We start from the raw sequence: 144,179 nt of genomic DNA, 5'->3' as shown, positions 1-144,179 counted from the left end.
CAACCGGTTCCATTTAAGAGCAGCAAATTAGCTAAAAGCTGCTTCTGCATGTCTAGTCTTCACCTTCGGCAGGACTAACTGACTAGTTCCTAATGAGAATTCTGCTTGACTCATATCACTGCAATACATGAAATAAATATGCTGGTCCTACACCATTGAGCGATTTATAAATCACAATTCATAATACAATCCCATTTCCAAAAAAGTTGGGCCAAATGTAATCATTTAAACCCTATATTTAATTGGAAATAATACAAAGACAACATATCAAATGTTGAAACTGAGAAATGTTATTGTTTTTTGAAAAATATGTGCCCATTTTGAATTTGATGCCAACAACACATTCCAAAACAGCGCGGACAGGGGGCACGTTTGCCACTGGATTTCATCATCTCTTCTTTTGACAACACTCTGTAAGTGTTGCAATTGCTGTAGTTTTGAAAGTGAAATGTTTTCCTATTCTTGTTTGATACAGGATTTCAGCTGTTCAACAGTTCAGGGTCTCCTTTGTCGTATTTTTCACTTAATAATGCGCCAAATGTTTTCAGTGGTGACAGGTCTGGACTGCAGGTAGGCCAGTTTAGCACCCGGACTCTTTTAATACGGAGCAATGCTGTTGTAATATGTGCAGAATGTGGTTTGACATTGTCTTCCTGAAATAAACAAGGCCTTCCCTGAAAAAGACGTCATCTGGATGGCAGCATATGTTGCCAATGCGTGTATATATCATTCAGCATTAATGGTGCCTTCAAAGATGTGCACGTCACCCATTCCATGTGCACTAATGCACCCCATACCACCATGAATACTGGCTTTTGAACTGTGCACTGATAACAAGCTGAGTGGTCTTTAGTCCGAAGGACACAGTGTCCATGATTTCCAAAAAGAATTTCAAATGTTGATTCATTGGACCACAGGACACTTTTCTACTTCCCCTCAGTCCATTTTAAATGAGCTTGGGCCCACAGAAAGTGGCAGCATTTCTGGATCCTGTTTCTATAGGGTTTGTAGGGGGGCAGGGCAGTCTTTAATTTTGTGACATTATTACTTGACCAATACATTTTTAATATATTACAATATAAAATATTGCATTTTGCAATCCTAGTATGTAACAATATAATCACAGTACTAGTATTTTGTCCATATCTTGCAGCCCTATCCATGGTAAATGATGGTAAGTGAGCATAAGCTTCAACCTTGCATTTACATATGTGATTGCATTTACATTACATAATTGCTTTGGTGTGAGCAGCCAAAAATGAGAATAGGTCAGAATTTCACTGAGTATATCATCACTGTGAGGACTAACTTAATGATCTAGGATGGGCTTCGATCCCAGGTTTTTCCCAAAGCTCCAAATCAAATGCTTTGCCAAACTGTGTTGTAAAACTCTGCAATGAACAGGCGCTTAATTCGTTAATCAAGAAAGATTAAAGAGTCCATCTGTCCCCTCCCAGCTCCAGTGTGCACAGACTCTTTTAGCATCATTAGAACATTAACAACTATATTGAAGATGGGGATGGTATAGAGATTCAGTAGGTTATAACTCAGCAGTGTTTGGCAATGAGGCGTTTAATATTTTAAAGGAACAGTTTGGTGAAAAATTTTACACATTGGTGTCCAAAGTTTGAGTCTTTATTTTGCCCCGGAGCTATGAAGATAATGTAGCTAATAATCAATGAAAACATATCTTACTAATTAGCACTGACAAAAGTATTTTATGTAGCTAAAAACAGTGGTAGCAGCTTGAAGTCTGAATTTTGTCTGTACTTTTGTCCATTTTGTAGATAACAGCATTCCATACAGTGACAGAAACCAGTTCACATGATGTTAATTTGTGAGCTGTGACCTTCTATTACTAAAACACATAAGCCTTGTCGCTCTTGTGGAAAATGAAGGAAGCAAACTTGAGCCACCAAATATGTCTTGATTGATCGACTACAATCTGGACAAGATGAAAACTGGGTAAACAAGATTTTTCACCAAATCCTTCTTTTAAATAGCTTTTATCCTTAATTTTTTTGCCCTTAAATTTTTTATGAAGGTCTACATTAAGTACCAAAAACTGTCAAAATCAGGCTGCTTTTCTGACTTAAGATTGATATATGTAAATAAGCTCTGTTCTGATTGACTGACCTGTATTGTGCCTCATTCAAAAAGCAGTTGGTACTGAAACACTCCTTATAACTTTAATGTGAATGTGCAGAGTTTATCTGCTGTAAGCTGAAAAGGGGGATTCATGTAAATGTGTTGGGTTTTTGTGACATCACGAAACTATAATTTTTTAAAACTATAATTTTTGCGTGTTAGTTTATAGATATGGGCTGGGGAATGAATGATATGTTTTGAAACTTTACCAATGTTTGCATATTACATCACTTTTATTTCATCGCTATCCAAAGAAAAACAAGTATCTCCAAATTAATAACTTTACAGGAGTGGGCAATGTAAGTTAATGTATAGAGGTTTTATTCCAAGTGATTTTAAAGCATTTCTATTGGTTTATCATGAAATTTTCACACAACATAAAAGACAGCTAGTGTGTTGAAACAATGTAGAAAAATAAAAATCGGCAAAAATGAAAATATATGGTTTTCTTTGGACACCGACAATCTAAAAAAACTGAGGAAAATTAGATTTTGCATGGCATGGGCCCTTTGACAGAATTTTGTAGAGAACAGCTTTCTGAAGATGCTACTGAAGGGCTGAAGATGTTTAAGAAATACTGAAGAACTCAGATATTCAACTTCTATGAAAGTCCATTCAGAATCCATGATCCATCATTCTTGTTTGAAAAATCATTAAATTATATAAATGCAATCTCTTATTTCAGGTTTGGTAAAGAACATCCTTTAGTAAGCACATGACCCTGACAATCCTGACCCAGAATGATAAATGTGTTGGAGAAGCTTGTATGGTGCAGAATGTGCTTTGTACACAACAAACGTGCATAGAAAGATGTGAAATATTTGAAAATATGTACAATGCGTAGAAAATATGTACAATGAAAGAAAAGTACAGTCCTATAGATAAAGATCCATTGCTGCAGGATAAGCTAGTCATGTGGAGAGAATCTGTGCTGTAGAAGCATCTTTACCTTTGCTTTGCAGAAAGAAGCAGTGCTTTTCATACATTATTCAGCCACACCATTCAGTGTTTTCAACTGCTTTCAAATATTCAACAACAAAATTAATACAAATGTCTGCCTTTACAGTTCTCTTACAAAGCTGTGTTTAGTAGGAACCTACCAGCAGGATGCAGAGTCAACTAGAGGTCAGGCAAAGTGACCATTTCCCTCTTCAACTTGGCTTTTGTATGTCAGGCAAATTGTACAGGGGATCACATTGACCCAGCAGAGTGAAAAGGCAATTTTACAATTACATTTACCAACTAACAAGCTCCCTAGGCCTCATTGTCTATCCCTCTCTGACCTCTGAGCAGCATGCTGTCCCCATGTGCTGAGGACAAAAAAGCTTATATAACTGCTAGCTGCTTTCTGAGAAAGCAAGGCCGGGACTTCCCAGTAAATTTTGACTCTATCTTCCTTATTTTTTTTTTCATCCTCCAATCCCATGACTCCATCTTTATATCTTTACACAGTATATTAGTCCCTCATGTTCTCATGTCCTGTTTATCTCCTACATTTTTAAGCTCCCTTTTTAAGCTTGTTTTTGTTGTGCAGATATGACTTTCAAATAAATCCTCTCATGATCTGTCCTTTTTTCTCCCTCTCTTGATTCTTCAGTCAGATTTTTTGGTTAACATTTCACTGCTTCTAATTCACTGCCCTGCTACATTTAACCACCAGAATACCTGCAACTGCTCAAAGCCTTGCTGTAGCAACCAGGGTTGGAATGTAATAGAATACAAGCATTTAAAGTGCATATTAACAATACAGAAAAACATATCTGCATTTAGTCCAAGTTATATTTTGTAAAGGCAGTATTTAGACTACAGTTACTACTTTTAGACTACTCTCTTTTCAGGAGAATACTTTTAGAATACTTACCCAGCTTTAATACTTATAAAAGAAACACCATCAATTCTGGTTTATTAACTAATTAATTTAAAAACAGCGCAACTCAACAAATGTCTTCTTTACAAACACTGAAGTTCCTGCTAAAGCCTGAGTAGACTGATAAATCAATGCGGTGGTCAATTATTTACCTGTGTTACTGAGCTCTGCTAAAGCCTGAGTAGACTGATAAATCAATGTGATGGTCAATTATTTACCTGTGTTACTGAACTCTGCTAAAGCCTTAGTAGACTGATAAATCAAAGTGATGATCAGTTATTAATGAGCTCTGCTAAAGCCTGAGTAGACTGATAAATCAAAGTGATTCTCACTTATTAATCTTGGTATTACTAAACTCAGTAGTGGGCATGTTCATAAGTGATAAGCTTAGCATCAGCGCTCTACTGGACTCATGCATTTGTTTCTTGACAAGTTACATACATGCCATTAACTGAAAATTACACAGCTACCCACTTTATAGTCAAATCCATAAGATTTTACTGGGTTATGGTGAACTGTCTGCCTAGTTCATGAGACTATGGGAGCTGTAGTGGACTGAAGCAGGCAATGAGAAACAATCATTTTGAGAATTGTGTAATCTAAAATGTTTCCTGAATGCATTGCTTTTTTATGAATTGTAACAGAATATGTTACTGAATACATTCAGGGCAGTGCATTCAGTATTCAGCCATCACTACTTTTTTAAAGTATTCTACCCAACACTGGTAGTAACTAAAACTGCAGCTAAATGTAGTACTATACGCAACACTATGAAAAGAGTGAACAGTGTTGTTAGTCAAGTTTAAAGCGATGGTTCAGCCAAAACTCAAATTTACATTTCAAATGCAGTTCATCAGCCAAGATATGTTTGCTTCCTTGGTTTTGTTCCAGAGTTCTGAAGCTAATGTTGCTATCAAGTAATGGAAGCTTATAAGTCATAAATAAGCCCCATGCAAACCGCATACTTAAATCATCACAAACTTGCATTACACTGTGCCAAGTTCCTAAATAAATCTCAAACAGACTTGCCTATGTAATTTCTGACACACAGCTAAAATGGACCAAAGCATGAACAAAATTCAAGCTTCAGGATGGCTTCTACTGTTTTTAGCTATGCAACATGCCTTTGTTCACTTTATGCATAACAGTATGTCATACAGTGTCAGAAACCACAAAAATAAGTCTGTTTGAGATTACTTAACAGCTGGACATGTCTTGAGGCAAGTGTGTGAAGATTTAGGTATGCAGTTTGCAAGCTGCTAATTGGAGGATAAACTTCAGACACCAAACATGTCTCGACTGATCATCTACATGTGGGGTGTAAATTTGATTTTTCACCACATTATTACTTTAAATGCAGGGTCTGGAGAAGGACTGAACTACATGTTTTACTGTTTCCTCTGCTTTTTCAGCTCAAGTCTTGTTTATCAGGCTGATAAATTCAATCAGATGCAATTAAGCAAGGAATACATAAACCTTAATTTGTTAAAGATACATAGTTATCATTATTGAATGGAATTGAAAAAATTAACTTCGTATTTGTTGTATCATGCTTTTCTCGTTCTTAGGTCTCTAAATGAGCAGTCATTTCAAAATCTAACACTTTAAAGCCTATATGAAATCAAAATGTACTTTTTCTATTTTGTTAGTTCATGTCCCTAGTTATGTTAAGCATGATTCATTAAAAGACAAAAATCTTGTTTTCCTGCAGTCTTTGATCAAATTGTAGTGTTTTTTGCCCTCCTCTCAAAAGTCTTCTGATTTTTCATGTCACCATGCACCAGCATGGAAAAACTGTATTAACCAATAATGTTTCCCCTACCCCTACCCCTACCCCACCAATCATTGAGCGAAAACACTCAGCTAGCTCAGAGACTCTCCATAACAGTGTGTTACACTTGTAAATATATTGCAGAATGGAATAAAAAGGCATTATAATTTCCCATTCACGCTGACTTAGGCCAATCTGATCTCAGTACTGCGTCTCTCACTAGAACTGCTGCTGTAGACCAACTTTTAAGACTCAGTATGAAGGCCAGCTAATGGCTAAGAGAGCCACTTAGCTGGACATAACCTGCTCTGCACTGCACAATCTGATTTCATATGAACCCTTTTAGTGGTGCTTTCACTCTGCAGGCCTTTGCCTGATCTACAGTGCACCTCATGACCTCTGATCTGACTGCATATACAGTTGAGCTCTGATTACAGTTTGCCTGGAGAAGCCAAAGCACTTTAACTAATGTTTTATTTTTGTATGAAATGAATTGTTAGCGTTCTTATGAAACATGTCCAGTGTCAACTAATAGGCCTGCAAACCAAACCCAACACCGAACTGAATACAAATATTATATAACATCAACATATATGATGGTATCAAATCCTGCATTTTGCATTGAATATGATCTCTAGATACATAAATGATTCTAATTCACTTTCCCACCAATAAGGGCTGCAGGATCTGAATAGCAAGTGTACACCGCAACAAGAAAGCCTTGCTTCAGATCGAGCTGAAAGCAGCCTGTGGACTAAAATAAATGGAATTTCCTCAATGCAAAGAGAAAATAATATTACATAATACTTATTTGTATTTATGTAATGTTATATGGTGAGTAGCAAACCATCTGGGTATGTAGTGTTCCTGCACTGTGCAATAGCTTACATTATAAATATTACATTACATATACAGTTGATTTGTTCCATTAGTGAGCTCTCCTCTCTCTGTGTCTGACATTTGTGCTCTTAGCCTCTTACTCTCCTCCTCTTTCTCTTTCATTCCAGCGGCACCCTGGGATGGCCCCCTCCTCATTACCTGCACCTGTCCCTCATTTCTGCATCCAAAAGCACATACTACTGTATTATAGGTATTATACTAATGAATGCTCTACTAATGGTGAAGTACTGTTTTGACTTACTCTTTGGCACTCTTTGGTAGTATGTAGTTTTAGACGCAGCTATTATTAGTATAGTAATAATTAGCACTTGTTGGACATTTTATCAGATACACCTACCATATAAGTGCACTCTCTGAAGGGGGCTATTTAGTTTCAAACACAACCATAAGATGATCAGAAACACCAGTGCCATCAATTTTAAGACTGGAGACAGAGAAACCAGATCCAAGAGTGAACCAAGAAACCAAGATCTAGAGTGTGACCCTTCTGATGTGTTGGCTCCAGTACTGATGAGATTAAAAGAATCCACAAGGCATAAAACTTATTTACCAAAAGGTTTCATGAACAACAGAAAAGAACGTTAAAATTAACAATTTATCAGAGTGAGAAGCCATGAATGACAGAAGATTAGAGATTTGTAGAATAAAATTTCAGTTAGTTCTAGGTGGTCTGTACACCAATAGGACACATAGGACAGGGGTAGTAACAATCATTAAAAGTTGCACCTCAAAAGTAGACATTGACAGGCATAAATCTGCATTTAAAACAGTTTTTAAAAACAGTGACTAAGCAACCTCCATGACCAGTAGTTTTTGGGGAATTCAAGAAGCTGCAGTGGGGAGGACACAGATCACCAAGTGAGGTGAGATCACCAACTAGTGGACTGTTCTCAGCCTAGTGCTGACGCTGAGGCGTGTAAACCCCCAGCAATGCTGCTATACATGGCACACTCTTACCGAATAAACATGATATGGTGGCTTTTTCCCATTAATTTCTATTCCTGTGTTCCCCTAGCATTCTGTTTTTTGCCAGTTTTTGCCTATTGCAAGTCTCTGTGTTTGTGATTATGAATCTGACAGCTATTTTTTGTACTCTCAGAAAAAAAAGGTATGAAACTGTCACTGGGGCAGTACCTCTCTTGTCACTGGGGTGGTACCTTCAAGGGTACATCTCAGTACCTTTGGTCAGGGAACATAATTGTACCATAATCCATTGAAATTATATTTTCTAAATTGTACTGACTCCACACACCCCGCCTCGTCTCCAGGCTTTTTATTTTATTGTTCTGTTTTAAAACATGAGGTTATGAAAAGGTACAAATACGTACTTTTTACCTGGTAAAAACTTATGTAAGGTTCACAACTGGACTTTAAAACCACTGTTGTACCTTTGAGAGAACATTTATATTGTTTGTACCTTGACGAACAAAAACTGTACCCACACAGCACCTTTATTTCTAACAGTGTAGTGCTGCCTGATTCTTTGACTCTGCATTGATGATGTTTCTTGAATGAGTCCCATAAAGTTCCTTAAAACATGTATCCTGCCTCCTTTTCATTTCAATTTTAACTCAAACCTTTGTTTCTGAAGTGAGATCAAAGCCTCATTTACAAAAATGAGCTGTTGCAATATAATGGAAAATACAAGACAAAAGTACACATACACAGTTAAAAATGTCAGTGAGTACAAATTATTTATTTTTCAGGAGATATTTCTGAGGAGATATAATCCACTTGCATTAGTAAGCGAAACGTCTAATGAAAATGAGAGAAAAGCAAGAGTTTAAAAAACTGGGGTTTTGTAACAACTGTAATAAACAACCATGCAAGACCTGGTAGACTATCAGTAAAACAGCACTTACAACTTTCTTCCCTGAGAGAGGAGAAAAACAAGCTCCACTGTTGCTTCATATCTGAAAAAATCCACAGGTGTTTCTGTCCATCCTTCCACTGTGAGAAGACAACTCAACACTGACTCTGAAAGGATGTGTAGCTGTCAAGAAGCCGTTACTGAGAAAACAAATACACTAAAAATGAGCAAATCACACAAGAAGCTGCTGGTTCTCAGAACAATGTCCACCCCAGAGTCCAGACCTCCACATCACTGTATGTGTTTGAAATTACTTGGATTGTAGGAAGCAGAAAATGTAACCAACTTCTAAGACTGAACTTTGGAGGTGTAAAAATAGTCCTGCAGGTTTCTTTAAAAATATGGGGGGAAGACTGCTGAAAGGAATGGAACCTGTAATAAAGTTAAAGAGTGGACACATTTAATACTGAAAAGAATTGTCATATTTTGTTCATATTCATGTATAAATATATAATAAATGTTTTCTGTTTTAGTTCCTGATGCTGAAAAATAAACTTGTACTTAATACTTGTTTGACTGGAAGGTAAATAAATGAAAACTGGTCTCTGACTTTCACAGTATTGTTAATATACATAAGTAGTAAACTTCACAATAAAATAAATAATACAAAAAGAAACAAGTAAGGATGTACAATTTTGCCTCATAAATGTTCACAACTTTTAGTTATTTAGCTGGTGTGGGGAAAATTGCTTTCTAACTCATTTCTGTGGAAGAAAACAGACTTTAGAGAGCAAGCCAGCCTTGTGTAATCTGTGTCTAACTGTCAAGAGAGATGAAAGATAGGATGGTAATTTTTGCACTATGGTTGTGCAAATGAATATCAAACAGCACAGCCTGAGAGAGAGAGAGAGAGAGAGAGAGAGAGGAATGAAAAAAGTGAAGGGAAGAAGAGGAAAATAAAGATGTACGAAATTGCCTCCACAATCCTGAAGGTGTTGCAGTGTGTTATATACACTGATGAAAGCCCTCTGAGGACAGAGAAGAGGAAATGACAGAGACATTCACATTACTCCTGAAAGCAGTGGACATTTTTACATGATTTGTGTGTGTTTACATGCCCAGGTGTGTACAGATTTCTGCTGGGAGGAGAGTAGTTTAGGGCACACTGTTGATCAGAAAAGTTACCAGAAGCAATTTAGAATGGCTGTTGCATTTAACCATGTTTTATAGCTGGGGTCTCAGGGACCAGATTTGTCTGTAGAGGACTTCTGAAACACAAAGTCAAAATCATGTTTTTTAGCAGGCCTCAGGAAATGAGGAGACACTATTAAGGATCAAGCTGACAAAACAAGGTTAAGTATTGAGGTGCCCCCGCACTGGCTGTGCTGCCATAGGAGTGCGGGAGTCGTGGCCATGCAAAGCAGGCATGCGAAAAAGCTCTCAGGAGGCACTGCGCTCACAGTAGGAGAGACATTTACTGTAGATAAGCTGTTGTTGTTAGCTTAATGCATGCAGCAGTGTTGGTTGTGCTGTTCTGCCCTGTGTTGTGGGATAGCTAAGGGGGTTAGGTGTCTACCTGCCTGATTCCTGGCTGTTCCAGCTATCACTGGTTTTCCCTTGCTGCCAGTTCAATAAAAGAGCATTCACTTTCAAAGTGCAATGTTTCCCATGTCTTCGTCTTTGCTGATGCTACACTATGTTTTTTAATCTTTAAAAAAATGTCTAGAGAGGCTCCTGATTGGCGCAACCGTCTAAGCGTTGGCCCTATCATCAGGAGATCGTGAGTTCGATCCCTGGTGATGCTACAGCCATCCATATCCGGGAATCCAAGAGAGCACAATTGGCCTCGCTCTCTCAGGGTGGGTGGGATGGCCCCACCTTCTCCCCCCATCACTTAACGCGATGCTAATCAGCGCAGGCGTCTGTTAGCTGACGTAACAGATCTGGCGGTTGGCGCTTTCCTCCGAGCGTGTTCAACTGTCCAATGACGTTGCGTGAGCGGCAGTTCAAAAAGATGCGGTGGCTGGTTTCACAGGTCTCAGAGGAAGCCTGTGTGTTAGCCTTCACCCTCCTAGCGTTGATAGTATCGTGTGATTGGGGGAGTCCTAACTAGCGTGTGGAATTGGAGACTACTAAAATTGGGGAGAAAATTGGGTAAAAGGGTCTAGAGTTTACAGGACCCCAAACATGAAATGAGGGTTCACTTAATTTATATGCCCTTAAAAATAAGAGCAGTTTACTACGGGACAGCAGTATATTAAATGAAAATCTGGGCCTACTGCATGTCTGCATATCATCCAGAAAATGTAATACTTTTTAAAAATATTGTCACAAAAACTACAAAACCTTCTCAAGTCACAAACCTTCTTAACCTAAATATGCACTTGTACTAAGATTTCATTTTTGGAACACTTCTATTGGTCCACTCATCATGTTCACACAATGTAAAATGCAGCTGGTATACATAACAAAAAGAAAGTCAAAGGGTCCAAACTTTTGCATACAACTGTTTTCTTTAATTTCATTTAGAAGGGAGTGGAGAGCTTATGCCTATCTCAGCTTTTCTGTAGCACAAAGTTAACAACCTTTCCACATGCTAACTACCATCAGAATGTTTGGGACAATTTTGTTTGTACATGTATTATTTATTTCAGTACATAATGATGAAGATGATGATGATGATGCTGATGATGATGATGCAATGATACACCTGTTGTAAAAAGCGCTATATCAATAAACTTTGCTTGCTTGCTACTTGTGAATGAACCTCATCTTCTCTCAGATGGCTGATCATTTTTCTCACAATGTTGTTAAAGGGCGCCATCTGTGGGTGGCAGTAATACAACACAGTGAACAGTGAGGCTCATGTAAAACGAGCATAATTATACGGGCTACATTTCTCTTACTGGTTCTCTAAAAGATTATAAATTGAGTTGATTTTGTCATATTTGACAAGGCGTGACCTTTTCTTGAGTCGGTGCAGTACAGATATTCACTTTTAAACCTTTCAGGACCAACATCCCTCTGTTAAAACTACACAATTTATGCATTTTCTGCATGTCATTTATCAGCCTGGTGAACATTCTAGTGTTGACAGTCACATTTTGTATGTGTATGGGCTGTTACTATTACGAAATTCCCATTTAAAAAATTTGTTCATTACAGAAACAGTAAGTTAGATATGGTATAAGACCAAGGGTCTTATATGTAAAGACAACTTGTGTCTTGTACAGCGTCATAATCAAACACACAACTACAAGAGACCTGGAATAACCGATGGGTAAACTTTCCTGCAGGGGGCTTCCTGTGACATGATAAACCGTTGGTCTCGTGTTAGAGAGTGGGGGATCACTGTGTCAGTAAAATATCTTTGAGACGGGATGCGTGCGACATAGCGTGAAAGCCCTGTTTCGCAACGACTGAGAAGTGGTGTGCAGACTGCAGGTCACATAGCAACGCCGTCTCGTCTGGCTAGTAGCTACGAAAAGGCAAAGAGAGATTTAAGACGAATATTTGGAGATAAATGGACTTATTCACATTTATAAGCAGTGCAGTTGGTTTCCTGTACGTTAAATCTGTAACAAGAGACTGTAAAACGCTAAAATTTTGCGAAGATGAAGCTTCTCTTTCAAATTTTCCCGTTCCATCTTAAATGGTGCCGCATTTACATTCGGCACCTCAGTCAGAATTTAAGGTGGAACAGGAAAATTAGAACAAGAAGCTGGCGAATAAGAAGCGACTTCAGCCTCGTAAAACAGTCGAACGTTGAGAGACATTTTACAAGAAACTATTCAACTTTTGAGGAAAAGTGTCCTGGCAGAGATGGAGGAAAGCAGCTATAGCTAAAGCTTAAAGCAGAGCAAAGTAAGTCTGTGTTTTTGTTTGTATTTTTTAACCTATACTAGGACATTAGCACATACTGAGACATACTGGACATTAACTGTTGTGGCTCCCAAGGTGGTTTGATTTTTGTTGAAAGGACAAAATGGCTCTTCTTGGGTTGTCGACTCCTGATCTAACCTGGCTTTTAATGTAGAGGGTGCCGGTCGGATTTCTTGCTCATCCAGTTGTGTTTTTGTTAGGTGCAGCCACAGACTGTCTGGGCGCTGCACTTCCGCACTTCCAAGTTCCGCCTTTTGCGTTCCGTCAACATTACATAATAAATTAAATATTTAGAAAATCAATTTTTGACATTTGTGAATTGATTCAGAATTGTCCACGTCCACAACGCGATGCATCTAAGAATACATTTATTTCCTCACCTCTAAACATCAGCTACTCAACCTGCAACTTAACTACCACATTTGACCAAAGCTTGCTGGTTTTCGTAGAGCAATTTGGTGAGGTTGCCAATGTTATGATGTCATTTCAGCACACAGCATTGTTAGTTTGCATGTGGAAATATTCATGTTTCAGCTCCATAATGACCTCGGCATTCAGTGGATCCTGTGACGTTTGAGGAAAAATACCTGCACAGCAAAATGTGTCAGATTTAGAAGATTTTTGCTTGATTTAGAAAACTAAATTAATTTTTCTCATAGGGAATGAATAAGAATATCACCTATACATGTTTATACATTTCTATAGGTGTTGATAGGGGTGCGAGAGATCACCATTATTTATTATGTTGCCTCATGGGAAGATCGAGAAAATACACAAACCAACATTTCAATTAACCACTGATTTTACACCGATCAGGCATAACATTATGACCATTATGTCCTTGTTTCTATGCTCATTGTCCATTTTATCAGTTCCACTTACTATATAGGTGCACTTTGTAGGTCTACAATTACAGACTGTAGTCCATCTGTTTCTCTGCATACTTTGTTAGCCCCCTTTTTACTGTGAAGGCAGAGAGTGCAGTTGTGAAAGTGTCCATGCTATAGAAACTTAACCAACTTGGATTTCTTTACAAAAGTGATGATGGGAGGCCAGGGGTCATGATGTCTACGTATATATAAACATTTTATTTGCAATCCAAAATGACCACTGAACCTAGATGTTAGTTTTTAGGCAATGCTGATGGTAAAACAGTGATAAATCCTTTGATGTACTAACTTTCTGCAAGGGCATTAAATGCTTCAGACGCCTGGTTCCTATCACCACCACTGTACACAATTCTGATTTGAAGTTTCTTTACAGCAGAGCATTTCACACCAAACCACTCTGAATGACTTTCTTTACATCTTCACTGTTTAATATTGCAGAAAGTTTATTGAATTTTGTGGAATTCCCCTTAAAAACAAAAATAGGAAAACCTCTTGGACCAATATGTTTTCAGTTATATAAAGAATGGACATTTTCTATCTACACTTCAAGAAACTGAGAAATATAAACAGTATTTGAGTACTAAATCTGCAGGCAGAGCTTTCTCACCTCTCCTGTGAGCTGAGCATACAGCGGTGCCCTTTGACCATGAATGAGAACATTGAGGGAAGGAGACAAAGTAGTGACGGACACGCCCTCTGGAAGGGTCCATTTCACAGAGATGTCAACAACAGAGGGCTGCAGGGCGAGGCTGAGGGACTGCATCACCTGCAGAAAAGAGGAGACGGATCAGAATTATAGAGAAAGAAGGACAGATGATCTTCACTCTGCTCTTGTCTTTGTTTATGTTCTACTAACAGTGTAAGCACACAGAGCCATGCCTAGTCTTACTTTGAGCTGCAGTCGGTCATTGCTTGTGATGAACTGGGCAAAGCCACAACCTTCTCTGGCCATTCCTGTGTGCAGTGCCGGCAAACTGCCCGATGCCAAAGGTCAAGCACCTGGAAGTGAACAAGTCTAACGTATCAGTCCATCCTACCATCTCTACAAAACAACAGACTGTGATGTCATGTGTGCATGAGTGAATAAACTGACCTGTGGGATCTAGAGTGAGATCTGTCCAGTTCTAGGATCTCTTTGGTGTTCTGTACATCTCCATCAGTGAAAAGAAACACCTTGTAAAAAGAGAAAATTTCCATTGTTGAGCACAAAACAAGCCTCCAAATATAAACAAGCCACGATTTATTAAAGGGCCCGTATGAGATGTCCAAATTGTCTTCCTTTTTTTGATATAAACGACTTTAAGGTAGTATGTGAGCACTGTTAAAGTTTGTTTGTTGTTTTCATGATGTCAGAAACACCAGTGCAACTACATGTATCTGCCCATTCAGCCTACCATTGTTTAGCCCCACCCATTCACACTGAATGGAGTGTTTCCGTTCAGACTGCTTTTTTGAATAATACAGGGCAGCCAATCAGAACAAAGCTGGTGTAAATACACAGTTGAGTCACATTATTATGACCGCTTCCTACTTTCGATGGCACGCAAGCTGGTGGTGGCAACGTTATGGTCTGGGGACTATTTTCGTGGCATTCTCTGGGCCCACTCATCCATGTGGATAGCACTCTCAACCGGTTTGGGTACGAATCCATCCTTGCAGATCACGAACACCCATACATGCTGATTGTCTTCCCTGGGGCGGATGGAATCTTCCAGCAAGACAATGCATCACGTCACATGGCTAGAAATGTCCGACATTGGTTGGAAAAGCATGACCAAGACTTCCAAGTACTAGCCTGGCCCCCTAATTCCGCAGACTTGAACCCAATTGAGCGTCTGTGGGACCACCTTGATCGTGTTCACTCTATGGATCCTCCCCCGCGCCCCCTCCAGCAGCTGTGGGATGCACTGCAGTCAGCATGGCTCCAGATACCTGTGACAACCTACCAGGACCTTACTGAGTCACTCCCAGCCCATCTTACTGCTGTTCGTGCTGCACACGGCGGTTACTCTGAATATTAGCTGGTGGTCATAATAATGTGACTGGACTGTGTATATTAATGGGTGGGGCTAAACTGCTGTAGGCTGAATTGGTGGATAAATGTAAATGTGTTGGTTTTTGTGACTTTACAGAAACAATGAATTTAAAACAGGCTGTTTTTGCAGCCCATACATGGACTGTATATACTGGGGAATGAATGGTATGTTTTTTAATTTTAGCAATGTTTACACACTACATTAAACTCTTTTCTCATTTTTCATGATATAAGCCCTTTAACTCTGATCAAACATTTCTGTGTCTTGAATTGAGGAGTACTGTACCTGTTTGGGGGGAACTGGAAGATGATCTTGGCCATAGATATGCTCCAGTGGTCTCAGAATCTCTGTACCAACCATGCCCGCCTCCATAGCCTCCACCTTCTTCACAGCCATTTCCACTGTCTTCTGAGTATATTCCACACTCTTACTGGAAACATTAAATGGACACATGAATCAGCAAAGCTGAAACTACCATAAATTAAAAACAGACTGTTTTCTTGTTGTTTTCAGAGTTTTCATGCTAAATCTGCTCTACTCAGCTACAGCAGTGCTGTGAATAAATTAATCAGCTCGGAGATGATCTCATCCATGACCAGTTGAACTGAGGTCCATGATGGCCTACGTGAGCAAAGAGCACTCATGGGAAAAAGGACTGGAAGTCGGAGCCAAAGCCACAGATGTTGAAGTAGCAGCTCAGGGGAAGACTCTTCAGCAGCAGGAGAAGGGTTTCCTGCAGAATGGCACGAGAAATTAATTAATTAAATAACAAAATAACAAAGAAACAAACATATTATTAACATCAACTTCAGTATTTGAAGTGAAGAAAGTATACTCTTAAAAAAGAGGGTTCTTCAAGGGTTCTTTAGTAAAGGGAATGGTTCTATTTAGAAATGTGAGTTCTATATAGGACCGTTTCATGCTTAAATGGTCCTTTATGTAGTGAAATGGTGCTTCAGATTAATGGAGAATGTGTCTCTTATGGCTCTATATACACAACAGTTAGTTCAGGCCACACAAGCTGATTGGTTGAGAGGCGTTCTAACTGTGCTGTTACTTCGCCATAACATCACAGATTTTTCAGAAACACTGTATCAGTCCGCTGAGATGCTGTTGCTAAGCAACGAGTTTGACAGCTGTACGAGATGCTCAAGCCATTTGAGCGTTTTTACTTCTTACTTTGCCACAAACAGAAAATGGACACTTTTAAGATCACATTTGACCGACAGCCGATTTGGTCAGACTCTGAAGATGAGACTACACTAAATTCCCAAACTGTCATCACCACTGAGCAGCTTTTCAGTCGGCAGCTGTGACAGAAGAACAGCTAAACAACCTGGAATCTGCCAGAAATTAAACCAATACCATTCGCCAAACAAAATGGGCTGTAAGATGCTTTACAGACTGGCTGGAACAAAACAACATTAATATTGATCTAGCAAAAATTGACAAAACTGAGCTAAACTTGATATTGCGGCAGTTTTATGGCTCAGTCCAATTTAGACTCTGAAGATGAGACCACACGTTTGGTGAATGGTATTTAATTTCTGGCTAATTCCAGGTTTTTCAGCTGTTCTTTTGTCACAGCTGCTGACTGAAAAGCTGCTCAGTGGTGATAACAGTCTGGGAATTTAGTGTAAGGAGCTGGAGAACGAACTGCAGACTGTGCAATGAGTGAGTGGAGTTCGTTACTCTGACGTAGCAACAAGCTGCTAACATTAACATTAAACTGCTAACATTAAAACATATTAAATGCCATGTTTACATCCCAGTTTATTTATTTCTTACTTTATTTATTTGACTGTTATATAAAAGCAATAGAACACTCGAGGTCATGTGTTATCGCCAATAACATCATGGCTGTGATGATCTACAGTGACCAAATCACAGCCATGATGTTAATTTCGTGATAACACACTCCCTCTTGTGTTCTATTGCTTAAATATACATTTTTACATATCATTTTATATTATGTTTTATTATATTTATTATAACACAGAGAATCAATAGAAGTTCTGCACTAAAATGAACAGAAAAACACCATATTCACCTTATTTAAGGTCATTCCTTATAGAGAATGTGTTAACTTTTTTCAAACAAAAACAAAAAACTCTAAATTGTGTCTTACTATGCCAAAATATAGACTTATTCTCTCAAAATATTTATGTATATGTGTAAATAACAGTTGCTTTAAATTTATATTTTCACTATTTTGACACCTTCACTCAAATTCTTGAGAATTTAAGACAATAAGCCATTGTTTTGACCTGATACACCAAACTTTTAAGAAAATGAATCATTACTTTGAGATGAAAGTGAACTCACAGTGGTTGGGCACATGCTTCTTTTCACTTGCTCAGGCACTGTATGTCTGACTGAAGATCTATTCCTTACACAATATTCTGCCTACAGACTTGCTACTGTAACACTGACGTCAAGTGTGCTGTTTGTTTATGTTTGATACTAAACGTTTTCCTTAAGGGTGGAGTGTGTCTAGACTTCTAGACTTCTTTATGATCTAATCAAGCCACTTTCAGTAGGTACTAATTCACCAGAGGGCATGACTAGAGGTTCCTGGATGGGGGGGCTAAGCCTGCACTGGGGAGGGGTCTGGGCGCATCGTCTAAGAGAATTCTTTTAATGGCCCCAAAATGTCTGTTCCACATGTTTTTTTTAGAGGAACAACAGCCAGGAAATTGATCAAAAATGGCTGTTCGGTCAAATTGGCACGCAAGAGATCTGTCTATATATCTGTCTAATATGACTTTAATACTGTATCGATACATCCACTTACAGCAGGCACAGATCAAGCACAGGTACTATAGTCAAGCAATGCTCTCCTCTCTCTTAGATAAGCAGCAAGATACTAAATATATTATTCAAAATTATCTTTTTTATTTATTCTACTTTATGTTTATTTAACCAGGGTAATAGATTAAAAAACTCTTTTACAAGTGAGCCCTGGCCAAGAAGGCAGTACACAAAACAATCAGCAAAGAAACCCCACCACAACCAACAGAATCAAATCAAACTCTCCACAAACGAGGTAACTTCAAAGCACATGGTGTGATCATGAGTCTCTGTTGTTATGGATACCCAAGGGAGGGGCTGATCAGACTATCGAGAGAACTGTAGAGCTCTGAGGCTCGTTCATTCTCAAAACATTATGCACCATTTTGCTGCAGTTTCTGGGTTGAACGACATGTTTCATTGCAGCAGTGTTACCCAGTCAGCAGTGAAGTATATAAAAACACTGTCATATTAAAAAGGCAGTGCACACAATGGAATCTAATAAAATCCTCTACAAATATGGCCACTGCAGCTTCGTGTATGCAACTACTGAAGACGTTAGAAGGCATGTTTGTCGTGATTTGTTGTAATTTTTTTTGATAGATTACACTAGAAGGACGCCTAGAATGGCCTGCTCAGCTGCCATAGTTCCACTGCTTGTGTAACAACAGAGTGTTCAGCGCACCATCCCTGATCAGTGTCTATTCAATGAAACAGATTAGACCAGGGTTTCTCAACCTGTGGGATGCGGATCACCGGTGGGCCACAAAGCACGCTCTAGTGGTCCTTGGGCCTGTACTCAGGGGGAAGCAGTAGTTCGTAGTGGGCCAGTAACAACACTTTAAGTCATTAAAACATAAGTGGTAAAAAAGATTAACTTAGGCCTAATAATTAAAAATCAAAGATTCAAACATTTATAAATTATAACCTATATATACATATTATCAGTGGGACTCAAATGGCACATTACATTCATAGGAACACCTACTTACAGCTTTTCATAGAAACTTACATTCTAAAAAATACTTGAAGCAGGGCAGCTGGTTTAATTCAAGTCAAATAAAAAAGTTCAAAAACTTCAATTAAACACATCTAATGAATAGTCAGAGGTGTAAGTAACAAAGTACATTTATTCTCGTTACCATACTTGAGTACAGTTTTCCCTGTAACGCTACTTTTTTGAGTAGAATTTAATAGTACTTTTACTCTTACTTGAGTTCATTTTTAATGAAATACTTTTACTTCACTACTTTAATTTTCATAACGTTACAGAGTAAACATAAATCATGAGCGTATCAGCTCAGAAACCAATACGAACGAAAGCCCGGTTAAATTTAAAAGATTCACCAATCAAAAAACAGCAGCTCCGGCAGGAAAATCACTACAGAGATGACCAGTTTAGTGGAGAAGGACAGAGGAGAACTGAACGAGCACACACGAGGAACAGACCGCGTCCAAATGGTCATCTGTACTCACTTAACATGAACTTAAGAAAACGGAGTTATTATCAGCGACCAAACACGAAACCTGCTGAGATCCGCTTTCACAGCTCGACTCCAGCCTGAGGGAGCATTAGCCGAGCTAAACAGGTACCGTGTTTACGGGTTTATTCTTTCTTTTATGTTTCTGTTTATGAAACTTCAGCCTAATTTAGCTGCTGTTAAGGAGATAAACGGTCGTTTACGGCTAAAAAAATCTAGTCTGATAAAGGATCTTCACCAACTCTGAGCCATGATTCTGTCGCGCTGTCGACTGGCCTGATCTGATCCCTCTCCATCTCCCCGCCCCTCTCTCTCTCTGTCTTGTCCTCTTTTAATGTAAACCTTGTTCCTTACACAGCTCACAGAAAGGTGTGTAACTGTACTCTAGCAGAGCGAACTGTGATCAGTCTCAGCTCTCAGAACTTTTGCTTTAGTGTTTTTCTGTACAGATTATTTCCAGTGAGGTAGCCGAGTCAGCTCAGAAATATGTTCAGGTTGTGACAGTGGAAATACGAAAAGTAACTAAGTTACTCAGTACTGAAGTAGTTTTTCAATTAACTACTCATTTACTCTTACTTGAGTAATTTTAATTACTAATACTTTTACTTGAGTAAATTATCACTACAGTAACAGTACTTGTACTTGAGTAGGGATTTTCAGTACTCTTTACACCCCTGCAAATAGTTCAGATGAACAAAAGCAATATTTTACATCAGACCAAATCTCGCAAACACTTCGAATCAACATTCGTCTCGTTCCACTTTTTACACAACGTGTATCTTTCTGACACTAGTAAAGAAATTTAATGTGTGTCAACATTTTAACCCAAGGTATTCACTGAGATATTAAAAAGCTATTTATACACAAATCATCATTTATAGGGTGGCTGTCTAATAGTTAATGTTTTTTATGTCTAAATCTTTTGGTTGAAAGCTTTACATTTATTTTGAGTTTTAATTGCTGTCTCATGTTTTCATGGCACTACTGAACAGTCTTAGTTCATAGGTGGGGCTTATTTTAGAGCAGGAAGTGAGACTGCATCCCTGTCCCTCGTGGCCACATGGTGAGCAGTTGGGTCATTCTACACAATCGTCCACTTTTCTATCTCTCCATAGGTGTCACTGGTTTTACTGATCCTCATTGGTTTTACACATAAGAAAAGTAACACCAGAGACGTTTTTAATGAACAATGCATTTTACAAAATGGCTGCTATAGAGCATCAAACCACATGTTGTCAATCATGGAATATCCACTAAAATATGTAATTTAATCCATTTGTATTCTATTTTTCACAATTACCTAAGAATAAAGTAGGTCAACTAAAAGCTTCATATGAAATCATGAGCTAAATGAGAAAATCTCTGATAACTGAATTAAAGCCAGGTTAGGTCAGGAGTCACAACCCAAATGTTAAGACGAGACATTTTGTCCTTTCAACAAAAATCAAACCACCTTGGGAGCCACAACATTTTAATGTCCAGTATGTCTCAGTATGTGATAATGTCCTAGTATAGGCTAAACAATATAAACGAAAACGCAGATTTACTCTACCCTGCTTTTTATTCTCCATCTCCTTGTTCGAATTTACCCGTTCCACCTTAAATTCTAACTGAGGCGCCAAATGTAAATGCGGCACCATTTAAGGTGGAATGGCAGAATTCGAAAAAGACGCTGACTTCAACTTTGCCACTTTTTAGTGTTTGACAGTCTCTCGTTGCAGATTTACTGTACCAGAAAACCAACTGCACTGCTAATAAATGTGAATAACGCATCACTGCTATGTGACCTGCAGTCTGCATGCCGGTTCTCAGTCGTTGCGAAACAGGGCTTTCGCGCTATGTTGCACACGTCCCGTTTCAAAGATATTTTACTGACACAGCGATCCCCCCTGTCTCTACAACAAGACCAAAACTGAAGTTATAAAATCACTAAAGAAAATGGGCAGAATAGCTGTAACATGTGTTGCGTGGACATCCATCACCACTGGATCTTATTTCACTGTAACTGCGCATTTTATCACAGATGAGTAGCAGCAGCTTTCTCGTGCTCCAAACAAGAGCACTGAATGAGAGCCTTCCAGTTCACTTGCCACATCACTTCCATTTGTTTTATTAAAAAGATATTGGAAGTAAATTCATTATGGATTATTACAAACACTTTGCTTTAAAAGTACCAAGTCACTTTAAATAACAATAACACCAGTCACTTTAAAATGTATATTGTCTCTATATTCTGTGTATATTTTGTGTATGTTTCATATATATATTTATATATTTCAGTTGGTTTTTCTTGTATTTTTATTTTTACTTATTTATTTTCTGTAGAGTGATTAGCTGAGCCTCACCACAAGCATTTCAATGCATAAATATCCTGACATGTTGTGCAAATGACAAATAAACTTGAACTCGAAACTTGAGCTCACACAGTGAGAAAATATAAATGCTATATAGAAAAAAAGATGCATCGAGATGCATCGATAATCGTTTTATAATCGCATCGCAGCCCTCTGAATCGTAATCGAATTGAAACGTGAGGTGCCTAGAGATTCCCACCCCTAATGAACATTATTAAGAGTCACTCAAAGCCAAAGGAGTCATTTAAAAGTCAGAAACTCTGACTCTGAACTACTTTGGCCAAATGGTCTGTAAACAATACATTCCCTGTAAATACTGATGAAACTACTTCCAACAAGAATGAATCTGGGAGTGTGAGCCTAATGGTAGTAATGGCAGTGTCGTGGACAGATGTAGGTCAGATGATCTTCTTCCACCCGACTCCCCAGCACAGCATTTCCAGCCGGGACACACTCAGACAGGTTTCCCACTGAAACACATCATCATAAGACATAAACCACAACCGTTATATAATGTGATGCTGGTAGGTGAGTCTCTGTTGTAGATGAGACACAACAAAAATTCTGACTACAAGGGTCTGCATTGCTATTCTCATTTGCTTAGAACTGCCGACACTAAATATAACAGGGATAATAATTAAAATATTCTACACTGTGTTTGTTGGTGATGTTCTGTGTCACCTTTCTGAGAATGGATCCAGGATGTGGCCTTCATGGCGATGAACTTCCACTCTTCCTGTTCAGCTGACCTGAAGCTGTGAAGCCAGATCAGATTCAGAATGGTGGCGCACATAGCACTGTCCACCTGCACACCACCATCAAAAACATACACTGATCGGGCATAACATTATGACCACCTCCTTGTTTCTACACTCATTGTCCATTTTATCAATCTCCACTTACTATACAAGTGGACAATTACAGACTGTACTCCATCTGTTTCTCTGCGTACTTTGTTAGCCCCCTTTTACCCTGTTCTTCAGCGGCCATGGACCCTCACAGAACAGGTACTATTTGGGTGGTGGATCTTTCTCAGCACTGCAGTAACACTGACATGGTGCTCGTGTATTAGTGTGTTGTGCTGGTCTGAGTGGATCAGACACAGCAGTCCTGCTGAAGTTTTTGTTAACTAAATTATTACAAATCAAAGGCAGAAACAACTCATTGAGTTAAAAAAATAAGCAAGTCTCAGGTTAACACAAGTCTTAAGCCAAGTATTGAGTCCTACTTTGAGATGCGATCAAGTCAGCATGCATTTTTCAACTGGTCACTGAACAACAAACCCCGAAAATGACAGTAACAGCCATGGTGACAGCATCACCGGCGTAAATGGATAATTGGTTCCCCATTGGCACAACCATCTAACTGTGTTGATCATCAGGAGATCACAAGTTTGATCCACAGTGATGCCACAGCCATCCGGGGTGGGAGTCCTCTCTCCCTCTGGGTGGGCAGGATGGTTCTTATCTCCCCATTCACTTAGCATGATGCTAGCCAACATGAGCATCTGTTAGTTAATGTAATAAAATCAGCAATTAATGTTCTCCTCCAAGCGTGTTTGAGCTGATTAATGATGCATCACCAACAATTCAAATGACTCAGAGGAAACAGCCTTCACCCTCCTAGCTGTGGTAGTATCATGTGACTGGGGGAGACTTAGCAAGCAGGTGGGGTTGGACATGACTAAATTGGGGGAAAGTGCCAAAAAATAAAATCATTATCAAAGGAGAGCTTTGATTTTTCATTTAAGGTGTAAAAAATCAGGAGGAAGCTCTTCACTGTGATGCTCTTTACAGTTTTATTAATTACATCAATAATTCTGTCATGCCCCTGGACTTCAGCAGCATCCATGGCTCCAAGAAATAAACTGTTCACATGCATCAGGTCACAACTGACAAAATATGAGGGGCACATGATTAGGTATATCTATATAATAAATATAGGCCTGGTGTTCTGGCCTATTTCCACCACTTGTCATTGAGCCCTGTATGACATCACTACATTGCCATGGTAATAAATAGAATAGAATCCCAGCAGCACCAAACGACGAAAATCTAAGCTGCAGAATCGAAGGAAGGACAGTTTTGTAGTGCATTAAAACAAACATTAATTAATTACGTTTAGTACGTTCTGTACTGAAAAATGATTCCAGTCGTTCACCTGCATCAGGTTGACTGTCCAGGTGTGTATGTATGCACTAAAAGGTTTGAACCAGGAGTGACTTTTCATGGTGTTGAGTGTTGGTGACTTATGCAAGCAGGAACTGAGCCAATTATACAAACAGTGTTAGATACGTTAATGTGGTAAATTAGTTCTTAACTGTTTATTTATTAATGAGTTAATTAATTGTTATCTTTGAGTTGTAAGCATACTTGACATGACTTTGTGATATGTTAGGCAAGAAATATGAACAGTTAATAATTCAAAAATATGAATTCATAATGGCTAAACGTGGTAGAAAACCCTAGTAAGCAAATGCTTACAAACCACCTGGAAATAACTTGAACTGAATTAATGAATTTGCAAGACTATAAATAAATGAAACATTCATTCTTCGTATCCACAGCCCTAGTAAGCGCTAACAAATATTTATAATAACAAATATTTATAATATTTCCATGTTAGAAATAATTGACTTTACAGCTAAATACAGCGAAATACTGTAATTTAAGAAAGCTGCTTTTTAAGTTACTGTAAAATTAGTGTTTAAGCATAAATGTGACTATTTACCTGCATTTATTACCATGTTTAGTGTCTGTAAATTCAGATAAGTATTACTTGTTCACCTTTCACTAATATAGTTTCAGGTATGTTTGAAACTGCAAGATTACAATTAATTAATGTTTGACTTATTAGTTTACTAATAGTTTGTAACTAAGTTAGAGAAGCTCTTATTAAAGCATCGCATAGATACTTTTATATCACATTTCAAAGCTTACAAACAAATGATATGTTTCTATTTACTATGGCATTGATAGATTTCTCACTAAAAGTTATTAAACTGTTAAGAAGGAGACCTTAAAGTGATGTTTTTTGAGATTCTGTTGAAAGCCAGTCATTATTCTTATATTATACTATAAAATATTCATTTTAACATGACCAATTTCACTTAATATTACACAGACTGTGTTTGTTACTGCGCTTTTAAGACAGGTATATGGAAATTAGCTCTGTTCTGATTGGCTGCTCTTTACTGTGTCTCATTAGAAAAGCAGTGTGGGCTGAAATGCTCCTTGTAATTTCAGTGTAAGTGGGTGGAGCTAAACAGCTGTAGTCTGAAATGTATGTAGGGCATATACACACATAGCATATACATACTGCAATGAATGGTACATTATGTAACATTAACAGTATTTACATACTACACCAAACTCTTTTTAGAAAGCAGGGAGAATTCAGTTTACCATGATATTGGGCCTTTAATTAATTCGATTGTTCATTTACTTGCATGCTGTGCCACAGCTCAGATATCCAGTGATGAAAAATCAGCTTTAACTTAATTGGTATGAGTGATTTTAAAAGGAATGGTTGAGTGAAAAATCTAATATACACAATTTTATGCTTACCCCACATGGAGTTGATCAGACAAGAAATGTTTGGTGTTCAAATTTTGCTTCTTTAGTTTAGCGCTGGAGTTATAATGCTAATGTGGCAAACACTAAAAGTCAATAGTCACCCAAATCTTCAATGTAAATGCATCCCAAAAACTACTCTCAACCCACTTAAACCACATCCACGTCTTCATTAAGGTCACGCAGAGCTGTCAGTGTGGTTTAGGACACAGTTTGACCTACTGTGACCTATACAAGTGAACAAAACCTCTCCCTATAGGCGACCAATGTTACAGGCAGGTATTTTACACACAGGCTAATGTTGAATTCTGGCTCCTATTTATGTGCATGCACATCATGCAGGTATATGGATGCTACATGTTATTCACGCGACTTCTCTTGTTTCTGTATGCAGTTAAAAATCATCATTAACAGTTATTTAGAAAAAGAAATACCAGAAATTAAGAAAGTAATTTGCTGAAAGTATTTACATGTCTGGTAAAGGGGAGTCAGATTTCAGTGCCTTAACCTATTATTGACCAGGGTATATTCTGGGTTGTCCATCTGAATTTACATGACCAAATCGTTAGGCAAATTGTTCAGTGACTGCATGAAATAACATTAAATTTTTTATTTAATTTTGTTTATTTATTTTTGGAAACGCTCCCCTGAAATTAATAGAAAATGTGTTTTATGATCAGACATATTGCTATATGCTTACAATTTACTGCTGAAAGCCAAATATCTTAGAGGCTCTTGGTTTTTATAAAAATAATTTTTACAGAGCATATCACTTAAGAGACGCTATCTTTTTATAGTTTATAGCCCAGATTTGTGGAAAAATGGGTCGACTTTCAGTAGAAAAAAAAATTGTGAGTTCAGCTTCTTTTATTAGAGTTTAAAATTACATCACCCATCTATTTGACTGGAAAGAAGACAGTTACAGCTCTCATATGACACCCACCTTTTGAATGAAGCTTATGAAATATGAAAGTTATGAAGGATATGACAAAGTGCGTTCTGGAACCACCGGTGGTACCAAGGAATTGAAAAGGCTAAACCGCATCATTAAGTACGTGTGGCCTTAATGAAGGCCTGGGTGCAGTTTGAGTGGGTTGAGAGACGTTCTGCAGATATATTTACAGAATTAATTTGGGTGATTATCGACTTCTATTATGTGTTAGCAACATTAGCCTTATAGCGCCAGAGCTAAACCAAAAAAGCAAAATTTAGACACTACATATCTTGGCCAACTGACATCTGAAGTAAGTGGAAAATTGTGAAAACACGGATAATCTCTTCTAGAAAGCATCACATTTTATAATGGGTTATTTGAACAACGAAATGTTTGCAGTAAGGGGCGTTAATAATTTGCTACACCGCGTTTTATTGTTATAACGAAAAAACACAAATATTTAATAATGCTATACTTTAAGGTCTCCTTCTTAACTATTACTAAATTATTTATAAGCTTTTAATGATGCCCTTGTAGATTGTACCATATCATTTTTGTCATTTCTAATATCAATTCTAAGCTTAGAAATGTGGTATAAATTTGATGTGATGCTCTTTACAGTTTTATTAATTACATCAATAATTCTGTTGTGCACCTGGACTTCAGCAGCATCCATGGCTCCAAGAAATAAACTGTTCACATGCATCAGGTCACAACTGACAAAATATGAGGGGCACATGATTAGGTATATCTATATAATAGACATAGGCCTGGTGTTCTGGCCTATTTCCACCATTGGTCATAGAGCCCTGGATGACATCACTACGTTGCCATGGTAACCACAGAATAGAATCCCAGCGCCACCAAATGACCAAAAACTAAGCTGCAGAATCGAAGGAAGGACAGTTTTGTAGTGCATTAAAACAAACTAAATTAATAACGTTTAGTACGTTCTGTACTGAAAAATGATTCCAGTTGTTCACCTGCATCAGGTTGACTGACCAGGTATGTATGTATGTACTAAAAGGTTTGAACCAGGAGTGACTTTTCATGGTGTTGAGTGTTGGTGACTTATGCAAGCAGGAACTGAGCCAATTATACAATGTTAGATGCATTAATGTGGTAAATTAGTTCTTAACTGATTGTTTATTAATAAGTCAAATGTTAATTAATTGTTATCTTTGAGTTGTAAACATACTTGACATAACTTTTTGATATGTTAGTCAAGGAATATGAACAGTTAATAATTCAATAAATATGAATTCATAATGGCTAAACATGGTAGAAAATTTGAGTAAGCAAATGCTTACAAACCACCTGGAAATAACTTCCCAAAGATCTTTATTAATGAATTTGCAAGACCATAAATAAGTGAAACATTCATTCTTCGTATCCACAGCCCTAGTAAGTGCTAACAAATAATATTTCCATGTTAGAAAGAATTGACTTTACAGCTAAATACAGCAAAATACTGTAATTTAAGAAAATTGCTTTTTAAGTTACTGTAAAATTAGTGTTTAGGCATTAATGTGACTATTTACCTGCATTTACTACCATGTTTAGTGTCTGTGAATTCAGATAATTATTACTTGTTCACCTTTCACTTATATAATTTCAGGTCTATTAATCTACTAATTAGGTCTACTAATAATTTGTAACTAAGTTAGAGAAGCTTTTATTAAAGCATCACATAAATACATTTCTATCACATTTCAAAGCTTACAAACAAATGATATGTTTCTATTTACTATAGCATTGACAAATTGCTCACTAAAAGTTATTAAACTGTTAAGAAGGAGACCTTAGTGATGTTTTTTGAGATTCTGTTGAGCTCTTAGAGAGGGAGCTGTTACTTGTGCTGTACAAGTTATTTAAGCACATAGCAGTTAGTTGGGGTACTGGTTAATACCAAAGACCCACCTACTGAAGACTGGGGTTCGATTCCCCTTTGGATAAATATGCCTGCATGCTATGCTTTGAGAAAGTATCCTAACACTATGTTTGCTTTCCTCAGAAACTCTCCTGATAAAAGTGTTTGCAATGTGCTGTAAATTAAATTCAGTTTCATTCACATCCTCTTTTTTCTCTTGAGCCGCTGCCCCCCAAACAGCTGTGCACAGGCCAGCTGACTGCATTGTTTGACAGTCAGTACGATCCAGGAATTCTTGAGTTTAAAACAGTCCAACCTGTGGTGTTGCTGGTCAATCTGAAGTTCTGATTAACCCCTTAAAATCCCAGGTGTATTATATTTTAAGACATATTATTATCCAGTAACTACAGAGACTTCAATGCAAACTGGTTGAGCTATTCTTAGGTTATAGAAGTGTGTAATAAATGTTCGGGCCTGCTGGTGGGCCCTGGCTATTTAAGGGGTGAAAGAAGCCTATTTGAAAAGTTACAGTAACTCATGTATCTTGTGTAATGACCTAAAGAGCCAGTAATAAAAGCTCATTGGCACAAACTGACCTAAACCGAAAGTGCCTATTCAGCAACAGCTTTCTTAGTGTGTTAAAAAACATAATTTCTTACATTCTGTACTAAAAGTCATTACTCAATACTCTTTGCAGTCATTTGCCTGCATTGGGTTCACTGCCCAGGTATGTTAAAAACATAAACCTAAATCAGGAAGATGCAATTTGTTCAACAAACAAGGTCCAAATTAACAGTACGTTCTGATTGGAGAAATAACAGTAAGGACTGAATGATATGTGACGATGTTTTGTCTCTCTCCAGTCTGTAGACCTGGTCTGCATGAGAGCCACCAGAGAGGCCCCCTGGCCCCAGTGCCTGAAGTGCAACTGGAGGACGAGGAGGAAAACCGTAGACCTCTTCCGCCTCCTGTCTTCATCAACCTCGAGAGAGAGGATGACCATCCACCTCTTTTGATCCCAGAACACCCGGATGAAGCTGTGATTGGCATTCATGTGAGGGAAGAACGGGTGCATGAGGAGGAACATTTTGGAGTTCTGATTGAGTATTTTGGTGAGGAGGAACAGGGGCATGCCGAGGAAAACGTCGGTGAAGATGTGATTGGCATTGATGTGAGGGAAGAACAAGAGCATGAGGAGGAACATTTTGGAGTTCTGATTGAGTATTTTGGTGAGGAGGAACAGATGCATGAAGAGGAACATGTTGGTGAAGCTATGATTGGCTTTGATATGAGGGAAGAACAGGAGCATGAGGAGGAACATTTTGGAGTTCTGGTCGAATATTTCGGTGAGGAGGAACAGATGCATGAAGAGGAACATGTCGGTGAAGCTGTGATTGGCTTTGATGGGAGGGAAGAACAGGAGCATGAGGTGGAACATTTTGGTGTTTTGATTGAGGATTTCGGTGAAGAGGAACAGGTGCGTGAAGAAAGAAATGTGCTGGAAGATGCTGAGGATGACGGTGGCAACGGAAATCCGGACTACAGAAATGAGCACAGGAGGGTTTTCGTGGAGTTACCACACTCTTCTTCTGAAGCTGGGCACAGCTTTGTCATGGGCCATGAAAGCCTGGGAAACCTCATAGATCCCTCCCAAGAGGCCATGCAAAGGACTGATGCAGAGTCTGCAAGTTCCTCCAGCAGTTCCAGGCAAGACAGGAACCTCAGAGTCCCAGAGCAAAATGATGGTATGCTATTGATATCATAACATCAAATTACACATTTCTGAGTGTTGTAGGTATTTAAAGAATACTGAACAACTAAAAACTTTAGATGAATCGTCCTGTTAACAACAGGAACAACCACCACCAGTGGATAGAAACTGTACAAACAGTACAGTAATAAATAGCAGACTGTATATTTAATTACACTGTAACAGAACATTTTCACATTTCTGTGTTCGTTACTGCGGAAGCGTAAATAGTAGTGTTAAACGGCTTCTGGTTGCTGTAAACAATGGCTGATACTGTCTGAAATCATTGCTGCATTTCTAAATGCACCATCAATTCAATCAAACAGCCACATTTGAGTTTCCACTCGATCAAGTTTGAAAATATTCAGCTTCAGATAAAAAGCTCCACTCGTTATGTGTCACTTTTAGTGAGGTAACCAATCAAAAAAAGGGTAAAATTCAACTGGAGAGCAAAGATGGGCCATACAGTGGGACAGATTTACTCACATTTTTGATTTAACATGCTCAGCCCCAAGTTAAATATCTATTCACTTGCATATTTACAATCCTGGAGATTGTCAGAACAGAGGTTTACTTAAAAACCCTGAGAAATACACTCCTCACCACAGCAGCTTGGTGATTATTTCATCTGTTTAGGGAGGCGTGATGTGGTGTTGAACAAAAAGATCTGCTCTGCTCTGCTCTGTTAAACGGTGCAGGTAGAAGTTTGATAACGCTACTATTTACCGAATGTGAAGCAGAGACTGTAAAAAAAGGTCTATTTTAGTCATTTATTTTAACCATTCAACTTGTTTTCAGACCTCAGTACAACATATTCTGATGCATGTTTTGTATTCTTGTTTTTCTTGTATTCTTGTTTTTCTTGTCTTGTTTTTCTTGTATTTTTGTTTTTCGTTTTCAATTTTGTCATATCTCTCACTCTTAGCCTCCATGATGCCATGTCCTGATGCCTCCACACCACCTCAGAATGACCCGACCCAGAATGACCCTGTCCCTGGAAACCACCTGGAAGTTTCCAATAATGCTGAAGCTCATAGCTCCAATGCTGCTGGTCCCTCTGGGGGCCACAGCTCCAGCAGCCTGGAGACCCAGAGCAACTCCAGGAAGAGGAAGAGAAAGAGTGACTTTCCAAGCTCGTCCTTTAACAGCCCTGAGACAGAGGACAGCCCCAGCAAGAGGAGAAGATCGGACAGCAGACATGGATGGAACTCAATTTCCAACAACCCACTGTCTATCAGGGATGAGCAATATGACGGTATGCTATTGATATCATAACATCAAATTACACATTTCTGTTCCGTCTTGTAGGTACTTAAAGAACACCGAACAACTAAAAACTCTAGATGACTTGTCCAGTTAACAACAGGAACAACAACAACCAGTGGATAGAAACTGTATAAACAGTATAGTAACAGTAAACAGTAAAGTAGCAGACTGCATGTTTAATTACACTGTAATAGAACATTTTCACACCTCTGTGTTCATTACTGCGGAAGAGTAAATAATAGCATTAAACAGCTTCTGGTTGCGCTGTAAACAATGGCTGATACTGTCTGAAACCATTGCTGCATTCCTAAATGCACCGATAATTCAATCAAACAGCCTCATCTGAGTTTCCACTCGATCAAGTTTGAAAATGTTCAGCTTCAGATGAAAAGCTCCACTCGTTATGTGTCACTTTTAATGAGGTAACCAATCAAAAAAAGGGTAAAACTGATCTGGAGAGTGAAGGTCGGCCGTACAGTGGGACAGATTTACTCACATTTTTGATTAAACATGCTCAGCTCCAAGTCAAATATCTATTCACTGGCATATTAACAATCCTGGATTTTGTAAATAAGTGATTTGCTTAAAAACCTTGAGATATACACTTGGTGATTAGTTTGCTGTAATGTAGAAATAAGATGCTGTGTCTCTGAGCTGGTTGTGTTCAGGGCACTTGCTAATGTTGCTAATGTTTACATGGGCTGAGTAGGAAGAATTAAACCTGGTGGACTTTTTCTCCAAAACGAAGCGCAATTAGAGCAAATCAGTTTAGGGAGGTGTGATGTGGTGTTGAACATAAAGATCTGCTCTACACTGATGGTGCAGGTAGAAGTTCGATAACGCTTTGTATTATATGTTGTATTATATGTTTTATTAACTTTAAATAAAAGTCTTTTCTGGTTACTCTGTTTTAATGTGTTTTTAGCTGTTGATAAATTAATTTCAGAGCAGGCTTTTTATCATGCGCATAGCTACAACTGGCAAATGCTTTCAGATAAATAAGCAAATTTTCTTTAGCGGTTTCCAATAATGACACAGGTTTATTAATAGAAAATCAAGTTTGTGACAATATGTGTGGCAGCACTATCTTGAGAATGTAAAGCTCCTTAATTCTATTCCCTTTGGTGTAAAGTCAGTACTATTTCAGACTAAAATCCCCGTTTGGCCTGAATGATTTTCAATATGTGCTTTTAACAAGTTTGAAGAAGAAAACAAATGGTTCAAATTTCACTTCTTTGTTTTAGTGCTGGAGCTACGAGGCTCACATTTCTAACAAACACATAAAAACCTTTTCAGTAAATACATCCTCAAAACATCTCTCAACACTGCAGCCAGGCCTTCATTAAAGTGGTGCAGACTTGTGGTTGTGGTTTAGGACACAGTATGACTTAATGTGAACTATAAAAATGAACAAAGTTTATTGATTTTTATAAAGAACTGTTCATTATGAATTTTCAAACTGAACACATGAACATCACTTTAAAACATTAAATCCTTGTTTCTACACTCATCGACCATTTTATCTGTGTGTGTTGCGCTGGTCTGAGTGGATCAGACAGAGCAGTGCTGCTGGAGTTTAAACACCTCAGTGTCACTGCTGGACTGAGAATAGTCCATCAACCATAAATATCCAGCCAACAGCGCCCTGTAGGCAGCGTCCGTGACCACTGATAAAGGACTAGAGGATGACCAACACAAACTGTGCAGCAGCAGATGAGCTATCATCTCTGACTTTACATCTACAAGATTAACTGACAAGGTAGGAGTGTCTAATAGAGTGGACACAGTGTTTAAAAACTCCAGCAGCACTGCTGTGTCTGATCCACTCACACACTAACACGCCACTCTACTTCAGTGTCACTGCAGTGCTGACAATGATCAACCACCCAAATGATACCTGCTCTGTGGGGGTCCTGACTATTTCAGAACAGGGTAAAAGGGGGCTAGCAAAGTATGCAGAGAAACAAATGGACTACAGTCTGTAACTGTAGAACTACAAAGTGCTCCTACATGGTTAGTGGAGCTGATAAAATGGACAATATGTGTAGAAACAAGGAGGTGGTTTTGTTGTTATGGCTGATTGGTTTATACCACAGATGCAGTTCTGTCGTACTTATGCTAATAAACAAACAATCAAGTCTGACTCGAGTCCAAATCATGTGACTCAAGTCCACAGCTCTGTAAAAGCTGTTATAACTCACTAACACTGTCTATGACAAACCTGTGGAGGCTTCTGCTTGGCCAGTTCCTCTTCTGTCTTGCCAAAAACATCGAAGAGTTTGGACTCCAAATCCCAGTTCCCTGCAGCTTTCTGAAGAGAAACCAGGTCCAAGTAGGGGTCCTTCTGGGCAGGATGGTCTGATGTAAACACAAATACACAAACACATTTTATATTTAAGAACATCTTTAAAAGTTTACCTGCATTGGTTAAAACAACATGCTGTACTACAATGTAATATAGGGGCAAAACCCAATGTGGAGTGAAATGGATATTTTATGTAGTTAAATGGGCTCAAATAGAACATGCTTTTGGTCATTTACTCATTTTCCCATGTCATCAGTGAATGTTCACAGCAGTCAGACAGATATATTTTTCAAGACTGGCCATGAAGACTGTGTCACAGAATTCACACCTATCTTATTTTAATCAGCCTCTTGGTGCCTGAACTACAGCACTGAGGTGAAGCACATAAATAAGAGGCTGAAGGACACAATGAGAGAAGTCCACACATTCTAATATAAATTCAAAACATACTATTTTCTGGGAAGTTTTAATGCATAGATTCATCAAAACTCATTCATTTTGATTTTCTAACTGAACATAACTGAACACATCCTCTACAGAGAACAGACTTTTGGACATTTTAATGCCCAGTTACAGTCATTCACTGAATTTAACGTATTGGGAGAAAATTAAACATAAAATGTGGCCTGTGCAAAACATATGGCACATTTTATGGTTTATTTTTTCCAGAATGTTAATCTCAGATGCAAATAAATAGAAATTGTGCACTATTTAGAAAATTTAGGGTGTTTAATATGGACACAGGAAGAATCTCTGATATGGATACATGCTCTAGGAGGCTAAACATGGCAAATAGCAGTGGTCAAACACATCTTTTTCTAACATGAGACAGTGCATGCCTGAAAATTCATGAGATATCCATATATATAAATGGGAGCTTGTAATTGTCTCAGGGAGGAGGAAGAAAAATACCAACATAACAGATCCAGACAGAAATAAAGGCATGGAGCAGCACCTTTAAACACGAAAATTCACCCTAGTACCTACTTAAATTTACTGCCATCCAAAACTGGGCTGGATAGAAACAGGGTCACTCATATTTTTTAGACATTAACATTTGTGATCATTTCCTAGAAAACTAAAACAGAAGACCAACAGGTGTACAACTGTAACAAGTAAGTGAACTGCAAACATCTGCCAGGGGTTATTACAGCTGCAGGCCCAAAGTCTGATTACCCACTTCTATAACCTTGAAACATCTCAACCGATTTGCATTGAAATCCCTGTCTTTACTGAATAATAATATCTGTATATAATAAGCCTTGGATTTTAAGGTTTAATCCACTCTGAAACTTAATAGACTCTAACAAATTCACTCCAGAGATTCCAGATGAGGAGATAATCATCAGCAGCAGCTTCTTCCTCCATGACTATTTCCAAAAAGGGGACAATGACAGCGACTTTCTCATCAATTTATTATTCATATTATAGATCAGGTAACTGTGGTGATCTACTGGATCAGATTTTTGACCCCACTTTGTACAACCCCATTTCCAAAAAATTTGGGACGGGGGCATGTTTACCACTGTGTTTCATCACCTCTTCTTTTAACAGCACTCTGTAAGCATTTCGGACCTGAGGAGACACTGCTGTAGTTTTGAAAGTGAAATGTTTTCCAGGGTCTCCTTTGTCATATTTTTCATTTCATAATGCACCGAATGTTATTAGTGGGCGACAGGTCTGGACTGCAGGCAGGTCAGTTTAGCACATGGACTCTTTTAATACGGAGCAATGCTGTTGTAATACATGCAGAATGTGGTTTGACATTGTCTTCCTGAAATAATCAAGACCTTGCCTGAAAAAAACATAGTCTGGATGGCAGCATATGTGGCCAAAACATGTATATATCATTCAGCATTAATGATGCCTTCACAGATGTTCCCATCACCCATACCATGTGCATTAATGCACCCCTGTACCATCATGAATACTGGCTTTTGAACTGTGCACTGATAACAAGCTGAGTGGTCTTTAGACCGGAGGACACAGTGTCCATGATTTCCAAAAAGGATTTCAAATGCTGATTTGTCAGACCACAGGACACTTTTCCACTTCCCCTCAATACATTTTAAATGAGCTCGGGCCCAGAAAAGGTGGCAGCGTTTCTGGATGCTGTTTATATATGATTTCTTCTTTGCGTTTTAGAGTTTAAACTTGCATTTGTTGATGCAGCGACGTTTTTTGGCCTTGTCCCTTATATACAGAAATTTCTACAGATTATCTGAATCTTTTAATGATATTATGTACCGCAAATGATGAAAAGCAGATATTCTTTGCTATTTTATGTTGAGAAATGCTATTCTTCAATTGTTAAACTATTTACTCATGCAGTCACAGAGTGGTAAACTCCTCCTCATCTTTACTTCTGAAAGACTCAGCCTCTCTAGGATGCTTTTTAATACCCAATCATGTTACTGACCTGTTGTCAATTAACCACCAGGTGTTTTTTTTTAGCATTACACAACTTTACCAGCCTTTTGTTGCCCCCGTCCCAACTTTTTTGAAACATGTTATTGGCGTCAAACTCAAAATAAGCATATATTTTTCAAAAAATAATAAAATTTCAGTTTCAGTATTTTATGTGTTGTCTTTGTACTATTTTCAATCAAATACAGGATTTAAATTATTTGTACATCATTACATTTTGTTTTTATTTACGTTTTGCACAGCACCCAAACTTTTTTGGAAATGGGGTTATAATTAGAGGACAGTTTCGCTGAGCTCTGACTTGTTTAAAAAGAGGATGCTGTAACTTACGTGGTGAAGCTGATGCCTTCACTGAATATTCACATACAGGAGAATGGCATCTTGATGGTCTGTGAGAAGGAGAAGGAGGCTCACGACACATCTGATAAAATCTATGATCACAATAGAAAGATTTTTTACAGAGGAGACACAGGAGGTGTCGCCCAAGTAAGCCTTCAGCACACTCTGTGCGTCTATTTAGAGACGAAAGTGCTTCACTCTCTTTGAATGTGATTAAGTCCTATTAGGTCCTGTTTATGTCTGTATGATTTAAGCGTTAGCAGGGAAAACTAACTTCCGCTCCATACAACTACTGCAGAAGCAATGTGAAAATGTTATAGTAGTGTACCATAATGCTCAAATTCTGAGCTACAACAGCTATATTTTAGTTTTCCTGCACTGTTGTGACAAACAGCGAGAATAAGAAGTGGATGGAAGCACTGATTTAACTTTAAACAGAGCTAAAATGTGTGGGACAGCCTTGTTTTTACTGCAGTCTGCTGCAGCTTCTTACATCAAGCAGTTTCTGTGTCTTTGTACAACATGCCAGCGATTTCTATAATAATTCTGTTTTCAAAAGAAAGACGAACTATATGTAGTATGAATTTGATGGACTCTGCTGGCTAGAAGCTATTGCTAACAGTAGCTATTACCTCAAACTAGATTACCCAGCTAACATAAAGCAGCATCACCAGTTAATTTTGTACTCATCTTTAAAAAGCTAATGCAGGCAATAATCCATCAATGAAATAATTCTTACATGATCAGCTCGGTACAAACAGTTAAAGTTAGCTGGCACATTATGTCAGAGACATATCTTAGTTTTCATGCACTGTCATGACAAATAGTGAAAATAGAAAGTGGATGGAAGCACTGACTTAACTATAAACAGAGCTAAAATGTGTGTATCTGTATTCGGTGTAGCCCTGTTTACTGCAGCTGCCTTACATCAAGCAGTCTCTCTGTCTTTGCACAACATACCAGCGATTTGTTATATTTCTGTTTTGAAAAGAAAGAACTTTTATATGTAGTATGAATTTGAAAGACGTTGTTTAGCTGTAGCTAGCTAGCTACGCTAGAGGCCATTGCTAACTGTAGCTGTAGTCCCAAACAAGGAAGCTAGATTTTATTAGCTGCTAGCTGCAGCTGGCTAACATGGAGCAGGTTCTGTGACATATTTACAGCATATCAGCAATTTCTCTAATATTATAAACGTAAACCAAAACTTTTATATGTAAAGTCTATTTGACAGACCTAGTTTAAACTCTCTTTTAGCTTATGGTAGACTAGCAGGCTACAGGCACTAATTAGCTTGCCTACTATTAGCAGTTTAAGGAACACCAGCTTCATATGAGGAGCAAACTTTAAAGCTAGCTGGCTAGCTATGTTAGTGATCTGCCAAACAGCATCATTCTTTTAGTTTCATTGCAATTTTTGAAGCAGTACTTCAGAAAACATCCACCTTTCACTGCTCAATCAAAGACGCGACTCCTAGCTAAATTGTATCTTAGCATCGCGGTTATGCTGTTACGTTTTGATTTCCATCTTGTGGCATAGCTAGCTTAGCTAGTTGTCTGGGATCTGGGAAGAGCCACGTTAGCTGTTTGTACCGAGCTGATCGTGTCGGAATTATTTCGTTGACGGTTTATTGCCTTGCATTGGCTTTTTAAAGATGAGTACAAAATTAACTGGTGATGCTGCTTTATGTTAGCTGGGTAATCTAGTTTGAGGTAATAGCTACTGTTAGCAATAGCTTCTAGCCAGCAGAGTCCATCAAATTCATACTACATATAGTTCGTCTTTCTTTTGAAAACAGAATTATTATAGAAATCGCTGGCATGTTGTACAAAGACACAGAAACTGCTTGATGTAAGAAGCTGCAGCAGACTGCAGTAAAAACAAGGCTGTCCCACACATTTTAGCTCTGTTTAAAGTTAAATCAGTGCTTCTACCCACTTCTTATTCTCGCTGTTTGTCACGACAGTGCAGGAAAACTAAAATATAGCTGTTGTAGCTCAGTATTTGCGCATTATGGTACACTACTATAACATTTTCACATCGCTTCTGCAGTAGTTGTATGGAGCGGAAGTTAGTTTTACCCTGATAACGCTTAAACCAGGAGTAATCGTGGCTCTCTGTGAAAAGCGCCCATTGAGGTTTACTCAGGTGAGTCCTCCCTTTCAAACTAAGGCCTGCTCGTTAAGGCAATTGTGTAGCCACTTTTAACACAAAGTTGGAAGCATAGATTTGTCCAAAATTACCTTGGTCTGCTGAAGCATTAAGATTTCTCTTCACTGGAACTAAGGGGCCTAGGCCAACTCTGAAAAACAACCCCATAGCCACTTTTAACAGATTTGTTTCTTAGGGTGCGTTCAGACCTGGCAGATTTGGTACAATTAAAATGAAGCCAGATGCGACTGATCTGTTACTGCAGTTCATTAGAGCAGTGAGAAAACTGGCATCCAAACACTGGAGCTCAACAAACAAGCATGCCGAGACCCCCTGAGAAGGGGTGCCTTTCTCAAAACAACTACAAAGATTATATGATAGAGGCACTATCATTCTGCACACTGTCTCTCCACGGTTACCACAATGGTCTCTCATGGATGCTTTTGGGAAACGCAATCCAGGTCAATCTTGGTTCACTTCAACACGAACTCTGGAGCGATTCATTTGAAGTATGAGCACAATACGGACCAAAGACATCTAAACGGACCAAATACGGAAAGAACCATCGTATGTGGAAAAGACGAGTCTAATCTTGCTTTGACACTTACCTGTGTTTATGATTATCTTCATAAACTCTGACTCGGTAACAACCTGTATTATGTATTACGTATTAAGGCGCCAACGTTTCTCAGTTTCGTAAAAGCAGTAAGACACTCGAGGCCGTTACAGGGATGTCACCCGGCCTGGCATCATGCAAAACAGCAGTAACACTGGGAGTCTCAGGGCTCATTGCTCTAATATCACAAGACAGATAAAACAAGTCATAAATAAAACCTACAGGCCCAGATAGAACACAGAACAGCATGATTTATAAAGTCCAGCAGACATTATCACAGTTACTGTATGTCATAAAATCCACCCAATCAGTTACAATTTTTTACTTCCATGACTTTTGTTTAAATATTCTGGCTTGTAGTTAAATATGTCAGTGTGAATGCTAAATGAATCAGAACTAAAATGATACTGTGAATCATTTTCTGCTTTGGTCCAGACCAAGGGAGCAGAACTACAAGTACTAACACACGCTTATTTCCATTTGGTAGAATATTCTTAGTGTTGAATTTAATTGCATCATTGATTGATGTGTAAAAAGTGTGGCTTTTATACTTACATGTAGAGTTCACAGGGCTTTCCTGAAGAGAGAGAAAAAATAGTACTATATAAAATAATGAAGTAGTACAAATGTGCTAGGGTAAGTGCTGGTATCATTTCGTACGTGAGTTCAACAGCTGAGGGAATCTACCTTGGTGTCCGGGATGTGAATCATACTCTTCATCTAAAAGAAATGCACAGTACAGGAATTAATACTCATAATGGTGTGGAGACAGATACCAATGTGTTAGCTGATAATCATAATAACAACAAAAATTAACAACAACAATTATTTATGTCAAAAACTGTCGGTTTTCTTCTGGCAACAGCAAGTGATAACACACAACCTCAAGTGTACTATTGCTTTAATACAACAGTTTGGAAAAACAAATAAAGTGTAAAGCAAAGAAACCCTTAATATTATATTAAATATGTTTTTTTTATAGTGGGCATTCAGTGGACATCTGACCTTCTCTCCTCCTTATCTCCCAAAATAAATGTCCAAAAATGATCAAACCTACTTTGTCACTGTTCACAGACAACAAACAAACACCAAATATATATTAAAAATGTCTGTTGTAAATTTTGCTGAACAGTCCAACCCAGGGCCAAATGCGATCCGCAGGCTGATTTTAATTGGCCTTTGACGTCTGTTTAAGAGTGTGTAATAAGTGGCTCTTCAGCTGATATGTAGCAGTTTTTCCTTTCACCTGATGGTGGCAGTACTACCATAAAATTACAGTGTTATGTGCCACATTGTGGTAATAAAGTTAGAGTTTTCTCTGACTAGACGGGCAGCTTGATTTACTGAATAGCATTTAGTCAAGACTATAGCCATGAAGCACAAATTTATCATTGAGAACTGGCGATTTTGAATTGAATATTTTTTCACTGAGAGCCAAAGCAATTATATGTCAAAAGAATATAATAAATTTAATATCAACAGACATGAAACAAAGCACAGACATTACAATTAAGAGAAACTAAAGCAACTACATGCTAACCGAGTCTCACAGCACCAACCTCTTATCAGAGTAAATTGAGCAGTTCAGTAAATGTTAACCCTTTAAAGCTTGAACAAAAACCTGGCAATTAATGCTGTTTAATCTGCTCTTCTCGTTTAATTGATTTCTGAATGTTGTTGCTGCAGTTATTTGATATGTAAAGAACATCTAACAAAATCAAAAATGTATAGATTTTTGCTTAGTTTGTCTCACAAATTATATTTTTAACAAGTAAACACTTCGGTAGGGTTTATATGTTTTATTGTTACTCTTAGTCTTGTGATTTGTTTTACCCTGTTCTTCAGTGGTCAGGACCCCCATGGACCCTCACAGAGCAGGTACTACTTGGTTGGTGGATCATTCTCAGCACTGCAGTGACACTGACGTGGGGGTGGTGTGTTAGTGTGTGTTGTGCTGGTACGAGTGGATCAGACACAGCAGTGCTGCTGGAGTTTTTAAACACTGTGTCCACTCACTGTCCACTCTATTGGACACTCCTACCTTGTCAGTCCACCTTGTAGATGTAAAGTCAGAGACCATAGCTCATCTGCTGCTGCACAGTTTGTGTTGGTCATCCTCTAGTCCTTCATCGGTGGTCACAGGACGCTGCCCAGAGGACCCTATTAGCTGGATATTTTTGTTTGGTGGACTACTCTCAGTCCAGCGTTGACACTGAGGTGTTTAAAAACTCCAGCAGCACTGCTGTGTCTGATCCACTCAGACCAGCGCAACACACACTAACACCATCCCCACATCAGTGTTACTGCAGTGCTGAGAATGATCCACCACCCAAATAGTACCTGCTCTGTGAGGGTCTATGCGGGTCCTGACCACTGAAGAACAGGGTAAATGGGGGCTAACAAAGTATGCAGAGAAACAGATGGACTACAGTCTGTTATTGTAGAACTACAAAGTGCACCTATATAGTAAGTGGAGCTGATAAAATGGACAATGAGTGTAGAAAAAAAGATTATAATGTTATGCCTGGTGTATATTCACACACACACACTGAGGGGCAATTTAGCATGTCCAGTTGGCCTGACTGCATGTCTTTAGACTGTGGGAGGAAACTCACTCAGACACAGGGAGAACATGCAAAACTCCATACACCATGGTCGCCCAGCCAGGGAATCGAACCCAGGCCCTTCTTGCTGTGAGGCAACAGCTCTATCATTATTACAAGTGTATTTGGAAAATGAATGCCTTGCTTATATTTATTTATTTTTTCCTTCTCCTTTTCTTTTCATACCAGTTGAATAATTTGTGCATATATTCTATTAATAAGAACTGAACTGATTATTGCTTGTCTGTTCATAAAGGTTGCCGTACAAAATGTATTTGTGAAGCCTTTTCATACTGCTTGAAATAAATAAATAAAAAAACAGCCTTTTGTCCATGCTGGGGGGAACTAACAGACGAGCCAACTGATCTTCCATTGGCCATGCTGAGGAAGTTTTGTGAGGGAGGCTGGAAACCGACGACCCTCCATTGCCACTCTGTTAAATGGAGCAGGCAGAAGTAAATACTAGGTCATCGCTACTATTTACGGCCAGATGTGACGATGCAGTGATCAATGTTCCACTGATTATCCAGTGTGTGTGTGTCTATATATGTATGTGTGCGCGCATGTGTGATACCCTGAGTCCTCAGTAGCTTTAACGCAGAAAGTAAACTGGTTTGTCACTGGTTGTCCTTCCAGACTGTAGTGCACAGTCACAGTTCCTTCATCGTTCCCAGAGCTCTAAGAAAGTTACACAGACAAAACTTGATTAGATTAGTACATATGAAAGAAAAGCTTTTTAGTTAAAGGTGCAGTACATGTTTTTTTGTCAAATTCAGTGAATGTCTTCTTCTAGTGTTTGTACATAGCCCTGGCTCTGTAAATGGAAAATGAACAGAGCATCTTGGTTCGACAGGCAATCAGCAACAGGGGGTGCTCACGCTCATACACAGGACAGGGGAATGGGAAGCGCTATGTGCTGAACTCCACGCATCATCAAGAAAGAGAGATGACCAAGAAACAGCCAAGAGGAGAAGATCTGAAGAAGAAGTATGGAGAGAAAAGTGTTTCAACGGTGAAAAGGAGACCAAGAGTTGACAGCGAGGCATTTCAAGGACAGAGAGACCCCTGAAAGCTGGCTTCCTGTTCGCATTTTCCAGTTCCACCTTAAATCATGCAGCAGTTCCATTCTGCACCATTTAAGGCAGAACGACAGAATTTGAACAAGAACTTGAGGCGCCAGAATGTAACTGCTGCACCATCCAAAGTGGAGTGGAAAAATTTAAGCAAGAAGCTGAGGCAACTAAAATGTATCTGCTGCACCACTGAAGGTGGAAGGGATAAATTCAAACAAGAAGCTGTTATACAGGAACGTAACTGCTTTACCATTCAAGGTGGTATGCTGGTCAACCAGCATGACAATGCTGGGTGACAAGCTAGACAAGCACCAGACCAGCACTAGTCCAGCATAAGCCAGCATAAACTAACTTAGGCCAGCACGGAATGCATGCTGGTCTGTGCTGTTTTTCTATTTTTCTGATGAATTAAAAATTGTGCACTCCATTAATTACATGGTTGTTTTTGGTTTTGAAACACATGATGAGATGGTACAAAAGCACTGGCAGTGCTTAAAAAGTTTTGCAAACTTTTTAAGAGCCGGTATTACTGTTTACCGTGGTGATATTTGTATACAACCAGAAAAAGCATCCATAAAAGCAAGTTCCTGTGGCAGTGGGTGTCCACGCAACATATCCCAGATAGCAATGAAATTTTGGCCCAAATGTGGCCTACATCTGCAGTTCTCTTATGGCCCACATTTGGCCTTGATGTACGCCGTTGACTAAGGGTGATTCTGGCTGCCTCAACAATACAACCCTCAATAACATACCACTACCATGTCAATATCACTGCAGTGCTGAGAAGGAAACCACCTCCCAAATGATACCTATTCTGTGGTCCTGTGAATTGATGAAGGAGTAAACAAATTAGGTGGAGAAATAGATGGACTACAATCTCTAACACGTTGTCTGCACAGAATACTATCCTCTGCTCCAAGTGACGGCCTAAAGCAGCCTCTTTTTCGCCAGTTTACCCGTTTCACCTTAAATGGTGCAGCAGGCCTCCCAAGTAGAAAATAACTTCCTGACCTCCCTCTGCAGTTCTCGCCACAGCAACGCAGTGATGTGGTCATATGCTAAACAGGCTTAACTAGTTAAACTAATTTAGGTGTATAAAAAGTGTCCAGTGAGTGTAAACATAGAGCATGTGTGAGAGAGAGGCAGACAGAGAACGAACATCTGGACCCTACCCTTCAATGTTAAAAATACTCGGCACTTAACAGATGTGGAAGTCTCTGGTCAATTTTATTATCACCACCAGCTTGTGATTATGGATTCTTCAAGGCTGCATCTAAAACAAAAAAATAAGCAAAACTAGTAATAAACACTCACAAGATAAATGAGAGTTAGCTTATAAATGATCCTAAAAGAACAGCAGCCAGTACAAAAAAAGCAAAGCAGGTGAGCCGCTGTTTCAAATACATAATACTAACAATATCTTGCGCTACAGATTTAGTAATATACTACAAATGTTACTATAAATAAAAGGACCTGGGACAAGCTGTAAGTTCTTATCAGGCAAGAACCAGAAGCAGTAGATGGATGGCTGTAGGAAGATAACATGTTTAATAAACGTTTAAAATACTATAATACTTAAATAACAGACACAGGCATATTTATGTTGACTAACTGCATTTGCATAAGCACACAAGCCTCTCAAATCCAGTAGATATTGCTTCCAAACCCGAGAAATACTGGTTTATGCAGACAGGGTTTTATCCTAACCTCTCCTGGTAGGCCAGGAGCAGCATGGTGGACAAAGTACACAACTTCTCTACTAGAGTAAAAGCAGAAATGCTCTTAGTAAAATATTCAATCAATATTTGTACAGGTTTTTAAATTACTTGCATATCAGAAGTAATAACAGGAAGTTATTATATAAATCATTATCATTATAATAATTATTATTAAAGTAGAAAGGGGCATGAGGGAGGGTGAAAGAAGGAGAATTAAAAAATGTTAGTCTGACTGACCTCTAGTCAGTGATAGTCAGTTTTCTTGTGCTACAATAAATATTCTCAATCCCCTTATCATATATAAATTGATATTTTCATAAAGTGGATGCTCAAATTGTTTTAGATATACGAATTTAAGCATGTAAAGCACAGGGCAGCACCAAATCATACCTTAGTTTAGTTAGGATAACTAACTTACTGTTTTAACTTTAACTCCAGCACCAGTCACTCGACGTCTCTCCCTCAGATTTTTGTTTTATCCTCTAAATGGTCTTCCAGCACAGCTGTTAGCTAACCTGCCAGCTAACATTAGCTAAACTTGAGCTAACTTGTATAGCAACTCCCAGTTTATTATATTTACAATTCGACACTGCCTTTCTAATTTTAAAATAATAACATTTTATTGTCGTTAAAATCTCTTACATTCTTTTGTGAGAGCAAACAATAAAAACAGTGACTCGCTAGGTTAGGTTAGCTTAGAATAGCAGGCGCGGGTTAACTAGCTAGCTAACTGTTAGCAATCGATGCTTATTTTCGTTTTAACATATAAACAGTGTGACATTAACAAATTTGCTATGGGATTACATTCGAGTACATGTCTGATTGGTAAGTCAAATAAACTAGTTAAGCATTACTCACCAAACGTGTTTTGACACCCCCCGAAGTTTCCAGAAGCAGCTCTGAGAGCCTTTCTCGCCCGGTTGAACGTTGATGACCCATGCAGCGCATGCGCCTAAATACGGGTGAGCTTGGAAAAACTCTTAAATTTTAACGTATACTCATCATTTATCATTTTTAACTTGATATAAATGTTCAGTTTGTGATAGAAATTACATTTCAGCATCATTTTTACTTAATCTTCTTCACAAACCTCACTTTCTAGATATTGTTGTTCTTGTTTTCCATTTTTAATATATAAATTTAGATTTCTGAAGTAGTTTCATGATCAAAAATAATAAAGTGCTAAAAAAATAATAATTATGGTCATATTTATAATGTAGAACATTGAAGTTAAAATTTCAATGTTGATTTATAAGTATTTTGCTTTTCAGAACCATTTAACACTGAACATTGTTTCAGCATTTTATCAACATTGAAACTGACATTTTTTTCAACAACATTTCAATGTTGAACGTCGGTCAGGTGCCCAGTGGAATGCTGCAAGTCAGGTACGCACCAAAAGAGCGCCAGAGGAATTCAGTTCAGCTCAGGACCCAAAAAGTGGATCACATGTTCATGTTATATGGACCAGGACAATTTATTTATTTATTCGGCCCACGTCTGGCCCACACAACACTTGCCAGTGCCGTAACTGAGCCGTGGCACAGATTAGGCCCAAAAGTGCCTGCTGTCTGGGACGGAAATTTCGCTCCCTGTGGTTTGAAATCGACCTTAAGATGAGCTCGGTAAATAGGTTGATATTGGATATTCAGCGGATATTCGCGTTTCGCCCCTCCTATTGCTCACAAACAACCTCTTAAAAATTCTGAAATAACATTTTCTAAATCGTGTTAAAACAGACGACAAACTACAATCTTTATATTTCGCCGAAGTACCCGATCTCTCCATTTCGCCAAGTAGATATGATGAAAATAGGCGGAATCGCTGCAGTAGTCGCGTAACACGGTAAGGGACCGTCGGTAAAGTGCGGGTACTGCTTAAAAACGTAAAACATTCACAAACATGAGCAGCTTGTTGGTGTTGTTTATAAAGACCTGAAACCTACTGAAATATAATGATGATGTGAAAATCAATACCTGACATTAAGTATACGCTTTTAGCAAATTAGGCAGTCTAAAGGCATATGCAGTGGACCTACAAATTGAACTGAGACACACTGAACAAACCTACTGCAAAATAAAATAACTTGTACTTAATTAAACAACATAATACAAATAACATACAAGCTTTGGTTTGAGACATACCTGACAAACATACTACAACCTTTAGTTTGGTAAAATATGCCTCGACTGAATTTTAATGAATTTTTTATAGAAATAAATCACAATTGTGTCACATCCATATGACTTACAGATCTAAAATCACTTGTAGTGTACAGAGACATGCCTGACAAACATACTACAACCTTTAGTTTGGTAAAATATGCCTCGACTGAATTTTAATGAATTTTTTATAGAAATAAATTGATACTCTATCACATCCATATGACTTAGAGATCTAAAATCACTTATAGTGTACAGAGACACGCCTGACAAACATACTACAACCTTTAGTTTGGTAAAATATGCCTTGACTGAATTTTAATGAATTTTTTATAGAAATAAATTGATACTGTGATACAATTTTAGTGTACACTGGTTTGCAGTGAACATGTCACAAACCTATTTCAACCTTTTACTACATTTACTATAAAGTTTACTACGTTTATTCTTTGATTGGATTTTAATTTCCTGCATTGGACTTGCGACCTGTCCAGGGTGTTTTCTGCCTTTCGCCAAATGACTGCTGGAATAGGCTCCCCCTCCCCCCCTGCGACCCAGAAGGATAAACAGCTTAGAAAATGTGTGTGTGTGTATGTCAATTTTAATTATTCTTCTTTAAAATTTCCTATTCACCTATTTGACATACTGAGCTAAAATCACTTTTAATTTTTTAAGACACATCGATTGACCCTACTATAACTTTAGGTTTAAAAAGTACCTCTACATTTTTATGGCCACTAGAGAATCACTTCCATCTTACATGGCTGCCCAACCCTGCTTGTGACAATCTGTGCATAGTTCCAGTCCTGATGTCACATACTTTAGAACATACACTTGATCAAAGTCTTTAAGAGCATCTGAATACTAGAGTCAGATGTGGTGGAACTACAACCCTGCTGGGTGGTAGTTTTTTAGGCGTAGAGTTGAGTATTTTTGAGCACCCCATTTCCAAAAAAGTTGGGAAAAGAATTTCAAATTTCAATTAATTGGACCACAGGACACTTTTCCACTTCTCCTCACTCCATTTTAAATGAGACTGGGCCCAGAGAAGGTGACAGCATTTATGGTCCTGTTTATATACGGTTTCTTCTTTGTGTTTTAAAGTTTTAACTTGCATTTGTGATTGCAGTGATGAAATGTTTTCACAGACAGTGGTTTTCAGAGGTGTTTCTGAGCCCATGCAGTGAGTTCCACTACAGAATCATGTCTGTTTTTAATGCAGTGCTGCCTGAGGTCCCAAAGATCATGGCCAGCAAATACTGTTTTTTGGCCTTGTCCCTTGCATACAGAGATTTCTTTTATCTTTTAATGACATTATGTACTGTAGATGATAAAAAGCAACAGTTCTTTGCTATTTTATGTCAAGAAACGTTATTCCTGAATTGTTGCACTATTCAATTGTGCGGTCTTTCACAGAGTGATGAACCCCTCCTCATCTTTACTTCTGAGAGACTCAGCCTCTCTGAGATGCTCTTTATACCCAATCATGTTACTGACCTGATGCCAGTCAAACACCAGGTTTGTTTTTTTAACTTTTCACAACTTTACCAGCCTTTTGTTGTCTCTGTCCCAACTTTTTTGAAACATGTTCAAAATGGACAAATACTTTTCAAAAAACAATAACATTTCTCAGTTTCTCAGTATCTTTGTACTACTGTCAATTAAATATTGAGTTTAAATGTTTTGCACATCATTGCATTTTGTTTTTATTTACATTTTGTACAGCGTCCCAACGTTTTTGGAAATGTGGTTGGAAATGATCAAGCTTCAGGCTTGTGAACTTTTTGGTGTCACTCCACTCTTCTGTTCCACCAGGGGTTCTAGTGTCCTGCTCAGCCAGCCTCCACCACTGACCAGCTCCTCAAGCCTGTCCAAACTGCCAATCCCGTGGTCCAGATTCACCCAATGTTTTGGGCTTTGGGAGCCTCACTTTATGTAGTGTACTCTTGTTTGGGACTGGCCCGCTCCGGCTCTGACTCCACTCACTTATTACCACACACACTTGTGGCCCATTTCTAAGACTGAATAACAAACAAACAGTATTGATTCAATGTTTTAGGCACTTGAGGAAAATGTATTTAAAAAGCTATTTAATTGGTCAGTAAGCAATTAAGAATGTTAAGAAAAACATAAATATTAGGATGAATACAAATTTCCAAACATTCCAAACCCTCTTGGGGTTTCTAAACCCTTGTGGACCTCAAGAAATAATTGTAGTTTTCATCCACTAGCCGGTTTCGTTAATTAGTCTTTCATTAAATCAGGAGTGCTGGTTCTTGGATTTGAACCAATCGATGTCATAGACTCAGGACATTAAGGAGAATTTGGGAACTAAACTTTGCTGCTCTAACCAGCTCACAATATCTCAGGTACTTTTAAAAACATAAGAAATGCTTATTACATTTTACTTCACTGACTGTAATGCTTGTTTGTATTAATTCATACGTTATATTGTGTTTTTACAAGCCAAAATATGCTACAGCCAAGGCAAATGGTTTTAAATGTAAAGACTTTGGTCTCTTGCCTTGCAAAGTGTTGCAGCTTTCTGAGTGCATTTCTTAACCATGTTCTTGTTCTGCAATATCTCTTGTTTTAACCATTCTTCTGTTTTGTTGGATTTTGATTGTAAATTTGCCTAGTTTGTGCCTGCTTGCCGATGTACTGACACCTTCCTCTGATAAACTATGAGTCAGATTGTCCCTAATTAAGAGGGTCGGTGCATGTATACTACCGCAGCACCCATTTGTCTTAACAAATAACTCAAACCTATAAAAAAAATATAAATTTGAAGATTTTAATATTTTTAATTGTTTAATTTCTAATAATTATGACTATGACTGTTTACATACAGATCTACAGATGTACAATCACTTTTAGTGTACTTACGCACATCTCATAAACCTTTGGTTTGGAAAACATGCAATATATATATATATGAGGAGTTTTAGGAGCATGTTATGCAAAGCTGCGCCGTGGGCATTTCAATTTTGGGCAATACATTTTAACTTTGACATGTTTTGCAGTCCTACTAGAATATTCAATATATATGCAGTAGAATTTTCCTGAAAAACCTTTCTCAAGCAAACTACAACCTTATTAGCATACTGTGGCAGAATGAGTTTTTTCTGGAACAAATAATTTGTCGCACATGAACAACATACAATAGTCTGGTTGTCTTTATTATTTCATGAATGAAGTGTTGCTAAGGCACGTCCATGTGACAAAAAATTATATTCATCTTTAAAAAACAAAGAAATAAAACTGACAAAAGTGTATCCAGTCTAAATTAAGTACAAACTGCCATCAGTGTATCGAAAGATGTGCAGAATTAAAATAAATATATTCTGGGGTACGAATTGCTGAACAGCTGACTATAACTTACACAACACTAAACTAACATAACAGTAAAAATTAAAAATTATTTGTTGCAATGTTTCTATTTTAAAAATACTTACTTCGCAGTACATATATCTTCCTGAACTACTTTTTTTACACATCTGTTTCACACATTTCACATTGCCATGTTGTTTCCTCATCAGGAACAGCACCTGGTATCATTCCAAAGCAGTCTGCATGGAGCCAACTTTTACAAGTTCCACATGTTGTATAAATAGCCAAATAGAAGAAAGTGTGTAATAACAGTACCAGCAAATTTTGAATTCAAACATTTTAAAATTTTAGCATAATAATAATTTTCTGAAAATCTCTTAAAAACAAAAATCAGTGAAACAATGCAGCAGCCACACCAGAAACCAACTATCAATATCTCTATGTCATATGAATTTGACACAGCGGCAATTTATTTCTAGAAAAAATTCATTAAAATTCAGTCGAGGCGTATTTCACCAAACTAAAGGTTGTAGTATGTTTGTCAGGCGTGTCTCTGTACACTATAAGTGACTTTAGATCTGTAAGTCATATGGATGGGTCACAATAGCGATTTATTTCTAGAAAAAAATCATTAAAATTCAGTTGAGGCATATTTTACCAAACTAAAGGTTGTAGTATGTTTGTCAGGCATGTCTCTGTACACTACAAGTGACTTTAGATCTCTAAGTCATATGGATGTGACACAGCGGCAATTTATTTCTATAAAAATTTCATTAAGATTCAGTCGAGGCATATTTTACCAAACTAAAGGTTGTAGTATGTTTGTCAGGCATGTCTATGTACACTATAAGTGATTTTAGATCTGTAAGTCATATGGATGTCACACAGTATCAATTTATTTCTTTAAAAAAATCATTAAAATTCAGTCGAGGCGCATTTTACCAAACTAAAGGTTGTAGTATGTTTGTCAGGCATGTCTCTCTACACTACAAGTGACTTTAGAAGTGTAAGTCACATAGATGTGACACAGTATCAATCTATATCTATAAAAAATCATAAAAATTCAGTTGAAGCATATTTTACCAAACTAAAGGTTGTAGTATGTTTGTCAGGCATGTCTCTGTACACTACAAGTGACTTTAGATCTGTACGTCATATGGATGTGACACATTAGCGATTTATTTCTAGAAAAAAATCATTAAAATTCAGTCAAGGCATATTTTACTAAACTAAAGGTTGTAGTATGTTTGTCAGGTGTGTCTCTGTACACTACAAGTGATTTTAGATCTGTAAGTTGTATGGATGTCACACAGTATCAATTTATTTCTTTAAAAAAATCATTAAAATTCAGTCGAGGTGCCTTTTACCAAACTAAAGGTTGTAGTATGTTTGTCAGGCATGTCTCTGTACACTACAAGTGATTTTAGATCTGTATGTTATATGTACGTGACACAGTAGGAATTTAAATGTCATAAAAAATCAAAAAAGGGAATGTGTTATCAAACTAAAGGCTGTATTGTTTTTGCAAGATGGATACCTGTACACTACAAGTGACTTTAGATGTGTATGTCTTATGGACGTCTCACAGTACCAATTAATTACATATAAAAAATAATCTCTGCATTTCAACTAAGGCAAATTTTATCAATCTAAAGGTTGCAGTATGTTTGTCAGATCAGGTCAGATGTATACTTGTTAGTGTTAGTTATTGATTTTCACATTATCTCTCTATTTCAGTAGGTTTAAAGTCTTTATAAATAACGCCAACAGGCTCCTCGTGTCTTTGAATGTTTTACGTTTTTAATCAGTGACATCATATTTACCACACTTCACCGACGGTCCCTTACCGGTTTCGGCGCCTACTGCAGCGATTCCGGCTATTTTCATCAAAAGTACTCGGCGAAATGGAAAGATCGGGTACTTTGACGAAATATAATGATTGTGGTTTGTTGTCTGTTTTACCACGATTTAGAAAAGAGGTTGTTTGTGAGCAATAGGAGGGGCGAAACGCGAATATCCGCTGAATATCGAATATCAACCTCTTTACCGAGCTCTTAAGATGTCTGAATTCCCTGTGCAGTACACTGTGCAGGGAATACGAGGGCGATTGGAAGCGTCTTAGCGTTTGACCAAGGAGTGTCGAGACTTCACTTAGCGATGATGTAGACTGTTCATCAAGGGTGATTGATTTCTTCGTTATTTAGATATAGATGATAAAACTATGGCATTATTCTAACTTTGCTTGTAAAGAGATCAAGACACAGGTTATAGCCCACTTCTCAATACAGCACACTGAGTGTGGTCCTTTTTCATAGCTAAAACAACAGTTTCACATGTTGTCAGTAACAGTAAAAACCATCGTTGTCAGCTAGTTTATCTCAGGCTGCTTTCAGGAAGGAACCGAGCTAAAACTTAAGCATCAGGAGGGCTACAGTACTGCTGTCCCCCAGCAGACTACTGATTTACTCTACTGGGTAAATTATGATGACACGCTATTACGAAGTAAAACATTTGCCGTTCGGCTTTTATCGATTTGCTGTTCAAGAAAACTCAGAGAGAGTCCTCTTGAGCTGTAACTGAGCCGTAATGACGCATCGCCTCTACAGCAGCATTTGAGATGGAACAAAAAGTGTGAATAAGAAGTCAACTTCAGCCTCGTTCTGTTAGCTTCCTTATCTGAACAGGAGTTTGATGAAGTTGATAAGTATCATATATCTCTGTTTGTTTGTTCAAAACATTCCTTTACCAGCTCTGTGAGTGATGTACTCTACTCCCCAAAAAGCGGACAAGTCTGGGCCAGTCCTGGCTTACATCAGAACAGAGTTGGTTGACCTCCGGGTAATGTCTGTGCTTCCCTCTATCATGACTGACTATTCACTGACTGTAATACTGACAGGTTTTGTTTTTTGTTTTTTGTCATTTTTAAATTTCCTTTGGATAAATGCATATATCTGCTTTCACGGTGAACTCTTATCTTACACAACCAAAGTTTAAAATATTCATTTTCACTGTGGGCCCCCTAACATTACCCACCCACCACATTTGCAGCTGCAGGAGACTTCATACCAGAAAACCACTGAACAAAGTGCAAAACTTCTGAGCTTGAGAAAAAGTAGAAATTCTCTTTATAAAATATTACTTGAGCTAAACTAAAAGTATTCCATTTGTTTTTACTTACAATAGTTCTTGTTTTTAAAGTCAATGCTAATCAGAAATCATAATGCATTGGAACAGTATTATTGATCTTTTATTTATTTATGTATTTACAAAAGTCATTACATTTTTATGGAAATTTGGGTAAAACAAGAATTTTGTCTTTTAAATATGATCATATGATGACGGGCGGCACGCTGTCGCCTCACAGCAAGCATAGCCTGGGTTCGATTCCCAGCCAGGCGACCAAGGTCATTTCTGTGTGGAGTTTGCATGTTCTCCCACTGTCTGCGTGGGTTTACTCCGGGTACTCCGGTTTCCTCCCACAGTCCAAAGACATGCTTTTCTGAATCTGTCAGAAACAATAATCAAGTTTTAAAGGTGAAATGTTCTAATCATTCAATGTGCACTTTAATTAAATTTCTTACTGAAATACTTTAAACAGAAAAAAAGTTGATAAATTCACAGTTTCTTGATGTAATTTTCAGGCTGAAGAGATTTCTCATGTATAAACAATGGCATCTTTTTGTATAGTGCAGTAGTAAGTAGGTACCTGCACCAAGGAGCAAAATGTGGACAGCACACTCTGCAACATCTTGCTTCCAGATGAGCTCCGTGCTGCAGGCTCCATCTGAGAGAATAAGACATGGTTGTGTTTACCAAAAGCTGCAGATTATATCATCTGACCAACTTTCTACAGAGTTATTTAACACAACTAAACAGAACATGTTCTAGAACTCAGTGAATCTAAACAACAATCCAGACTTCATCAGCTGATGAGCTCATTAAATCAGCTAAATTTGGTCTTTTCCTGACATTTAGTGGATCCAAACTAAATTAATGTAATAAAATAGTAACAGAATAATTTATAGTAGTGAGTAGAGACCTCACCTGTAGGTTCTCCACCTCAATGCACACTGCTCCCCCACTGTCATGGCCACTCCACTCCATTTCCTCCTCACCTGTCTGTCCACTCGCTCATCAGTCTCTGAAGCCTGATCTTCAGCTTTTGACTCAGTGAAAGCCTAAGGCTGTGGGCTGGCTTCCTGAGGGACAGCGCCACTCTCATCCCTCACACTGTCCTCTGTATTGGGATGTGTGCCACGGTCAGATGGGGAGGGAGTGGATGGTTTAGGCTTCTCTTTTTCCTCAGGCTTGTCCAGCTCCTGGACAGCACTTTCCTGCTGGATTCCATCAATAAAGGACTCTCTGCCTTCAGAACTCCAGCATTGAGCTTCCTTTTCAGGCCTGGATGACATCTCTCTGTGAGGAAACAGCTTCTTCATCCGCTCGGCCCTACGCTGTTCTTTTCTCTCCCTGTGCTTCTCTCTTGCCCTCTGTCTCTCTCTCCTCTCTTTCCGTTCTTCTTCCTCTTGCTGTGTTTCCATTTTTCTGTTCATCTTCATTTCTTCCTTTACACTTATACTGATTGTTATTTCCACTGTGTTCTGGTTGGTGACCTTCTTTTCTTCCTCTCTCTGTTTTTCTTTCTGCGCCAGCCTCTCCTTCATGTCCTGCAGCTCTCTTGTCAGATTCTCGTCTCTCTCTTCAGAGTCTTCCGCTCTTTCCTGGCTATCTTCTCTTTGATTTTCTCCAGCTTTTCTTTCAGCTTTTCTTCTCTCTCCTGGAATCTCACGATCTCCATCTCATGATGTTTCACTGTTTTCTCCAAACTTTTGATGTCATTTTCTTATAGAATCTGCTCAATTCCCATCTCATTCTGCAGAATCTTCTTTTCTTCCTGTGTCGTCTTCCACTGCTTTTTGTTTCTCTTCATCTTTCTTAATTCTGCTTTCTCTTTATCCAGTTGTCGTGTTCTAGTTCTGGAAAATGACAAATAAAAAACATATCAATTTATAGTTATGGGTTCTGTTTAAGGATTTTACCATTTTAACCATCTTCATTATCAGAAGAGTGAATGAGAAATTGTTTACACTCCAAATTAAACATGAGGCTGTCCAACTTCAAATGTTGTCCTTAATGTAAAAAACAGACTGATTATTATAATTTCCCAAATGAGTATATTGAATTTTAATCCTCCTGTGTGGGAAACATTAATAAAGCCTTTCAAATTTAGTAGAACTTATTGATGGCAAGTTCGATTCATTTTTCCAAAATGGTTCTTAGTGAAATATGAAGAGTTTAATGCTGATGTGTTTGCTTGGCACTAACTTATGAAATCTCATTCGAGGCACTAGCAGGAATTAGCGTTGTGCTATTGGATGGATACTGAAGGCAACTTATGAAACATTAAAACATTTCTTTCTGCATTAAACACTGCAGCATAATAACATGCGAGGCTAACATTTACCCAATTTTATAACCAAAGAAACTGTTTAATTTCAGTGAATTAGATACTGTTAATATTTTCTGAATAGTATGCAAACCTGTTTTTAGTAAGTCATAATAATGAGAACGTTTCCCATAATTATGACTTAGTATCTCATAAGCATGACTTAGAACGTCATAATTATTACTTATTCTCTCATAAAGATGATTTTGCATATTGCAATGACTTATTCTCTCATAATTAGGACGTAGCATATCATAATCAGCATCTTATAATTACGATTTATTTTTTATAATAATGACTTAGCATCACATAATTATGAGAAAATGTTCTCATGATAAGACACTAAGCCATAATTATGAGTACCTATATGAACATATTTTTTAAAGAGGCATAAATGGGCTTCCATAGGTTTGTTGACCACTGAGAATCATTTAATTATTTGCTGTAACATTACTTTTTATCCTTTTATCTAAATAAGGGACAAACCGGGCCGTACATTTACTTTAACTAAATAACAGTAGCTAAAATGAACATTTAGCAGCAGATGAAAGAGTACATTTATAAATAGTGTTTTTAGGTAAAAAATAAAATGGATTAACTTCGTCATTGAAAAGTAAAGGGAAATCTGTTCTCCACTTTAGATAAACGTTCAGTAGATTAGTTAACGCTAGAGACTGCAGCTATAAAGCCGCGGTTGGTCAGGCTTTTCTAACGGCTGCTCTTCTGAGCATGCGCATATCATCAGCTACTATACCGTAGTAACTTTAATGTTTCAAATACAATACAATCCTTTCGACAAGGTAACGGTAGCACAATTCGTTAGAGCACCGTTACGAAAGATTCGCGAATCCCACATCAGGGATTGGGTTTGTTCACGAACAGCTACTGAACTTTAGGTCTTTTTCTACGAAAAGAGCTGCATACATCTGAGAGTTACACTGACCTTTCGTAGCTCTCACTGAAGAACCGGTTACTGACGCCTCAGTGACGAAACCTACCGCTCACTATGGAGACGAGCACAAGTCCAAATAAATAAAGGTTTTATCCACATGCATTCACGTTCCTACATTTATTGATTCATGAGTTATTTATTTCAGTACTTCATCCTTCTTAATAAATACCCTAAAACTTCACTGTATTGTTGAATCATACAGAAAGCAGTCTGTTTTCTAATCATGCGAAAAATAGTTATTAGTTATTCAGCTGATATTGTGGCAAAATTAAAGTTATTTAACAGTTTAGCACCTGTAGTCTAGCAATTTGTGAGGAAAGGCCATTCAAACAGTTCAGCAATACATCTCATGCTTACATAGCTGTCCAGGAGGAATGTGTTTTTAGGGTGGGACATTTCAGTCATTGCAGTTAAGCATTTTTTCATTCGAATAACATTACTAGCATTAGCAATAGCAAGCTAGCATAACCTTTTACTGAATATTCCTGAAGGGGCATAGTTAGCATAGCAAGTCAACTTTCTTCAATGTTGCATTATGTTTAAGAAATATATAAAGTGCTGTAAATATATAAAGTAAATAATGTAACGTGTAAAATATATAGATTATTTTGTAGATAATAGGTAATGGCAATCTAGTCAGGGAGCATAGTGAACAGTCCATACTCAATGGTTTTTACAGTGAATTATGGGAACCTTCAGGGGATGAATGTTTAAGTGCACTGGAATGTTTTTGACATTGAGACACCCTAGAAAACAGCTGATTCCCTGGGCAGTACCCTTACTACTAAACTGAGAGCTCTTTGAGATACACCCAAGCTACACATTGCAGTTTTCCAAATGGGAATAATACACTTGTGCCGATGCCATTACTAAAACAATATTTTTTTTCATGTTCTATATATTTTCCAGGTTATTTGTACAAATAATAAAAGAAGTAAATCGACTATGTCCAAAAATTAGTAGACAGCTCTTGTAATTACTGAATTCACCAGTTCAGGCATTGCACACACAGGTATTTCATTGCATACACACAGCTTTTACCGTCTTCCTAGAAAAGCACTGCCAGTAGAAAGGGATGCTTTGGAACAGCTGCACATGAGCCTAAGGTCATCATGAGTGATAAATGCCATCTTGAGGGGTATAAATCCCTCCAGCAGTAAGCTGTGGAGCAGTCGAATTCCATTCTCTGGATTTATGGCGCTCTATTCAGTACCTTTGGGATGAGTCAGAGTGGCATTTGTGATTCAGAACTAATCATCCAACATCAGTACCTGACCTTGCTAACGCTCTTGTGGCCGACTGCATCAAAATCCTCACAGGAATATTCCAACATTTGGTATAAAGCCTTCCCAGAAGAGTGGAGTCGGTTACTGCAGCAAAGGAGGACAAACTCCCTTTAATACTCTTGATTTCAGAAAAAATGTTGGCTGCAGAAACTGAGTTTCTGTTTAAAGCCGTGAGAGAGTCCCTCCATAACCATAACGGACTACAGTACAAACCACTGCATGGGTGGTTTAGATGAGAAGAATATCATCGCAGTGAAAGAAAAAAAATAATAATAATAATAAAAAAACATGTATCTCCATATTTCCTGTCCTATTCTATCCTTTACAGTGTGTAAACATTCCATGATGAATGGACCAACAGAAATGCTTCAAAATCACCTGGAACAAAACCTCTTTACATTAACTTATATTAAATGTTAAGAACATTTTTGCCTTCCCAAAAACATTACTACCTGCACAACGATAAGCAGCTAGTTAATAAAAGTGTCTGAATAAACTTTTAACTAGCAGAATTTCAGAATAAAGGCATAATGACTGACAGTGCTTGCAATAAATAGTTTATTCTGACCAGAAAAATAGACAGGAAATATTTATACACTATACAAGCATTCTTTAGATACATTTTAACATTTTGAACAGATTCACTGTCAGTAACATTCAATGGTCATCATAAACAATTTGCAATACAAAATGTCAGACACTGAAAATAGATGGGATGTTTCATAACTCAATGTTTGAGTTTTCATAGAATGTAAACATCAATGACAAAATACATTCATATTCAAATGTAAATATAACAGAATAATTGTCATACAGTTTCAGTGGATTCAATCGAACCTGCTTAACCATTTTCATCTGCACCGATTGCAAGTGTTTTTACAAAAGCACCTGTGTCCTATGTTTTCAATGCCTGAGAAAGTGAGGTCCTTTCAATTTATTTGAATACTTCCTGTGACAGCATTGTACATCAGTCAGTAATTCAAATGTTTACTTCAGCCTTCAAAACACACGAGACGCATCCCATATGGCGAGGATGAAAAGCAGCGAGTTCCAGTAAAAACAGGTTGAGACTCAACCTGTCAACATTTGACATTCACAGTCAGACTGTGCTTAGATGGCAGGAGCAGTCTGATCCAGGCACAGTTTGCGCCAGGTGCAGTTTGATTAATGGAAAATTTCTTTTATAGCTTCTCTTAAAAGTAAGGTCAAAGGAGGCATTTGGTGATCATAAGTTGGTTTAGTTCAGAACAGGTGATCCAATGTTAGCACTGAAGGTCCTTTGCTAATGCAGCTTATCCAAGGCCAGTTTAGTTGGTTTTCTCATGAGGAATGAGGGTGAAGATGAAAAATAATGGTAGCTGATCATAAATCCACTTTAGCGGCAGTTAGCAGAAGTTTGCTAGAACATAGTGTCCTCTACTATTTGCAGAGATGAGAGATACTTTTTGATTTCACAGCTGGAGGGCACTCTCCTCCACTTTCTCTCTGAGCGGTTCGGTGGCTGCAATCTGGAACTGGGGCAGATAGAGAGGAATGCTTCTCTGGGAAGAGGAGCTTGAATCACTGGTGCCAGAAAACTTGCGTTCCAAATGTGGACTGGAATCTACACACGAAACTGTTTCATCCACATCTGCATCTTCGTCCTGAAAATCTCCTTCTTCCTCCTCATTCATTCCCAGGTAATAGAGTTCTTTGGCCATCCGCCTGCTCTCCAGAGCTTCATCCTCTTGCTCTGACGTTTCGGAAAACTCTTCCACCGAGTTGTAAGAGCAGGAGTTTCGAGGATTTGCGCCATTGGAGCAGGACTGGTTCTCCAGCTCCCAGAGTCCTCCAGGGAAGGAGCCAGAGATATCAGAGTTATTGGCTGAGAAGTTGCCCTCGTCGCTGGAGCTGCTTAAACTTTCCTGCTGTTTCCTGAGGAGAACTGGCTGATCAAAGACCAGAACAGTGGAGTATGTTACAGACGACTGGCCAGATGTTTCTGGAGTTGCAGCTACGGTAGAGGTGTCAAGAGAAAGGGGCTCTAAGGAGCCTTCTATTGCTGTAAGATTGGTGCTTCTGCTTTCCACATCTACAGAACAGAGAAGGAGGGCCTCCTTCTCTTGGTCTTTCTCAAGAGCGATGAGAAGGGATTTCTCGACTATCTCCACTTCACTGACTCTTTCGGACACCAGCAGAAGTGGGCAAGCAGTAAGGCCCTCTGGATGACCAAACAGGTTGTCTGTGCCCTCCAACTACAAGAAAAATATAAGATAAATATGTCAGTATGAAGTAACACCAATGCATTTTCAAGGGTTGCATTTTACTATGTCTATCCCGACCTGCCGATGAGACTGATCAACTGCATACCGAGGGAATACTCACATCTGTATTCCACCACTAGTAAAGATTTCTTGTTTTTCTGTTACATAATTGTTTAGACAAATAAATTTACATAAAAACACAATAGAAAACTATTAATGGAAGGACATTGTGTTTATGGTAAACATAAGTCAAGATAAAAAAATATTCTTCTTTAACAGTATCGATACAATGATCACAAATCCAAGAACAATACAGTTCTCTGTATATACCAAAGCACTTGAAATCTGACCGTTTTGAAATCCACCCCTTTGGCCCAGGAGCAGTTGTTGGGATTTGGGACGTCTTTCCACATCAGCTTCCTGATTCTGAAAGTTACAGAGACTGAGAGTGAATTTTATGTCTGAACAGACAGTGTGTCTTAACCATAGTGTTATAAGAAAAGCTTGATATCGAACTATTTCTCTAAGCTGATACAAACACCAATACCTAGACTTCGATACAGATTCCTAAACCATACTTTTCCCCAATACCTTCTTTTAAATTACAAACTGAAAGTGGGTGTGGATTAAACCAGATATGAGTGTGAGGTGCTGGAATTGGGTATATTTACTGACACTACAGACTGCAGAAGAATCAAGAAGTGCTGAAACAATAGCATGTAGGAGAGAGTGGGGCACAAAGTTATGTGGATTAAAATGTTGATATTTAATACAGTTAAGCAGGCCTAAGATGAATGTGCTTTTAGTCATGTCCTCATATTGCCATAGCAACCTTGCTTGCAAATGTTGACAGCAACCTGACAGATATTTCTCCAGATTCACGCTGAAAATATTTTGTACCACAACGGTAACTTTTATCATTGTAAGTGTTTTTTGATTAGTGACCTTGTATGTATGAGTCACATTATTTACAACCAGAAGTTTTGCACAGGCCATTTTTTTTCCCTCCAATATGTTAAATTCAGCAAATAAAAAGTAACTGCCGATGAAAATGTGCAGAAGTATGTTTTCTGCAGAGGATTAAAAACATATCACAGATGTAACAAACAAAATATTTTCCAATTTTATAGTGCTGATATCTGCTCTTCTACTTTGTAGTCAGACAAAATACATAATTTAAGCATGTGACACCCTCTTTTTACAAATCAACAGAGATTTGTATTGAACTGTTTGCGTTTTGCATTAACTACCAGACTTTTTGCCCACTGTTGAAACTAGCCTGTCAGTTTGTTAAAACTAAGTAACTCTTGCACTCCTGCCACTTTTGGTTAAAGTTAAGTCAATAACTGCTTGAAACAAAATTTATGGTTTAATTTGTAGCAGAGATGTGTATCTTGATTGTATAAAAAAGTAAAAATTAAAAAACAAATGAATCTTGAATAAATAGTTTTAAAATTATTAAGCAAAATCCAACGTGTTAGCTTATGCTCCACTCCCCTCTGTACGAAATGCAAGTTATACAGCCTATCATCAGTCTAGATTTTAGAGCAGTCATGCTTATTGGCTCACTTTTTAATATTTAGGAGCATCAGTAATTCTTTCAGTACCAGAAATACACTGAATTTTGATCCTCAGCCCTAACTGTAAGACAGAGCAATGAAATCTGACAGTGAGGCTTTGAAACACAGTAAGAGACTTGCTACTGAGCAGTGATATACCTGCCAAGTCAACCCATCCTGTCTTGCTCACTGCATATTTTGCCAGAACCTATGCGACTGCTCAACCTTGTATGCAATAATTTGAAATGTAGGTCCAAGAGGATTCTCCCAGCATAAAGCGTCTAGTCGTGACATCAATATCATTATCAAGAAACTCAAATCTTTACTGTTGTGGCCCTATTAAAAAAAATTAGTCCCAATCAAACAAGCCATGTAGCTACAACCTGAGAGACTATCTGTGCCCACACGCTCTATGTCTGAATCTGTAACATGAATTATGTAAATCAGGCGATGCTTACACAAGAATGAACAACAAGCTTGCCTGCATAAGCAGAATCACACATAGCAAATGCGTATTTATTTGCTGGATGAACAACAGCACTGTCTGCATTCATCTCTCTGCTTTAATGCTAAGATTCACTTCCAAAGCCCATGTGTATTAGTGGACTTTTCGTGGCTCAGTAAACAGGATGAAGGTCATTTTCATTAGTAACTCTACATAAGAAAAGGTGATACAAGTGAATTATCCTAAATGGAGCACACAAAGTAAAACCGTCTGACCGATGGAAGTAATGGACCCAGTAATCAGATGCATTTGCAAATTATGGGCAGATCTCACGACAAGCGTGCCCTTGAGCAAGGCACTCAGTCTGCATGCTGCTGTGTATTGTGTAGTCCAGGGCTCTCTCTGCCTTACTCACTTTTTTTTTTGCTCATTTATTCTGCTGCTTCTGCTCACCCTGTGGTCAATGAACCATGAGGACTTTTGTCCCCTCCTCTGTCACTTTTCATATTTCATTCTGTCAGTCAGTACACGCATGCAGACAGAATCAATAACAATTATCCGCCAACGGCTTAAACCATCAACCTTTGCCACTAAATCTGTATTTTGATTTGATAATCTTATTTGTGCAATGTTAATGTGAATACTAACAGGAGACCAATGTAAGGTTAATAATATTAAATAAAAGAATATAAAGTTGGTTTTAAACCATAGGCACTGTTGGTTGATCTTATTTGTCTGATATTTTGTTAGATTATATCAATTTTGGTTAAACAGAAGTTAAATAATGCTTTCTTACTGGTTTTGTGAGATGATAAGAGTGACAAATAACACGACAGAGAGGAAAGCGATGATCATGAGGAGCATGTAGGCTGCAGGATCACTTCTCACAGCTGCAAAACAAAGCAAAGTTTACAGTTTATAGAGCAGTTCAGTATTTTTTGAATGACATCTATCTGACATTACTCATGTACACTATATGTGTACAAGTATGTGGACACCTAACCATCACACCTATATGAGCTTGCTGGACATCCCATTCCAAAACCATTGGCATTCATATGGAGTTGGCCCTCTTTTTTGCGGCTATAACTCCACTGCTCTAGGAAGCTTTCCGCAAGATTTTGGAGTGTGTCTAAGGGAATTTGTGCACATTCAGTCAAAAGAGCATTTGCGAGGTCAAACACAGGTGACGCATGGGAAGGCTGTTCAGTGGGTTGAGGTCAAGGCTCTGAACTGGACTTCCTCCACACCAAACTCATCAAACCATGTCTTTATGGACCTCGTTTTGTGCACAGGGGCACAGATATGCTGGAACAAGAATCTTCCCCAAACATTTGCCACAGAGTTGGAAACATACAACTGTGCAAAATGTCTTTGTATATTGTAGCATTAACATTACCCTTCACTTGAACTTAAATAAAATATAAAATATAAATACTTAGGCTTACCTTTGCATCTCACTGACTCTCCCTCACCATCCACAAACACAGGGTACAGTCTAAACTCCTCTGAGCCATAGAAATGCCCTGTGTAAAACATCGCAGAAACTGTAACTATTGATGCATATGTAAAGAGAAAAATGAGTCATAAGAGGTGTACAGGTTGATTTCATACACATCTTATCTGCCTTGATTGCTACAGACACTAGCAAATAACCACACTGAAATAAACCTGTGTCCCTAGGCAAATAACACCTGTTGTTGTTTTACTAAATGAAAATAAGTGAACATATCATCTACAAAGAAAATGCTTGTGCACATTTTAATGTACAATTACTGTTTATTTGCTAAATTTAATTTATTTGCAAATGTTAGGGGACATTAGGTAATAGATGCTGGGTATTTACCGTAATCTGTAATGCTGAATGTTCTTGTTAACCGAAGTATGTGAGGTCAATGTCATGTTCAATTTTACTGTGTATTTCAGAGTTGGGCTCCCCTGGTTTAACCTTCTTGACCTATAGCATTTGTTCTATAGCATCTCTCCTGTGATCCATTGGGAGAATTTGGCAATGAGCCATTTAACTCATGTAAATCTGCAGTTAGAGGATTTCCAGTGCTTTCTGCAAGTTAAAGTTTTTCTATCACTGTACGAAAGACAAAAGGCTTCCTTTATTGCTGGTGTGAGCCATGCAAATTCATTCAGAGCTCAATTCGGATCAGTAAGTGCTTATTATTGTTTTGTAACACAAACATTTGTTAGACCGCATTCTTTACATATCAAACGTAATAGAAAAAGACGCATTTCTGGTTTGACCTTTTATATCAAAATCACAATTTGAAAGAGCTGCAATTTTAGTTCTATCTTACTTTATCCAACATTGTCTTAACACATTTTAAGTGGGGAAATTAACATAAAGCTTATGAACTGTCAGTCTGGCAGACTACATTTGGCGTTCAAGTCTAAAGTCTGAAAAAATGGATGTGCTGGTCGTCTCCCAAAAAAAGGCCTGGTGCTTAATCTACAGAAAATAATCACGTTTAAATTGTAGTCGCAATACTGGTCTAAAAAATTGCAATTAGATATATTCCCTAAATCGTTCAGCCATAGTTGACCTTCAAAGGTTCATCGGTAAATTCACAGAAAAGAAAATGACAGAAAGCAACAGAGTCATATATGAAGGCTACAAACATACGGCAAAGCTGAAGGTCCCTGGTGGTGGAGGGGACTCTAAGCCACTCTACTCTCCCAGTGCCCTGTCCAGGGTCTCCATTCAGCTCTAGCCACTCAATGATGAAGGAGACAGGCAGAGGCTGGCCAGATAGTAAAGTCCAGGACAGAGACACACATGTGGCATTGGCTGCAGCATGGAACGATTGCACACATTGTCCTAAAAATAGGAAGAAAAAACGCTTAGTGCACTAAAATACGAAACAAGACCTCACCACTATTACCTGACACAAACACTCAAGACAGGTTTGTTACCATAACAACTGGAATCGAACTATTAGAGCATCCCATCCTATCATGCTGTGAATGTACATTTACAAAGGCTACATCTAATATTCACAACAAAAGCCAATTACAGAGCAACAGTGGCCTGTTCCATAAGCTAAAAGATCAGCTTCTGTATCAAAACAACTACAGCTTCCATTAAAGCAATTAGCCTCAAATGAAAAAAGAGTAATGGGTGACCTAAAATAAATGAATGGAACACAACAAGAAGCAGCAGGGAAAAAAAGTCAAATGACACTAACAAGCTGTCACTATTTTTTTTTTCCTATAATGCATTACAGAAAGCAATTTCCTGTGGTGTTCATTATGTTACTAATGATTCCCCATCAGCGATATTAGTGAAGTGTTACAGCAGGAATGTTGGATGCATGTTAACTCACGTTTAGGCTGACGCACCAGAGTCATGTTGCTATTCTTGGCTGAGAAGCCTAAAGAATTGCGAGACATGACTGTGATGGTATGGACTTCCTCTTTCCACTGGAATGTATAAAATGAGCCAAGGGCTACATCATCCGACCACACGACACCCCCTGAGACCTGGTGCATGACAACAAGTCCCTGCACACAGCTGGCTGGATCCTCTGTTGAAACAGTCTGGAAGACATTAGGAGACAAATCCAAGCTTTAGATGTGAATGAGGCAATTTTCTAAAAAAGAATTTTGTTGATAAACACTATCAAATGGTTAAAGTAATAGCTTGTCAAAAAATCTTACTTACACAGCTTCCACTTTACCCCAAATGGAACTGATCAGTCAAGACACGTTTGGTGTCTGAAAAGATGATTTAACTATCCAACAAAGCTAATTGGTGGCTTAAGCTTTTATTACTTTAGGTACATTTGCCCCTTGGCTTCAGTGCAAAACTAAAGAACCAAGCTTGTCTTAACATGTCTTTGACTACATCTGGCATGAGGGAAATTGTTTTTTTTTTGTTTTTTTTTTCACCGAACTATTGCTTTAAGGCACCACAGCCAAGTCTAATCTGGTACACTCATAATTTATTACCACTATATTTTCACTCATTCTTATTTCATTTCATTCATTAAAACGTACAATAATCAGGTTGTTTAGTGAAGACCAAAGCACCATACACCAAAATCACTCTAATTTACGTAGTAAATAACCTCAGGGACTTGATGCATTGGAATAAGAACTTAAGTCTCTATTACCTTGAAGAGCAGTGTTACATTAGAGTGATTCTTTGCAGTGCCCTCTTGTATAACTCGCCAGAAATCTGGACCCGTCACTGGTACTGAAATCACATGACCAGAGAAATTCACTTAATACAGGGCTACAATTTGCAACGAATTTATAGAACAGATGCATTAAATTGAACACATGCATATGTCTCAGCAGTAGATACTGAAGCAACACAAATCACTGCAGCAGCAAAGTCATTCAAAAGACGTATCAAATTTCCTACAGGACCATGTTTGTTTCACTTTTGAAAGATTTACCGTGACTATTATAAATCGAGGACGTATGAGGCTCGCTCCAGTCACTCCAGTAACCCAAGCCATTCAGTCTTTTGCAGCGCACTTGAACTTTGCATGGAACACATGGATCCTGTACCACAACTGCTGCCCATGACTCAAAGATAGACCCAAACACCTGCGAAGGATAGATAAATCAGTAAATCTGTAAATGGAATTTAAAACTGCAGCCCAAACTCAACTGAAGATAGACCACAAAGTACCTCCTTTTTAATACAAATGTCAATAAATGAAATGAAACGGAGGAGCTCTTGCAGAGTGACCACATAAATTGCTTGCTGTCTGTAATCACAGAAAATATTGCTTGAATCATTTTTCTTCATCATTTCAATCTAAGCTCAAGGAACTTCAATTATTCAGCTATACAACTACAGACCAAAAAAACTGCGCCACCGCATGCCACCTCTGATCGAGCTCTCTGGGTCTCTGTGCAAGGCATTTGCGTTTAGAAAGCTGTTGTTCAGCTTTTACCCACAGCCAGCTGAGACCTTAGTTTAGAGAAATTTACCTTCCACTGAAAATCTGCTATTCCACGCAACGGAACATAGCGTAGCTCATACTGCAGATCATATGCAGGCAAGTGTGGGCGCTTCCAACTCGCTCTCAGTGTTTTGTTGGGTAAAGTGACTGCCTCCAGGTCTAAGGGTGATGATGGTTTCACTGAAGAATGAAAGAAAGAGTGACGTTTAGATGTTGTAAATAGTGTTGTTTAGGGTCTGTATATCTTTGGACTTCATTTAACCCTTAGAAGGTGCAGTTATCGCTGCCCACATAATATGATGTAATGCAATCTAAATTATTTCTCACTCTTAGCTCACTGATGCAAGCAGATACAAGCAGCAGTCGATACCACATTTGTGTTTCCAAACAGCAGAGGAAGGCTTTTTGTTATTTCTTGCTGTTGAAATAAAAAGAAAAAGCTGAAAGAGTAGACTCAAATGCTTTCTTAACACTTGTTATACTCGTTTGGACTATATTGTATCACACTGTATTTATTCCACGGTATACTGTGCACCGTATTACCCCACAAATGGTATCTTACATTGTTTTATTCTCCGTATGGTAATACACTTCATTATATATTCTACTCTGCAATCGAGATGTATCCGCACATCTATGCACCTACCATTTGGCACTATTCCTGTTTATTCCTGCCATCTACTTCACTCCTACTGCCAGTCATCTTTACTGTTTGGTGCCCTTTCTTTTTTTCATTGTTGCTTGTTGTCTGGAGTATCCGCTAGTATGTGCAATACCCTCCTCCGCTACTGCCGCCTGCGTAATTCTTTTTAATCATTCTTCTGTAAGAGCATGCTGCCGTAGAGTAAGAATTTCATTGTATTTTTGAATGCTCTGTATTCTGAATACGTATGACACTAAACCTATCTTGAATCTTGTGATTCAAACCTGTTGGTACAGAATGCAAGTTGAATGTAAACGTAATTCACTGTGTAACTTATCATAATTAAACACAGAATTACATTCCAACATGTGAATAGGACAGTAAAGTAAAAGCGATGCCTCTTGACTTCTAAGGGTTATGGACAGCCAAAGTAAAACTTGATGACAAACTCAAACACTCACCATAATCAACAGGAGCAACAAAGACAGGAAGTGACTTCACTTTGCCATGTCCTCCCTCCACCACTAGCCATAGCTTGTAACAGGAGAAGAGGCTCAAGCCTCGCAAGGTGCATTCCCGAAAGTCTCCCGCACCATCTGGGCACTCCTCCATCCCAAACATCGACTCCTCCTGCATCAGAGCCATGGTGCCTTTCTCATGTGGCATCTCCTCACACATTCCTTTATATCTTCTAAAAATGCAAGGTGCGAGGAAACACTAAACACAACTGTTGCTCTTTCACTCATGAGAGGAATTGGGAGAGGAAGGCATGAATCTGCATACCTGTACAGGAATCGGACGACTGCCCATGGACTTTTATTCCATTTGCAGGTCATGGAATCAGCTCTTGATTGTTGACTAGTCTGACAGGTTATATTTGCATCAAAATATCCTGAAAATAAGTATACAAGTACTCAAATAAGCACTTAACTCATAAGTCGTTTTTAACCAGTTAACATTTACAGACTTCCATTCCTCACTCCAGTAACTTAATAACAACTAAATAATTTTGCAATGTTTTCCAAGCAGTTACTCTAAAATAATCGCTTTGCAATTTGAACATCCATACAGGGGTTATATTTAAAATAATTTAACTAATTAACAGATTAATCACATTTGTCTTATTTGCTCAACAAGCAGTGCAATTTGTTACAGCTATATGAGTGTAAATTTCATCAGTGTATTTGTTCCTTTCAATAACATTATTTTCATTGTGTGAACGCAGAGTTTACGTAAACCTTAACATGAAAATAAAGCAAAACATCCAGTGAGAGGAACAGTGGCTACGTTTTAACTCCTCTGCGTACCACTACATTATATATTGTTTCGAGGGGAACTAAAGCTTTTCACTTTGCTGCTGCTTTTGTTAGTTTTCTGCTTGTTGACTTATCCAGCACTGTCCAGCTGAAAGTGTTCTTTGTTACTAACATTAGTGATATTGCCATCATCGGTGGTGAGTTTTGCTTGTATATAATAGCTTACACTCAATGAACTTCAGGGATAAACAAATTCACTGTTGAAGCAGCTGGAAATAACTGGTTTATCAATAGATAATCAATAGAAGTCACCACTTAAAAGCTGTATCAGCCAAGTTACCACATGCAAGCACCTGGGCTTTAGGCCCGGCACTACAACGAAGCTGATGTTGGCTTATTATTTGAACTTGTTTTTCCACCAAAATGAACTGCTGCACCATTTAAGATGGAATGGAATGCAAATTTTAAATACAGCCGCAAGCGGCAATCTGCGGGGTCCAAGCACCTGGAAGACCTCGAGGAGTAAAGTAGTGGCTCCTGGTCGTAGACTGCAGCAGATCTTCAGATTTTTAAGAAAGCTTTCCTTTTCCTATGATTAAGGCCACTAGCTGATACAATCTATGCAACTCATTTTAACATCTATGATGGGGATTCGAACCCACGACCCTAGAGTTCAAAGGCAGAGGCTCTAACGCTGAGCCACAAGACGTCTGTGGCAAAACTGCAGTTTTTGAAACAATTTATTGAAAGGATGCAACAAGGAACCACGCACCATTTTAGGACAAAGTAGCAGCATAAACAAATTTCATGTCTCTGGACATAGAAGGCAGCAAATCTTTGGATTTTTAAGAAAGATCCTTCATTAAGATTAAGATAATTAAGCATGTGTTCACAACAACTGCTACAGCACCATCCAAGACCAGTACAGGAAATTAAACCCACGACCTTAATCTTCAAAGGCGGATGTTTTCATGGTGAGCTACAAGAGGCCCACAGCAGACCTATTTTTTTTGAGAGAATTTATCGGTCTAGAGCAATAAGGAACCTAGCACCACCCCATTGGGAATTAGTTTCCACCTTGCAATTACTGTGACTATTGAGTAGTATAATTTCAAACGAAATCATAATACACTGTCAGTTTGTCATTTTGTATATTTGTGTCAAATTTATATTCAGACAATTATTGCTGTATTTTTAGCCTTTTATGGCAGAATAAGCCAATTCATACCAAATTATTCAAATCTTCAGCCACACTGTGCTTAAGTCAGATATTTTCAACATGATTGTTTTAAGAAAAATTTAATTTGATTTAAACTCAAGAATTAGTAAGCAATGTCTATTCTCCATCTTTTTTCAACCGTGATATTACTGGAAGTTTTTTAAGACTTGTATTTGCAAAATTGTTAGGCTTAGTGAAAAACATAACATTCAGAAATGCTCTTCGCTTAAAGACATACAGTAAAGCTTTCCATGTATATGTCAACAATGACATGCAGTTACTGATTTGGCTCCCTCTGGTGGCCAGAGAAAAATCTGACCAAAATTTGCTGAAATCAAATTATAGGATTTCCTGTAAAGTACAACCTACACATTATGCAAAGTGTTAATGTGTCATTAAGATGCATAATTTGAAACAATAATCATGTCTTTATTTTAATCTTAGACAGGAATAAATACATTTTAGATTGTTGGCAGTACATTGAGCATTGTAAGAGCCAACTTAAGCCAATTCAAGCCAAATCTCATAGGTTTCCTCAGCTGATTATTTGCAATGTATATATCATTTTTGGTCACAATCAGAGCATAAGTGACAGATTTGTGGTCCCTTGTTTCTGAATCGGCTGGACCAAACTGATTGATCCATAACTTGCAATAACATTGTGCTTAAAAGCCAAGGTTTTTTAAATAATTATTGATCTTAAGACTTTGACGGTTGTTTAGAGACCAAGTTTGAGACGTTGCAAAAACATTTCAGCAAACAGTATGAAAACATCAGTTTTCAAACTCCGATGATTTACAGAACAACAATAGAGTTTTTTAAAAGACGTGTATAAGCAAAATTGCTTGGCTCAATGGAATACATAAAATTCAGAAAGTTCCTTTGCCGCAAGATAGTTGTTGCAAAGACTATGACCATAAGTATGTTTGAAGTCATAATTTGCATTTAATGCTGATGCTCCCTCTGCCGGGCAGAAAAGATATTACCCTTATTAATTATGTGGCCATCCTGGCTTTAACTCAAATTTCCACATTTCCTGTGCAATTTTGGAACAGACATATAATTGCAATGTTTTAGACATTAATAAGATGTGTAATTTAAAACCATTATCTAACCCCTAAGTCAGAAAAGCCCAGGTCGAACAGATTCATTGGTGTCTCATGGCTGTTCTTTGCAATAAAGTCAAGGTTTTTTTGATAATTATTTACCTACGGACTCCACAGATTGTTTTAAGACCAAAACTGAAACAGTTGTTTTAAAATCCACAAATTAGTTTGAAAAGCTCAATTTTTAAACATTGATCAATCAAAGAAAAACTTTACAGAATTTTAAAGACTTGTATTGGATAAAATGTCATGCTCAGTGTAAGCAATGATATTTATTGATTTATTTTGATATATGATAAAATTTATAGGACTTATTCTCATTTATACGCTATAGCGCCACCTCATGGCCAATTGAGGTCAAACTTTATAGGCTATTAGAGATTGACTATGTGGACATATGATATTTTTGTGATGATTGGCCAATGCTAAGCCCTCCAAATGCCTGTTGAAAGCTTACTGGCCAATGGCAGCCATATTTGTCAAATGATTCAGTTGTCCTTAATAGATCTTGTAAATATTAGGCCATGGATACAGCATGCAAAGTTTCAGCTCAATTGGCCACGTGGTTGCTGAGAAACAGATTTTTGGCTGTTATAGTGCCCCCTATAGAGGAATCGTTATCAACCTTGGTGGGCTTCCACATAATCATGTGGGGTACAGGACTGATAAGTTTGATGTGAATTGGCCAAAGCAATCTCGATCTGTAGCCGTTTATGTGAATTAAGCCAAACCCAGAAGGGCTTAATTGGCACGTGGCAGCCATACTGTTTACAAATATTAATTTTTTTTCGATAATTCTTGACCTCCAGACTCCCCTGAACATTTTGAGACCAATATTGTGTTGATATCTTGAAAAACCTCAGACTAGTAGAAAAATGTAGATGTCACATATTTTGCCAATTATGATGATATGATGATTTGGGGGCGGAGCTAAACTTGCAGTGGATGTAGAATAAAGCAAGGATTATGTAGAAGCAAGAATTTTGAGGGTAGCCCCCATGGTTCAGGTGATATGGGCAAAAACGTAAAATGTTGGGGTCATTTCAGTTGCCTGAGTAGTGGGGGGGAATCTACACCTACCCTCTAAGTTTGGTCTTTGGATGACTTACGGTGTCTTCTCCACAAACCGTTTTAGAGCAGAAAAAGAATAATAATAATAAGAAGAAAAATCCTAGCAAAAGCAATAGGGTTCCATGCACCTAAAGGTGCTTGGACCCCTAATAAGAAGCCAGCAAATAGGAAACTAACTTCATCTTTGGGGAATTATGGTTCGAAGGGTCAAAATAGCAAAATGCATAATAATATGCATAATAACCCATAGAAACTACAAGGTTTGCAGAATTTTCTACGAATTCTCTCTCACCTTCTGTGTAGACTTTGGCATAAGCAAGGCTGCACTTAAATTTCTCTCCCCATGGATGACAGCACATCAGAGTATCAAATCCAGGCTCCTTTGACATAATGGTGACCGCACTGACCCGCTCATTGACCACTCTGTACTGGCTTTCTGGGATCACCCGGCCATTCAGCAACCACACTGCCCTGCTGGCAGCCCAGCTACGGTTGTGAAAGACACCGTATACTGTTACTTCTGCCCCAGGCTTGGTGAATACTTCAGCAGGAATGTAGCTCACTTTTTAAGAGATGGAGAAACAGAGAGAAGAATAAAGTGCAATTTATCAGACTGGCTTTAATCTTGATAACACAAAGTTTCTTTGAGAGAAATTTGCTGATCATTAATTGAACGTTTACAAAATCATGACTGAATCAAGTAAATTAAGTACATAACTTTTTTCATTGGTCATGGGTATGTAATACACTGACTGACGCTGTTTGTAGGAGACTACATAAATAAACCATATCCAATGTGTTCCAAAAAAAAAAATGAAATAGGGAAAACGTGGAATGAGGAATAACAAATCTTACTATAAATTCTACAATTCTAAGCAGACTGCTGTTCAGTTTGAACACTATTTTTTTTCTTTGGCCTACTTTGGCTGTTTTGCCTCTCAAGCTCCCTGATGTGGTATCTCCCACCCTCATCTTCCTTTGAGTGTACACAGTGGATCTCCATTTAGGTTGCCATGGAAAGTAAACCCAACAAGCATTTGACAAAAGCACTATAATCCTGCCCTCATGCTAAAAGAAAAAACACTCAACCAAGAACCAAAAAACCCTCTTTTATACAGGCTGATACGAGTGAATCAAAGTGCATTTCACTGTGTCTCTCATCTGCCTCTGTAGAGTGGATCTGCAGATATATTGCATAGTAAATCATTTATTTTTACTCAAAGGGAAGTTTCAATGAAGTGCATCAACTTGAGGAGTGTTTATTGGATGTTATTAATGGAAGCACTGCTTTGCGTGATGTCACGTGGAAACCAGCATAGCTTCTACAGAAAATGAAAATGAGACTTTGCTTCAGTGCTGTATAACTTTTGTGTTTTACTGATTGTATTAAAAATGTCTGTCCTGACTTGCTCGATTCCACTGGAATTCTCTCTGCGATGTGCTTATTCTAGTATACAGGGTTGGGATGTAATGGAATAAAGCCTGAGTGGACTGATAAATGATGAGATAACCTCAGTGTTGCTGAGCTCTGCTTAAGCATGAGTAGACTGACAAATCAATGTGATGATCAGTTATTAATTTCAGCGCTAAACTCCTTTGAGGGATGATGGAACTGAACAGTCCCCTCAGTAGTAGTCACTGTTCATGAGTGATAAGCTTAGCATTGTTGCTATATGGGACTTGCATGCATTTCATACCAAGTTACACACATGTCATTAACCGAAAATCACAGAGCTACCCACTTTATAGTCAAGTCTCTAAGATATTGTTATTGGGATATGGTAAACTGTTTGCTTAGTTTATGAGGTGGCAGTGGGAACAGCAGTGGACTGAAGCAGGTGATGAGCAGCAAATTAACACTGCCAAAAGACTCTCTGCATATAGCTCTCTGCATATGCATCTAAACTAATTTAACAGATAGTCTCTTCATTTACAGAAACCAATAAGCATCATGCACAATGTTTAATTCAAGTTCCCACTATGGAGAAATTCTATCATATGTGCATATGATGAGTCAGAGTTTGCTCTGTGTCTCTGTATGGGAGTTTTACCCCTGAGACCCTCCACAAGCAAGTCTTACTCATAAGGACATTAAATCATGCTGTCTCTATAAATGCATTCAACTGCTGCAAATCATTTGACAGAGATTTTCCATTGTTACTGAGTACTCAATGGCCTGTGCGAGCAACAATCAAGACACTCAAACAAACACATTACAAATATGGCTGACTAATTTGTGGGAATCTGAACAGCCTGGATGTTGAGCCAGTTGCCAGCTAAAACGGGAGGTGCAGCTAAAGGTGATCATATCAAACTGACTGCATAAGTAATAATTTCCTGTATAATCAAAACCACAGACTGCTAAATAACATGTTCTGTTAAAAAACAACTAAATATTCAATGCTTGGATACCATACATATGGTACAGTAAAACATTCATAAAGAGCTGTCCATTTGGTTAAAAAGAAAAAGCTCAACAAAAGAATAATTTAGAGAGCGGCTATGTGGATAAATAACATGACAGACAGGGCAGCACTAAGTGGGCATGAAAGTAACTAATGTAAAAGCAGAGGATTACAGTCAAAGCAGTACACACAGTCTAAAAGGCTGAATACTGCTGGAGATAAAGTACAATTAACCTTTTTGGTTCCAACGTCATGGTTTTCGTGTAACATGCAGTGAGAGATAATTTGGGGCTCAACTCCCATATTGGTGGCAAGTTTAAAGGGGAATTCCACTACTTTTTCAGAGTGGTTTGAGTTAAAATGGTTAGAGAAACACTTTAGCGAAACTTGCAGACTCAGATTTCTTTACAGAGGTGGTGATAAGAACCAGGGATCATGATATTTTCAATGCAAGTACAGCCATTGTATTACTATACAAAACCACCAGTGAATATATATATACGCGTCATCATAATTGTGTATGTAATGTTGATTATAGTAAAATAGTGGTAAATATGAAAAAAAACTCCATGTCCATCTCCATCACGCATGCAAAACCTTTTCATAAACATATCATAAACCTGTGGTGAAAAATGTCTCAGGCTGCATATTCATGACCATTTCATGTAATAACTTCCTGTGAAGGAGCTTTTTAGAGACTTTAAATGCCTCAGACATCTGGTTCCAATCACCACCACTGTGAATAATTCTGTCTTAGTGTGTTTCTCTGGAACAGAGTACTTCATATTATTATGTTATTTAACGTATAGTTCTGTCCAAAAGTCTTCGAGGCATCTGAGAAAATTTGTAAAGCCATTTATCTGGGCAGTAAGCATTTATTTTCATATTAATATTAGAATAAATAAAAATAAATTATACACTATGATTTTATTAGTTTATCTATCAGTGTGTTGGTTTAACCATTCCACAGTCATCCTTGAAGAAGCCCAGCATTTACAGTTACCTACTTCCGTCCACCATTAAATTAAATCAGCTGTGCAAATCCATGTAGTGGCTGGAGTGGACTAAGATGTCAGGAACCAAACCTGGTTTTCTAATTGTATTCTTCTAACCAAGACATTAATACCTTGCTGAAAAACAAGTAATTCTTGTCACATTTTACTGTATTTGTATTTACTGTAATGTTAAAATTGAAAATGATTTTGATTAAATGATTAAATTATTTTTACCAGATATGTAAAATAATTAAACTCAAAAAAGTAATATTGTTAAACAGTCTTGGCTAAGCTAATGCCAGTGTCTCTATGTAGTTTAATCTTACTGATAGCTGACTGGAAAAAAAAATGTTTTTTGCTATTTAGCCAATCTGAAACAACAAAAGTACCCAACTAAAACAGAACAAGATGAGCTAACAAGTATTAAGACTGTTTACAATGTCATAGCTTCATTACCATAAAGTGTGAGGTAGAATGGCTGGCTCCAGTCACTCCAGTAATGCGGGTGTTGGGGGCTCTGACAACGCACTTGAACAGTGTATCTGACTCCAGAACTGAGGTCCCTCAGAGGCACCCAGGGATACTGCACCTTGAACACCTATGGCAAATGCAACAGCAAATATATACATATTCAGTTGTCTATATGTAGACAGTGAAGTACATTTAAGTCGCATGAATCAGGCTCCAGTCCTCTCAGGCCAGAACACTGCAGACTTCAGCTCGCTGCCTTATTAAACCCACCTGATTCAGCTCATCAGCTAGTTAGCAAGGCCTTCATTAACTGAATTCAGAGCGCTAGATGAGGGTAAACGCTAATCTCCGCAGCACTTTGGCCCGGAAGGTCTCCAGTTTGACATGCCTGATTTAAATGAAGGTTTCAATATGCAATTTGTCAAAAAAGTACACCCACGCAAATTATTACATAACAAATATAATAAAGAACAGCATCAGTGGCAAAACATGCCTAACAATACACCTACATTTGAAAAACAGACCAGATGACTAGACCATTAACCGACCTAGACTGATTTTTAAGGTCATTTTACAAGCAAATGTTTTACTCACCTCCCAATGTTGGAGAGAAGTGTTGGATGTGTAGCGGATCTCATAGTTAAGTGGATATCCACCAGATAGTGAGACATTCCATGTGAATATCACCTCACCCTCCGTGGTCACATTATGGTGTAGATTAAATGGCGGGTCTGGCTTTCCTGTGAAAGACAGTAATTCATATTACCTTATAGCAGAAAGACACTCGATTCAAAGTTGTACAGAGCCGATGGTGAGTTTCACCCTCTGCCATACAACTCCTAAAGCAAAATAAAATATATAATATTCCACCTCTTGTAAGCATATCTACTTTTAAACTGACCACTGCTAGCACTACTCCATCAGAACTCTCATTAACTGAACCTTCTTCCTTTCTGCTGTTTATATCTCAGGTCTTGTTATTCGCATTATTATTACTTTTTAATATAGAACAGAGAATTATTTATTTTACGAAGCAATTGTGTTATTATAGTGAAGATTTACTTAGAATATTGTCTGACAATTCTAAAATGTATAATACTGACTACAGCTTGATTCAAAGAATACGGAAGCAAAGTTTCAGCTTAAGCCGGCAATGCGCCATTCTTCATTGAACAATTATATGCCATCTTACAGACTCCAAGCTATAATTACTTTCTGTACCTTTTGCCAATGTCTGCATTTATGGCTGTCCAGAACAGGGATTTCAACAATAATTACTGTGTAATCATTAGAGGCAAGAAAAAAAATTGTTGGCTCCCCCAATATCAATATCACTATTTCCAAAATGGCAGAGCTTGTTAATAGGCATTGTCGCTACTGTCATTCACTCACTGCATTTTGCCATTATTAGCTTTGGCTAAGATACTGCTGCCTCATTATTATTAAACAGAAATGGATCTGCCTTGACTGGAGTGTATTTGTTCATTTATTGTTCAATTCAGCTTTCTCTTTGCCAATGAGCAGTTTGAGTGCAAAGCACTTTTAGCAGGGAGCCTAGAACACTCAAAAGAGGAATAAAAAAAAATAAAAAAAATAAGAATTTAAAACTTCAAGGTTCAAATATGCTGTGCTTTTTTCATCATAGCATCTGGGCAGATCTACAGGGTGGCAAAGTTTGGCACTCGTCACCCAGATTCCGGAGCACCTAATTTATCATATAAAATTATATTAAGTATACCATGCCTATAGTCCAAAAACTCCTGAAATGGACAAGAGGTAATGTTTACTACATTGGATTGCATAACAACACCACAACAATGCTACATATACAGTCGTATGAACATCCCAGGTCAAATTACATGTTTTGTATTTTTGATCTTCTAAGTGAAAATAAGTTGACACATCCTCTACAGGAAATTAATTAATACAACATTTTTCTGCAAATTTTAGTGCACAAATTCTATTTATTCCATGTTTTTTTTCTCCAATATGTTAAATTCATCAAAACAGTACCTGTGCATTAAATAGTGCAGAAGTGTGTACAGTAGAGGATGTGCACTTCTTTTCATACAGAAAATCAACAATAAATCACATGCAAGACATAAAGACCTAAGAAAACATTGTTAAATGTCAAAATCTTTGAGAAAACTGCGTGAATGTGTTTTAAGAAGAAATTTCTTCTTAAAAATGGTTGGTGAATGAGGCCCATTATCTTGAAATCTGTGTATATGTGTAATAGCTAAGTGCAATCCTTTTAAAAAAGTTATTATGAATTTCAATTATTTATACTTTAGAATAGGTGTCTCTCCCCACTGCTGCTTATATTTCAAATCTGTGGGAAACACTGGAATAAACTTCAAGTGTTAATCTCAGACCAGTTTAACTCCAGTGTAGACATTAAACCCCCTGCTCAAGACCCCTTTCATCAATCTTCTTTCATCAGTCTTCCTAAATACTAAACTGTAGTAAACTTCCGTTTCATTCACTGCCGGAAAATGGCCTCTGACAACCAAATGTGTCATCAGCCTGCACCTTAAAAAGAGTGCTGATTTAGCACACAGACCTCCATGCTTTTCCTATCAGAAGAAATCTGTAGCTGGTCACCATGGTTTTGGAGACAAAGCAAACACACATCTCCTTGCCTACATGGAGTTCTTGATGTTTGAGAAGCATTTTACTGTGAAATGACCTGCTCAGTCATTTACCAGTCAGACCTCTAAACCAGGTAACAGGCCAGGAACAAATATTATGTGTTGCCTACTTCACTGGCCTACTGAAGCCACAAATTAATTTAATTACTTAGACGTTTATGTTATTCCCTGCTGGATGTGAAATTTCGCTCTAATCTGTTTATATGTAGCATTTTTCAAGATTCTTTAAAGGAATAGTTCGGCAAAAAATCTAATTTACAAATAATTGATCATCGAGGACATATTGGTGTCCACATTTTCCTTCTTTAGTTTAGCCCTGGAGCTACGAGACTAGCAGTGCTAAAAATACTAGACAGACACCCAAATCTTTTCTGTAAATACATCCACATAGCTCTTTTTAAACCAATCAGTCTTCGTTACGGTCTCACAGACTTGTCAGTGTGTTTTGTTTTTTTTTCCCCCCCCAATCACACAATACTATCAACGCTAGGAGGGTGAAGGCTAACACAGGCTTCCTCCGAGACCTGTGAAACCAGCCACCGTTTCTTTTCGAACTTCCGCTCACGCCACACACTCGGAGGAAAGCGCCAACCGCCAGATCTGTTACGTCAGCTAACAGACGCCTGCGCTGACTAGCATCGCGTTGAGTGATGGGGGGAGAAGGATGGGCCATCCTACCCACCCTGAGAGAGCGAGGCCAACTGTGCTCTCTTGGACTCCCGGCTACGGATGGCTGTAGCATCACCAGGGATTGAACTTGCAACCTTCTGATGATAGGGTCAACGCTTAGACGGTTGCGCCACTCGGGAGCCGTCAGTGTGGTTTAAGACACAGTAAAGTACAGGGTGATTCAAAAAGATTCATCCGATTTCAAAGCGCCATATTTTTACAACCATGAGGCGCATAGGAACCAATCACACACCAATTGAAAGAGGAGGTCATAGAGTTTCTCATTGTCACCGGAAGACGGCACCCTTCAGTCAGTAAGGAGATGGCAACCCCTGAGCAGAAAACGTTTTGCGTTTCTCCACTTCAATAAGAGTGAATCTGTCATAACTGTGCAACGTGATTGTCGTTGTCAGTGAACCTCCAACAGCTCAGAGCGTTCGTTGTTGGTTCCACAACACTGGATGATCTCCGAAATCGCACTGAAAGAGCCGTGAGTACAGCAACACCCGATATGCTCAATGGAGTATGGCATGAACTTGACTGTTGTGTTGATGTTGTCCGTACAGCTGGAGGAGGGCATACTGAGCACTTGTAAAATTACATAATAAACTTTATGCTCACTTAAACCATTTACAATTTCCTGCATTGTTCTGTAATGATTAATGATAGTGACATAGATCATTTTGAAATCAGATTAATCTTTTTGAATCACAACCACTTTAGACAATATTAGAATAATCTGGGTGACGAGTGACTTCTTGGGTGTGTTAGCCTTGTAGCTTTAGCGCTGAACTAAAGAAGCAAGATTTGGACACTAAATGTCCCAGCTGATCAACTACATCTGGGTTAAGCTGAAAAGTGTGTAAATTAGATTTTTCGCCAAACCATTAATTTAAAAATACTTTAATATAGTTTCTAGATCATTTGGATAAAGCATAAGGAAAAAATACAGTGAGTGCATTTACATGCACTTAATAATCTGATAACTGCAGAAAATCAGGTTGTCAGTAGTCCGATCAACGCATTTATATGCACTTGAGTAATCAGATAATGATAATCTACGTGAGTCTGGGAGCAATCGGATTTCTGCTTTGCAACCAGCCAATAAACTCACGGAAGAAGACATGACGCAAATGTAATGTAAAACTCAAACTTCATGCCATGGTTTTTTTAATTAAAACATTGTCCCACTTTAGCAGAAAATATGAACATAAGGAAAAATGAAGAAAAAAAAAGAAATAAAGAATAAAAATAAAAACTAAAGAAAAATAAATTCTTCATTTCGTCAAGCATGTAGTTGGTTTCAGCAAATCTTATTACTGAGCTAAAATCCAGCTCTCTTTATTGAATTTCTTAATCAGATTTCTAGACCTTACTCCAATCTAAGAAACTGTATGCTGTTTACATGACCATCTGAATAATCAGATAACTGCAGAGATCCAATTATAATCGGATTGCTGATTTCATGTAAACGCACTCAACGATGTACCATAATATTTCTATGTTACTACATAATGAGCAAAGATTTGGTATAATTAATACCGACCCTAACTTGCTTAATAATTATCAGCTGCTCTTTCACACTTTGACTTTACAGACATGCAAGATTGTCTATCAGCAGATACTGGCAGTGATTCATTTCCTAAATATCAAACACAGCAGCCACCCACTAACCTTGATGTACATTTAGCCTTCTTACAGGAAAACCATGCTTGTGACGCCAGTTTCGAGATGAACATTTATAGAAATGACAGCCTGCTGCTAAACCTCCTGCTGAGGTTTCACTGTGGAATCAGGAGACTTCAGACTTAGAGAGTGGAATTCGTCATTATTCTCAGAACTCTGCTGTCTTATGAGTATGGATGGGACCTATGCCACCCTTCTGTTAATGGAATTTGTATTTAAAAAGGCACTATGTAAATTAATGTTTACATTTCCAAGCATATCATCTAACATATCAAAACATAACCACTAAATATTAATTTGCTGTCTATCATTATTATATGATGTTCATTGTTCAGACACAAGCAGCTAATGATGTGTCTAGTGTTTTGCCAAATGTCAATATCTATACATGGGAAAATTTCAAACAAGCAGTACCGTTCAAAAGTTTACAATCAGTAGTTAATAAAATAACTGTTGTTATTTTATTCAATCTCATTGACAGTGAAACAGGGGAACTTACGTAGCTGATAGGTGCTGATGTACATCTCTGGTGACAGCAGAGAATGGCTGTTGACAGACCCACTAATTAGCAGTGAAACGGAGGCATCGTTGGCATGAACGGGAACAGAACATGTGACTGCATCATTCCCAGAACACTGAGCCTGAATGGTGTGGTTTGTTTCATAGGTCTGTGCAGACAACTCCTTTCTGAAACAGAAAAGCAGCATCACCAATCATTTCTTGTACAATTTATGGTATCATATTAAAATGATAAGTTGTAAATTATAGGGTTATAACGATACACTCAGCTCCAAATTTTATTCGGTTCTCCATACTAGCTTCACGATTTTATTCGGTTCTCAATACTAGCTTCAGGGTTTAATACTGTCATGATATTTTGGATCGAACTAAGAAAAATTATGACTGTGTCCAAATTGACATTGCACAGCCTGGGAGGTGGAGCTAGATATGACAATGAACATGCTGCTGTGTTAGGTTAATTGTAATCTTTGATGATCAAACAATACAACTGCATAAGATCACACTGTTAATAGAACCGAGCTGATGTTGCCCACCTCAATGATGTGTAATGTCACATTCGTGAATTGAGGTGTACTGTTACACTCCTACTATCTGCACTAATATCTGTAAGCAAAATTGACATTGAATGAGGTATGAAGGTTATTAATCATACTTAATCATTTGTAACCTACACAATGAGATATTACAGAAGTTTTCTATGACCCTAAAGTCACAGGAAACAATGCGTAAAATATTTACAATGTTTGTATGATACTGAAATCGAGTGTTATATGAAACTTCCAGCAAAGTTTGAATGAAAAAAGCCCAAGATAGAAAAATAAGAAAAGACTGCTTAAAAATGACTAATCAGTCATATCTGAGAAAAGTCTGGCCATGGCTAATATTCTGATCAGCATGTATGACTGACAGCCCTCAGTCTAACACTTCCAGTCTGCTATGCCACTGAAGTAGAACTAAACAACAGCACAAGGGAGAGAAATGAGTAAAACAGGTTCTACATATCCAGGCAGTGTTTTACAGTGTTCATGTCTACAAAGACATTATCTAGCTTTTAAATGGAAACGTCTTAAAAGAAAGTATTAAACAGGCAGACAGACAGATGGGCAACAAACAGACAGATAAGCTAGCACAACAGCACAGCTTTCTTTCTGTAGCTTTCTCTGACTCAAACAGAGAGAAAGAGACTATAGAGGAACACAGTTTTGTTAAAGGTGTGTGGGCAGGACAAGCCACAATTAGCTTTGCAATTGGTGAGGGTAATGCTTATGTTAGCGCTCCATTTATTGGGCATTGGAAAGTTATATTGTGAGACCAACAACAGTAACATGGATTTATGTACCTAGAAGCTTTAAACTAGCATATCAGCTTTGTGTATTCAGATGCTGTGGCTGCTCCTTGGCTAAGTATTGCACAACAGCCAGTGCACAGGAAACCAAGTATTACTAAATATGTCTTTACTATATAACAAGGAACCACTACACGGTCAAGTTTCCAGGAAGTTTGTATTGCTGAAACAAGCTGAACAACCTCAAACAATATAACTAGTGTAAAACCTCTTCTCATACCACAGATGCATGACCAAGCCAAAATGCACTGAGACAGTATAAGCTGAGGTGTCAGTAGGGAAACAAGAACCATATTCAAAGTGCATTTATATACTAATGCAGGATCTATAGGTCTTAAAACAATGAATTAGTTTACAGTGTGTGAAAGTACATGCTTTTGTGTGTGTACGTGTATGAGAGAGATGGTAGTGTTTCTTTTCCTCTTTTACTGCCTCTTATCCTTGACTCTATACCTCTGTTAGGAATTGTTGCTGTTTATGTACAGCGAGGTGGGCTGTGGGGGATGCTGATGGTGCAAGAAGGACCATCTTCAATAACAGTCACAACAATAACAGAAAAGCAAAACAAAGAAATAAAAATGGAATGAGAAAGGAAGGACAGACGTATTTAATAGCATAAATAATAAGCAGTAAGACAAAAAGGAGACTAAACAAAGCACAGAAAAAATTGGGACCTGTGCTAAAGGGATGAGTCACTGTTTGGGCCCAAAAACTGTCATAAAACAATACTTCTAAGTACTGTTACTCAGCGTAACAAAAATCTATACCCTCCCGGACCCTTTGTGGGTATGATTGGAGACCACTGGCCTACACACATTTCCCAAGACACCTTGCAGCAGAGTGCCAGTCCCAGTGATTGAGGACCACAAAACTGTGGCTTTAGGGTTTTCTACACCCTTACCAAATGACACTCATGACGAATTTGCTGACGATTAGTAAGTAAACTATTTATACAGCACTTTCCTAAACCAATGTTACAAACATTTTAACTAACATATGAAATAAGAGACATATTAAACCACAAAAACACTACATATGACCGGAATAAAAATGCATCTTAGCTCAGCTCTCTAAAGTGGCTTGAGTCAGAAAGTCTAATGTCAATGAGAAAACTATTCCAAAGATTAAGGGCACAAGCTCTTGGAGGCCTCAAATACCTTACACTGGTATAGGGAGTTAACATATCACAAATATATTCAGGGGCTTCACCATGTAAGACCTGATAAGCTTGGACCAGTGCTTTACTAAATTTCTCTGGTAACCAGTTAAGAGAACCAAGCATTGGGCTAACATGCTCCCTACGTCTTGTGTTTGTAAGAATGAGAGTGACTGTATTTTGGACTAGATTGCTGATAAGTTGCATGAAAACACTAGTGTGTGGTAGGGCTGGGAATTGTTCAACATTTTTTGATCAATATCAATACTGGATATACAATACCTTCACTTCAATATTGACTCCTGAATGATATCATCTCTTTTGAATGTAAAAAGGTAATATACATATAAACATTAAGACTTTATATCTGTAGTAAACAATCAGAAAATTTACATGACACATACCTTTTAGTACTTAATTTTAAAGTCTTTTAAATGGGTTACAAAGTGCAAGTCACGTCATATCCAGCAGTCTCGGATTTTGCAGACTACTGTTATTTGTATCTGTGTACTGTTATTTGTATCTGTGCTTGTTTGTTTGTTTGTTCAACAGACTGCAGATGATAACATGTTACTAGTCAATCATCACTCTAGATTTCGGAACAACCACACTTACTGGTTTCCTGACACTGATAAGCTTGACAACTTGAAAAAGGAAATTTGATACGGAAAGAGACAGAATTTTTCTATACTCTCTGGTACTGGAGTAATTTGTTTGGTGCCGTAAAAGTGCAGTGCTGTGTCCCTAAAAAGCTCGAGTTTGATAGCATTGATTTAAAAGAATAACATCACAAATAAAGCACTGTGGTAACAGTAATATCAAAAGAACCCTGAGAGGTTCTGAAGTGTGCTGTAGTGCAGGCAAAGTGGTTAAGGCTAGGCTTAATTCATGTTTGAGAAACCATCCCATAATGTAAGAAGAAGAGAAATGATGTGAATTGTTATAGTCACTGTTTTAAGGAATCCTTTAACAACAAAACCAAATCGCCAATTCTAGTTTTGAAATACACTCAAGTGAAAATAATATCATAATATTTTCATGAAGAAAGATTTAATGCCCAACCGACCAGTGTTTTTCAGTAACAACAAGGCATATCTGTATCTTTTTCAGTGCTGCTGGAAAAGCAATTCAGATTGTTCCATATGAAGTTGCTTGTCTATGAGTAGTTCTATGAGTAGCTGTGTCCAAACTTTTGACTGATGCCATATGTATGTCAAACTAGAAGTTTAACAAGTGGTTTATAAGGAATGTGGAGAAAAAGAAGACTCACTCTGCTTGCTGCAGGCTAACTGTGAGCTGACTGGTGGAGGTGCCCGGTGCTCTGTGGTACTTGAGGTAACAAATCAAGTTTGTCCATTCATCTTCAAGCCAGCACAGGATGTCCAAACACTTTGCTGTAAACAGATTCAGTTAGCACATCAGTTTAACTAAGTACTGTCAGTCACTAAGATAGCTCATGGCAATTTGTGCCCCAGCGTTTTGACAACAAGCACTCCTGTCAAAACAAAGCCTAGTTACAAAATATGCAAATACCTTAAAAAAGTAATACAAACCATGCATCAAGAAAAAGAATAATGTAAAAAAATTACTTAACACCCCGATCACAGCCTGGCAGCATCGTTTGTGGGTATGCTTACGAATATAAACTAGCAGCATTAGGTCTGTTTTTTCCTAAACACTTTAAAAATGCATCTCCCCTATTTTTCTCTTAATTTAGTCAAAGCCAGTTTCCACTGCATGCACCACCATTCTAGATGCAAAAGAGTTTGCTCTTTAAAAGCAAATGGTCTAACAAACCCCAGCCTTTTAATTTACGTGCTATTAATTCATGTTCTTCTAATTTAATCATTGTCCTAAAGGGTAGAACAGAAAGGGTACATAATGAGAATTGATCAACATGCATAATGGGCCTTGACTATTGATTGGATGATTAAATCTTCCCTCTCAGCATTCACCACCTCCAGCTTGGCATCACAGAGCCATGACACATCAGCCCAACAAACAAGACCCTTCAAAAGCTTTAAATTACAGCTGAAGAACAGGAGCTAATAACAAAAGAACTGCGGCTTACATGCTGTACTGGTTTTGATGAGATTTCATGCACACAGTGCTTTCACTCCCACTAACAAATACACTGTGAGATGTACAGTGAGGCTCCTTACTGAACTCCCATGACTAATAGAACTTATTACCACCTATAGTACTCCCACAGATGTTAATTATCTTGTCAAACAACTGAACTGCACAGCTACACACAAAAAAAAAAAAACATTCAACTTTTCTGTAGTTTGAGAGGGCTGTATTCCTATTATGGCCTGATCATATCAGTCTGCTGATAATATTGGCTAATATTAAGGCTAAAGGACCAAAACTTAGAGGCCTATAACAAACAGATATCCCTGGTATGAGGAAATCTATTCATTTCAAAGAGACTGACAGTCGCTGCATGTGCACCTCTACTAGTATAAGCTGAACTTGAATCTGAATACAAAATATCATTCTAGTTAAAATAACAAAAATATGTTAAAATGCATCTAAACTCCTAATTGTGCTAAGAATTCTGGAAAGCTCAGCCCTTGGCTCTGATTCCAATTTTCAAAACTACAACCAAAGGTGTGGCAAGCTGATATTACCAGAGATAGTCTGTGGTTCAGTCGAGGCTTCTGTGTCATTTGTGGAGTTCTGTACATGGCAGTGATAACGCGGGAGGCCTCCAATAGGACTGACTGATGTGTTCTGATGCTGAACGCTGGCGATAGCGCTGGCCCCACTGGCCTCTCTCTGAAGCCTGGGGCCATCTGAAGACAGATCACAACACAGCTGAGCTCGCCACTGGAAGTCTTGATACACACCAGGCCAGTCACTTAAGGAATTTGAAGCAGCCACACCTGTAAGAGTTTAAGCGTGAAGTTACAAACAGTGTTGCACTGATGCCAATACCATATACCATGCCACTTGCCAGTTGACAGAGCTTAACAACACATCAGTGGTGTGCGCTGACAAGCAGCAGTAAAAATGCTCATGGCGAAATAGGAAACTCGAGGGAAGGCAATGGCAGTGGTGATAGGCCAGTCGGAATTCTTCCTATGGTATTAGTTTCAGCAGTACCCTACGAATAAGCCAGTTAACAATGTACAAAAAGTATAAAACCCATTAAGACTCCTACCTGAATGTCTGAGTCGGGTTTCTTATAGTAATCACTCATCTCCCACTGTGTAGTCAGTTACTGTGAGTTGATGTTAGTCCAGATTGTTGTTAAGGCAGCAAAAGTTAGACATATGGAAGGAACCACTGGTCCTCTTGGAGTAATAACAGTCTTTAGCCTTTAGCATAGCAGCCCACTGCCTGTGATGCACCTCTATCGGTCAGCTATATCATGCAGCAGTGGGGTCTCGCAACTTGTTGCTTCAAGACAGACAAACGCTGAAACTGCTACTACTGACAATGTAAATGACTGTAATATTTACTGAACTCCAGCAGAGTCTAACACTCAAAGATATATATCCAGTCAAGCTGACTATGTTTTATTTTGGACACAGAACATATTAGGACTTTAGGTTATTGGTATCTGCCCTGCGATGGACTGGCGACCTGTCCAGGGTGTATCCTGCCTTCCGCACAATGACAGCTGGGATAGACTCCAGCACCCCACCGCGACCCAGAAGGATAAGCGGTTTAGATGATGGATGGATGGATGGGTTATTGGTATCTTTACTCGGTATTGGCCAATGCTTAAGAATCAAATGATCAGTTTTGGTATTGGAAGGGAAAAAGTGGTATCAGCCTATCCCTAAATGCAATTCTTTTGTTTAGATCTTCTAAACACTATTACATGAGTTACCCAAGTAAAAACTGAAGCACTACAAATAAGACAAGTTCAAAAAAAGTTGAAAAGGCCTTTTTCACCATAATCAAGTGTTAATGAACTGACTGCTCTGTTAATGACTGACAGTGCTCATCAGGGCACTGTATTCATCTTTCAGTCGTGCAAGTGCATATTCTAGTACAACAGTCTGCTGTTTGACTCTAGCTATATCTATTGGCATGTGGTTGCCATCCTCTCTGTCTTTATCAGCCTCAAGCTTTCATCCTTATCAAAAAATAAAGGCTCTCTAAAGTAGGAAGATGGATTGCTAACAGCTCGTGGGTTTATTTATGCCTTCAACGTCACAACGTGTAAGGGGAAGAGAAAGCACAGTGATGTGACTGTTTAGGCGGCAAAAAGAATGCCATTGAGAAAAGGTTTGAGCAATGAGAATGAAGACTGGAGGTGGGCCAGATACTCACCATGTAAAGCAATAAAGAAATTCACTAGAAGCGCCAGCATCATGCAGAGAAACCTAGAGAGGGAAAAAAGCATCTGTTAAACGACTGGGTGCATGACTCAGTCTCTTCTTTCACAGGGGGAGGTAGTAAACCACTGATGTCCACACACTATGACTGTATTGTCACTCCTTTAGTCACTCCTGAAGCTGCAGAGTTCAAACGGTCCATTAATCCTTACTGCTATAGCCTAAGCAGTCTTCAAGCCAATAAGCCAAAACCCTACTGCAAAGTCAGACGCTACTCTTCCAGATGCACAGATGAAACACATTACCATGCTAATGTAGTCATGTGCCTCTGAAGGCTATTTACTGCTGCAGAGACATGATAAGGGCTCTAGCAGTCTGAGCTGTAGGCTCTGTGACATAGTCTGTATTGTAAGGCCTTTAAACGTAATCCTTCTTTAACAGCTTCCAAAAACAGAACAATGTTCTGACAAAAAACAAACTGAAGAGTTAACACGTCCAACAAACAGGCTACTGATCCTCAGTTCAGACATGTTCATTTGCTGTGAAGACCAAAATCATTGCTGTGGATTTCAAACATGGTGAGATCCAACTCAACACACGCATACAGTGCAATGAGATGCAGAAACGACTATTAGGGGAGCTTTTTCCTCAGAAAAGCCAGAGACCACCCTTTCATTTATTTATTTTCCAGTCCAGGACTTTAGTACAAGTTATTCACTTTTCAGCATCAGGAAAAAAGCAGAATCATGTTTAACAGGACATAATAAAGAAGCCCCAAAACAGTGTTCAGTGTTAATGTGTCCATCCTTTACTTTTATTCCAGCTTCTATTCTTTTTAGCAGACTGGATTCAGTTTTTCAAAGAAATGTGCAGGGATGTTTTTTTCACACCACCAAAGTTCAGTCTTAGACAATGGTTACATTTTCTACTTCTTACAATCCAGGAAATCACAAACACATTCAATGATGTTGAGGTCTGGACTTAGGGATGGTCAGTTACAAGAACATCAGAAGTTTCTATGTTTAATTTGCAGATATTCTAGTTGTTTATTTTCGTCTCACAGTGAAAGGATGGAGAGAAACACCTGTAGATTTTTTTTAGATCTGAAGGAAGACTTGAGCCTGATTTTCTCAAAGATGAAAGCTTTAAGTACTGTTCATCTGATGGTGACAGTTTTGGTGGTTTATCAGGTTTTGAATGTTGTTAAGAGTTTTGGAAACTCCTGTGTTCTCACTTATTTTCCTTTGACGTTCCCCTTCCTTATGCAAGTGGATAATCATATCTAATCTCCTAAGAAATGTCTCCTAAAATTTCTATATAGCACCAAAAAGGGTTCAAACTTGTAACAATAGGACAACCCTTTTGGGTGCAATATAGAATCATTTTCAAAAAGGTTCTGTATAGAACCATATACAAGAGTTTCTTCATCAATATGAACACTTTCATGATGCAAAGAACCCTTTAATCATGCAAAGAACCCTTTAATCATGCAAAGTTTACTTTGAATGTTCATGGTTCCATTCAAGAGAACCATTTTCTTTACTAAAGAACCCTTGAAGAACCATATTTTTGGGTGTGATAGCTTTTGTTGGCTCACCTCTTCAAAAATGCTAATTTTGACATGCATCTCTGACATTTCCTATGTTATGTTAGCTAACACTAGTGCACTTTCCCTCAGAGGGTTTAATATAACAATTTGACGCTTTTAACAACATTTGACAGGTTTAACAAACACTCGCATATTTTTAACATATTTTTACTTTGAATCACTCAATAAATATGTCAACTTAAACTAAACTCTGTTCTTTTGTTGGGTTTTGCTTTTGGGCCTTTCACTTCTTACTTATAGACAACAGATAACTGCTCATATACATGTATTCGTGAGATTCTGCCATTTTTCTCCTTAAAACCTGTCAGAATATAAGTTCTCTTCTTTTTTGTAAGTGGCTGCTCCACATTGTGCTACATCGTAGCTGTGCTCACTGAGATTGTTTACATCCAGCAATGAGGGACCATAATGTGATCAGGATGTAACAGCATAGGGTGAGCTTTGGCTGCTCTGTGCATCTAAATAATTTCTGCTGAAACTGCAACTTGTTTTGCAGTATTTCGAAGTGTCTATGATAAGATACCATTCATGTTGGATATTGAGGTAAACTGAAGCAGTACAGGTCTAGTTTACAATAATTGTTTATTTAAACTATATATTTTTTTTCATAACCATGACAATCAGTGATCCATCTTTGGAGTTTTAACCTGTCTTATGGACTATCATTCCAACTACACATGTCAAATAAAACAGGACAGCTAAACCTACTCTGAGGATCGGATGAGGGCTCAACGCTATGTCTGTCAAACCCCATATTTTCAGCTAGACAGACTTTAATGGATTAAAGCCTATTCTTTGCTAATGACCAATAGGTCACTTTGTGCAAAAACAATAACTTGAGGTCCTAATCAAGGGTTGCGGAAATTGTGTGTTCAGTTATTACCGCTGCCAGCTACTGTATGTTATTAGCACAAACACAGAACCAGTCGTGGAGCATCCGCAGCACTCGATATCTATTATAATGATTGAAACATATTTGCATTGGCTACAGCACTACGTTTTTGCTTTGAATTACACTGCATACTCACATTATGTTACTCTTAGAGTGGCATCATTTCTCTTCTTGACAAAGTGGCTGGAGCCTGCCTGCAGAGGAAGGAGAAAAAAAAAAACATCAACTGAGGACTCACCTCCAAAGCACTGCCAAGTCAATAAGGACTCAAGAGGCTCTTTTTGCATAAGTTTCTCCTTCACTGCACCTAAATAAGGGTGGGAGTAGTTTCATTCACTTAGGTATAACAGAACCTGGTTTCACTCCTTAACCCCCTTGAGAGGAGAAATACTTTTCAGTAGTGAATTTCAGTAATATAGCACAAAGCATAAAACAGCAGTTTCTGTCACTTAAGGTATTAGGCAGTAATGCTCCCTTCATTTTAGTGTATAGCTTCAATAACAGAGTCATTTGTTTTGTTCCAAACTACTGCCTTCAGCTGTCAGAAGAGACAAATCTTCTCTCCTCAGGCTCACACCAATGATCAGACTGACTGCTTCTGTAAATTTGTGATATGCTCAAATGGAATCCATTTCATTTTCCTCTGTTCTCAGAGGCTGCGTAACAGATTTAAGAACCAATTCAGATTCATAGCGTATAACACTGTTTGCTGGAGAGCCCTGAGGCAAATGAACCCTGCCCAGGGCAATGAGCGCCCATTTTCCAGCGATGCCACTTCCTGTCTTTTTGTTCTGCATATGATTGTGCAAGGTATAACCTGTTACAGCACTATGCGACCTGAGGATGATTTCTGGAAAGCCCTGTGGCAACACAAGCCTTAATCAATGTAATAACTAGTAAGTTAAATTCCTTAGTGCAGTACACCTTTTTATGTGAAACAATGACACGTAAGGGTGTACTTAAATTAAATGCCACCCTAAAACCTGTTATTATATCCAATCTACTCATTCACTTCTCACTTAGAAATACAACACAGTATAGCTCTGTCCTCTCCATCTGTCGAGCTCGATTTGGAGCAGCATGACCTGTCATGGAGATCACTGTGTAATTGCGTGGGATATAAAACGCAGATCAGAAAATGAATATTAAGGAAGACAAGCGAGTGGCCATGCACTCCATTAGAGCTTTTTACCAGGAAGCACAACAACATACTCGAAGTCAATATTCATGCGTATCATATCAAAACAACTGTGATGTTCCGTTTTAGTGAGAACAACATAATACCTGATGCTTCATGCTTTTATGAATGGCAACCAAGTGTACTAGATGTGCCCAGTCAGCCTGGGGTCCAGGACTAAATGAAAAATGGGTAAAAGATTTGTTATTTGCAAGAGTAAATCTATTGTTATGGATGCACCTGTTCAATATATTGGATAGGCATCAGCACTGACACATTAAATGGACTAGATGTTGCTCAGATGTTTATGTGATACAGTTTCTTAATAATGGGAACAGTGTAATTTTATAGACCTTCTAGAACAATATTAAAAACTGCACAATCCTTAAAAGAATAATGATGTATGGCCGTCTCCAGTGTGGTACAGCTGTACTGCATATTTAGGTTTAGGAACTTTGCTACTATGAAACATAAATGCTCTAACAGAGCACTAGAACTGGATACTTATGGTTACGGTATCGGACTGAATTCAGATATCATCATCATCGTTAACCGCTTAGTCCAGATAGGGTCGCGGTAAATGTGTGTGAATTCAGATATCGGTATCAGTTATCAGGAGAAAAAGAGCTGGATCGGTTCATCCCTCCTGTTTTAGGGTAATTCTTTGTTTAACAGTGCTCAGGGAGTGCCAAAACAGGGCCTCTAAGATGAGGTCAGGTCATAAGGCAGTGCTGCAGTGATATGATCTTTCCCATATACAGGCCCTCTGATTAAATGCTCAAGGGGGAATTGCTGCTCCAAGTGCAGAGGTGACTCATCAGTCATGAAACTAAACTTATTTGTATCATGAACAAGGAAAGCTTGACTCTTCCCAGCACTTAGGCTACACCTGAAAGACAAGAAAGAACGGCGGGAGAGGCGGGAAAGTCACAGAACAATGCTGTCTCTGTCACACGGAGAAGGAAAAAGATAAACGGGACCCAATTCGTTAGTCGGAGTGGTTGAAAAACACTTGAAGTCGTGATGTGTTATGTGACAGCACGCAGCTAAAGAGACGTATAAGTTCCTTTAACGGGCAAAACAGGCAGCATAAACACAGTCAGTGACAGACAGAAGTTATTTGAACAGTCAGAGAAGCTTCAGTGCGTGTCCCGGGAGGATGAGAGCTGCTAAATCTGAGCACACCTACCTGCTTTGTTACCACCGGTTTCACTCTCTCTCACCGGTTAGACTTCCTCTGCAGTCGAAGTTCAAACGTGTTCTCCCTCTTCGTTTAGTCAGAAAGAGGACAGAGCCTACTTCTTCTTCTTATTGAATAGCCGTTAATTCCGTGTGAAAATGTGAAAAAGTGAGCAGACAGTTTCAGCAGTGAAGCCCATTTTTCCTCCCTCAGCCTTCTTTCTCGACATGTCTCCTCTCCGCTCCTCTGTAGCGCCTGTAGTCTGAGGCTCTATTCAGCGGCGGCGGGCGGGGCTTCAGCTCAACGCTCAGCGGCGGTGGGCGTGGCTTCAGCGCAACGCCCAGCGGAAGTGAGCGGGGCTTCAGTGCCACGCTCTGTGGTAGTAGGCGGGGCTTCAGCGCCACGCTCCGTTGCGGTGGGCGGGGGTTCAGCGCTACGCTCAGCGGCGGCGGGCGGGGTTTCAGCGCTGCTGAAGCGATTTCGTCATCGTCTGTAAAGGGATCGTCAAAACTGTCATTAAATCCGTGTTTATTCTACAGCTCAACTAAATAAGCAACAAATCTGTTATGTATGGCGGAAAAAAACATGCCGGGCGTTGTAAGGCAAAGTAGTCCCCAAAGAAGACCAACTGTTTCCCAATTTACCTTTTATATTACCATTATAAATATTATATACACTATATGGACAAAAAGTATTGAGACACCTTCACATGACACCTACAGGAGCTTTCATGACATCCCATTCTAAATCAATAATACCGAGTTGGTCCTGCCTTTGCTGCTTTAACAGCTTCCACTCTTCTAGCCCATACATCCAGAAGAGCGTTTGTGAGGTCAGACACTGATGGGCTTTTATGCGCTATGCGTCTCAGCACTCCGCGACCCCCCACTCTGTAACTTTACGTGGTCTGACACGTCGTGGCTGAGTTGCTGTGGTTCCTAGAAGCTTCCACTTTTCAATAATATCACTCACAGTTGATTGTGCAATATCCAGGAGAGAAGAAATTTCCCAGACTGATTTGTTGCAACTGTGGCATCCTATTACAGTAACACGCTGAAATTCAGTGCGCTCTTTATAATGATCCATTCTTTCACAAATGTTTGTAAAGGCAGACTGCATGGCTAGGTGCATGATTTTATACACCTGCGGCAATGGGGCTGAATGAAACACCTGGATTCAACGATTAACAGGTGTGTCCCAATACTTTTGTCCATATACGTGTATAAACAGCCAGAACATACTGCAGGTTCACTGTTCATTCCTGTAAAAATATGGGAAGTTTATTTCCAGTTCACATCAAACCAATCCGAATGACTTTTTGTTGAAACTACTAAAACTAAGACCACTAAATTATGCAGAAATTTTGATAGGCCGAATCTTTAAATAAATACAAAACTGACTTAAAAACAATTTATACATTTTATACAGTTCAGTGAAAATGTCTTTGTACCTAGATGCGTAATGGGGCACAGTTTTGGATCAGGTACTAAATATGGTATTAATCCTTGCCTGAATTTTAAAGCATTTTCTTTAGAAATATACCCTTACATGATTTTTTTTCATTTATGCGTTTAAGTTGCTATATCCCTAAAGATACATACATTTAGCTATTTGTTTACACATTTCTGCCTAGTTGTATTCCCTAGGCCCTAGGAGAGGATTGATTTTTGAATCTTTGAGTCATCAGAGACAGCAGTATAGTGCTGCAGAGTAACATTGCATCATCCACATGATCTCACTGTGATGATGTCATCTCATGACCTAATTGTGGGGATGCACCCCGTTGGCATAGTGTCAGTTCAAGTCTTTTGAAGGGGCTTAAACACAAGAGACTTAAACTCTCATGAGTGCAATCTGTGCGCATCCAGGGATTTAATCACTTATTTGGATGAAGTGGATGTTTTAACCATTGCTTATTGCACACTCACTATGTCATACAAACATAAACTCATAAATCTGCATAATAACAAATGTGCTAGAGACACCTGCAACCGTTCAAAGAAAATAAAAGACACTTGACCAAGGCAACATGCAAAATTCTTGCATTAGCATTTTCATTAATAATAGTGGCACCATATGCATAAATCTACTATATCCTTTAAAATGGGGTTCTTCAAGGGTTCTTTAGTGAAGACAATGGTTATATATAGAACCACGTCAACCCAAAGAAATGTATGTATGTGTATATATATATATACATCAAATCAAATCACGTTTATTGTCACATTTACACAGGTGGAAAGTGAGTGAAAATCTTAGGTGCGTAGCCCCTTACAGAATTTAAATACTATATATATATATACACAGTGGTGTGAAAAAGTGTTTGCCCCCTTCCTGATTTCTTATTCTTTTGCATGTTTGTCACACTTAAATGTTTCAGATCACCAAACAAATTTAAATATTAGACAAAGATAACACAAGTAAACACAAAATGCAGTTATAAATGAAGATCTTTATTATTAAGGGAAAAAGAAATCCAAACCTACAGGGCCCTGTGTGAAAAAGTGATTGCCCCCTCCATTAAAACATAAATTAACTGTGGTTCATCACATCTTTGGAAAGCTGAGTTCAATTTCACCCAGGCCTGATTACTGCCACACCTGTTCTCAATCAAGAAATCACTTAAATAGGACCTGCCTGACAAAGTGAAGTAGACCAAAAGATCCTCAAAAGCTAGACATCATGCTGCGATCCAAAGAAATTCAGGAACAAATGAGAAACAAAGTGTTTGAGATCTATCAGCCTGGAAAAGGTTATAAAGCCATTTCTTTAGTGGCCAGCCGACCAAAATTTCCCCAAGAGCGCAGCGACGACTCATCCAAGAGCTCACAAAAGACCCCACAACAGCATCCAAAGAACTGCAGGCCTCACTTGCCTCAGTTAAGGTCAGTGTTCATGACTCCACCATAAGAAAGACACTGGGCAAAAATGGCCTTCATGGCAGAGTTCCAAGATGAAAACCACTGCTGAGCAAAAAGAACATAAAGGCTCGTCTCAGTTTTGCCAGAAAACATCTTGATGATCCCCAAGACTTTTGAGAGGATACTCTGTGGACTGACGAGACAAAAGTTTAACTTTTTGGAAGGTGTATGTCCCATTACATCTGGCGTAGAAGTAAGCATTTCAGAAAAGGAACATCATACCAACAGTAAAATATGGTGGTGGTAGTGTGATGGTCTGGGGCTGTTTTACTGCTTCAGGACCTGGAAGACTTGCTGTGGTAAATGGAACCATGAATTCTACCTGTCTACCAAAGAATCCTGAAGGAGAATGTCCGGCCATCTGTTCGTGACCTCAAGCTGAAACGCACTTGGGTTCTGCAGCAGGACAATGATCCAAAACACACCAGCAAGTCCACCTCTGAATGGCTTAAGAAAAACAAAATTAAGACTTTGGAGTGGCCTAGTCAAAGTCCTGACCTGAATCTGATTAAGATGCTGTGGCACGACCTTAAAAAGGCGGTTCAGGCTCGGAAACCCTCCAATGTGGCTGAATTACAACAATTCTGCAAAGATGAGTGGACCAAAATTCCTGCACAGCGCTGTAAAAAACTCCTTGCCAGTTATCACAAACGCTTGATTGCAGTTGTTGCTGCTAAGGGTGGCCCAACCAGTTATTACGTTTAGGGGGCAATCACTTTTTCACACAGGGCCCTGTAGGTTTGGATTCATTTTCCCTTAATAATAAAGATCTTTGTTTATAAACTGCTGTGTTTACTTGTGTTATCTTTGTCTAATATTTACATTTGTTTGGTGATCTGAAACATTTAAGTGTGACAAACATGCAAAAGAATAAGAAATCAGGAAGGGGGCAAACACTTTTTCACACCACTGTGTGTGTATATATATATATATATATATATATATATATATATATAAGAAGAAAAAGAAATATATATACACCGACTCTGAATATACACATATATATATAATGTACAGTTGTACAGTAATAAGTTACGAAATATAACTATGAAATGCGCTGTTGTAAACATTCTGTATGTGCAGTTAATTTGAGGTAGATAATAAATGAGATGCAGGTACACAGGGGATAGAATACTGATATAGAATCTTTCAGATTATACAAGATATGGATAAAAGACATACAAGATGTCAATCTATATGTGTTCAGATTTGCTAGATTGAAGGTGCAGAGGATCAGAGTGAGTCTGATGAAATGTGGATGAGGTGTAACACTCCATGTTGTCCATGGAGATGATGATTCAGAGGTGCAGTGACAGGCCTATAGACTGATACACCAGCACTGCTGACTGTTCAGCAGCCTGATGGCCCATGGGAAGAAACTGTCTCGGAACCGGCTGGTTCTGGACTTTATGCTTCTGTACCTCCTCCCACTCGGCAGCTGTGAGAACAGACAGTGGCTTGGGTGGGTGGAGTCGTGGGTGCACAGAGAGTACAAGAGAGGGCTGAGCACACAGCCCTGAGGAGCCCCAGTGTTAAGGGTCAGTGAAGAGGAGGTGATGTTGCCCATCCTTACTACCTGGCGTCGGCCTGTCAGGAAGTTCAGGATCCAGCTGCACAGAGAACTGTTCAAACCCAAATCCCAAAGCTTAATGTCGAGCCTTGAGGGCACGATGGTGTTGAATGCTGAGCTGTAGTCCACAAACAGCATTCTCACATACGTGTTCTTTTTGTCCAGATGGGAGAGGGCAGTGTGTAGAGTCAGGGCTATTGCATCATCAGTGGATCTGTTCTGTCTGTAAGCAAACTGCAGTGGGTCCAGAGTGGCAGGTAGTGAGGAGCAGATAAAGTCTCTGACCAGCTTCTCAAAGCACTTGCTTATGATGGAGGTCGGAGCAACTGGGCGCCAGTCATTTAGAGTATTAACCCTGACTGACTTTGGAACTGGCACAATGGTGCCCAGTTTGAAGCACGCAGGAACAACTGAGAGAGAGAGAGGTTAAAAATGTCTGTGAACACTCCTGCCAGCTGATGTGCACAGGCTTTGAGAGCGCGTGCAGGGATCCCGTCAGGCCCGGCTGCCTTGCGGATGTTAACGCGCTTGAAGGCTCTGCACACGTCACCCACGGAGACGGAGGAGGGTGTTGACTCGGCGGTAGGGGGGCTGGGACTCTTTCCGCGAGCGCGGTGTGATTTCCCTCGAAACGGGCGTAGAACGCATTCAGCTCGTCTGGAAGCGCAGCGCTGACGTTATTCACGGAACGAGTTTCCCTCTTAACCCCTCCCACAGGCTTCTCGTGTTGGTGGTGCTATACTCCACTTTAGCTCTGTACTCGCCTTTGGCTGCTTTTATGTATACCTACTTTACTTTCAATGTAGCGGCACGGTGGCGCAGTGGGTAGCGCTGTCGCCTCACAGCAAGAAGGGCCTGGTTTCGATTCCCGGCCGGGTGACCAGGGTCGTTTCTGTGTGGAGTTTGCATGTTCTCCCCGTGTCTGCGTGGGTTTCCTCCGGGTACTCCGGATTCCTCCCAAAGGCTGATTGGCCCTTGCTGAATTGCCCCTGGGTGTGTATGTCTGTCTGCCCTGCGATAGACTGGCGACCTGTCCAGGGTGTATCCTGCCTTCTGCCCAATGACAGCTGGGATAGGCTCCAGCGACCCAGAAGGATAAGCGATTTAGATGATGGATATATATGTGTATATATATCAGGGATGCGGGAAAAAATTGATTCTTAGATGCATCACGATGCGGACGTGAACGACGTGAATCAAATGTTTTCTAAATATTTTATTTATAACGTAATGTTGACGGAACGCAAAGGGCGGAACTTGGAAGTGAGTAAGTCCGGACAGTCTGTGGCGGCACATAACTATAACACAACTGGATGAGCGTGAAATCCGACCGGCTCCCTCTGCATTAAAAGCCAGGTTAGATCAGGAGTCACAACCCAAATGATAAGAAGAGACATTTTGTCCTTTCAACAAAAATCAAACCACCTTGGGAGCCACAACATTTAATGTCCAATATGTCTCAGTATGTGTTAATGTCCTAGAATAGGCTAAACAATATAAACGAAAACGCGGACTTACTTAACCCTGCTTTAAGCTTTAGCCGCTTTTCCTCTATCTCTGCCAGAAAACTTTTCCTCAAAAGTTGAATAGTTTCTTGTAAAATGTCTTTAAGCTTTCAGCTGTTTTACGAGGCTGAAGTTGCTTCTCATTCTCCAGCTTCTTGCTGAACTTTCCCATTCCACCTTAAATTCTGACCGAGGCGGTGAAGGTAAATGCGGCACCATTTAAGGTGAAACGGGAAAATTAGAAAGAGAAGCGACTACATCTTCGCAACTTTTTAGTGTTTGACAGTCTCTCCTTGCAGATTTAACGTATCAGGAAACCAACTACGTTGCTTATAAATGCGAATAAGTCCGTTCATCTCCAAATGTTCGTCTGTCTTTCTTTTTTCCTTTTTCGTTCGCTACTAGCCAGGGGAAACCTTGTTGCTAGGTGACCCCCCGCCCACTCTCTACCACGAGACCAAAACCGAAGTTATAAAATCACTAAAGAAAACGGGTAGGACAGCTGTAATGTGCTCCGTGGTCATCCGTTACCACTGGATCTTATTTCACCGTAACTGCGCATTTTATCACAGATGAGTGGCAGCCAGTGTCTCCAAACAAGTGCAGTGAATGAGAGCCTTCCAGTTCACTTGCCTCATCACTTCGTTATAAATAAAATATTTTACATTTTTGCCAAGCATCTTTCTTATAGTGGAATCATGGACATTGACCTTGAGTGAGGCAAGTGAGGCCAGCAGTTCTTTAAATGTTTGTCTGGGTTCATTTGTGACCTCCTAGATGAGTCATCAATGCGCTCTTAGTGAAATTTTGGTAGGCCGGCCACTCCTAAGAAGGTTCACCACTGTTCCAAGTTTCCTCCATTTGTGAATAATGGCTCTCACTATGGTACGCTGGAGTCCCAGAGCCTTAGCAATGGCTTTGTAACCCTTTACAGACTGGTAGATTTCAATGACTTTGTTTCGCATCTGTATTTGAATCTCTTTAGAACATGGTATCATGTGCTGCTTTATGGGACCTTCTAGCCTGCTTCACATTGATAGACTGGTTTTATTTAAGTGAGTTTAGATTCAACAGGTCTGGCTGTAATCATGCCTGGGTGTGGCTAGTGAACTGAACCCAATAGTCAACTGAATTGGGTTAGCTGGTCGAGCTAAGGGGATAATTACTTTTTCACATAGGGCCAGATAGGGCTGAACAGCAATTTTCCTTCAAGAAATGAAATCATCATTTAAAAACAGCACTTTGTGTTTACTTGGATTACCTTTGTCTAATAGTAAAAGTAGTCTGATTATCTGAAACATTCAAGTGTGACAAATATGCAGAAATAGAAGAAATTAGGAAGGGGCAAATACTTTTCACAGCACTGTATATACACACAAACACAAACACACACACACACATTTTGGGCCCCCTGGTCAAATTACATGGTTTGTCAATTTTTTTTTAGTAAAAATAAGTTAACACATCCTCTGCACGGAACAAACTTTAGCACATAAAATATAAAATGCCCTGTAACTTTTGCACAGCCCACATTTTATGTTTGGTTTTTTCCAATATGTTAAATTCAACAAATAAACAGTAATTGTGCAGTAAAATGTACAGAAGTGTGTTCTCTGTAGAGTTGTTGAGTTATTTTTGCTTAGAAAATCTACAAGACATGTACTTTCACCAGTTTTTACAATTCTTACAGCAATTGCAAAAAGTTTAGGTTATTGTAATAGATCAATATAAGTCCCTGAAATCTTCTCTGAAAAGTGTTTTTCTTCGTAATCCACCCACACTCTCTACAGCACTTTCAAAACACTGGTGGCAAGGTCAGACAAGATAACCTGCGGCTGTGTGCTACTCTCTTCCTGCAGCACTGAAGAAGCAGAAGATCTGCACAGTTGTTTAGCATTGAATCTGTACATTTATTACAGTGTATAACTAAAACTGAGACTATTAAAACTGCTTTTATATGTAAAAAAATGTAAACCAAACTGAAATTCAAAAACTGAAAGTGCATCAAAAACATAAGCAGAAGTAAAATAATAAAGATAAGCATTACAATTTACTAAAATAATGTAACAAATGGGGAAAAAATACAAAAAACATACTTCTCTGAAAAGAATGCAAAATATCCCAAAGGTAATGCTGAAAAATAAATGACTAAATAAATAAATAAATACATCAAAGGCAGATGTTGCTGATAAAGTGGCCAGTAAGTGTATCTTTAAGTATTATATAATGTGAAGTACTGTATGATGTTAGAAAGACAAAAGGGCTATACTTTTCTGTCTTTCTGATCCAAACAGTAATACGTCATTTATTCGCTTCTGATGTCCATCTCTAATATGACATGGCATAAACCACAAACTCAGTACAGTAAGACAATACGACAGCACATGAACCCATGCTCACAGGCTCTACTGCAACAATGCAGCAGCCTGTTTATCAGCCTTTTCCAGGCTGGCGGGCCAACAGTCCTACCAGAGCCAAAGCACACAGTCAGCATTCAAATGCATGGCATGTGCAACACCGCCCATCTCATACACTCATCTAGAACACAGTGTGTCTCCTGAACAGATCAGCGTCTGCAGCATGCTGCCAGCGGGATACGACTGGGACGGACCTTGTGTTCATCAAAGCCCTTAAATTCCATCGCCATAGAAACGGGTCAGAACTGTTTGACTGAGATCAAAGAGTAAAGGGTGCCTCCTCCCTCCTCTCTCTGTCTACCAAAAGCCTGAGAGCCTTCTGAGAAACAGATAAAAAACAGAAAAAGAGCTATATATTTGTATAAATTTTTGAAGGAGCACAGAAATGAAATGCAGAAATAAAAGAGTAATCGTGCTTTAACTCCCGGAGTTGTTGATAAGCAAGTTGGGCCTATCACTCCTTCCTGTTTGGCAGAGTTGTGGTTGTGATGACATCAGACACTCAGAAGCAGTTACGAAAAGGACAACAAAGCCAGGATAGGGCCTGGACAGGAATTCACTAGAAATGAGATTAGGAATCACACTCAGTGCACTTTTACATGTGTGTGTGTGCAGCTGTAGGATGCCCTCAAACTTTTTCGCATGACTGTAAATACCACAAAACACATTACAGACCAAGAATTTGCGAGATTTTTTTCCATAATATACGTTGTTGGGACTGAGCTTCACACATACAAGAAATATCAGTGCTGTATTATGATGAATACCACCTTTATTTGTGTAATTAAAATGTTTTTCATTATACCTCAGTTATTCTTTGCAAAAACTCACTACACCCAAATTTGTTACAGATGGAAATACGACATTTTGTAATTAAGCTCTTCATATTTAAATATGGACTCCCATGCCCATATTTATATAAATAGACCATTCTATCACATTTATTGAAACTGCAAGCCCACATTTAAAAATCTATTAAACCAACATTTAAGTATTCTGACCTTGGAGATTTACAAAGATTATGTTGCAATCTGTTTAAATCCAATTGAGTGTAATGAACTAAATGTATATAAAATCATCATTTATACGGTGCTTTCCATTGGGAGGTGGCTGTCACAAACCCTAACCCCTAAATTTCAACTTCTGAAAATAATACTTAAAATTTTAGCTTCCTTTTTCTCTGTTAATTTTTAAAGGTCTTTTTGATTTCTTTTAAATGCAGTTAGATCAGTTAGTAGTTGAGCGATTAGATCCCATTGTTTTGATGTAAATATGTTCCAAAATCTAAAAATCAGTGTAATATTTTGAATAATCATATATTTTTTGTGTTAAGTAAAAAACAAATATAACACATTCGGACTATCTATACATCTATTTATGTATACATCTAATACACTGTTGATCCTCTCTGTGTCACCTAATATACTGTTGATCCTCCGCGTGCCACCAAAACAGCTCTGAACAGAGGCATGGACTCAACAAGACCTCTGAAGGTGCCTAATGGTATCTGGCACCAAGATGTTTGCAGCAGATCATTCAAAAGATTATCATTATCATGAAATTTTTTTGTGCCTTGTGCCACAATCAGCAGCAATTTAATGCACAGGTGTACCAGGGTTGAAGTCCAGGGGCCCCGAGTAATTTAGGGCCTCTGATTGGCTGTTTTTTGCTTTGTTTTTAAAGAGATTTCTTTATGTCCCCTCCATTCATCTACAAACATGCACCAATGATTTATACACATCATTCATGTCCATGCCTGTTGATTGGCAGCTGTATTGTATGTGGAGTTGCAGGTATGTCCACCGAGTCACTGGTGGGTCCAGCATCCAGCTGACGCATTTCTTCATGAACATGTGCAAACATACATGGTTGACCTTCATTTGTGCTGAAAATGTGGTCATCAAAATCGTTATCAGACATTGTTTTGATTTTCCAAGTACATTAGCATAACTTCTCTGCCAAGTTACCTTACCGTCTGTGTGTTTAGGAATTAATGTAACCTCACCTTTGGTTGTCTTGCTTGAAATGATACCACACCTTGTGCTGACATAAAATTGGTTCTGGTTACTTACAATGGCTGCCATTCACCATTCACCTGTATGTAGAAGTTTATTTTTGTTTTTATAGACTACAAAGTCATATAGTGTTCTAAACCACATCAACATGTCTGTGAGAAACAAATAAAGATCTGGGTGAGTTTTGAGCAGGGTGAGAGATGCTTTTTGGCATGTTTTTATGGAGATGTGTTTGGTGTCAGTGTAAGACCAGTGCTTGTTAGCCATGTTAGCCTAGCATCTCCCGTTGCAAACTAAAGAAACATACGTCAGATACACAACATGTCTAGGCTAATCAAATGTAAGTGATAAATCACATTAATTCGATTTTTCCCCTGAACTATTCCTGTAACCTGCTCGTTCTGCCTGGGGCCACATGTGGTCATGAGCCCTATGACTGCGGTTAAAGGGGTGAGCTGGATGTTGAGGTTATTCTCAGTGTAGGATACAAATATGCACCACTGATTATCTTTATACACATCATTCGTGTTCGCGCCTGTCGATTGTCTGAATTTATTCAAAACATAAGCTCTGATGCTGATTGGCAGCTGTATTGGGTTCATTTGATGTGAAAGTATAGTAACATATAGTAAAAAAATAGAACTTACAGTGCAATGTGTGACAGCAGGCCTCAGAGAAAAAGCTCAAAAAGAAAAAATAAAACAGTACCTTACAAGACCATACTTTTATTTAGAAAATTCCCAAAATAACAGGATTTTTTTAGTTCACTATGTGTGTTATCATCATTAGCTACCCCACGTGTTAGCTCTCATAGTCATGTTAGCATTAGGCTGACTGCTGTCTTCTTCAGCAATAATGTGGACTGAGTGACATTTTAAGGAATGGGACATTATTAAAGACGTTTCAGCCAAGAAAAGGAGAAGAAAGAGAGAACGGTAAGGTATATTTACAGTTCTGCAGTGTCTTCCTCTTGTGTGTTAAGATGATCAAGTGATAGACTGTAAGTTAACTTGTTGTAGACTTCCGTTGTTTTGGTGATGTTAATGACTCTATAAACTCTACAGAAATCCCACAGCGTCATACGGTAGAAGGTGAAACATGGCGTTAGCTGAGGCGAAAAAGATGATTAGCACTTTAAACTGACTGCTTTCTCAGAGTAAATTTGACCCCTTTCCTGCCTGCGGTTTTTAGTGTCTTCGGGACACTTTGTGTCATTCGGTGTGCATTGGTTCTGCTTCATTGTTAGCCAGGTGACTATCTCTTTCCATGCTAACTAAATCTGGTGTAATTTGCCCAGGTCAGTCGTGCTGAATTATATTGGTTGTATGGATTTTTAGCTCAACAATAGGGCCCAAGACCACAGCCCCAGGGTGTACGACCAGGCTAAAAGAACTTTTCGCAGAAAAGTCTAAATAATATTATCAGTTAGCCCAGATGCAGTTGATGATCAAAGACAGGCTTAACATGTGTAGTTTACAACAGGAGATGCTAGGCTAACGCTGCTTACAAACACGAACTTAGACAACCTCATCTGGGTAACTAAATGCCAAAATCTTAATTTATTTTTTTCAAAAATCAAATCAAAAAGCTACATACATGCATTAAAAATAATTTAGCCAGTAAATTTAGTAAAACACATTTAAGCAAAAACCGGAACTACATTATCACCCACAGAATGACCCTCTTAGGGGTGATATTCCACTTTCAAACTAGGCTGCAAGGAGCGTGAGGGACGTCAAAACATCACTAAGCAGGTATCCCACTGTGTTTGCTAGCTGTGACTCCATATCTGTAACATGGATAAACGTTGCTTTACGCAGTTTGACTGTAGAAATAAATAAACGTCTTTTTTTTTTACAGTCTTCAATGGCATCAATAGCTTCCATTTCCCACAGCAGAGACACTCCACCTGCCACTTTTCCCACAAATAAACCCAATTCTTGTTGCTATGTTCACCGAGTCGCTAGTGGGTCCAGTATCCAGCTGACACAGCTGAGTTCTTCATGAACTCGTTCAAAAATACATGGTTGAGGCTCATTTGTGCTGAAAATGTGGTCGTCAGACCCTTACCTTTAGGAATTAATGTAACCTCACCTTTGGTTAAACGCTAGAGGGCGCTCCTGAGCGAGTCCAAAATGAATATGTTAAGATGGAGCATTTTGGCAAAATCATAGTTTATAAATGCTTAAACGTTGTTAATGTAAAAGAATACGTTCATTTCCTAAACACAGAACAGCAGAAAAACAAACCTTTTAATACTGCTGTTATATTTTAAACGCTTTTGAACTCGACTTATAGAAGTTTAAAACGGCACCACATGAACATTCATGACGTTAGTGAGGTGTGAACAGTTAATGAGCTGCTCCACTCACCAACCAATCAGCACTCAGTAGCAGTAATGTTAGCGTCCTGCTGCCCAAAAACTAGAAAAAGGAAACCATACAGGTGAGTTTTCTTTGCTTTTTTAATGAAATACATCCTTCTAATTTCTGAAATTTCTGTTCTGGGCAAGTGATTAGAAACTATTTTATTTTTTTTTAGCTGTTTAGTTCCATTCGCCACTCGCGGGCGGCCTCTGGCGTTTTGCAGTCATGTTTTTGATATAACAGGGGAAATAGGAAGAGGCCAGGCTCCTCATAAACCGGCATTGGTCTTGTGTAAAGTGATACCGCATATTGTGCTGAGGTAAACGTGGTTTGGGTTACTCACAATGGCTGCCATTCATCATTCACCTATATGGAGTTTATTCTTGTTTTTATAGATCACAGTAAGTCATACCGGGTTCTAAACAACATCGACATGTCTGCAAGAAATACAGATCTGGATGGGTTCTGAGCAGGCTGAGAGACGCTTTTTGGCATGTATTTACTGAGATGAGTTTGGTGTCAATGTAAATCCAGTGTTTGTTAGCAATGTTAGCCTAGCATCTCCTAGAGTAAGTTAAAGAAGCACACATCAGACACCCAGCATGTCTAGGCTTGTCAAGCGCTAGTGATAAATCATGTTAATTTTCATATTTGCCCTGAACTGTTCCTTTAACCTGCTCATACAGCCTGGGGCCACATGTGGTTGTGAGCCCTATGATTGTGGTTAAAGGTGGAGGCTGGATGTTGAGGTTATTGTCAGTGTAAGATGGGTGTTTCCTCTGTCCCCCTCCCCCCACCTCTCTCTCTCTCTTTCTCTCTCTCTCTGCCCTAGCCTGCCCTGGTACAATGAGACTGCTCATGCATATCATAAATTACGGGTGAATCCTCACAGCCCCACATCACCTTCCTAGCCTGCATGTTGACAGTGTGTAGGATGGTGATATATCAGATGAGTCACCACGCTGCAAAGGTGAGCCTTTCTCTTATCATACTATACACTGAAGCCGTATTCACCTTCAATACCCAGCAATGACGTGACTCAGACATTTTCAGTCCTTTAAGACAAAGTTGTCTGACCGTACTGTCTTATGTAAGTCAAATCAAGACTTCAATATTTGAACTTCTTTTCAATGTGTATTCATGTACAGTACTGTACATATGTCAGAACTCAAGTAACCATTTTATGTATTTAGTTTTCAGTATGTACATTTTTCTGCATCAGAGAAAAAACAACACTTATTTTTAACAGAAAATGACAGCCTCACAAGCAGCTTCTATGTTTCTTAAGTACGTCTTGATCTTCTCAGCAGTGTGTATGTGTCAGGGTCATTATCTTGCTGTAGAAATAATTTCTTCCCAAACAGATGTTTTCCAGAGGATATGATGTATTAAAATTTGTTTGTATGTATCAGCATTCACGATACCTTCCATCAAAAACAAATTCCAGACAATGATGTACATTCCCAACCGTGCACTGATCCCCCACCATACTTGACAGCTAAGCATCTTAATAGATTTTCTTCTCACAGTGAACTGATGGACAGAAGCATCTGTGAATTTTTTCAGATTTGAAGCAAGATGGGGGCTAGATTTTCTCCTCTCTCTCAAAGATGAAAGCCATATGTACTGTTTATCTGATGGGGCAGTTTTGATGGTCTACCAGGTCTTGCATGGTTGTTAGGAGTCCCATTTTCTCTGTATTCAAGAAAATTAAACTCCATGTTTGGGAAGTCCTGTTTCTTCACTTGTTTTCCTCTGACTTTCCACTTCAATTGAATTGTCCTATATGTGATCTCCTCAGAAACATCTCCTTTAACCGCTTAAGAAACACATCAGAAAGAAATCTGTAAGGCAGCTGAGGTGTGTTGGGGTAGTTGCTTGTGTGAATGTTAGTGTTAGTTTGTGGGGGAACATAATGTCATTGATTGCTTTGGGAGTGGCTTTTGTTGGGAGCTGTAACTGCTTGGCTCTAAGACTGGAAGGGAGAGTTAAAGTTGCAGTAGAATGCATAAAAGGAAAGAGTAGATAAATTACATACTGAAAGATTTGATATTATACTTTTGTGTAATTTTCCGTTAAATATATGTTTTCTGAACACTGAAAAATGAGTAGCTTAACTGCTGTTTTGACTGGAAATAATGTACAAAACAATGATCTCTGACTCTGCACAGTACTGTATTTATTATGTTATATTAGTACATAAAACACAATTGGACAGGGTTTAGAGTACTGATTGCTTTAACTCACTTGAGCACTCAGGAGTTACATAAATGTTTACTGTTAGTGTACACTGGTTCAGTTTGCACTTGCCTTAGTGTTAGAGTGGTTTATAGTTCTACACTAAATATGGCTGTTGTTCTCATAGACTCATTATAGGAACATTTCAAGCTTATTCAGTCTGAAAAAGAGAATATTGCGTATTATAATCTCTCTTACTAGATGGGTTTTTGTACAAATGCCAGCTCTTTTTCCACTGCCAAAGCTGAACACTCATAGATCACTGTGTATCAGGCTGTGTCCCTGGAAACTCCCGAATAGAGTGATTCACCTTTAATCTATTTACTTTCTAACGATACAGAGAATGTTCAAAAGACTCAGAGGACCTATAAAAGTTATAAGAACCAAATATTTACAGATTAGAAATAAGCGAGCGTGAAAAGAAGAAGAGATAAATGAATCAGTTTGCTCTTCTATTTTAGCGTTTGGGATAATTACTCTGGGTACAAAGTTATTTGTAGCTGTGAACTGACTTGAACTGAGAGGAAGGGAGAGACTGAGAAAGAGAATCCTGAATGCTGCAGAATGCAATCCCTCTGTTCTCCAACTGGCAGATGACATCGCCACCCAATAATCACTATCAGGTTAAAGGTATGACATCATTCAGTAAGTATGTCATGCGCCTGAGGGAGCTCACATGTGCTGTGCTGCTAAAATATTCAAGGTCTTCTCCAGTGTTTATCCTAGATCTCAGCCTTCTACTGGATATTAAATGAAAGGGAGTTTTTTTTTATTATTTATTACCCATGCCCATAAAGACATGTACATGTATAACAGTGATCTATGAGTCATGGATAAAGAAAGGCCCTCTGCTTCTATAACAAACAAATATGAACCCTGTCAGCTATTGATTATTTCTAGTGAAAATCACAGCCAAGAAAAGTCTGGAGGAAGCTTTTACAGCGCACAGAGGACAGAAGGAGATTCATGGCCTGTGACAAGCAAACGTCACCTCTGCATGCAGAGAATGCAGAGCACTTATTCACTCATGATTGAGAAGTATATTCCAAACAGGCTGTAGGCAGCTAAGATGAGATCTGCCCCCACTGTGTCCTTTTGCCTTTGAAAGCTAATGTTACTGCATGGATTATGGAATACAGTTAAACATATATTTTTTATGATATTTTTTAAAAAAGAAAATGGAATAATTTATAGAACTGTTAAAAAAGATTTTTTTTGGCTTGGGGTACTTCACATTTTAACAGCATGCAGCAATAGGACTGCAATCTGCAGTGCAATCAGTGGGAGTATATGAATACACATTAGACATCACCATAGACATCATCATCCAGGCTTGAAAAAACATGAACAAAGCAGCCATCTATGCATTTGTTAGAAAACAGACAATTATGAAAATAATTACATTTATAAAATCAATCACTTGGAATTTCAAATATGATGTGAATACAGTGTCCTTGCAGATTGCATCTCCATTGTTGCATGCTGATTTTATTGTTTCATAACAAAACATATAGCATCTAAACTGGTTTTATTTATGAAAAAAGACGTTCCTACAGATTGTGAACTATACACACACATTCAGAGGGCTTTAGAAACCTGGCCTTGCTATGTGATGTGTGCATGAAAAAAACACATTGATGTATGGCAAACAACACATAAAGCCAGTTTCGTTTTCCCAAAGGAAAAAGAAACAAAGTCTATAATGTAGTTAGGAAAAAAGTATTTGTTGCCTTAAGGCAACACCATGCAGTAAAGGGTTAAGAAGTTGTTCTTTTTTTATTGCCAGCTACTCTTCACTTTGTGTGATTCTTTCATGATGAATGGTCAATAAAAATGTTTAGAATGAAATGGAATAAATCCGGTTACATTAAGTTACATAATTTTTTTAAACGTTTTTTTAAAGTAATTTTATTTGTTTCTTCTTTGTCTGTTATTGTTTCAATTTACTGCCTTTTCATTTCTATTCCAATTTCCCTTCCCTTCTATTCCCAATTTTATAGCATTCATTTTTGCCCTCACTCTCTTTGTAATTTAATGTTTTATTTCTGTGAAGCACTTTGAGCTGCATTTCATGTATAAAACATGCTATAATAATAATAATAATAATAACAATAATAACAATAATCACAATAATAATAATGGCTATCATAACAGGACTGCAAAACACTTATTTTACCCAAATGCTGCAGCACTAGTAGAACTCACAGATGAGTAACCAGGAAAGAATGTACAACAGACCATCTCATTACAAACTGAGACACTCACCAGACACCAACCCACTTAACAGTAGTCTGTGAAATGCTACATTGTTGCATTTTCAATCTCTTGGTTACATCTCAGTATCTAATTTAAACTGTGCAGACCCCCTCAATCACCACCCGCCTACCAACAATATGCAAGGTTTGAAAAGGTCAGGAAATAGATTTAGTCCTTTAATTTTGGAAATGACGCCATAGCTTGCAGGCAGCACTCTGACACTTAGAGCTCTAATAAGACATCTTTCTAATTAACCCCCACGGCCATTCAGACTGGGGGCAACACCACGTCCATCACTGCTGGCCCACGCATGCTCAGCAGGGAATGGTCAGAAGTCAGTGAATGTAAAGAAATCAGTAATACTTTTGGGTTTATATGCACTAATCTTAAAATTACGTTCTGAGATTGTTTTCTTCATTCACATTATATTGTATTTGTGCCTGTGAATGTAGTCTGTCAGTGGGGGAAATCTTATCTTACTCTTTCTGTACACTCACAAAAAGACCTTTTTAAAGTGCTGTAAAATCCCTTTCTCTGGTTGTTATACATATATATTGCTGTTGTCAGAAGAAAACCTTGTATCTCCATTTTTGTCGTATTTCAGTTTATATATATATGTGTGTGTGTGTGTGTGTGTGTGTGTGTGTGTGTGTGTGTATGTGTGTGTATGTATAGAGGTTTTAGAGAATTTAGGAATGTCACCATCTACAGTCCATAACAATAATCTCTTGTATAAAGGGCAAGGCCAAAAGCATCTAAATTCTCTCACTACAAAGCCAAACTTTTATTTTGCATTATCGTGCTAAAACAAGCAGGAAAAAGTTAATAATTTAAATATTAAATATTTTGTTTTTGTACTGTTTTCAATCAAGGAAGGATTTCCTACTGGCCCAACTTTATGTGTTATATGTTCCATATTTTAACAGCCAAAAACGCATACTTTTCTAACATGGGTTTGAACCCCGCTCTCTAGTGTAAAAGGCTATAATGTTGCCTTTTATACTACTTCACTTCTAAAATCCAAGAAGTTACAGCTCTATCTAATTGCTGTTCAGACACATGGCTCATTAGCTTCCCTCATTGCCATCAGTTTGAATGTTGATCAAAATAACCATATTGTGAAATTGTGCTTTCTTAAAAAGAGAGTAAGAGTTACAGAAGTGACTGACCAAGTGGGCACTTGTACAGTCTGAGGCTAAAAGGGCAGGGGCTTAAGTCACTCATGGGGTCTATCTGTGCATATGTCTGATCCTTACCTTATTATTAAAGGATTTTCACAGTAACTGCATTTATAGAATTGTATACTGTTGTTTAACACTTTGATACTGCCAACTTTGGTGCCAGACTTCTCACTGTATTTTGCAGATTTTTTTCTTGACGGTGTGCTAATGATAAATGTCTTATGATAGATGGCATTAAGAGACACTGAATGCACAATGCAGATGTGGCTAGGCACCGATATGAAAACAAGGTGTAATGCAAGCATAGATATTAATTTCATAGTTGTGCTAGCACAGTGAAAACTGTTGTGAGGACCAATGTTCCTTCTAGCCATGAGATCATATTCATTCCTGCTTTTCCAGTCACCTCTGCAGAGATACCAATTACAGACAGCAAATTCTTTCCAGAAATCCTGCAGAGAGAGCACAGAGTAGAGAGTGTAGAGTAGTTTCTCTCTCTGTTTGTGGAAGGTATTCATGTTCACTTTCCATACCCTTTTTTCAGTTGGCCCTCTGCTATGTTGCCTGCTGCATGAATGGGGTTGTGTTTAAAGGCCTTGACCAGTTACAGACTTAACTGACACACTGACCAGTGCTCCATTACCGTAAGTATTTTTGATACATAAATTGGTCCAACTATTTAGTAAGGCACATTTACGTTAGTGGAAATGAAATTCACCAGCGTTTTTCCTCCTCTCTCCTATAAAGTTAAATAAATAATGAAAAGTAAGTGAAAGAGAACCTACACTACATTTTAAAAGGGCCTTTTTGCTGGCTATACTGTGATCAATGGGATTTCTTTGGCATACATTCTTTAGTACAGGGGTCGGCAACCCAAATGTTAAGAAGAACCATTTTGTCCTTTCAACAAAAATCAAACCACCTTGGGAGCCACAATATTTTATGTCTATTTTATTGAAGTAGCATTTTACCATCTTGGCTGTAAATATGTCTCAGTATGTGCTAATGCCCTAGTATAGGCATGATAATATAATATAAATGAAAATGCAGACTTACTTTGCTCCACTTTTCTCATATCTCTGGCAGGAAACTTTTCCACAAGAATGGAATAGTTGCTTGTAAAATGTCTCTCAATGTTCGTTTTTTTAATGAGGCTGAAGTCAGCTTCTTATTCGCATCTTCTTGTTCTAATTTTCCATTTCACCTTAAATGATGCCAGAATGCAACGTCCGCACCATTCGAATGAGAAACTGACTGATCTCGTTGCAGATTAAACATATTAGGAAACCATTTGGAGTGCTAATAGATGCAAATAAGTCCATTAGTTTCCCAATTATTGATGTTCATCTTAAATCTTTCTCTTTGCCTTTTCGTTAGCTACTAGGTCCGATAGACGTTGTCCGTGTTGCTATGCGACCAGCAGTCTGTGCACCAACTTTCAGGTTTAAAGGTTGATGAATTAGCAGTTAAAGGCTACCTTAACTCCAACAATTAAGACCATGTATTGTTAAAACTGTGTTAGAACGATCAGCTGAGCTTTATTTTATTGTAAAAAAGGATTATTTTATTCTTTACCAAAAAATCTAATTCTGCTCAAGAGGTCCTTTGGAGATTTGCCATAGAAGAACCACTTTTGGTTCTCTAAAGAACCTACATTATGTGGAAATTCTTTAAACTTGAAAAAGATTCTTTACGTTTGCACATGGTTCTCAAACCAGTCCCCAAGCACCACCAGACAGTCTGCATTTTTGCTCCATCCCTAAGTGTTGGGACTTGGGAACCAAAAGTGGCTCTTCTGTACCAGGTTTCGTCATCCAGCAGATTGCAGTCCAGATGTAGATGCAGCAAAGTATTTCAGTGCATGAAACTGAAAACTTGAAAATATTTCTGAAACAAGCTATAAACATTACCTTCAAGTGTGTATCTAAGAATTTAGGGGTTAAACCAACAGCCCACCTCAAATGGTACAGCTGATTGCAACAGCAGCTTAGTCTTGCACAGTGGATAGAGTTTAGAGGAGGCTGTTTGTTCTCATTTCCCATTCCACCTTAAATGATGTAGCACTTACATTCAGACGCAGGTGCTAGTGTGAAACTGCATCATTATTTAAGGCGAAACTGAAATTCTAATAGGAATCTAACATCAGCCTCAAGGGATTACCATATCAAAATCAGCGCTATGAATCTAGTACCGGCTGACACAACGGGCATTGCTCTACGGAATTCATTACTATTTTGTACAAACCCAATTACAAAGTTGGAACAGTATGTGAAATGGCAATAAAAACAGAAAGCAGTGATCATTAAAAATCTATTTTACATGCAAATTGAAAATTGAAAATGGTACAAAAACACAATTTTTGATATTTTACCTTATTGGCTTCATTATTTTTGTAAATATATGCTCTTCCCATATATGATGTCTGCATCACATACCGGAAAAGTTGTGACAGGAGCACATTTACCACTGTGGTACATCATCTGTCCTTTTAACAGCACTTAATAAGACACAGACTGATTCAGTTTTGAAAGCGGAATATTTTGCCATTCTTCTGGTACACAAGTCTTACAAGACAGGACCTTATTCTGAGCTTGAATAGAGCACCACACATGAAGGGAGACTAGCACTTGCACTATTGTAACGTGCAGAATGTGGTTTGGCGTTGTCATGTTGAAATAGGCATAGGTGTGCCAATCCATTTCAGCTGAGCCAGAGTTCGGAGAAGTCGCCAGCATTTCCAGACATTGTTGACATATGACTTTCACTGTGCAATACAGTCTTAACTTGCATTTGTAGATGCAGTGATGGGCAGTGTTTGACAACAGTTTGTCAAAATATTAACAATTTTTAATGCAGTGCTGCCTAAAGGGTTGAAGGTCATGGGCATTCATTGTGGTTTTTGGTCTTGCCCTTACACACAGAGATTTCTCCGAATTCCTTGAATCTTTTGATGATATTAAGCACTGTAGATGATCACATATAAAAAATCTCTTGTACTGTTTTTGTTCAATAAAAGTTCAAAGTAGATTTATGAATTGCTGCTTTCTGTTTTTATTTGCTTGGTACCAACTGTCCCAGCTTTATTGGAATTGGGTTAATGTTACCGATGTAGCATTTTGCATATGTAGACCATGTAAAGATGGACAGCAGCATCAAGAACTGCAAAAGAACATGGCACCAAGAACACAAGAATAAAAAAGCCACTTAAGCAGGATGAAGACATACCTGAGCAGGTGGGCAGTGAGAAATGCTGATCTTAGCTTACATAGCTAGCATTAGTTTGCAGCATGTTGACTGTCATTATTATATCATGTTTAACATAAAAAAGAAAGATTTCACCAGTTTTCATTTTATCACTAGCTATCTGTCTTGGTTATGTCAGCATATAAATAATGAATAAGAGTAAGAAATTAAGAAAGACAATGCTGTGTGCGTGTTTGTAGCAGGAAAAATTCATTTAGAGTTTGGGATTGGCTGGACTACATCACGTAACTCCTGGTGTGAAAACAAGTCCCACTCCAGCCCCACATCTGTTACAGTTTATCCAATCACATGCATTTATATAAACAACTTAGCCTAAGGCAGCTCATGGGAACAGAGACTACCTACAGAGTGGTTCTCAGACTGGTCCTCTAAGACTCCCAGACAGTCCAGATTTTTGCTCAAACCCAACTCACAACACAGAGGAGAGCAAAAACATGAACTGTCTTGAGGTCCCTGAGGACTGATTTGAGAAACACTGACCTACAAGGCTAGATATCAGGTCAGAAAGCAAATAATTTCACATATTTTTGTATATTTTTTCATTTTATTTACTATTTCTTATTGGGGTAGTGATGTGTGAATGTGGCTGGTTATAAAAAAAGTTGATGAAAACAGTGTTTAAAAATGAATGAACAGTGAGCTCTATGTGTTTCTCCCCTTTTCAAGATCAAAACCAATGTGTCTCTAGGGTTTGTAGCGCTCGTCGCTGCACCACTGCACAACAGAACAGACACTTCTAATCAACCCACTTGCAAAATTCAGTTCTGAAGAAAAATAAAATAAAATAAACATGAAAGTTTTACTTTTCAAAATTTTTAGTTTTTTCTTAAAAACAACTTTAAAATGCTCATTAGATTATAAAGTTCAAAATAAAAGTTTATCAAAATATATTTCATATTTGTTCATGTCTTATTTTACTTTACTGTTTAAGCATTTAAAAGTAACCATTGTCGGCTTCCCTTATGTTAATTTGTTCATCCAGACCTTTGTAAGCAAAACTTTGGTGTAACTGGGCACACATTTCACACATTTTAGTTGAATATCTCTGTTCTATGGCATCACTCCAAAGAGCCTTTTTTGCCACCTTTATTTTTACAAGTGTAAAGTCACATGACTTCACTCTTGCATAAGTTGTGGTTTTGGCAAGAAGGTATAATAGGAAGTTGCCTCTTGTGACATACGCACCACCCAGAACGACAGCTAAAAAAATCCCAGAATACAATGAGCTAAAACTTGCTTCTCTCTTTAATCCAACACATTGTGAAATTCAAGCAGCAGGCCAGCACCAGCACTGTCAGCACCTGAACTAAACTCTCTGACCTGACTGATGATATTAAATTTGGTTCACAAGCACTGAGAGGCCTAGAGAGTGTGACTTTCCTCCGAGCAGAAGAGAAACAGCATCTGGAAATTACATCTTGCCTAAATGTTAATTCCAATTTACAATCAGTGCTGACGTCATAATAGGCAATGAGCTCAAATTCAATGTGCTTACTTTGGAAAACGCTGCCATTTTAAGCAGAAGGTTAAAGAGAAACAACATTATTGATCAAATTCTTTATTAGTTTTACTCTGAAGCATAGCACTAGCACGTTCCTAATGAAATTTCTACTGCAGTAATTAAGTGTAGAGGTCTGATAGATTTGATCGCTATGCTTAAGCAAAAATAATGACACTTGAGTAAAAGAAGAGACGTAGCTGTGTGAGTGATATGCGAAAGACAATTTGATACAGAAGGCCCAGCCCTCTCCAGGCAGATGTCCACTTTCTCTTATTACACAATTGTCTCCAGGGATGTGGTGTGTGTCGCACGTTGTGTTGAGCAATAAGAAATCTGGGTCAGGTCGGTAGAAAGCCGTTACTAATGGCTTTAACAGGACTTGTTAGAAAAAGCTTCTGGCAAATTTGGAGAAGATTGTGCACACAAGCACATGACTCGCTCTCATCAAGAGCATATGCTGTTTACATCTCACATGGAAGACTATAAAGCCCTGGCAGAAGGTCCAGAAGGGTTTCAAAGGTCTGCCAGGGCAGAGGGACATTGACGTTAATGCTTACCTCATCACTGGAGGAGTCTTAAAATAAATATTTATATATTCAAATATTAAATATTAATATACAGCATGTGCATAAGTTTTGGCACATTTTAGTTGATCAACTAATGTCTTTGTACCTTATTTAACTCATTAGGCTTTGATTGAAGCCCGGTGTAGATCATTCCAGAGTGTAATAAATGATGTGGCTCTTCTTCTTCTTAGGTTGTTGTGCTTACATTCAGCAGCCATTTAAGCACTGACTGATGATCTGAAACTAAAGATAGTGGACTCATACAAAACAGGAGAAGACTGGTCAGGTATGCAAAGCCCCCACATCACTGCCATGGACCTACAGGATTATGTGGCTGGCACCGGACGGGACAGTGATGTACTGGCCCACCGTGCAGTGTTGTTGCACAAATATCATCTACATGGAAGGGTCATCAGAAGCTAACCTTAAATGCGATCTCATCACATAAGTTAACATCTGAAGTATGCAAAACAACATCTAGATAAGCTAGAGGCATATTGGAATCAAGTGCTGTGGATGAAACAAATATTTAGGTCTTTGGCTACATTCACCAAAGGTATGTTTGGAGATAAAAAGACAAGCATTTCAGGAAAGGCAAAATCTTGACTTCTTTGGAGTTCCATGGCAGCCAGTGGACCAGGAAATGTTGCAGGGATAGTGATATGAAAGGATTCTACTAAATATCAACAGATCCTGGAAGCCAATCCCTTAAGAAAATTAACCATGGATTTACCATGGTAGTACATAGACACTATTATTAGAGCATATTTAACCATGAATCTACCATGAACTACTGTGGTATCTTACGGTAGCCAGGTTTATACTATGATTCTGCAATGGTTTTACTATGGTGGTTTACAGTAACTATAATTCCTATATAGTTAACCATGAATTTACCATGAACTACTATGGTATCTCACAGTAACCATATGTATACTGTGATTCTGCCATGGATTTACAATGGTAGTTCATATTAAGTATGGTTACTGTACAGTTAACCATAAATCTAAAGAGATTTGCTATGGTATCCTATGTTAACTATGTTTATATTATGAATCTGCCGTGGTTTTATTATGATTTATAATAACTATGGTGACTGTATAGTTAACCATGAATCTAAAGTAACTAAAGATACTATGTTAACTTCTGGTAAAAAAAAAAAAAACATGCCAAAAAACCATGATACCATACCATGGTAAAACCATGATAGAGATACCCTAGTGACCATGTTACAGTTTTCTTTCTGCCAAAAAACCATGATACCATACTGTCATAGTTTCTCACTGATACCATGCTATGATAAAATCATTGTAAAACCATGGTTAATTTTTGTAAGGATTCTCCACAGTCAGTGAAGAAACTGAAGAAAAGTTTGGATTTTACAATAAGACAATGATCCAAAACATACAACAAAATCAACCATGAACTAAGTTTTTTACTCTGGTTGTGGAATGGCTTTCGCCTTTCTCAGACTATTGAAAATCTGTGGGTAGATCTTAAATATGATATACACACAAGATAAAGCTATGAGCCTTAAAAAAATCAAAAAAATAGAAAGACTGTTAGTTTGCTACAAGGAACATTTGGAGGCTGTAATTTCAGCCAAACAGAGGACAGAGTTACAAACTACTGACTGAAAATGTGCCAAAACGTATGCAATTTAGCTAATAAATCATTATTGTGCATTAAAATATGCAGAAATAAGCCACATTTAAGTTTTGTTCCATGCAGATGTTGCGTTAAGTTGTTTTTACTTCAACGAATCAACAAATTGTGTAATTTGGCCAAGGGTGCCCAAACTTTTGTATACAACTGTAGGTGTCATCTTTGACAAAAGATAACGTGAACAGAGAACTTTGGCCATGCAAACATTCGTAGATATGGCCTGAAGTGTATTGTTGATCAATGAGCCATGCACAAGTGATGCATGCTCAGCTCTCCTACCCAAAGTGCTTTGAGTCATCCCTCTAATTTCTTTCCAGCTACCTCAATACGAACCCACTGGCCCCTCCAGACACCCATACGCACACACATTCACACACACCAGGCTTACTGCGTCACACTATTTTATTGTTACGCCAGAAAGGCATCAGGCCACATTAAGGTAATGACAATAAAGGACACAGACTCTTGGCAAAGACACAAAACACAAGCTTGACTCACTAGTCCCTCTGTCATTCACAGCCATAGGGCATTAGAACGTGACAATGAAGATCTGGACTGGGTTCGCAGTCTTCAAGTGTGGACTGTACCCACACAAACATGCGTAAACAAAGCGAGTGAATATGGCTAGTGGGTGGAAATTTAATTACAAAGACTTGGTGAAGCGTATTCTGTGATACTGTGATAAAACCTGGGTTTGATCTCTTCACTGTTCTTTTATCTTCAAAAAGAAGCATACAACCAATAACAGACAGGGGAACTAACAAGACCACAAATTAAGCATTAATTCAGGGAAAAAAGAGCTATCCAAACGGAAAATGTTATCAGGTAAGTGTTTGGCTTCTTATTTGGGGTTTCACAGAAGAATTTCAATTAGTCTCTGAGCTGCTATTGTTTTCACATGAGACAAGAACAAACAGCTTTTGGAATAAACATGGCCAAGACCATTATGTTCCTAAAAGATATTTTGACTCAAAACAACGCCACTGTTGAGAAAAGAAGAAAATGTAATACAAAAGCCATATTTGTAATATGTAAAAGTCAGAGGCCACCATTCATTCATGTAATTTCCAGCCAAAACGCCCATTAAGTAGTTATATATTTTTTTAACATTAGATAAAAAAAAAAAAGGTATTTAGTGTGTCCACTTTTTGCCTTTAAAAAGCTTCTGTTCTTTTTGACAGATTTGCTTTCGATTTTTTAAAGAAATCTGCAGGAATATTTTTTCCACTCTTCCAAAGCACAGACTTAGAAGTTGGTTGTACTTTCTGCTTAACATAACCCAGTAATCCCAAACACATTCAGTGATGTTGAGATTCTTGACTCTGGGGTGATCAGTCCATTGTTCTGAGATCATCAGCAGCTTTGTTGATTTGCCAGCTTATTTATTTTTTTGGTCTGTTGTCTTTTTGCAGTAATGGCTTCTTGACAGCTTGACAGCTTATGACTCATTCTACTGTCAGTGCTTGATGTTTGTCTTTGAAAACTGCTTGTGCTTGATTTTATACACCCTTTAGCAATGGATATGGCTGAAACACCTGAACTCAATAATTAGGAGGAGTGTCCACACACTTTTGACCACACACGTGCACACACATTCAAAAATCTGAGACCAATGGTGAAAAGTTGAAAATGCTTCATCTTGCATTCCTTTCCAACATAAGTTTTTTTTCTTACAAATTATATTATCAGCACAGCAATTTGAGTGAAAAGTTGAATGTTTGAAGGTTTACATGAATTTCAGAATTTCTTAGCAATTAGTACATCTCCCTTTTTTATTTTAACGATGGTCTGCACTCAGCTGGGATGAACTCCATAAGTTTGCACAAAAGCCTCTGATCAATTAATCAAACCCAGTATAATACACTAAAAAAAAGCTGACCATAACCTGACCAATGGCACAAATTTGCTATAATTTGAATAGTGAACTAGAAATAATGAAGAATTTCAAATATTTCTTTATTTTAATTCTTACAGCTTTCTTTTACATTTTTCAAGATTCTAAAACATTCTGTTATATAATATAATGTATAATATCCAGGTTTAAATGTAAAAAAATACCAAATTTTCAAAGTGGACTCTTTTGGAATACTTTTGGAATACATAATATACACACACACATACTCATAGCTTTAAAGAGTCATGCTTTCATATGCACTGGGAGGCTTAACACCAAAATCTTCCCTCTTGTTTACACCTCTACACTACTAATTATAGCCTCCAAAACTCCATCACTTGTGCATGAAGTGAAGTGAGTTTGGGTAAATAAGTGCTTAGCATGACTTAGATTGGAACCAGTGCTTTTCTCTGTTTTTCTGTATGAATCATTATTGGTGTTTGTTCAGTTTAGCCGGTATGGATAATGGTCTGCCATACAGGTGATCATGTCACAATCAGCTCATCATGAACTTGGCCATGACTAATAGAACTCATACATCATGCACATGGACCATGGCATCCCAAATTGAGTCCAGATTTAGTTTTATTTATTTATTTTGCATGTCTAACAAGTAGTCATCCTCTAGTCCTTCATCACTGGTCACAGGACATTGGTTGGTGGACTATACTCAGTCTAGCCGTGACACTGAGGTGTTTAAAAACTCCAGCAGCACTGCTGTGTCTGATCCACTCATAGCAGAACAACACACACTAACACACCACCTATGGTAACTGTTCTATTTGATATTTATTGTTACATGTGAAAAGAAGCTCAGTGGAAAATATATTTGGGTGATTGCTTTGTTTGTTTTGTGATCTTGCCAGATAACATTGCTGATTAGGGCTGTTAACCTGTTGCATGAACATAGAGACTGGATTATTCCTTGTAGGCTAATGTTCTCTACAAGTGTCACATGGTTGCATTTAACTACCTATCAACCATTACAGCTGCAATGGCCATTATTCCAGTTTGCCCAGAATTGCTCCAGCCTACAGAGTTTATTCCAAGACCCAAGTTTGGAGGGTTCATTTCAAAGAGCTGATTTGGGCTCCACTCTACAAGGACAACATAAGACCTCAAAGTAATCTATCCATTGCAGGACCTCTTTGAGAGACACAATTAAAACCCACTCTTTTGTCCTGTACCCCACCTGTCCTAACGGCTTGGCCTTAATGGCAGATGAACAGTGGAGTGTCCCTTGAATAGAGCAAGGCTGGCTTAAGAGCATGTTGTATGATTCACTAATGCTAATTGACCATTAGAATAAATCAGCATGAATCTTCCTGGAACTGCTGAACAACCGTTACGCCCTGTCCAACAAAATCACTCTGTATTCCCAGCTAACGGACACACAGGGCAACCACACCTTTTGTGCTGGGGTCATTAGCATTAGCGCAGTGAGGAGAACCAGAGATAAACACCTGAACCCTGTTTCTTAGTGTTGATAAAAATTCAAATAGGTGTCAAATCATCGGTTCTAACCAGAATCAACCGTAAGAACTTCTGATTGTTTCACAGAGATTAATTAATTTAAATAGTCTAGACTCAGCATGTCTTTGTCTTTTTAAAGCCACAGTGATGAGACAGGGTGAACAATAACCTGAACTGTTTGTTTCTTATACAGGAGCAAATAACTAAGATGTAAAAAGCATTTAGTCTGCTATGTTTTTGCATTTTTAAATGTTTCTTCCAACAGTCATTCCATCCAGATGGTTCACTTTTTTGTTTTTGTACCATTCATACAGCTCTACAGCCTTCGGTTAGCCTTGAAGGAATCCACCTCAGCTTATATACAGATCAGCAATAACAACCAACCAAATCCTTGTTTCTACCATCAGTGTCCATTTTATCAACTCCATTTATCATTTAGGTGCACTTTGTCATTCTATAGTTACAGACTGTAGTCCATCTGTTTCTCTGCATGCTTTGTTAGCCCCATTTCACCCTGTTCTTCAATGGTCAGGACCCCCACAGGACCACCACAGAGCAGGTATTATTTGGGTGGTAGATCATTATCAGTGCTGCAGTGATACTGACATGGTGGTGGGGTGTTAGTGTGTGTTGTCCTGCTATGAGTGGATCAGACACAGCAGTGCTGCTGGAGTCTTTGAATACTGTGCCCACTCACTGTCCACTCTATTACACACTCCTACCTTTTTGGTCCATCTTGTGGATGTAGTGTCAGAGACGATAGCTCATATATTTCTGCATAGTTTATGTTAGTCGTCCTCTAGTCCTACATTACTGGTCACAGGATGTTGGATGGTGGACTATTCTCTGTCCAGAAGTGACACTGAGGTATTTAAAAACTTCAGCAGCACTGGTTTGTCTGATCCACTCATACCAGCACAACACACGCTAACACACCACCACCTCGTCAGTGTCACTGCAGTGCTGAGAATGACCCACCACCCAAATAATACTTGCTCTGTGGTGGTTCTGTGGGGGTCCTGACCATTGAACAACAGGGTGAAAGGGGGCTAACAAGGTATAAAAGGACACAGAGAAAAAGATGGACTACAGTCTGTAATTGTGGAACTACAAAGTGCACCTATATGGTAAGTGGAGCTGATAAAATGGACAGTGAGTGTAGAAACATGGAGATGGTTTTAATGTTATGGCTCATCAGTGTATGATTCATGTGCTTGTTTGCCTGCATGCATAGGCACAAAGCAAGATGTGCTTTTGACTGTCTCTGAATAGAAGCCAATTAACAGCCTGTTCTGAAATACAGGCTTGGTTAGTGAAGAAGGAACACTTGATACGTCCAGTGCTCTATCTCACTTCCTCATTACAGCACTGCAAAACAAATGTGCTCCAGCAAAACACTGGCTGTGAAGGCCATGAACAAACAGGTGATTTTAGCTCAACCTCTGTAAACCTGGGCTTGAGTTAGGCCTAATGAGGCCAATTAAGAGAACCAGAGGGTGAGAGAGTGAAATAGAGAGAGAGGTGGAGAGGAGTAAGGAGTGTGAGGAGAATGACAAATCCTCTTCTCCTGCCAGGAACATTCTGACATACCCCCCTAACTGACAGTGCCAGCTCCATATGATTGCTGATAGATCAAAACCTTGTGACTTCATTATTTTCTGTTTTATACATTTGAGAACACCAGCTGCTCTTTACATTGTGAGACCATTCATAATGAATGGACCAATAAAAATGTTCTATGATTTCATTTTCTTTTTTTCTCCTGAAAGGTTTGTGATATGAGATTTAGCTCCAAAAGCAGTCATATACAGCAACATAGTGCAGTTATACACTAATGGTTTATTCCCAGCACATTCTATAAGAACTACAGCACTCATACATTCACTGGTTGTCAAAAGTTTGGGGACTCCAAGCTAAGTATTTTTGTCGAAACAAGCATATTTTCTTTGATAGTTCTGGGATAAACTTTTGACCTGAGCCATCACATGAAAACTCACAAGTAGGTTCACTGGTCATTGGATAGTAAAAAAAATGCTATATTTGTGCAACCTCCAGTTTCTGTCACCACCAAAGAAATCGGTGTGTGTACATTTTTCTACGAACCACTTCACATCAAAACACTCTGAATGACTTTGCTTACATCCAACCTACAGAATTATGCAGAAGAGATGATAAATCAGTGTAATTCCCCTTCAAATATTTACTTAGTTTAAAGCTGCTCTTTATACCAAGGAAGATGCTTCGATTAACACATAGCTGAGAGTTCCAAAATACACCCAGATTATGCATATAACTAGCAGACTGAGCTACTATACATCCTTACTAGCAACTATAGCAAGTTGCTATACAGTGCCAAAAATGATGCTGCTCCATACCTGATGGCAGTGGTCAAAACCTGATGCATACTTCAATCTCTTTGAGCCGCCCTTCAAAATGAATTAAAGACAAACATCAAGACCCCTCTCCCTCTCTGTCCTGCCACCCAGTAATGACCCTAATCCTAACCCTAAACATAACCTAGTTTTAAAAAAGAAGCAAGTTATCCTACTCTCTGATAGGCAGTGTATATAAAGGAAAGAGGATTCAAATGAGGCTTTGTTCCTAAACACCCACATCAACTATTAATTGAAGCCATTTCAGTTGTGCTGTCATTGTAATATTAAATTTATTTTGTAGACAGACACTCACAGCTACATATGTTCTGTGTTCTGGCAAATATACAAAAATACAGGAAATCAGCAAATAATTTTTCACTGCACTGTACATTTTTCTTGTATTTATTTTTCCTCAGGTATGCTTACGACATCTGGAGAGCCGGTGTCCAGCACAGTTTTGTAGTTCCGCTACTCAAACCCACCATTAATCCTGGCAATTAATAGATGAGTTGAATCAGGTGTGTTTGAGCAGGTAAATCACTGCTAGACACTGGCCCTCCAGAATGGGAGTTGTGCATCCCTGTCCTAGAATTAAACAGACAGTTTTTGATATGATGCCTTTAAGACTGATGTGACTGATCTGTATTCTAATTGGCTGCCCTGCATTGTGCCTCATTCAAAAAATCTAGAATGAAACACTCCTTATAGCTTCAAGGTGAATGGGTGGGGCTTACCTGGTGTAGGCTGAATATGTGTAAATGTTTTGTTTTTTGTGACATCAAAAAGAAAACAGGGTTTGATGTGGTATGGTCAACATACAACATCAAACCCTTCTATTTGAAATAAGAGAGGAAAATCTGATTTTCCCTTGTATGGATGGGCCTTTTAAACAAAGCAATATTTTCTAACTCCTTGTTTCAGCTTTATAGCATTTTAAATTATAGGATCCTCACTTTGTTGTTCCAGAATCACAGGCTGTATCCTTAAGTAGCTTTTCCAGGGATCTGTATTTTACTTGAGTGTTTCTGTTTGTGGTAACATTTTGGCAAAATTGGTCATAATGAGCCCTTTTTTCTAAAAGAAGAAAAGGGAAATAAGACCAAACTACAGGTTGGTAACTTATTCATTTCATTGCTCTGCACCCACAGAGGCAAAATGGCAACCATGTCTAGTCTACCAGAGTTAGCCAGAGGCACGCATCCTGGTGTCCTGGGCTATCTTAGGCTAAGCCATCGTAAATGGTTAAATTATACATTCCACACATTTAAATGTTCTTCTGTAGTTCTTTTATAAACGTGCTTGAAATTTAATCTTTTTCAAGGAGACTTGAGACATTTGGAAATGGACAGATTCACACTTTAAACATCACTTCTATTTGAGTAATTCAAATGGAATTGCTGTACTTAAATGCAAGCGGTTTCAGTTTGTTTTCAGCCACTCCTTGATGAGAGGCTCGCACAAATACCAGACACTTTCATTTTAAGCCCACAGGTGAAAAGCGGAGAGCTTTAAGAGGCACTGCCTGCTGCAATAAGTGGAGGAACTCACCTTTTTCAGGATGTTCATGCTTCTAGTGAACAGAGAGGCTGATGAGTTTTGTGGTGAGAGTTCATGGTGCATGTTGATGAAGGTTCAGGGAAGTTGTCCTGGCACAGTTAATATGTAGACCCTGACTATCTTTCCCTCCAGTCTCCAGGCAAACAAATTGCTATTCTGAGGGTGGCTGCTAGAAATATACACCAATCATGAATCAGGATCAGTGTTTGAGTAGGTATGTGTGTGAGTGTGGAGGGGGAGAGAGAGAGGGAGAGAGAGAGAGTTGGCATCTACTTTTGGCCATATGCCATCGTTGTTGACTTGGTGACAGACACCAGGTTTTAAATTCCAGTCATAGTTTTTTGAACTCTACCTGCAATTTCAAGAGCAAAAACATTTAAAAAGTTCCCATTTCATAAAAAAGTAATTTTCCTCACTTTTTTGGAAATAAAAGTTTGATGTAGTATGTAAACATCGTTAAAGTTTCAAAACATACCATTGATGCCTCAGTCCATATGCGGAACTGAGCCTGCTTTGAATTCACTGTTTTTGTGACGTCACAGAAACCTTCACATTTACAGATATCTAACTATTCAGTCTCTAGCAGTTTAGCTCCACCCATTCACGCTGAAGTTATAAAGGGTGTTTCAACCAATACTGCCATCTGAATGAGGCTCAATAGAGGGCAGCCAGTAAGAACACAGACAATTTAAGCTTTAAAGGCACAGTAACAACTACAGCCTGTTTAATTCTAGGACAAAAAAAATTATAATGAAAAATCAGTTATGACTGGTTTGGGTAGATAAACCATGCAAGTGTTATGAGTGGACCTCGAAGAAAAAATAAAATACAAGAATAAAGTAAGATATGGGCCCTTTAAACTTTTAGATTTGTTGTTTTTAAACAACAAGGGCATTTTTGTTACTAAGGTTAAAGTTTGGTTATTTATAAAAAAAAATCCAAAATATATACATATAAAACCTGTGAGACATATATTTGACCCCAGATCCTGACATTGTAAAAATACCAACATGCCTATGTGTGCGTGTGTGCCTGTATGCATGTGCAGAATGTTTGGCCGGGTTATGCTGAAACTGGAGAGCAGCAAATCTGGTTTCAACAGTGACTCAGTGTGACTGTCCAGCATCTGTTTTGTTTCTTCATTTCTGTTTGCAGTTTGTTATCTACTCGATGGTGGGTCTGAGTAACACACTACAGTGTCTCCACTCAGCTCAGGTGTTTTGGTTGATTCTTGCTGACAGATAGAGATATGTCTTCATAGAGAGATGACAGCTCTGGCATCCTGCCATCCAGAGTAATTCTGCCTCAGAGACAAATAATGTGTCAATTGTTGGACACATTTTTACAAATAATTTATCTTACTCGCTTATCTACAATGTGGTAATGTGATTATTTTTCCAGTAATGAGCTAGTGTACATTGTAGTATACACATTATAGGAAATAGTGTGAGTATAGTGTACATTACTAATCACATTACAGTTACTGACCAAATAAGAATGGCATTACTCGCATTAACAGAGCAATATAATGACGCGATGCATTTAAAACATCAATTTTCTCTGAATCCATTGTTCATGCCTGTCCTTACCTACGTAATTTGTGTGCGCATGTTGCCTGTTTGACCAGAGACGTTATAAAGGAGGAGACAGGTCATTGGTTGAAATATAAATGGGAAAGCTCATAATGCTCAACATGGCGTTTGTTTACAGATTAAGCCCTACCCTTTGATAAAAAGAGCCAATCAGTGCACTGATTATGCTGCAAGCAGGGAAAGCACCCCCCCCCCCTTATTTTTGCAGGGATATTGGCAGGTCATTTAAATGATTGGCTGTTTTTTTTTTCTTCTTGACTAGACTTTTGTTTTTTTGTGCTTTTCATTTGGTACAGATTTGTGTGGTTTTCAAAGAGTAATGTGAAAATAACAAGTAGCAAGATTACTTTGTACAGCAAGTAATAAGTAACGTAATTCCATTACACTTTGAGAGCCATAATTAATAATTAGTAATTAATTATTTTTTTAAGTTACCTGGTAAATCCCTGAGCAGAATAATACCTTCTGGAGTTTCCATGTGATTGCAATGTGGTTCTCCTTAAGGATGAGGTACAGCCATGATTTGAACTGTGAGCATAGTTAGTTCTGGTTCTGATGTGTTGCTGCTGTATGCATTATTTAAAAAAGCCACAATTTACATTTTTCCTGTATTTTGTTTTTCTCCTGCAATTCAAGAATAATTCTTGTAATACTCCTGTGGTTTTGTTTACCAAAAACAGCCATAATTTAGGCTTATGCAACTATTTTCCAACCTCTCTTCATGCCTCAGACTTAAACAAGTTGCTTTGTTACTGTGCCTTTAAGACTAATATATGTAAATGACCTGCTGGCTGTTTGCCTTGTATAGTTTCAGCTGAAATGTGGAATAAACTGTTTAGTTTGACCTGAAATCCTCAGAGAAGAGGGGGAAAAAATCTATTTCGGCCACTCCTTTCTCATGACTGCATCTTTTGGAAGGCTGCATTGATAAGCTTGCTTCCCCAGAGCAAGGAGCAGCACAGCATTTAATCATTTTCTCATATCTTCCACTCCAGTAGTTTTGCTACAGAGTGTCTACAGCACATGTGTATAGCTCCAGTCCATGTGGGCCAAAACACTGCAGACTTCAGCACACTGCCTCATCAAACACACCTGATTCAGCTCATCAGCTAATTAGCAAGGCCTTCATGAACTGAATTCAGAGTGATAGATGAGGGTAAATGCTAATATCCCCAGCTCTTCGGCCTAGAAGGCCCCAGTTGACATGACTGCTCTACAGGAACAACACTTCTTATTACTTACATGTGAATGGGTAGGCTATATGTCTATAGGCTGAATGGGCATTCAAATCATTGCTCCATTCATCATGAAGTTTTCAGACAGTGTAAAGGGCAGCTGCTGTTGTTTTCAAATGATGTGGAAAAATAAAAATTGAAAAAAATGGTGATACTTGTTTGATACGTTGCATGTCAATGACATAAATCTTTCTCAGTAAATATTTAACACTGCAGTATATGTAGCTGCTGTCCAAAGAAAGATATGTATCTCCAAAATACAGAGATGGGAACAAGTCACTAAGTTGCAAGTAACAAGTTAAGTCTCAAGTCTTCGCACTCAAGTCCCGAGTCAAGTCCCAAGGTAAGATGGTTGTGTCTCGATTAAAGTCCAGAGTCAGTACAGGCGAGTCTTAGGTCGAGTCCCAAGTCAATAGTCCTAATCTTTGAGTCCTAAACAAGTCATATGCATTCTTCAGCTAATTTAAGGCCATAACACTGAATAATGGAAACAGTGCTGTAGCCTTTTAACGACAGCACGTTAGCAGTGTATGGTTGTATATTAATTTATTACTATAATTTTATTTATTTATTTATTTTTGAAACGAATCCTTTCACATGAACAGTAAGCGGCTGTGTGGAGTCCTGTCTGCAGTCAGACTCTCCATGTTTCTTTCACTTTGAGTCTCGAGTCTTAAGCCTGAAGTCTGAGTCAGAGTCCGAGTCATTCGTGTTATCAAAGTCGAGTCCCAAGTCTTTCTCGATTTTCTCAAGTCGCGTCTAAAGTCATCAAATTCTTGACTCGAGTCCGACTTGAGTCCAAGTCATATGTTTCAAGTCCACACCTTTGCCAAAATAGTAAGTTTATAGGAGAGGGCAAACATTTACTTAGCTTTTAATGTAAGTTAATGTAAAGAGAGTTTAGTCCATGTGATTTCTGAGCATTTCTCTTGGCCCATTCATTTTCACACAGTGTAAAGGACAGCTGCATTGTTCAAATTATGTATGAAAATAAAGTTACAGGTTTTCCTTTGGGTAGTGACGATGTACAACTTAAATACTGTGGTGTTTCATTTGGTGCACAAATACTATAGTAACATGAAAAAAAATCAAGGGGGATTGTGGCTTCAAATGCAGGCAGGGGTGGGTTGTTTTGTTTTGTTTGTTTGTTTGTTTGTTTGTTCTTTTTGGTGGTGGGGGATTCCAATACAACCAAGGCATGTCTTAATATAGTGGCAAAGGGGGAAACATCTTTAAAAACAGGATGGAATGAAACTTTCCATAAGCTATTTTGTAATCTCTCAGTTCCTTTTTACAGTCTCCCATGGCCTCCAAACACTAATCTATGAACTTTACTACTTTCTATTCTCAGTGGACAGAATCCAGCCATGCAGTTCATTTCATAGTTAGAAACCCCCTAAATACCACTGCCAACACCTGTTCATCCAGGCTCGTATATCGAAGAGGGGAGAATCCATAACATTTCCAATAAACTTCTCCAAATATATATATTATATCTATCTATAATTATTGCTTTCCACTGTGGCAGCTGCTGGGCTCTATCCTCTGTAACAGTAAGAGTGGATTTAGATGTGTCTATCTTTAGTCTACCAGGAAGGTGTTTCCATAGAGCAGTTCTATAAAATGGCAGGTATGGGCCTGACATTTGCGTCCCATGTGCTCCCAGTCAAACATTTAGAAAAAATATTCTGTTTATTATCGCAAAATGATATCAAAAATGCAGTTTTAATGGCTGCTTTTATGCACCTGCTCATTTTTAAAGATCACTGGTTATTTACCTTCTAAACGCAGCTTTATGGCCTTGATAAATGTTGTGTAACATTAGGATTGCTGTGCCATGTATCTCTTCACACTAGGTCAGTCATAAAATGTGTAGGCCCCATCAGGGTGGGGGAGAGGCCAAGCATAAAACTCACTGACCCTAAGCTCTGGAATGCAGTGGTCAACCTTTACTTAGCCTCTTGAACCCTAAGGGCCTGTATGTGAGCCTTCAATTCCTCACTCACATAAGAACATAGCTTACATATTAATTTCATAGTAGTTGCCAAGGCTCAGTTTGAGTGAGGATGTAAGGGGATATCTCGGTCAAATCAAGGGCAAAATTCACCCCCCTTGCAAAATTGTCACCCTTTCCATTTCCGGTGAAATAATGCGACATACCTCAAAAAAATTATGATATAATCAATGACTCAGAGGAATCTTGTGCTAATTTTCACCCTCCTAGTCCTGGTAGTATCGTGTGATCAGGGGAGATCTAGGTAGACAATGTAACTGGACTAGACTAAATTGGGGAGAAAATTGGGGGGAAAACATATACATATGATATAATCATTATGTGATACACCCTGGAATGTCTTTTTTCCCCAATTTTCTCCCCAGCTCGCCAGTCATGTCCACTTCCCCCCACTCTCTTCCTATCACATGATGCTACTAAGCTGGGAGAGTGAAGGCTTGCATGTGCTTCCTCTGAGACACATGAAGCACCACCACATCTTTCGAAACTGCAACAACACTGAACAGCTCAACATGCTTGGAGGAGAACACTAACTGCTAATTCTGTTACATCAGCTAACAGGCACCTGTGTTGTCTAGCATCATGCTGAGTGTTTTAGGGGGTGGAGGAGAATAATTAGACCCACCCAGAGACCCCGAGGCCAGTAAATGTCTCTGGGACTGCCAGCATCAATGGTATTGAAATCACAATCTCCTGTCAAAAGAACCACTGCTTTTTCAAGACAAACCAACAAGGTACATTGATCTGGTAAAAGCATGCATGCAGTAAGGAGATGCATATAGATATGTCCTTTTTATTAGAAAAGGTATAATGACTGGAATTACGAAAAGTTTATACATTGCTCTGCATAAACAAATGGATAGTCTAATTGCAGTACAAGATTAGAGATACCTGAAAAGTCTTTTTGCTGTGCTAGGAGTTGCTGTTGAATTATGGCCAAAGATAAGAAACAGAATGATAAACTGAAAATGGAAAAAAAAAACTGATAGTGATAATGCAGTTTTACAATCTGATTTTAAGCACTTCATCATTTTTAAGACAGCATTTGCATTTTTGAAATAGCATCTCATTGAGCCTGCTAAGTGCATCTTTATGCACTACGTTATGGAATAATACACCTTAAGATTAATAACAGAATAATAAGCTTGCAGAATATTAAGCTCTAAGAGGCTAAACCTGCAATGCACTTATAAAAAAGTTCAATTTTAAGGATGTGTTTGGGAGCCTGTTGAAGGACTGCAATGCTGGGAAAGTGTCTGCATGGATATCATCTTGGGTACAATTGCTTGGAAAATTTCCAAAAACCAAGCTAAGAAATGGAAACAGACAGCTATGAGACTGATCAAGCCCTCAAAATAGTCTTGAGGAACATTGCTAAGTGTATGTGTAACCCTAAAACTCTAAAAACAAATCACCCGTTGTTCTTTATTTGGCGAAATGGATGAAAAAACCAAAACACACCCTGAAGAAATTGAGTTTAAATGACTTCAGTGGAAACAAGGCTGATCCCAGAGGATTCCTGGCACAGAGCAGATCTATCACAACTCTCTAGCACTGCTTGAATGCAGCGTGGTTCCATTAAAAATACAGATTTATACTGAAATCATAGTATCAAATCAAGTCAGATATTAGAAAGACTATCAAGGGATAGTTACACAACAATATTATCACTGTGCAAATGATTCTGTGGTAACAATAATAAAAAATAACACAGAGTAAGAATGACGTTGCATGAAACTAAGTCTACTATTAAACTTCAGTGCTATTGTAAAAGCCCAAAACTGCCAAAGCCTTTAAACCACCACATTTGACCAAGCGTGCTGGTTTGTGTGGGGTATTTAGGTGAGGTCTTATATCAGTGTTACCTTGTTTGTAGTAATAGTCGGTTCCTTAACAACCTCATTATTCAGGGGATGTTTGATGTCCATACTGCAAAAAATAAGGAAGAAAAATGTCCATATGGCAAAACGTATCACCTTTAGTGTACTTTAGTTTACCATAGCATGCTACAGCTGCAATTACGCAAAACGCCATTCATTTCTGTCAGAGAAAAACAGCTTAGACCTTGAGTTCCTAACATGGGCTTGATGCTGACTTCGGGATGACGACACAACTTTAGAGGCCCGTATCATGTCCCCCTCCCATCAGCCCCACCTGTCTTTAAATGCAAACACTCAGCTAAAAAGAAAATGTTAGTGGAAATTGGCGCTAAGATTTATTTTGCTGTGCAAGCTCAATGTTTTTAGTGTAGTAAGTGAAAAAAAAGAAGTGGTGTTGCTCTTGCTGTAGTTGAAGTGTTTAAAAATCAGTTGTTCAGCCTCAGCAGATACAGGAAGTCTTCACTATATGATCTGCAGTCACAGTACCATTACTGCAGTATAACTCAATGATAATATATCAGAGTATGTGGGATGGTTTTATACTATACTCAGCCTTCAGTGGGCTGGAAAACCTTTCAGCAGCCTGTGTTCTGCAGTTCTGCAAGGTTGTTCTGAATTTCAGTGTCCTCAGTCTGAAAGCTGTGTAGTTAAACATCTTGCACTTTCAGCACAGATGAACCTATAAAAAAACACACATTGCTTAATTTAAACAAATCTTTTTAGCAGCATTTTATTTGATTACTGTTTGATATATGACATCCTTTGGTGACAGCTCATCCATTGCACCCCAAACATGTGCACTGGTCTCCACACTCGAGAAGTGCAATTTCAGTAGGAGATGAAATCTAGTCATAGTAAATGACGTTTAAAATAGGACTGATCATAAACAAACATAGCCATTCAAGCAAGAGCCATCCTGACTATTAACCCCTTAAAGTCCCAGGTTCCATAATCAGCTCCTCACTCCCATAACTACATAACTTACAGATGAGCTTCGTAGTAGTTACTCAATAATAAAGCTTATGATTAATGAGTGAATAACAAGGGGTTAATCTACAGACTCTTTGCAGAAGTGTTCCGTCAGATGCTCCAGCTTTGATCTGAGCTGGTATTTGGCTGCACTCAAACTTCAGGATCTGGCTTCCTATCTTTGAATTTTACTTTTCTCTGGGGGAGAGAGAGAGAGGGAGGGAGTGGGAGAGAGCAAGGGAGAGAAAGAGAAGAAAAGCAAAAATAAGGGTTTCAGAGAGAAAGAAACCGAGGGTTAGATAGAAATAACGAGAGAAAAGAAAAGAAATGTGTCTTTGTATGTAGAGATATGCTACTTGGCTTTCTTTATCTTCTTGTTATTATCGTTATTTTCTCTAATGAAACTGAGACTTCTTCAATCTTCAAAAGAAAGAGAGAGAGAGAGATGAGTAGAGCAAGAGAAAAAGAGAGAGAGCGTGTGTGTGTGTGTGTGTGTGTAAGAGTTCTAGGAAGAGATAGAGGGACAAGGGCGGAAGAGTGAGAGAAAACATGAGAGAGAGAATCACTTTTCTCGATACCCTTTCTTGATACAAGGTTCCAAGTTTGTTTGAGCCTCAAAACAGAGCACGTCTCCCCTCCATCTCTTCTGCTGAACTGAAATCACTTTGAAGTTTTTCACTCTCTTAGAAAGTTTTTAGTGTGACTCATTTGGCCTTGTAAAACATCATCTGCACAGCACACTGATTCAGGACAGCAGCACACAGAGACTGAAAGCACATGTTCTCCTGCTGCGCTCTCAACTGAGGGAAGAGACAATGTGTGCAAATTTAATCTTCATTAAATAAAACTGTATTAGAAACACCTTCTTTGCTAGTGCAGTGTTAAAGACTCACTACGCCTGCAGGAAGGTAGATCTCTGGTCAATCAACTGCAGGCTGAATATGGTGTGTTCAGCAGGAAAAACATAAAACTCTGCTGGACCCTGACCCTTCTAGGACCACAGATCCACACCTGTGGATCAGCCCTTCGTCAATGGTCGGAAGACGGCTGTACAGCTTTCAGTGGTGCCTGATATGCTCGTACCAGTGCTACACTCACTACCATACCACTACCATGTCACCACTGCTGTGTAGAGAGTGGTCCACCGCCCAAATAATATACAAGCGGTCCTGTGGTCAAACACTGACCAGAGGGCAGTTGATCAAGTTTGTACAGTTTGTGATTGTACACCAATACAGTGGACCTGTAAGACAGGTGGAGCTCATAAAATGACCAGACAGTGGCAGTACAAGCTAGGGTTTCTTATAAAGCGGGCAGTGATTGTATGTAATATAAATAAGGTGAAATGAAACTCAACAGATGGGTTTCAGAAGAGATTCTGCACTTTCTAAAAAGGCTCAACCTCCACCAGCACAGTCAGGCATGTCAGAGGTTAACTAGCAGCTTTCATCCTAAACCCAGTTCATACTGTTCACTAAGCATGAATTTTTAGATATATACATTTTGCATATGTTAATTGCAAAAATCTGAAATTTTTTAGCAGCTACTTCATTAAGTACACCTCCTTGTATCTATACTATTTGTCCATTATATCAGCTCCACTTATCATATAGAAGCACTTTGTAGTTCTACAATTACAGTCTGTAGTCCGTCTGTTTCTCTGCATGCTTTGTTAGCCTCCTTTCACCCTGTTCTTCAGTGGTCAGGACCCCCACAGTACCACCACATAGCAGGTGCTGGATCATTCTTAGCGTTGCAGTGTGCAGTATGTGGTGCACACCACATACTATCATGTGCTTACCATACACATGTACACAATCAGGTGATCAGCAGATACTATTTAGTGCAAAAAATACACCACATCCTTTCAGAGGCTTGATGATTTAGATAAAGTAAACTGCATTACTTTTTCATCGATCATTCTACCAAATTAATTCAAACTGCAGTCCCAGAGTGTAAAAAAATGTAAAAAAATAATTACATATTCAGATTATGAATGATCTAAGTAAGTATTATGTTATGTTATGATCTACTTATACCCAAAACATTAACTGAGATAGTAATAAGCTAAATATATACAAAACAGTCATTTATTGGATACTTTCTGTTGGGAGGTGTCTGTCCCAAACCCTAAACCTTTTTTTGTATTGTTTTCAAAAAAATTTAAAGATCTATTTGATTTCTTTTAAAGTTGAAAATGTTAGATTTATAATGAGTTTAATATTTAAATAAAAAAACCTTAATTTAAAAGATTCTGTCCCACTGTTTAAAGCTGCGTTTGCTAGTCATGTACAGGCTAGTGTTTTTGAGTTATACTCAAAGTTAAAATTATCACTACAGAAACAGTCACTGCTGAAGCATTTGGTAATGTTTTGGCAGTGTTATCATAGTTTTAATACAATAAACTTAATTGAGGTACAGGGTCATTTAAAGCAAAATGGCTTTAGTCTTAAATCCAAGTGAGATAAAAGTCTGAAACGTGTTTTCACCTCTGACTTAATTTGGTAGAATGATCCATAGACTATTATTCCACCATTTACACTAAATAATAATAAAATCCACCTGTAGGAATTTTCCAGGAAAAAAACAGGTTACTTTTGTATTAGAATGACTCAGCTGGTGCTAAATGGATCCTATAAGATTTTCCTGCCATTCTACTGGAATTTCCTGGTATTCTACTAGAATTTCCACTGGCAGCATTCCAACTCCACCATGGTGCCAGGTCTGTATGTAATGGTGAATTACTGTAAAACAGATTTAGAATCTGAAATCATGAGAAAAACTCCATATAAACACTACAGCAATTCAGCAACATTAAAGGAAAGATGTCTTACGGGTTTGATTTTGAGCTTGAGCCCAGGCATGCGCTCAGAGCAGACAGGTTTATTACAACAAAACAGAGAACAATTCAGACATTCTGTTCAGATTTACAGCAGGATTTGTTCGGCACTGTGTGCAAACCTCAAGATCTTCCATCATATTGTATCAACAGGCCTCTCTTTATTACTGATCAGATAAATGACCACTGGTGACGCACACATGGGCACTCTCAGATTACAGAGCTAAAGCAGCATAGTAAAACGCATCTGAGTGACAGTTTAAATGCCTGGACACGTGAAGTATAAGGCATCAAGATAACATACATCAGCTCAAATGGAGCATGAAGTGAAAAAAGTGATGAACTGAATTTATTTGACTTTAATGTGCACATCATTTCCACATGAATAAAATATATTACATCAGCAAAGTTATTGCCAAAATTAAGCAAATGGAAAGATGTGTGGAAATGATGTACACATTTGAATAAAAAAAAATAAAACAATACATGAAAGGGAGAAATTTGGTTATATTTAAAGGACGCATATCTTATGTTTTTCTTGCTTTTCATATATTCACCTAAGGACCACTCATAACGTTTGTGTGGGTTGATGTCCCAAAAATAGTCATTATTCATGTTTCCATTACTTCTTTTTTTCAACCTGTCTTTATTCTTTAGAAATAAGCAGGCTGTAGACTGATGTATGTAAATGAGCTCTGTTCTGATTGGCCTGTGTTGTGCCTCATTTACATAATACAGCCTCATGCTTCTTATAATTTCAGTATGAATGGTTGGAGCTACATGGCTGTGGGCTAAATATGCACATACACTATAGGGACAAAAGTACTGGGACACCTACACATTGCACTTACAGGAGCTTTCATGACATCCTGTTCTAAATCCATAGGCATTAATATGGAGTTGGTCCTGCCTTTGCAGTTATAACAGCTTCCACTCTTCTGGGAAGTTTTCTACAAGATCTTGGAGTGTGTCTGTGGGAATTTTTGCCCATTCATCCAGAATTGTGAGGTCAGACACTGATGTTGGACGAGAGGACCTGGCTTGCAATCTCCGTTCTAGTTCATCCTAAAGGTGTTCAATGGGGTTGAAGTCAGGGCTCCGTGCGGGCCAGTCAAGTTCTTTCACACCAAACTCACTCAGCCACGCCTTTATGGACCTTGCTTTGTGCACTGGGGCACGATGATGGTGGAACAGAACAGGGTCTTCCCCAAACTGTTCCCACAAAGTTGGAAACATACAATTGTCAAAAATGTCTTGGTATGCTGAAGAGATTAAGATTTCCCTTCACTGGGACTAAGGGGCTATGCCAACTCATGAAATACAACCTCATAGCATTATCCCTCCTCCACCAAACTTTAAGTTGGCACAATGCAGTCAGGCAGGTAACGTTCTCCTGGCATTCACCAAAGCCAGACTCTTCCATCAGACAGCCAGATAGAGAAACATGATTCATCACTCCACAGAATATGTTTACACTGCTTCAGAGTCCAGTGGCGGCATGCTTTGCACCACTCCATCTGATGCTTGGCATTGTGCTTGGTGATGTAAGGCTTGCATGCAGCTGCTCGGCCATGAAAACCCATGCCATGAAGCTCCCAGCGCACAGTTTTTGTGTGGATGTTAATGCCAGAGAAGGTTTGGAACTCTGCAGTTATTGAGTCAGCAGAGTGTTGGCGACTTTTATGCACTATGCGTCTCAGCGCTCAGCAACCCGCTCTGTAACTTTACATGCTCTGCCCACTTTGTGGCTGAGTTGCTGTGGTTCCTAGACGCTTCCACTTTTTAATAATACCGCTCACAGCTGATTGTGGAATATCTAGGATGGAAGATATTTCACAAACTGACTGATGGCATCTTATTACAGTAACATGCTGACATTCAGTGAGCTCTTTAGATCAACCCATTCTTTCACAAACATTTGTAAAGGCAGACTGCATGGCTAGGTGCAATTCATACACCTGTGGCAATGGGGCTGAATGAAACACCCAAATTCAATGATTAAATGGTGTGTCCCAAAACTAGTGTATTTTGTGACATCACGAAATAGACTGTTTTTGCTGCTTAGTTTCCATAAATAGACTGTATGGTTCAGGGACTGAATAGTATGTTTAGAAACTTTGACCATGTTTACATATTACACCAAACTCTTTTATTTAGAAAAAGCAATGAAAAGTTAGTTTTGAGTGATATGGGCCCTTTACAGCTGTAAATGTAACAGGTATAAAGTGATCCTGGCCATGTGTAGTTGATGCAGACATGAAAACGTGTGTGTACATAGTTTAGTGGGTTTAAGATAATACAAACATCCATTCAGCCGCACGTACCCACATGTTCACAAACTGACGTCAGAGCTGTAAACAAAGGGTTCTGATAAATCATTAAGGACAGGCATGACTTCCAAAGAATCAGGATGAAGGAAGTCAGGTTTTCGTTTCCATGTTAGTAGTGTATTTTTAAAAATAATGCTATGGCTTCCTTTGTTTTGACTGAGTCATAGAGAATACAATAGACATCTGTTACAGGTGTGAAATTTGACACCTTTGTGAACCGCTCCTCAGTTTTCAGAAAATGTACTGGCTGAACTAAGAGCTAAAGCAAAACCTTATCACTCCAGCACCTCAGAATTTCCATATGAGAAATTCTTTAGATTCACTTTATTGTGCCATCAGAGGAATTTTTGTTTTCTTGTCTAACCCAGATTGCATGTGATTGAAGAACCCCCAGACATATACATACACCAGACATATGACCTCACACTCTAATTAAAACATTAAGACATTAATAACATAACACAGAGAAAAAAATCCAGATATTAATGTTAAGGGAGCTGTATAAATATTGATGGACTGAATCAATGATCAAATGAATGATCAAAATTTTTAGATCCTTAGTAACTTGGTGACAGGGCTCATAACTCATTGCTGCCATCTTGTGGTAAGCAACGACAATAGCAGATTCACAACCTTTTTTTTTCTGAATCCAAGAGTATTAAGAAGTTGTCCTCCTTCGCTGTCCCCACCACCCATGCTGGAGGGCATTATACCCCTCTTGGTATACGGCATGGTGACCTTAGGTTCATGTGCAGCTGCTATTCTACTGGCAATGCTTTTCTATGTAGAATGGCTCACAGATTATGCAGAGAAACAGACGGACCACAACCTGTGATTGTAGATCTACAAAGTGCTCCTACATGGGAAGTGGACTCATAAAATGAACAATGAGTGATACAAGGCAGACACAAGACAGATGTACAGTACCCTGGAAAAGTATTTGCCCCCTCCTGATTTCCTCTGTTTTTGCATATTTGTTACTGTAAATGGTTTCAGATCCTCATACATACAACAATTGTTACATTTAAGACAATAGAGAACAAGAGGAAACACAAGGCACAGTTTTGAAATGATCTCTGCATTTATTTAAGGAGAAAAGTTTAGCACCTATATACATTTGAAAAAGTAGTTACTGGTTGTGCTACCTTTAGCAGCAACAACAGCAACCAAACATTTCCTATTCCTAGAAATCAGTCTTACATTGCTGTGGGGAATTTTGGCCCACTTATCTATAAGCAATTGTTTTAATCCAGCCACAGTGGATATATACACACTATATGGACAAAAGTATTGAGTCACCCCTCCTAATTATTGAGTTCAGGTGTTTCAGCCACACCATTGCTAACAAAGAGATAAAAATTAAGCTCATAGCCTTGCAGTCTCAATAGAAAAACACTGGCAGTAGAATGGGCCGTACTAATGGGCTCAGTGGCTTTTAACATGGCACTGTCATAGGATGCCACCTTTGTCACAAGTGCACAGTACTTATTTTCTGTTGAATCACTCACTAAAGAGCCCCACATTGCCTCTGGAAGCATCATCAGCTGTGCATCAGGAGCTTCATGAAATAGGTTTATGTGGCCGAGCAACTACACACAAGCCTAAAATCAAAATGCACAATGCCAAGCGTCGGGGCAGAGTGGTGCAAAGCACGCCACCACTGGACTCTGGAGCGGTGGAAACAAATTCTGTGGATTGAATCATGCTTTTATTTCCGGCAGTCTGATGGAAGAGTCTGGCTTTGGTGAATGCCAGGAGAACGTTACCTGCCTGACTGCATTGTACCAAGTGGAAAGTTTGGTGGAGGAGGGATAATGCTATGAGGTTGTATTTCAGAAGTTGGCGTAGCTCCTTAGTTCCAGTGAAGGGAAATTTTAATCTCTTCAGCATTCCAAGACATTTTTGACAATTGTATGTTTCCAACTTTGTGGGAACAGTTTGGGGAAGACCCTGTTCTGTTCCAGCATCATTGTGCCCCAGTGCACAAAGCAAGGTCCATCAAGGCATGGCTGGGTGAGTCTGTTGCAGAAGAACTTGATTGAGCTGCACAGAGCCCGACCTCAACCCCATTAAACACCTTTAGGATGAACTAGAACGGAGATTGTGAGCCAGGCCCTCTCATCCATCAGTGTCTGTCCTCACAAATGCTCTTCAGGATGAATGGGCAAAAGTTCCCTCAGATATATAACAGCTTCCCAGGAGAGTGGAAGCTGTTATAAGAAGACAGAGAAAAAGCAGACAAAGCTCACCTCAAATCCACTTCTCATCCATAGAAATTCGTAGAACAGTTGAAGTTAAATATTTTTTGGCACGTATTTACCAAAATGAGCTTGGTGACAGTGTAGTGGTGACAGTCTAGTGCTAGTTAGCCTAGCATCTACAGTTGTACAGTAGCACATGTCAGACTTCAAACATGTCTTGGCTGATCGACTATGTCTGGGCTAAGTGATAAATCATGTTAATTTGGATTTTGCTGAACTGTTCCTTTAATGGAGTATAATCTTTGTTTTGTTCATGCTGTAGGCCTGTCCTGAGAGGTCACTGAACATCGTTTCAAAAAAAGGAACAAGACGTGAATTGACTGATCAGGTTTTCTCTTGCCCATTTATTTGTGCAGAGCACGTTAAGTACAGCTTTAGATTGAGGGGGGAACAGAAAGAGAGGACAAGGAAAATAAAGTTCACATTTTCAGTAATACTGATACAGCAGACAGGCAAACACAGAGCTGTATCCAAACCACTTTCTCACAGAGGACAGGATTATTATAACACCGCACATTCACTACTGTACACAGAGGTTAGCTTCGGAACAACATGACATCCTTAAGATCGAAGATAGTTCAGTCCACAAAAGGGGGAGAGGAGGACGTACAATCCCAAATGGAGGGGTCTCTTCCAATTTTCAGTAGTTGGTCCTTCAGCAATTAAAACTGAGCAAACTTGTCTGTTGAAGTCCTTCGCACTGAGGCATGTAGACAGAGACAAATGGGCTAAATGGGAACTGGTGGGTAGAGCCAAAAAAAACAGCAGTCTGTTTCTCCACTGGTTTACTATGATATAACTGAAAAAAAGGTTGAACAGCAATGGGCATGTAGGTACTGTAAGTTAAAGCACATATCTACTGTTAACTGTATGTCTATAGAGTCATTCAAGTGCAAATATACTGAGAGAGAAAGGGCAGATAAGATTTGTGGCTGTACAACACAGAGTCATTTCCTCTGGCCTATGTACCACTTACAGTCCTACACACTCCACACAAAGCGATCAGAATGTTTCAGAGGTCAGTTTTTTTATTTTTATGAGGTTTGACACACTGTCTGTCAGTGAAGATGATGATATGCAGACCTGCGCTAAATGATATGTGACATTAAATTAGAAGACACCTATGGCAAAAAGAAGTAATGCAGTTTTAACATTATTCAACATCAGTCTGTCACATTCCCTGACAAAAGAGGCAAAGCCTACCGTAATGTGGACATACACGCACACAAATGCATACAGTACTGTGCAAACATCAGAGACCACCCTTTCATTTATTTAAGCCATTAAGTTGCTAGTTTTTCAGGAGATATGTCTGAGGAGATTAGATATAATCATCTTGCATATGGAAGAGAAAAGTATAAAAGTAAAAAAAAATAGGAGCTTCCAAAACTGGTGTCCAGAAAGGTTCAAATATTTGGAAAAAACTGGACTCGTAACAACCGTGCAAGACCTGATAGACCACAACTGTAACCATTAGACAAACAGTACTTACAGCTTTCATCTTCGAGAGAGAGGAGAAAATCAACCTCCACTCTTACTTCAGATCTGAAAAAATCCACAGGTGTTTCTGTCCTTCCTTCCACTGTGAGAAGATAACTCAACACTATGAGTCTGAAAGGATGTGTAGCTGTCAAGAAGCTGTTACTGAGAAAAGGAAATAGACAAAAAAGAAGATAATTTGCTAATGAAACAAAGCAGCAGCTGATGTTCTCAGAGCTGACCACTCCAGCGTCCAGACCTCAACATCAATGAATGTGCTTGAGATTATGAGGGTTGTGAGACACAGAAAGTTCAACCAACTTCTTAGACTCAACTTTGGAGGTGTGGAAAAATATCCCTGCAAAAAAAGCTGAAAGTGAGACTCATGAAGAGAATAAAAGCTGTAATAAAGTGTGGACACAGTAAATACTGAAATATATATATATTATATATATATTATACTTTTGTCTTGAACACATTTACGTTTTTTTCCCTGAAAGACACAAGTAATGGCTCTTTTGAATTGAAATTAAATAAATGAGTGGTCTCTGACTTTTGCACAGTCCTGTATACAGAGACATGCACACACACAAGAAAAAAATAAAAAAAACACAGTTCAATGCAATGCAGTCCAGTGCTGTCCAGTTGTGCACAGCAAAGATTATTACCTTTTCACCAGAATGTATTTATCACTTCCTCGTCAGTGAATATTAGGGGTGTGACAGTATCCTGCTACATCAATATCACAATTTAAGAGACATATTTACTTAAATACTATATTGTAAAATATCACAGAACCTATTTTATATTAGATATTACCCAGTTTAAGAAATATTGTATAAATATTGTAGACAAACATTTTGAGATAATAGTCAGTCTATCTAAATGAATTCAGTTGTACATATTCTACTGAATTATATGTCCCTCTATTTAAACTCATGTCTATGTAGACCAGTGTTTTATACCTTCTTTATTCAGGCCAACCAACTGGAACAAATTTATATTTACAAGGCTGCCACATTGTGATAATTTTATACTGTCCTTGCATGGATATCAGCTAGAACTCCAAATATGGACTATTAATGGAGAATCAGGATGCAAATCACAAAAATGGGGAAAAACGATCAAATAGGATTGGTAAGTTGGTAGTCAGGCTTGTGGTTCAATTTCAATATTGCCAAAATTTTTTTTTCTTCAAGTAGCAATCACTAACCCATCGAGATCAGTTTGATTTTGCTAAATACACACTGTATTTTTTAAAAAAGGGCAATATTGTAACAAAAATGCCACAGTTAATTTAGTGTACAGCAGAATATGGAAGCTTTTATAACTCAGCTGAGTTTGTCAGAGTCACTCAGTCGTGTATATATTAGCTAACAGTAGCTTATCCTTTTTTATTGTTCAGTAGTTCCTATGATATGGAGAAACCGTTTCTCTTAAGATTCTAATTTTGTAAACAGAATATTATTAAATAGTACATTCCATACATACATACAGTACATCAGTACAGTAGTCAGTAGAAACCGGGAGAAAACTTGACTGCTAGTGTCTATTTCACAGATTCAGTTAA

General features: G+C 38.5%; 1 protein-coding gene and 1 long non-coding RNA gene across 3 annotated transcripts; both read right to left on the bottom strand.

Moving 5' to 3' along the window:
- Positions 1–39,842: 39,842 nt before the first annotated feature.
- On the bottom strand, positions 39,843–44,082 carry LOC118807510. Its single transcript, XR_005007227.1, has 3 exons — positions 44,005–44,082; positions 42,334–42,437; positions 39,843–39,876 (listed from the first exon to the last, which is right to left on the bottom strand). It is a non-coding gene; the product is annotated as an uncharacterized LOC118807510 (long non-coding RNA).
- Positions 44,083–58,278: 14,196 nt separating this feature from the next.
- Positions 58,279–126,136, bottom strand: lepr (leptin receptor). Of its 2 annotated transcripts, XM_036570254.1 has the most exons (21): positions 126,002–126,136; positions 93,256–93,736; positions 91,026–91,083; positions 88,384–88,436; positions 86,730–86,984; positions 85,367–85,490; positions 81,573–81,760; positions 76,662–76,807; positions 76,053–76,194; positions 72,489–72,758; positions 68,328–68,436; positions 68,006–68,235; positions 66,930–67,081; positions 66,386–66,539; positions 66,098–66,180; positions 65,309–65,522; positions 64,609–64,803; positions 63,422–63,499; positions 62,770–62,863; positions 60,320–60,395; positions 58,279–59,960 (listed from the first exon to the last, which is right to left on the bottom strand). In XM_036570254.1, coding segments are annotated over exons 3-21 (3,348 nt in total). In that variant the 5' UTR covers positions 91,028–91,083; positions 93,256–93,736; positions 126,002–126,136; the 3' UTR covers positions 58,279–59,177. The 2 variants fall into 2 exon arrangements, with proteins under 2 accessions (XP_036426147.1, XP_036426148.1); XM_036570255.1 differs by lacking the exon at positions 93,256–93,736.
- Positions 126,137–144,179: the final 18,043 nt, after the last annotated feature.

The sequence above is a fragment of the Colossoma macropomum genome, unplaced genomic scaffold (genome assembly GCF_904425465.1).
Source record: "Colossoma macropomum unplaced genomic scaffold, Colossoma_macropomum, whole genome shotgun sequence".
Taxonomy (NCBI): domain Eukaryota; kingdom Metazoa; phylum Chordata; class Actinopteri; order Characiformes; family Serrasalmidae; genus Colossoma; species Colossoma macropomum.
The sequence above is the reverse complement of the archived record's forward strand: the minus strand, read 5'-3'. Positions and strand labels throughout refer to the sequence as shown.

Bases quoted from the DNA above. Each gene is read 5' to 3' on its own strand.
- lepr (XM_036570254.1), bottom strand. The intron at 63,500-64,608 runs GTATGTTTGTAG...TGTTTTACACAG, and splicing joins CAGGGACCTTCAGCTTTGCC to GGCATTTCTATGGCTCAGAG. The intron at 60,396-62,769 runs GTAAGAAAGCAT...TGTAACTTTCAG, and splicing joins CTTATCATCTCACAAAACCA to AATCAGGAAGCTGATGTGGA.